At 49.2% G+C, this 142,889-nt stretch overlaps 1 protein-coding gene across 21 annotated transcripts; it reads left to right on the plus strand.

Moving 5' to 3' along the window:
- The first annotated feature begins 19,132 nt into the window (after nucleotides 1-19,132).
- Nucleotides 19,133-110,522, plus strand: Chst1 (carbohydrate sulfotransferase 1). Of its 21 annotated transcripts, none has more exons than XM_076570105.1 (7): nucleotides 19,142-19,274; nucleotides 38,485-38,604; nucleotides 90,278-90,386; nucleotides 90,534-90,700; nucleotides 105,620-105,746; nucleotides 106,092-106,195; nucleotides 107,136-110,522. In XM_076570105.1, the coding sequence occupies exon 7, from the start codon at nucleotides 107,178-107,180 to the stop codon at nucleotides 108,411-108,413; it is 1,236 nt and encodes a 411-aa protein (XP_076426220.1). In that variant the 5' UTR covers nucleotides 19,142-19,274; nucleotides 38,485-38,604; nucleotides 90,278-90,386; nucleotides 90,534-90,700; nucleotides 105,620-105,746; nucleotides 106,092-106,195; nucleotides 107,136-107,177; the 3' UTR covers nucleotides 108,414-110,522. The 21 variants fall into 21 exon arrangements, with proteins under 21 accessions (XP_076426224.1, XP_076426213.1, XP_076426223.1 ...); XM_076570095.1 differs by lacking the exon at nucleotides 38,485-38,604 and adding exons at nucleotides 87,390-88,399; nucleotides 89,239-89,554 and having other exon boundaries at nucleotides 19,145-19,274; nucleotides 90,278-90,700; XM_076570101.1 differs by lacking the exons at nucleotides 19,142-19,274; nucleotides 38,485-38,604 and adding exons at nucleotides 84,887-88,399; nucleotides 89,239-89,554.
- Nucleotides 110,523-142,889: the final 32,367 nt, after the last annotated feature.

The raw sequence follows: 142,889 nt of genomic DNA on the forward strand, positions 1-142,889 counted from the left end.
CCTGATTTCTTTCTCAGTCTGTCACTTGTATATAGGAGGGCTACTGACTTTTGTGAATTAATTTTGTACCCTGCTACTTTGTTGAAGGTGTGTATCAACTGTAGGAATTTCCTGGTAGAGGTTTTAGAGCTGCTTATGTATACTATTATATCATCTGCAAATAAAGATACTTTGACATCTCCCTTTCCTTTGTATCCCATTGATCTTCATTGCTTGTCTTATTTGTTGTCTTATTGCTCTAGCTAAGACTTCAAGTGCTATATTGAATAGGTATGGAGAGAGTGGACAACCTTGTCTTGTTCCTGCTTTCAGTCAAGCTATTTTGAGTTCCTCTTCACCTAAGTTGATGTGGCCTATGGGCTTGCTGTAAACTGCCTATACAACGTGGAGGTATGTCCCTTGTATCCCTGTCCTTTTAAGGACTTTAAGGGTGTTGAATTTTGTCAGAGGCCTTTTCTGCATCTAATGAGATGATCATGTGGGTTTTTTCTTTCATTTTGTTTATATAGTGGATTACATTTATTGATTTATTTACGTTGACCCATCACTGCATCATGGAATGAAGCCTACTTGATCATGGTGGATAATCTTTTTGATGTGTTATTCAATTTGGTTTGCAAGTATTTTATGGTGAATTTTTGCATCTATGCTCATAAAGGAAATTGGTATGTAATTCTCTTCCTTTCTTGAATCTTTATGTGGTTTGAGTATCAGGGTAACTGCGTCTCTGTAGAACAAATTAGGCAATGTTCCTCTGTTTTTATCCTGTGGAGTAATTTGAAGAGTATTGGAATTAATTCTTTGAAATTCTGGTAGAATTCTGCACTAAAACCATGTGACCCTGGGCTTGTTTTGGTTGGTAGACTTTTAATTATTGCTTCTATTTAACTAGGGGTAATAGGTCTGTTTAAATTGCTTCTCAGATCTTGATATAACTTTGGTAAGTGACATGTGCCAAGAAAATTATCCATTTCTTTTAAATTTTCCAATTTAGTGGAGTACAGGTTTTTAAAGTATAGCCTTATAATTCTCTGAATTTCCTAACTTTGTTAATTTGGATATTATCTTTCTGCCTTTTAGTTAATTTGGACAAGGATTTGTCAATCTTACTGATTTTCTCAAAGAATCAACTCTTTGTTTCATTGATTTTTTTTGTATTATTCTCTCAATTTTATTGATTTCATCCCTGAGTTTGAATCTTTCTTGTCATCTGTTCCTTTTGAGTGTGATTACTTCTCTTTGTTTTAGAGATTTCAGGTGTGCTGAAAGTTACCATTAAAAAATATCTCCGGCCGGGCGGTGGTGGCGCACACCTTTAATCCCAGCACTTGGGAGGCAGAGGCAGAGGCAGAGGCAGAGGCAGAGGCAGAGGCAGAGGCAGAGGCAGAGGCAGAGGCAGAGGCAGAGGCATCTTTGTGAGTTCGAGGCCAGCCTGGTCTATGGAGCGAGATCCAGGAAAGGCGCAAAGCTACACGGAGAAACCCTGTCTCGAAAAAACCAGATATATAGATGTATCTATCTATCTATCTATCTATCTATCTATCTATCTATCTATCTATCTATCTATCTATCTATCTATCTATCTCCAATATTTGATGCAGGCATTTGGCACTAAGAATTTGCCTCTTAGAACTGCCTTTATTGTGTTATGTAAGTTTGGGTATGCTGTGTATTCATTTTCATTCAATTCTAGAAAGTCTTTCGGTTCTTTCTTGACCCACCTTTTGTTCTGTAGTGAGTTGTCCGGTTTCCTTGAGTTTGTAAGCCTTCTGTTGTGTTATTGCTATACAGCTTTAATCCGTGGGGGTCAGATAAGATACAGGGTCTGATTTCAATTTCTTGACTCTGTTGAGACTTACTTCGTGTCTAAGTACTTGGTCAATTTTGGAGAAAGTTTCATGAGGGGCTAAGAAGAAGGTATATTCCTTTGTGTTTGGTTGAAATGTTCTGTAAATATCTGTTAGGTCCATTTGCTTTATAATATCAGTTAGCTCTAGCATTTCTTTGTTTAGTTTTTGTGTGGATGACCTGACTGTGGGTAAGAGGGGAATATTTAACTCTCCCACTATCAGTATGTAAGGGTCAGTATGTGATTTAAGCTGTGGTAGTGTTTCTTTTATGAACTCAGGTGCCTTTATATTTGGTGCATAGATATTGCAATGTCCTCTTGGTGGATTTTTCCTTTGATGAGTATATAGTGACCTTTCCTATTTCTTCTTGTTAGTATTGGTTTGTGGTCTGCTTTGTCGGGTATTAAAATAGCTATACCAGTTTGCTATTTAGGTCCATCTAAATATTTGGAATATCTTTTCCATCTTTTTACTCTGGGGTGATGCCTAACCTTGATGTTAAGGTGTGTTCCTTGGATGCAGCAGAAAGATGGATCCTGTTTTCACATCCATTTTGTTCGTGTTTGTCTTTTTATTAGGGAATTGAGACCATTTATGTTGGGTGATAAAAAATGACTAATATTTGTTGATTTCTGTTATTTTGTTGTTTGTGGTGTGTGGTGTGGTGTGGTGTGGTGTGTGTGTGTGTGTGTGTGTGTGTGTGTGTGTGTGTGTATTGCTCCTCTTGATTTACTGGTTTGGGGTTATTTATTCCTTGTGCTTTTTGTATGGGGTTAACCTCATTGTATTGGACTGTTCCTTCTAATGCTTCCTGCAAGGCTGGATTTGTAGGTAGATGTTGCTTAAATTTGGTTTTATTATGGAATGTCTTATTTTCTCCACCTACTGTGATAAAAGTTTTGCTGTGTATAGTGGTCTGGGCTGGCATTTGTGGTTTCTCAGAGTCTGTAGAACATCTGTCCAGGCTCTCCTGGCTTTTAGAGTTTCCATTGAGAAGTTGGGTCTTTTAATATAGGTCTGCTTTTATATGTTACCTGGTCTTTATCCCTTGAAGCTCTTAATATTCTTTTTTGTTCTACATCTTAGTGTTTTGATTAGTATGTGTCAAAGGGGATTTCTTTTCTGCTGCAGTCTATTTGTTGTTCTGGAAGCTTCTTGTACCTTGATGGGCATCTCCTTCTTTAGGTTAGGGAAATTTTCTTCTATGCCTTTGTTGCAAATATTCTGTGCCTTTGACCTGCGTTTCTTCTTCTTCCTCTATTCCTATTATTTTTAGATTTGATCTTTTCATAGTGCCCCATATTTCCTGGATGTTTTGTGCTAGGATTTTTTAAGATTTAATTTTTCTTTGACCATATCTTCTATCATGTTTTCAATGCCTGAGATTCTCCCTTCCATCTTTGTATTCTGTTGGTGAGGCTTGCCTTCAAGGTTCCTGTTGTAATTCCTAAATTTTTCATTTCCAGATTTCCCTCAGTTTGGGTTTTCTTTATTGATTCTTTTTCCACTTTCAGGTCTTGACCTGTTTTATTCATATTCATCCAGTTTTTTTTCCATAGATTTCTTTAAGGGATTTATTCATTTCCTCTTTGAGGACCTCTATCATATCCATAAAGGCTATTGGAAGGTCTCTGCTTTATGTTTCAACTATGTTGGAATTCTCATGGCCTGCTGTGGTAGGGTTGCTTGGCCCCAGTGGAGACATATTATCCTGGCTGTTTTTGTGTTTTTAGGTTGGCATCTAGGCATTTGGGTTTGGAAGACTGTAATTCTAAGTTCTGGTGTTTGATCTCATCTTTGTTAGGTGAGTGTTTTGTTCCTTGGCTTCTGTTGCCCTCTCTGGTTCTTAGGTGGGTGTGGTGGCTGTGTGTTGCTAGGCAGGGAATTCGTCTGGGATCCAGCTAGGTGTGGCCACTGGGGGTTCCAGGTAAAATGTATTTCTAGGTATTGGGAACTGGCACTTAGGAAGGGTGATGCCGAGGGAGTCCACAGAAGAGAGGAAAGCAAGGTGTTCCACCAGGATCTGCTTAGTCCCCTGGGAATGGGGGCAGAGAGGGAGGAGAGCCACAGCAGGTAGTCTGCTATGAGGTTGGGGATGAGACCTGGGGATTAGATACCGGGAGAGGTGGAGATGTGCAGTTAGGCTGCCCACTTTCCTGGCTGGAGTGGCCTGTGGCTTCTCAGGGGATGCCTGCTGGAGTTGCAGGCTGGGATAAAGGGATGAGTTGGAGGAAGGAAGTTTGGAGGGAAAGATCTGTGTGATCCACCGGAGATGGAGGGGTGGGGAAGCTGCAGCAAGTGGTGTGCCGCACTGGTGGGATGAGACGGGGCTGTAGATATGGAGAGGAGGAGGAGGAGGTAAAGATCTGCATTCGGCCTACCTGCTTCCCCAGCTGGCCAGCGTGTTCTCAGGGAATGCCACATCTGTACATTTTCAAGGGCCCCGTGAGCAGCTGCATTTCAGGATCTGAGCTGAGAGGGGTTTAGTGGCCTTGCCTGGTTTCCATACAAATGTTATTTAGGTGGGAACAGATTGAACTTGAGGGTTCCGGGATTTTCACACGACCTTTAAATACTCCAGATTTGCAGTTTCCTTCTTTCTTTAATTCAAAACTGGATGGTCTTGGAAAGAAAACATTGAATTGGATGCTGTTGCCCTGCAAATCTGCCTCTTCCCCCTCCCTCCCCCAGCCCTCCCTGCCTCCTGGATGCTTCACCCACTCACTACCCAGCAGGCTTCATCTGGCTTCCATCCACACTCTTCTGTGGGAACTGCTTGCTTAGAATCCATCAGCCCCCCAGAGGCCTCAGCTAGGGGCCTGGTGGAGTTTCCTCCTTCAAACCAGATTTAAGCCTCCTTGCAATGTCGTCCCCCCCCCCAACCCCTTGGCTTCAGGTCATCCAGGAGCCCTACTTTACTGTTACTAGAAAACAAAACTGCTGGCTGGGGAGACGGCTGAGTGGGTGAAGTGTTTACCATGCAAGCATGACGTCCTGAGATTGATCCCCAGCTCAACAGAAAGAGGGCTGACCTGATGATGTGCGCTGTGACCCGACCCTAGTGCTGAGGAGGCAGAGACAGGAGGACCCTCAGGCTCACTGGACAGCCAGCCTAGACTAATTGAGGAGGCCCAGGACTCAGTGAGAGACCCTGTCTCAAAGAATTAGGTGCCCAGCTCCTGAGGAACAAAGGACACTTGAGGTTGACTTTTGGCCTCCACACACGTGCAAACACTTGTGTGTGTCTACCACACATCTATGGATACACACACACACACACACACACACACACACACACACAGGTATACACAAAACAAATTTCCCTCAATCTGTTTATTCTGATCTTTTCTTTTACTTCATTGCCTTTGTTTTGAAAACATATTTTCTACATTTATTTATTTATTGTGTATGCATGTGTAAGTATGGGTACACAAATGATATGGGGTGCTTGAGGTCAGAGGACAACTTGTGAGAGTCAGTTCTCTCTCTCTACCCTCAGATTCAGGTCCTGGGGCTTGGCAGCCGGTGTCTTTGCCAGCTGAGCCGTCTCCCCACCTCCCTGGCCCTTCTTTTATGATCTCGAATGACTTTCGGTGGCCCTGTGTGGCTGCCTGTGTGGATCACTCCCTCTCCACGATCCGTCTCTAAATCCCATGTCCGCATCTCCGCATCTCCTTGGAGTTCTCTGGAAGCTCCAGGGGATGAGACAGGCCGTGTCCTCTGAGATGTCCTGACTTCACCACCTCTGAGACAGCCACACCGTCTGTCCCCTGGACCGTCTGTCTTCTAACTCTTCATCACTGAAGCGCTGGAGTTCCCTGCTTCTCCCTCCTCCACTCCCATCTCCCCACCACACTTAGCGTTACTAGAACCACCCCACACCCTCTGATCTCATCAGTGTGGCCTCTGCTGTCCCCGGGCATGTGGTCACTCCCCTGTTGTTCCTGGAATGTTTGGGAGGGTACAATGTCACCATCCCATTTTTCTAAAAGAGTCTGAGCATTACCCAGAGCTTGGTGCCGCGGTGCATGCCTGTAATCCCAGCACTTGGGAGGGGAGTAAAATAAGGCAGGAACGGCCAGTTATAAGACACTGATTTATTCAGAACACTGCTTGTACTGCTCATTTCCAAGCTTGATGTCACTTGCTACCTGGAAGAGAATGACCTGGAGGAATAGTTGAAACAATGAGTTGTTGCCCTGACCCGACCACACAGGCAACAGGAGGTGGAGGCAGGACGACCAGAAAAGTTCAAGGTTAGATTTAGCTACATAGGAAGTTTGAAGTCAGCTTGGGCTATATCAGATCCTGCCTTACAAAAACAAGACAAAAACAAAAATAAAGCAAAACCAACAACAACAAAGAGGCTTTGAGTTAACCAGTGAGATGCTTCCTGAGAACCCCAAATGGTGCCCAACATTGGCCCCCAGAGCACAGCCGCAACAGCCTGGATAGTTTCATCACTGTGTCTCTAGAGGACATGTCCGTCCGTCTCGTCGTTTCCAGGTTCAGCCCTCCGCTCAAGAGTTCTGGGTCTACCCTGCATGGAGAGGTGGGGTGAGAGCCTGGAGAACAGAAATTCTCCTAGTTCTTAGAGCAGGGCTAAGACACAGCTTCTCCCCTGCTTCCCTGGTGTCACACACAGCGACTCGGTCACGCTGCCTTGCTCAGTCCCAACAGGAACGCTCAAGGGCAGGCCGGGGAGCACATACCCTTCCTCTCTTCTCCCAGCTGTCCTCTGCTGTGCCTCTCTGTGTGCTCACAGTCTGACTGTTCTCCAAGGCAGGGAGGGTAGCTAGTTTTGAGTCATGGACAGTATTCAGTGGTCTGATGAAGCTGACAGACACTCCTCTTAAAAAACAAGTCAGTCAGGAGGCAGTGATGGCACACGCCTTTAATCCCAGCACTCGGGAGGCAGAGCCAGGCAGATCTCTGTGAGTTCGAGGCCAGCCTGGTCTACAGAGTGAGATCCAGGACAGGCACCGAAACTACACAGAGAAACCCTGTCTCAAAAAAACAAAAACAAAACAAAACCAAAATCCAAACCAAACCGACAAACACAAAAAAACAGAAAAGATTTTAAAACAATAACACAAAATATTTATGTATCGATAGCTGGGGGGGGGGGGATGACACGGGGGAGGGGCAGCCCCTAGGTACCACCAGGGTAATTCGAGAAAATCCACAAATGCAGCGAGGGCTTAGGGAATTTTTTTAAAAATGTATCTGAGGGCTAGACTCTTTCTATCCGGGGGTGTTTAGAAATAGGTTTCTATCTATCTGAGTGGTGAAATAAGGAAACACACATGCTTTCTGATGTTAACTTTCTCCTTTACTTCATCTTAAGAATGGTCTCTGACTCTTCTGTCTCCACAGTTACAGATCCCCACACAGGCACAGCTGAACATCATCTCTCTTACACAGCTCTCTCCCCACACAGCTCTTACACGGCTCCTCCATAGCAGCAGCTCTTACACAGCGCTCCCTGTCTCACACTCACTCATCCATCTTTCTTTCACATTATCCACTCACTCTTTCACCCACTCACTCCTTCACACTTCTCTCATAATTCTTCTTGTCTCTCACCAGCACACACACATGCGCGCGCGCACACACACGCACGCATGCACACACATGCACACACACATGCACGCACGCGCACACGCACGCATGCATGCATACGCGCGCGCGCACACACACACGCACGCACGCATGCACACACACACATGCACACACACACACGCACACACGCGCACACACGCACTTCACTCACATTCTGCAGCAGCTCTCTCATAGCTCTACACATCTACACAGCCGTCTCTCTCCACACCACCGCTGCTGCCGCCGCCTCACAGCCAGACTCTGGACCATTATAAGTTACGTTTTCAGGGCCCTACTCATTCTCAAAACACAAGATAAGTCACCTAGTTTCTCTTAGGCTACTAAGGTCACATTGACCCATGCAGCTCTAAGTTGGTGAGGGGTCCCAGACAGTAAACAACTGGCTGAACCGTGAGCCCCGCGGGCAGGTGCAGAAAGAGCTACTGCAAGGACTATGTCTCCATGTTAGCGTTTGCGTGGGGCTCCACCTCACACAGCTCCTCCCCAAACCCGCCCCTGAAAAGCCCACCAAACACAGCTCCTCCCCCAGAGAGGCTCAAGACCACTCCCACAGTGGATATATATGTGGCACCCCAGAAAACAGACTCGTGGTTCTTCCGGTCTCAAGTCTCTGTCTCTTCTCTGTGGGGCCGGAATCACCCAGGAACGCTTCACCCATTAAATCTGCACTTTTTCTGATTCCGTCTGTTTTGGTTTGTTGCAACGGCAGAGAGGCCTTCAGGAGGCCTAAAAATTATCAGTAAGCAGCCTGGCCTTGATTTAGCAATGAACAACACCTGGGAATTAGCCTTTGTGTATTTTCTGCAGGGGCAGTTTAGTTTCTTTTGAATTTGTTCTGAAGTTCAAAATTAGCTGCTTGTGTAAAAGGCTGTCTTTGCGACTGAGAATCCTATGCCAGTCTGAGTAATGTAAAATATCCTAATATTATTTCTATACATCAAAATTATACAGCCTAAACAGATATCATCTTCCAGAACATCCACAGTTATATGTGTGCCCAATAAGTGTAAAACACACTACCGAAGGGCTGTGCAAAGAACCCCACAGCTGTTCTTATTTTTTTTAAAGATTTATTTATTTATTATGTATACAGAAGAGGGTGCCAGATCTCATTACAGATGGTTGTGAGCCACCATGTGGGTGCTGGGAATTGAACTCAGGACCTCTGGAAGAGCAGTCGGTGCTCTTAACCTCTGAGCCATCTCTCCAGCCCCCATAGCTGTTCTTATTAGGGAGGCATAGCAGTGGCACTTGAGAAAGTTATGGACAAAAAACAACCAGTCATTTACAGTCAATAGCCCCACGGCTTTGCCAAGGGGGTCCCCCGCCCCCAACAGGGACTCATGTGTCTGGTGGGTCCACCTGTTAAACACTGGTTGTCACTGCTGTGCATTCCCAAGGCCCCCTGCACTGAGGATGGCGGAGGAAGACGGTCGAAAGCACCTACTAAAACATCAGAAAACCACACTGTGATATCTTGATCATCACAGTCAAACACCCCTTCATATCAAAGCACAGATGGTGCCACGTGGTGTTTTGAGACACCTGCAGCGCTACCCGTGATGGAAGAATGCATGCGATGTCTTTAGTCTGTGGGAAGAATGCATGCGATGTCCTTTAGTCTGTGGTTTGAAGCCAATACTTATCAAGGACGGGGTTACGGTTTGGAACTGGATTATCCCCCTACAGGCTCCTGGTCTCAGTTGGTAGTGCTGTCTTGGGAGGTCCTGGAAACTTCAGCAGGAGGAGGTAAGTCACTGGGGGCATGCCCATATTCCCAGGGAAACCGAGGTTCCTTTTGAAATCTTAGTTTTCTTAACAAAGGAATTTAGAACAAACTTGCAAGGAAGCTCAAGGACAATTTTATTAGAGAAATAAGGACAATTTATTGAGAGAAAAACAGCAGGGCAGGAAATATTTTTGTAGCTTGGGTCACTGGTAGGAGAAGGGAAGTGAGGAAGAGGGAGAGAGACAGTCACTGTTTGGGTTAGGACATGGTCAACCCGCAGTCACATGACAGAACTGGGGATGGGGAGAGCTTCTGAGAATGAGCGAGAAAGCCCCGAGTGTCAGGAAAGCATACCCAAGCTTTGGTCAGCATCCAAAAGAGAAAAGGAAAGCCGCACTCTTCTGGGTAACTCAGAAAAGCAGGCGGGCTCTGTAGTGCTCTGCACCCGGGCTCTGTAGTGCTCTGCACCCGGGCTCTGCAGTGCTCTGGGCCCGGGCTCTGCAGTGCTCTGGGCCCGGGCTCTGCAGTGCTCTGCGCCCGGGCTCTGCAGTGCTCTGGGCCCGGGCTCTGCAGTGCTCTGGGCCCGGGCTCTGTAGTGCTCTGCGCCCGGGCTCTGCAGTGCTCTGGGCCCGGGCTCTGCAGTGCTCTGGGCCCGGGCTCTGCAGTGCTCTGGGCCCGGGCTCTGCAGTGCTCTGCGCCCGGGCTCTGCAGTGCTCTGCGCCGGGGCTCTGCAGTGCTCTGCGCCCGGGGCTCTGCAGTGCTCTGCGCCCGGGGCTCTGCAGTGCTCTGCGCCCGGGGCTCTGCAGTGCTCTGCGCCCGGGGCTCTGCAGTGCTCTGCGCCCGGGGCTCTGCAGTGCTCTGCGCCCGGGGCTCTGCAGTGCTCTGCGCCCGGGGCTCTGCAGTGCTCTGCGCCCGGGGCTCTGCAGTGCTCTGCGCCCGGGGCTCTGCAGTGCTCTGCGCCCGGGCTCTGCAGTGCTCTGCGCCCGGGCTCTGCAGTGCTCTGCGCCCGGGGCTCTGCAGTGCTCTGGGCCCGGGCTCTGCAGTGCTCTGGGCCCGGGGCTCTGCAGTGCTCTGCGCCCGGGGCTCTGCAGTGCTCTGGGCCCGGGCTCTGCAGTGCTCTGGGCCCGGGCTCTGTAGTGCGCCACCACAGAAGGAGTGCAAGCCCCTGCCCAGACAGGGTTTGGAGGGCAGGTCTTAAGAAGGAGATGTCTTCCCATCCTCTTTCGAGGCTTCAGGTGAACCAGCTTTCCTGGGATTGGAGTGAGGGGGAGGATCCTTGATCACATGATTGATGGGCACAGTCGTCCTAACTTCATTTTATGTATTTATTTATTTATTTATTTATTTATTTAGAGACAGAGTTTCTTTGTGAAGTCCTGGCTGTCCTGGAACTAGCTCTGTAGACCAGGCTGGGCTCGAATTCAGAGATCCGATTGCCTCTGCCTCCCGAGTGCTGTGATTAAAGCCATGTGACACTATGGAGGAGGCCATATCAAGTCTCTACCGAGGGACAGAGGTAGAATTAATAATCTTTTCTTTGGGACGAGGGAAAGTAGCTTTATCTTAATGGTCCCCCAAAAGTCCAAACACATCCACTTAAAACATTTTTTTTTTTTTTGGCCAGGCTCTGGTGGCACACGCCTTTAATCCCAGCACTCGGGAGGCAGAACTAGGCGGATCTCTGAGAGTTTGAGGCCAGCCTGGGCTACATATTGAGTTCCAGGACAGGCTCCAAAGCTATACAGAGAAACTCTGTCTCAAAAAACAAACAAAAACAATTTTTTTAACTGCACTTTTTTTTGGTGTGTGTGTGTATGTACATGTGGTATTAAGTCTAAGAGTGTCTTAACAGTTCTTATGTTTGTATCCACTAAGGAAGGGGAGGGCCTAGTGAATTTGATCAGTTTCAGAGACTTCCTGGAGTCTTTGAGTTGTTCATTTCCCTGTTTAACGGGCTTCCCCGCAGGAGGGAATGTTTTCCACTCTCTCTTGTTTCACCTCCCTGTGAACATCCTGTGTCTTAGTGAGATTCCATCCAAGGTATAAGGTTTTAATCTTGGAGGGAACTGCTACATAGCACCTGGATGCTGTGGGATGGTCTTTGTGTACGCTGTGACTATGTGTTGCTCTCACTGGTTGATAAATAAAGCTGTTGTGGCCAGTAGCCAGGCAGAATAAGGTTAGGCAGTACATTTAAGAAGGGCAGAGTCGGGGCAGACACCAGCCAGCCAGCCAGCCATGGGGAAGCAAGACATGTAAGAAATAAGGTAAAAACTACGAACCATGTGGCAAAGCATAGATAAGAAATATGGGTTAATTTAAATGTAAGAGCTAGCTAGTAATAAGCCTGAGCCATTGGCCAAACATTTATAATTTATGTTAAGCTTCTGAGTGATTATTTGGAAGTGGCTGCGGGCCGGGGCGGAACAGAGAAAAGCCTCTGTCTATACCTGGATTCTATGAGATGGTAACTGTGGCCTCTTTTAAGGCCTCTCTCACAGCTCTTTGAGCTTTCTTTACGTCCAACTCACGTTTACTTAAACACACATTCCTCATATTTGTGCAAGTCATCCTGCTGGGTATGGAGGCCCACACAATACTGAGGACCAAGGAGTTTTACAATCAGTGGAGGAAACAGACATCCTTTTAGCTAACCATAACCCCAAACACAACACCAAAGGCATTGTGGGAGGTCTCCACATATAGATCTCAGGTATCCCAAGGGGGGATGGTGGGGGAGGAGAGGTTAACAGTTCAACCTGGCCCTAAGATGAGGAAGGGAACTTGCTGAGAGGAAGAGAGCATTTGAGCTCAGCCTTGTAGAGGGACGCTGTGAACAGTTTTCACAGGGCTCACGTCTTTAATAGAATTTTTCCTTTATCCTGTCCAGGTATGAAGCATCAGCCTTAGCTTTCCAACTTTACCTGGTGTGAAAATGCACCTACACGACCATTTTTTTTTTTTTTACCTTCAGTATAGTATTTGATAAATCACATGTGATATGCGTGTTTACACCATTGTAAAACAGGTTTTCCATGAGATGGTGTTGCCTAACTGTCAGCTCATGTAAATGTTGGGAGCATGTTCAGGGGAGTCTTGGCTAAGCTATGGTGTTTGTCAGTGTAGGCATATTGGACTTAGGATATTTCCAACTTACGTTGGGTGTGTGTGACTGTGTGTGCCCACTGTAAGTCAGGGGACATCTGTAAATATCTCTGAGTGGGTGGGTGGGGAGCATATGTTAATATGTTTTTCTTCCCAGAACTCACACTCTATAGATACCAGTTGACTGTGTTTCTAAGATGTGAGTCCCTTGGCGTTCAGGACATGGCTCAGTGGGTATAGTGCTCCCCGTGGAAACAGAAGGCTTCTAGTTTGCATCCCTAGCACTCAGAGCTGCTGTGGTAGCACGAGCCTGTCATTTCAGTGCTGGGGATGTGGAGACAGGAGAATCCCTGGGCTGTTTAGCTTGGTGGTGAGCTCTAATTTTAGTGAGAAACCCTGTCTCAAAAGAATAAGTTGGAGACTGATAAAGACAGCTGACAGTTGATCTCCAGTGCACACACATGCACCCCTACACACGTGTACTCCCACATATGCTCACCCAGGCATACACTTACAAACATGCATACACACACACACAGACACACACACAAAATCACACACATACAATGCATGCCCCTATATTAGTTATTAATATATAACAAACAACCCCCCAAGCCTGTGACTTTGAAGAACAGTCTACTATTTCTCATGGGTCTAAGGGTGGTCCTGCTGATCTGGACCAGATCCTATTGCTTCAATGGGGTCTTGTGGTCCCTGGCAGGGTGGCCGGAGTCTGGCTGATCTGGGTCAGCCTTGGCTAGGGCAATGTGCCTCTCCACTGTGTGATTTTTCAAGTTGTGTTTGCCTCAGGTTGATTGCTGCCCTACTGGCCGAAGTAAGTCACCGTATCCAGCCCAGAGCCATTGGAGGACACTAGCCAAGGGCAAGGACGTAGGGAGGCATAAAAAACGCGGCCACTAATGTAACCAATCTGTCACCATCTTCACAGTCGAAGAATCAGTTTCAAACCCCTGGTGAAGTACAATCAAAGGATCAGTTTCAAAGCCCTGGTGAAGTACCTAAACCAATAGATAAGTGCATACATAAAGCTTGAGTGCAAGGTGGCCATTTATGAATTCATCTAGTGGTGGGGCCTCTCACATGGCTACATCAAAAGCATTTGAAGAATGCTGTCTGTCGCGGCTGGCTGCTTGCGCTTCCATTATTTTCTTAGCTGGAATGCAAACCCATTGGGTTGTCCGTTCCCGTTTGATACACCATCAGTTCAGCATCGCACACGATTTTTCACAGAGATGCTTTTCTTTCCCCCTGAGGACATCGGCAACAGCCTAAAACACACTTTGCCTGGTGCTTGACTGTGAGTTGCTATAAATATCAGACATTCTGTCAGCAGCTCAGGGTCATAGCTCAGCTTCCCTGAACCAACATACACTCATCCCTCAGCCTTGCGTGTGTCAGTAAGAGGTGGCAGGGTGGCAGAGTGGGGTACGGGACACGGTCAGAGCATGAGATGTGAATAACGACAGATGGGGCCACGTGGGGCAAGTCAGTCCCCAATACTGAGTGGTAGTTGGCACAGGACGTGGTCCTGAGTGTGAATCCTGACTCACCAAGTACAGTTCATGGGACTCTCAGCAGGTAGGCAGGTAGTTTAGCGCCCTGGGCGCCATGGAATTTCCCCTACCTGTAAAATGGAGGGAGCTGGTCATCTCAGCCTGTGCCAGGATTAAATGCACTGTCATGCTTACGATTTTTCTTCCCTCTCCCCTCCCTCCCTCCAGGAAAAATAAATCATTTTACAATGATGTGTATTCGTGTGGTTTTTGCGCACTTGTGGGTGCAGGTGGAGTCCAGAAGAGGGATCAGATCTCCAGAAGCTGCCTGACATGGGTACCAAAACCAAACTCCAGTTTGTGGGGGAGCGAGATAAGCTGTTAGCCGCCCAGCCTCCTCTCCAGCCCCTGCCCCACCCCACCTTGACAGACCCTCACGTATCCCAGGCTGGTCTTGGGCACTGAAGAACTGATGACCCAGGACTGAAATCTCAGCCTTCTTATTTTTACTTCTTGAATTATGAGGGTGCAACCTCTTGGTTACGAGGGTCCAACACCTGGCTTATGAGAGTCTGGGAATCAAACCCCAGGCTTTCTGCTTGCTGGGCAGGCGCTCTGCCAACTGAGTTGCATCCCTAGCCTAGTTCTTCAACATTTTTTTAAGGAATTTTGGGGGTGCAATAGAGAGGGGACTAGCAAGGTGCAAGTGATCTGATCAGGAAAATGGAAGAAGGGAGCATTATTTAGGGAGGGGAAGGAAGTAAATACAGGAGGAGGGAGGTGGGCAAAATAACAATAAGGGTATCGGAAAAAGTGGCAGGGAATACTACTATTTATCTAAAAAGAAAAACCTTTACCACACATAATTCCGTGTGTGTGTGTGTGTGTGTGTGTGTGTGTGTGTGTGTGTGTGTACACACACATATATACACACATATACAGTTTTAATAAACTTTTCTCATCTTGGCTGATGGTGCTTCCTCCAAGAGCTACCTAACAAAAATACCAATACCAGCTATAAGAAACTCTCTTTTGAGTTGTTGGCCAAGGCTGTCCAAGACACCCAAAGCATACTGCCTCTGTCTTAGTTAGGGTTTCTATTGCTGTGAAGAGACACCATGACCACAGCAACTCTTATAAAGAAAACATTGAATTGGGGTGGCTCACTTACAGTTTCAGAGGTTCAGTCTATTATGATCATGGCGGGGAACATGGTGGCCTGCAGGCAGAGGTGGTGCTGGCTACATCTTGGCTTGCAGGCCACAGGAAGTCGACTGAAACACTGGGGGTATCCTGAACATAGAAAACCTCAAAGCCCGCCCCCAACAGTGGTACACTTCCTCCAACAAGGCCATACCCACTCCAACAAAGCCATACCTCCTAATAGTGCCACTCCCTATGAGATTATGGGGGCCTATTACATTCAAATTACCACAGCCTCTCAGTAGATATCCAGTGCTATTTTTTACAGACTTTTTTTTTTTTTTTTTTTTTTTTTTTTTTTTTTGCCAAGACAGGGTTTCTCTGGGCACCAGTCCTGGCTGTCCGGGAACTTGCTCTGTAGACCAGGCTGACCTCACAGAGATCTGCCAGCCTCTGCCTCCCGAGTGCTGGGATGGTAGCACCACCAGCTGGCCATACTTAAATTTTTCAATGCGTTTACCAATAATACGAATATGGTTTTCTGTCAGTTTGAGAAAGAGAACCAAGGAGTCCTACACTGATATCTAATGGCTCACAATTGCCAGTAACTCCAGCTCCAAGAGATTTGACACCCTCTTCTGGCTTCTGTGGGACCCCAATTCCAGAAACTCATGTAAATGCAGAGTGACGTTGGTGGCCTGCTTGTAATTCTAGCTCAGAAGGGGAGACAAGATCCCCAGAGCAGGCTGGCTACCCAGCCTAGCCCTATCAGTACACTCTAGTTTGACCGAGAGACCTTAATGAATAAGGTGTAAGAGTGATCACGGGGGGCTGGAGAGATGGCTCAGAGGCTAAGAGCACTGGCTGCTCTTCCAGAGGTCCTGAGTTCAATTCCCAGCAACCACATGGTGGCTCACAACCATCCATAAGGAGATCTGGTGCCCTCTTCTGACCTGCAGGTGTATATGCAGACAGAACACTGTATATATAATAAATAAATAAATCTTTAAAAAAAAAAAAAAAAAGAGTGATCACGGATGATTCCTGATATCAATCTTGGGCTACTGCATGCACATGCATATGTGCTCACTTATGTTCAAAAACATGTACACCCTCATGAACACCGTACACACACCATGGAACAAGTGTGAGGAGCTGGAATCTAACTCGGTTGACTCTGGCAAATGTTTCACACTAGGTCCACACATCAACACATTGCACTGTATAGCATAGCTTATTAATGACACCTGGATAAAGCTGGGGACCGACCTGGGCATTAGGAGGGTCCCGCCTGACCTGTGTCTGAGTCTCTGGCACCTCTGGATATCAGTTCTCCCCTCCACTGATGTTCTTTTATGACTTCAGGGATGCTGTCCAACCAAACCCTGCCTCCATGCAGGGTGGGTCAATTTCCCTTCCGGGCCTGCAATCCCATATCTGTGTGGAAGTCTCCGAACCTTCCAGACATCTGTCTTCTAGGTTTGTGACTCCCCCTTGGAACCTGCCCTGTTCTAATGTGCTGTTTTACATTTTAAGGCATTTCTGGTTTTAGTTCATAAACTTACTGAATTCTCAGTCAGTCAAGTGCTTGCTCTGCCTCAGGGCTCTCTAACAGGCCCGAGCATGGCAAACATGGTACCAACAGGTTTTGCCCTTTACCCTTCTGTCTCCCTTTGCTAAAAACCATTAGGTTACCTTCCTAAAGCTAACCTCCAAGGTCCATTCCCTTATCTGGCCACTGGTTCACCCCTGAGACAAAACACCAAGGTCCAACAACCAGAATCCATTATTTGGCTAACCTGTGCAATCAGGACTTACCAACTCACCCTAGCATAGACTCCCCCCTTTTTCTGCTTAAAAACCCACTCCTGCAAAAAACACCCACTGCTGCTGCTGATGCTTGCTGTCTGCCTCTGCCAGATCCAGAGGATCCAGAGGCAGTCCACCCCACCCCACTTGCCCCTCCAGGGTAATAAATCTCCTTTGTGCCGAGAATTTGGTGTCTGGGTGTGTTCTGTACTGACTCCAAGGGGCTGCCTCTCCTTTACGTTGCCAGCATGTTAACTTGAGTTCAATTCATAGAATCTTTAAAAAAAACGCCGCCAAGTGTAATGGCGTATACTTGTGATCCCAATGCCAGTGTCCAGTCAGCCTAGTCTACTTGGTGAGCTCCAGGCCAATGAGAGAGTCTGTCTTTTTTTTTTTTTTTTTCAATTAAAAGTAGATGGGGATGTAGAGTTGGTTCAGTAGTTAAGAGCACTTGCTGCTTTTGCAAAGGACCCAGGTTTGGTTCCCAGCACCCCCATGGCAGCTCACAACTGTAACTCCAGTTCTAGGGCATCTGACATCTGGTTTTCATGGGAAGCAGGCATTGTAATGTACATGCACATATTCAGGCGTTTCCAAGTACATATAATAAATCTTTAAAAAGTGGATGGTCCCTGAGCAATGACACCTAAGGTTGCTCTCTTTCACATGCATGGGCACACACGCACCCCTTCTCTGAATTGACACAGAGTGTGGTTTGAATATCTGACTTGGGTCTATGTACGTTTATGGTGGTTATATTTTCAGTGACCTTGTTCAAATCCGCTCGGGAAACTAAAGTCCCCTTGAGCACTTTTGAGCAATGCTTTATCTATCCATTTCTCCCAGGAGAGATTTCAGTGTTGACTGTCTTCTGCCTGTTCCCCCTGCTGCTCCCACTGCCTGTGGCGGCCACGGAAGAGGCATTAGAATGACAGGAGCATTTCCTTTCCAGATGTCGCATCGAGCCTCGTCGGGCTCAAGGTGCTCTTTCAGCGGGGACAGCAGGCTTTCCGGAAATAGCCAAGAACTCTCCAACACGGCACTCCCTGCTTCACCGCTTACATCTGAGGCTGACTCATTCTCTCCTTCAGAGGTTCTTTCACAGTAACTTTAATTACATCATGGACTCTTTGTTTTCTGCCTTGATTTATTCTCTTCCTGCGGTTCGTGTTTATCATGTCAGCAACCAGGCTGGCTCACCTCCGAGGGCTTGTGGGAAATTTTCAGGGCTCTGGAAATAGGATCTGAGTTCATCTGTGTTTCTTCAGCTGGTGTGTGCAGACACCCCTGGGCATGTGAGATACACTTGTAGAAAGAACACTTAGCTATCACCTCGGCCACCTTACAAAGCAGACATAGTCATGTACAAAAAAAAAAATGCAGGAGCAGTGACTGGAATTGCCCGGGTTAAGAAGTAGATGGCAAAAATGGTCTCCAATATACGCATGTCAGTCAGTGCTGGGGATTGAATCCAGGGCACATGCAAAGCGGGTGCTCTACCACTGAACCCCACCTGGCCCCATCACACTTTGTCACCCTTGGCTTTCAACATCCTCTGGCTTTGACTTTGGCCTCGGCAATAGAACTTTCTCTGGTCAAAGGAATGGTGACAAAGATGTGTAAGCATGAGCTTGAACAGCGACAACCAAAACTCTTGTGCAATTAGTGCAATCAGGTTGCTTTCTCTTGTGCGCCCTCACTGTTGTCATGAGAACGCACTTGGGTTGCCCTGATGGAGGAGGACAGCCATGTGGGGCGGCTGAGACCAGCCTGGACCAATAGACGCCAACGAGCCCCACTATGACCAGGAGAACCACTCCATTGACCATTCCAAATGTACGGGCCATGGGTGCTTCCAGGGAACCCGGGCTCTGGATTTCATCTTACAAAATTCCCTCTGAGGGTCACTGGAAAGACCAAAACTAAGTAGTGCTCCTGGGACATAATGAGAAGATGGTGGCTTCTTCAGTGCTCCATGACACAGAGGGGACCTGGGGCCCAGATAAAAACCAAGGACTATCCATGTGTTAGCTGATGCCTTTCGGTAAAATCCAAGGCCAGCTTGGCCTCCAGCTCATCATGAAGTAACACGCTGTTTTCCTGAACTCTCCAATGCAGCCTACTGAGCAGGTCAGGCCTTGAAAAATTCAATGGTGCTTCCGTTTAAGGGCCTGGGAAAAAACAGGCAAAGCCAGGACTTTCCCTTTGAGTGTGTGGTTCAGCTGCATTCCCGGGCATTGGACTGGAAAAGGGCATCTGCTATTGCCTTGGGCCTGGGCTCACCTCTGATCAAGGTTTTTCCAGCACTGTTGGGTGCAAGGGATGGCTGTCACTCTTTAGCTTGCTTCGCCTCCACAGGTGCATGCTATTTTGATGGATCATTCAGAAAATACGAGTATTTCTCTGGAGGCTTAGGTTGTTACTTGGCCTTCTTTGGGGCTTCTCCTAGGGAACTCCTTTCTCTTCATTTGAGGCCATTGTCTCTCTGAAAAATGTGACCAGGTAAGCTTGTTTCTATTTATCTCAAGGTATGTGTATGGTGGTGGGGAGGGTGTGTGGGGGGGAGATATAACCAACCCAAGGCTGAAATAAGAACAATTAACTCTATAAACTCCAAGACACTATTTGGAAGACTGAAAACAAAATCCACACACAGAGAACAATTTCCTTCATACATGGGATCCATCTGGGATGTTTTCGACAAAATTCATCTTTCCTTCTTTTCCTCTTCTGCTCTGGAGAGCTCACGTCTCTACCTTTTCTGGTGGTGGGGTAGGTGACAGCAGCTGGGGTGATGGACTCTGCCTCTGACCACCTCGAGGCTCTCAGTAAGTCACGTGACGGTTGGGGTGACAGCTGCTCACCTGTAAAGTGCCATCTAGATGCAGGAAGTTTCTCGGAGTGTAAAATACCCCGTACGGTTTCATGGGTTAGCTGAACTTAGCTGGGAGGTTCTTTGCTGTGTGGTTGTGCCAGGGTCTGGAGTCTGAAGGCTGCACTGACTGGGTGCCCAAGGTGGGCCTCTCTTTCCGTGAGATGGCTGGCAGCTGGTGCTGTGACCCCGAGTACCTACGCATAGCGTCTCTCGTGCCCGGGGCTGAGGAAGCTACCCAGACTCCCATGTCTTGGACTGGGATCACGGGGACCTCACTCTCTCCACATGATAAGATTCCTTCTCATGCTCATTTTATGATTTCACAGCACGGCTCCTGTGTCCTCTGCTACTGAGTCAGTTACAAGTTTATGAGTCTGAGCAGAGAGCCAGCTGGGCCCAGGCACAGGGAAGGCTGTGTCCCTTGCTAAAGATATAAGCGGATGACGGATGCTCCATCCTAATTAGCTGGGAGGGAGCTCAGGGCCACACAGGAGCTGATATCAGGGACTGCTGTGCCTGGCTGTGCCCATCTCTGGGTCCTAGGTCCTCCTCTCTCCACCTGCTGCTTCCTCTCATAACCTGATCCCGGTGAGGCCTGTTAGGTAAGCCAAGGTGAGAAAAATGCAGTTCCTGCCTTGTATCTACAAGAGAAGCTAAGCCAGGGGAGAAAGGGAGACTGTCCGGCATGAGAGAGAAGGGAACCAGGTGGCCAACGATGATGGGACGCTTATGGGAGGGAGGCTGGGCCAGGGAAGTCTTCCCAAAGGAGGAGGCTCAAAGGGGCCAAGGAACAGTGAATGGAGGGCATTGCAGGAGGAGAGAGCGGCTTGGATGGAGTGTGAGTCGCTGTGTGGCCTGGAGGAGCAAGTGCCTGGGAGGCTGCAATGAGAATGGAGTGGGACGCTCTGGGGCGGGCCAGGAGATGCAGGCATGGTCTCGGCTCTTCCCAGGCCTTGACAAGGGCAGAACAGCTCAGAGAGGCAGAGACTTGACTGAAGCCAGGACTCTATGGCTTCTTGGTCTCAGCCGCTTTCCAACAGCTGCTGGCCGACTGCTCTTGCTCGCTCTCACAGGGTTTCCCAGCTCTGTGTCCTTGTGGCTCCTAACAGACTAAGGGTGTTGCTTTTCTGCACCATGTATTGTAAGGACTTCAGTTAAACCACCTTGGGCCGGATCAGTAAGCAGCCCCAGGGAATCGATGAGTGGGGGCTGGCTACCAGGCAGACAGAGTCTCCTCCTTCTGTCCCTGCCAGCCTCAGGACTGTGTTCTTGTCTCCATGCCTAGGGAAATGGGGCAGAAGCAGGTATCAGGTAGACCATGAAGAGACAGGGAAGAAGCACCCATCACCTTCTTGATGCAGCTCTTGAATACCATCCTCTCGGGGGAGGACCCGCCATCCTCTCGGGGGCCGCCATTCTCTAGGGGACCGCCATCCTCTGGGGGGGTCGACATCCTCTGGGGGGCCGCCATTCTCTTGGGGGGCCGTCATCCTCTAGGGGGCCGCCATCTTCTAGGGAGCTGCCCTTCACTGCCCTTGTTCTGCCGCCTCCCTCTACAGCGGTGGTTCTGGGCCAGACCCGTTTTCTATGAAACTTGACCACAAGGAGAGGGACCAAGGGCCTTTTACTGACTTGCCCCACAAGAGCCAAGGTGCCTCCGCTCTGACACTGCTTTAGAAAAAAACGGCAGGGTGGACGCAGATCCTACAGCCCGTTGCTTCCTGTCTTTTGCAGACTGAGATCTCCCCTCCTTTCCCCTGTCCTGTGCCTCAGAAAGCTGACCTTGTACAATAGTCACGAGGCTCCCCGCTGGTTGGCTCCAGTGTGCTCTGGCCATGGAAGGCACTGGCAGGAGGCTGGAGGGAAGGAGGAGATGGGAATCCTCTTTGCCCCTCTGCTTGCTTAAGCTCCTGCACACAGCTCTCCTGCCCGTCCCCAGCCTTCTCTAGGTCCAGCCACGCTCCTGTGGGCCTTGGTGGTTTCAGCAGTCTGCAGTCTCCAGCTTTCCCAGCATCCTCCTTGGCATCTTTAATCCTGTGCAGCTCTCTATAAACAGTTCATTAGAGAGTCTTCAGTTGACCTATTAGAACAGAGTCCTGTTTCCTGCTGAGATATCGGGGAACGGGCAGCTGAAGGTCCCTTCCAACGCTGAACATTTTCACATTCTGGAGGGGCAGGTGTGAGGAACTGGCCACTTCTCAGGACCCAAGGCCTGGCTATCAAGTGATAGATGGTCTCCATGCAGGGATCCCAGCTCCTCGGCAGCCTCCCCACCTCTCAAGTTTTGGGCCTTTAACTAAGATCCCTAGTTGTCCTAACTATTTTCCTGTTGCTCAGGTTCCTGCTAATAGCATCTTAAAGGTTCATTTGGGCTCACTGAATCTATCGTGGAGAAGGGACATAGACAGGAGTTTGAGGCAGCTGGTCACACTCCACCCACAGTCAAGAAACAGAATGATTTTATTCAACTCACGTCCTTTTTATATAGTGTAGGTTGGTAGGGCCCAGCCCAGGGAATGTTGCCACCCACAGTGGTCAGATCTTTTCACTTCAATTAGCTCAGTTAGGATACTCCCCCACAAGGCATGCCCAGAGGCCTGTTTCCTGGGTGATTCTAGATGCCAGGATAATAACTACTACTACATCAGTTTTGTGACAAGGGACACACAGACTTCAGAGAAATGTTTTGTCATGTGAGGATAATGTTTGTCCTTTCTGAAGGACACAAGGTGACATTTTGGAAGGGGAGTCCTTAATTTGTAATCCTGAGGGTTTTTTTTTTTTTTTTTTGGTTTGTTTTTTTCTTTTTGGTTTTTTGAGACAGAGTTTCTCTGTGAACAGTCCTGGCTGTCCTGGAACTCGCTTTGTAGACCAGTCTGGCCTCAAACTCATAGAGATCTGCCTGCCCCTGCCTCCGAAGTGCTGGGGTTAAAGGTATGCGTCACTACTACCCAGGGAGGTATTTTGAATATCTAAATACCACTTACTGGAGGACTATTCTAACAGCTTTCTAAGTGTCTCTAGCCTCCATTCCACGCACATGCATCATCTCAGATCTGAATCCGTCACTCCTGCTCGAAAGCCTTGCTTAATGCTCTTTGGCTAACCTTGATGTTGGGAGTCCCCCTTTCAGCTCTGTACCCCCGGCCACTAATGCTGTACACGGCATTGGTTCACTTTATAGCACTATAATGAAATACTCGGTGCTGGGTAACTTTAGAGCTTTCTGCAGCTCGCAGTTCTGAAGGTTCAAGGGCATGGCACCAGCATCAGGCTGGCTTTGGTGAAGGCTTCACGGTAGATGGCTTCTCTGTGGTAAGAATGTGCACGAGGGGACCTCAGGATGAGGTAGAAGGACACAGCAGCCAGGCTCTTTTCTAGCAGCCTTCTCCTGAGAACCACCTCAGGGTTACATGAGAATTGCCTTAGCCCTTGGCAACCAGATGACCTACAGGCCTTTCAGTAAAAGTGGCACCAGTTCAACACCGTCTCCAGTCGTCAGACCTCTATAATGCACCCACATCCCAACCACAGCACAGGGAAGGGGAACAGCCAGCGCCAGGGCTTTACCACAGCGGTGGGACACTTTATGGAGGAAAGGAACACCAGTGTAGACAGCAGGCGACCCGCAAGGAGGCCGAGGTAACCAGAGCGGGGCCGGTCAGATCATCCTATCTTAGGCTGGATGGCTTTGTTGAGGTTTTCAATTCTGCATATGCTGGGAAGTCTTTCTGAGAGATAAAGCCTAATGAGTGAGAAGAAACATTCACGCTTAGATTGCCCCTGGCCACTGAGAGGAGTCGGGTCAGCAGGCACCTTCTGACGCCAGGGAATCTGAGGCCAAGGCGGCCCAAGCACTTCTACCAGTTCTTTCCGTTTTGGATACTGGCTCCTGGTAAATGAGTTCCAGGAGAGGCGTCTAGGAAGTGTGGGCTAAGAGAGCAGAACATATGTCCTTCTAATATTCCTGGTACATGAAAAATCTTGTTGGGTCCAACTCGTGGCTTTCCAGGTCAGTCCCATTAAGAAGGAAAACATGGCTCCCGGGGAGGACTCCTGCAGGTGTGGCACTAATGGATAAAGTCCCCAGACTTACCTAATTCTCTAGCCTCTTCTTCCCCAGCATCCACTCCATCAGCAAATCCTTCAAACTCACTCAAAACAAATTCCGACCTGAACCTCTTTTCTCTAGGGATGTCAGGAAGCACCTTTTCTATCTTATCCCAAAGAGTGTTACCCACACAGACCATCAATCAGTCACTGACCCCTGGAGTCGGGCATTTTCCGCTTCTCTCCATCCTCACCCAGGGCTGTCTTCCTCGGGCCACTTCCCTGTCTCTTACCTCTGTAACTGCTGCTGAGAGCCAGGCTCCCAGGCGCGGGGAAGGTGCTCCCAGAGGCGACTAAAGGGTGGGCTGCCCTTCCACAGGCAGGCAGGGGAGTCTGGGTAAAGGGGAGGGGTCTTTTCTTAAGCAGGTGGGAGTAAGCCGGGGCATTCTGTCTGTTCCTACTTTGTGTTGTTGCAAGAAGCTCAAGAGTCTGGCCTTTGGGGGTGGCAGGAGGAAATGGGTGGATCGGTCCGGAGTGCTAATGAGGCGCGTTCAGCTGTTCTCAGTTGTTCCGCACAGAGGAAGCAGGAGGCCGGAAGCCTCTAGGCGAAGCTGGAAAAGCTTTCCAAGCTGGGGGCCCGAGAGTCGTCCCAGCCACCAGCTTTGGGGGACAGCAGCGGCTCCCACCGGCTTCTCCTCCATCTCCGCATTCATTGGCTGTCTCTGCCCATCAGCGGCCAGCTCCGGGCCTGGTCCCACCCCATCTGCCGCACTGTCACCCGGGATTGGCTGAGCTCTGCAAGACTAGGCTGCCTTGCCTCTCGCCATCAGATTCATTAAACAAATGAATCACAATCCTAATTAATTTGAGCAACAGAATTTATGTAACTACTCCCAGCAGGATGTCTGTTCTCAGTCGGCAGCGAGATTAATTCCTCTCTCTGGGAAATTCCAGCCGCGCTGGTCAATAAACCTTAATGATGACAGAAATTTCCCATCTGTCTCTGTTCTGGGCAGGTAACCCCTGCTACCCAGACACGGAGAGGACAAGGACACCAGAAACTCTGCCAGCCCGGATGAGTCCTGACCCACCTAGAACACACACTAAGCGTCGACCAGAGACAGGACTGCCCAAGCCAGGCTTGTTCTGAATCACCTAAACCCCACAGGAGGTGTTTAACTTCTATTTGTGGAATGAATAAAAACTACAGTGTGTTGCTTAAAAAATGGCCTCAAGGGCCGGTGATATGACTCAGCGGGCAGCTTGCTGCTAAGTCTCACATCCTGAGTTGGATGTCTGGAACCCACATGGTAGGAGGAGAGAATAGACGCGTTCCATTTGTCCTCGGACTTCCACACGTGCAATCCACGGCATGTACATTGCCTGCACCCAATAATTTTAAAATTTAAAATTAAATGGCATCAAGATTCAGAACTGCAACCACTCCTCTGGTCCCCGACTCCGTTTCTTTCCCATACCTAATTTTGCCTTTTTATTCTTCTGAACCTTCTGGCCTACAGGCTGGTCCTTAATGTCTGCCTTCCTGCCCTTGAACAAGTAATTTCTCTTTAAAACATGCCTCTTGCCCTCTCACCAGCAATTCGGGTATCTAAGTGAAAAGTGGTTTGGAATTAGTTTTCATTATGACCCCCTACTCATCTGATACCATGCTTCGCCTCCTGTGCAAAGTACATGGACTTCTTTGGGTAGACAAAATACAGTGAAAATGTGCCAGTGGGTGCCCGCCTGACTCATGTAATTAGCCATGGGCAATGGTGCACAAGACACAAGATCAGTGCACTTCACCAAGGCTAGTTTCTAGGTTGCAATAATCAGGCAGGCACAGCACCATTTCAGGTAGGGATCAGTGCTTTGCAGACATGAGGCAGGGGAATGTCATGGAGAGGGCGTGCAGGGAGGGAGGAACTTGTTGAGGAGGTATCCTTTTGAGTTGTGACTCAACTAATCACATGACCAGCATCCAAGAAAGGGGGTAAAAATGGCAAATGTCCTTAGGAGGTCAGAGGACAACCCCTGTGGGAGTCTGTTCTCTCCTTCTACCATGTAGTACTAAGGCTCAAACTCATGTGGTCAGGTCTGGCAGCAAGCATCTTTATCAGCTGAGAGTTAACTTTTTGTTGCACACTATTATGAGCACACTGCAGGGCAATTTTGCAATATACTTTTCTTCCTGTCATCAAATACTCCTCGGGCTGGGGTGATGGCTTCATTAGTAAGGTGCTTGCCTGAGTTCAACCCCCTGAGCCCATGTGCATGTAATCCCAGTGCTGGGGAGGTGAGACAGGGTGTCCTTGGGGCTCCTTGGCTAGCCAGTCTAGCCTGTTTGGTGAGTTCTGGACCAGTGAGAGAGCCTCAGATTAAAAAACAAAAGATGGAAGGTACCTGTGCACACATGGGCATGCACAGTCCCAACAAGTGCACTTTGCACACATGAACACGCATACATGTGCATACATAACACACAATTCTCAAATGTGTGGAGATGTGGTGTGTGTGTGTGTGTGTGTGTGTGTGTGTGTGTGTGTGTGACATGTGTGCAGGCACCTTTGGAAGCCAGAAGAGGGCATCAGATCCTCTGGAGCTGGAGTTATAGGTGGTTGTGAGTCGTCAGACTTGGGTGCTGGAACCTGAACTCAGGTCCTTTGGAAGAGCAAGAAGCACTCTTGGTGGCTGAGCCGCCTCTCCAGCCCTTCAAATGTGAGTTTTTTGTTTGAGACAGGGTTTCTCTGTGTGACAGTCTTGTCTGGTCAGAAACTTGCTCTGTAGACCTGGCTGCTCTTGAACTCAGAGATCCACCTCCCAGGTGCTTGGACTGAAGGCATGCATCACCACACCTCACAGGTGTGTTTTAACAGCGGCATGATGGTTCACCCAAATACAACTGTTTTAAGCTTTTTATTATAACCACACAGAACCTTCTTATACGTCTAGGTTACAGCATCTCCCTCTAGTATGTGTCCTGGGCTCAGGGACACCAGTTTCTTAACTCGGGGGACAGTGATATTTGGGTTCCCAAAAATGTTGCTCACAAGCACACCACATGGCTCACTGTCAGTCTGAGGAATAACCAGTGTCACCTTCTGCCCAGGGCTGCCTGTGGGGTGGCTTGGGTAGGGTCTGTCCCCTAGGGGCTCATGTGTTTGATGGAGGCTTCACCTCAGTGGCTGACATGAGTCTAGTGGAACGTTCTTGGGTCACTGTGAAGGACACGAGGTCTTCCTTCATGTTCACAGATGAGCACTAGAGAAATCAGGACTGTTAAACACACAGGGTTTTTTGTTTGTTTTTTCATCAATGGAAAAAATTGACACCTAGTCACCTGGAAGGTTGGAGTGGATGTTATTCAACAACCTGGTGATCTTTTGCTATTCTGTAAAGCCAGACCTCGCAAGAATCCCCTTTATCCTGAGCATTGTTTCTCAGTCAATAGAAACCATCCTTATGAGGAGGTCTCATGTACTTTGCAAAAGAGCTACACTGTTATGCTTATTACAAATCCTTCCTCCCTAGATCCTTATCCTGAGCACTTCTTCTCAATTGATAAAACCCATTTTATCTGGGAGATAAAGGAAGAGGTCATAGGTGCTTTGAAAAAGATAAGTACATTGCAAAGGAGTTTCGATGGAACCATGACTTAACCTTTGTGGTGAAAATTGTCATGAGGAAACTTTTCCTCAAAGTTTTACTGTGTACAAGTATGTAAAAACTAAACCACTTGGGGTCAGACTTCGGCAGTTTGAACCAGCCTGGCTAATAAGTCGTGATGAGCTGGGTTTCCTTCTTGCACCTCATGACTCTTTTCTCTGCTGGCCATGGAGCTTGCATGGCCCCTAGGCCACTGGGGCGCTTCGCTCAGAAGTGGTTACTGTTTACTGTAGTTGGTTCTTTCCAGAGGATTGTTACAGAAAGAGCAAGCCGGCCTCTCCTCCACGCTTTGGCTTCCTGTTACTTTTGGAAGAGTTCCCACACAATGCCGCCTGCCACCACACTCTCCAAAGAGTGTCCCCACAGTACCACCCACCCAATTGTGAACTTTAGCCACCTAAACTGTGAGCTAAATAAACCTTTTCCTATAAAGCCTTCTTCAGTCGTTGTAGTAACCATAGTAACCAGTAATGAATGCATACAACCCTCCTAAGCCTCTCCCGCCCATGCCCATTGTAGTGCAAGAAAAGATTCAGTGGGGAAGAGGAGAGGGGAAGAAATTTGTTGCTACATTTCAAAACAATATAGGACTTTAGACACATGAATGCTCTCTATGTATATGTGTGTATATATATATAATAAAAATAAAAAATGAAAAATATACATTTTTATATTTTATATTACGTTTTTGTTCAGTGTGTGTGCTCCTGTCATGGTACATGAAGGGAGGTTAGGGCAACTTGTGGAAGACAATTCTCTGCTTCCACTTTGTGTGTTCAGGAGACCAAACTCAGAACTCAAGATGTGAGGCCTGGTGGCAGGCACCTTTACCCACTGAGCCATCTGGCTGGCTACCATAAAAGTGTAGGGTGTGTGTGTGTGTGTGTGTGTGTGTGTGTGTGTGTGTGTGTGTGTGTACTAGCTGTAGTAGCCCAGAGTACAAGCCTGGTATTCAGGTGAATAGGGAAGCATTTGAAGACTCAGAAGGTAGGGTGTGTGTGTGTGTGTATGTGTGTGTGTGTGTGTGTGTGTGTGTATGTGTGTGTGTGTACTAGCTGTAGTAGCCCAGAGTACAAGCCTGGTATTCAGGTGAATAGGGAAGCATTTGAAGACTCAGAAGATAGGGTGTGTGTGTGTGTGTGTGTGTGTGTGTGCGCGCGCGCTCACGCGCATTACTCACTGATGAGAGCAGGAGGATGTGTGCTTCTGACCAAAGCTCCCCTTGTGCTTCTACTATCACTGTCCTTTTTTGGAGTGTGTCTGCCTGTTTGATCTGAACACACACACACACACACACACACACACACACACACGCCCCGAAAACTACCCCAACACACAAAATACACCCGAAAGAAAACTCAGGCTGGGGAGTTGGCTCCATAAAGTAAAGTGTTCATTGAACAAGCATGAGGACCTGGCTTTGATCCCCAGAAGAGATGTAAAATAGCCGAGCGCCCTACTCACATTCCTGGGGACTCTGCTAGACCTCGCTTCCGACCCATCTTTCCTCCCTCACCCCATCTCTGTGTCAGCCACTGTACCTAGCAACTCTCTCTACCTGGGAGCCCTGTGGCCACTCGGGCTAGGAAGCAGGCAGTTTTCACTCTGCCTCTTTGTCTGCCACTGCAATTTCTCCATTCTCATCCTCAGCCCTGCTTGCAGGGACCTGCCCTCCTCCCTACCTCCGGTCCCTGGGATCTCCAGCAAACCTCACAGAAGATCCAGTCAACCTCTTTTCTCTCATCACTTTGTGCCAGCTGCCTCTACCTAGAAACCCTAGCGGCCCCAGCAGGCTGGGGCTCAGATAATGGTTCTCTCATTTCCACTCCCATAACAACTGCTCTAGTCTCACCCCCAGGCCTGTAGCCACCTTCTTGCAGGGACCAGTCTTCCCATTCTACCTCCACTCACAGGGGACTCTGTCTGGAGTAGACCCAGCTTTCCTCCTCCTTGTGAACCTTCTCGACCCCTTCACCCATGCCCATTCCTTCATGGTAACCCCCAAACCTAGGAACACTCTCTGCCTGGGACCCCCACACCTGGCAGTGACTCAAGGTGAATCACACTATCCTTCCTGTCCTCCATTTTCTCTCCATTCTCACCCTCAGACCAGTAACAATGTGTTTTTTCCAGTGCCCCTCCTCCCACTTTAGCTGCATTGACTGGAGACTCAACTCTTGCTTCAGAACCAGGGTCCTCTAGTCCATTCACTCCGGTCTCTCCAGATAATTCTTTGCCTTACTGCAACCTACTTTTAGGATCCTCTCTTCCCACCACACCCCCAACTCCTTGTGAATCTAACCTCCAGATGTGAACAGGACTCCCCCAGCTCTTTCTTAAAGTCCTCCCAGCCTTTCTCCTAGCCCACCTCTAAGCTACCCACCAACCTGCATCAGCACTCCCTACCAGTCATCCTACCAGGCAACCCACAGCAGCCACACTTTCCTAAGATCCTGAGAAGCCAATGGTAATAAGGAATAGAATACCCATGCAACAAAGACAAGACCAGATGTCAACACCTAGAGTTACCTCAGTTATCCCAACCCCAGATGCCTGGGCATCAGTGCAATAACACAACCATTAACAGCTAGGATAATATACCTCCACCAGAATCCAGTAGCTCTGCTACATCAGGCCCCAAGAAATGCAATATAGCTGAAGCACAAGACAAAGACTTCAAAATAGCTAGTATGTATGTTCAAAGACCTTAGAGAAAATATGAATAAATCCCTCAAGTCTATGAAAACACAAATAGGTAAATGAAAAATGAAAACAATGACAGGAAACTAGAATTTAACAAAGAAATAGAATCACTAAAGAAAACCCAAAATCAGGTAAAACTGAAAATTAAAAATTTAAAGTAAAACAAAAACCTCAGAGGTAAGCCTCACCAACCAAGTCTAAGGCAGAAAAGACAATCTTGGTTATTGAAGACGAGATAGTAGAAATCAATAGCTCACCTCAGCTAAAGGAAATATTTAAAAAATTTTAGGTACAAAACATCCAGGAAATATGAAACACTATGAAAAAGACAAAATATAAGAATAATAAACAAAAGAGAAGAAACTCAGGTTAAAGACACAGAAAACATTTTCAACAAAATCATAGAAGAAAAAACTCCCTAACCTAAAGAAAGAGGTGCCTATCAAGGTACAAGAAGCACACAGAACCACAAACAGGACCAGAAAAAGAAATTCCTCATGACATATAATAATCAAACACTAAATGTACAGAAAAAGAAATATTAAAAACTGCAAGGGAAAAAAGACAAAGTAATATATAAAGGCAAACCTATGAGAATACCTGACTTCTCAATGGAGACTCTAAAACCCAGAAGGACCTAGACAGATGTTATACAGACTCTAAGAGACCACATACGCCTGTCTGCATTTTATACCCACCAAAACTATCAATCATAATAGATGGAGAAAGAAAAACATTTCATGATAAAACTAAATTTAAGCAATATCTACCTACAAATCCAGCTCTACAGAAGATCCTAGAAGGAAAACTTGAATCTGAAGAGGTTAACACCCAAGAAAACACAAGGAATAAAAAACCACATATGGGTGGGTAGAACCCATACCATAACAACAAAATAATGGCAATCAATAAACACTGCTTATTGATAACTCATACTTTTCAACATTAATGGCCTCAGTTCCACAACAAAAAGACTAACAGAGTGGATGTGAAAACAGGATCCATCTTTCTACTGCATCCAAGAAACACACTTTACCATCAAGGATAGACATCACCTTGGAGTAAAAGAATGGAAAAAGATATTCCAAGCAAACAGACCCAAGAAGCATACTAGTGTAACTATTTTAATATCTGACAAAATAGACTTCAAGTTAAAACTAATCAGAGATAGGGAAGGATATTATATACTTAAAGGAAAAATCTACCAACAAGATATTGTAAATCTAAACATTTACACACCAAACATAAGGGCACCAAAGTTCATAAAAGAAACACCACTATAGCTAAAATAACACACTGACCCTCACACAATGATAGTGGGAGACTTCCCCACTCTCACCAATGGACAGGTCTTCCAAACTAAAGTTAAACAGAGAAATGATAGTCAAATATCATAGATCAAATGGATCTAGTAGATATTTACAAAATATTTCACCCACACACAAAAGAATATACCTTTTCAGAAGCCCATAGGACTTTCTCCCAAACTGACCACCTACTTGGACCTAAAGTCTCAACAAATACGAGAAAACTGAAATACCTCACATCCCCATCTGATTAAAACTGGATATCAACAAGCCACAGAAAACTTACAAACTAATGGACACTGGACAATGAAATATTTAAAGAGGAATGGATCAAGGCTGAAATTAAGGGTACTAAAACTTTTTAGAATTAAATATAAATGAAAACACAACACCCCCAAACCTATGGGCTACAGTGAAGGAGGTTCTAACAGGCAAGTTCATATCACTAAATGCCTACATTAAAAAACTGGAGAGATCCCATATTAGCAATTTAATGGCACACCTGAAAGCCCTAGAACAAAAAATAAATAGTAGAATCCAAAAGAAATAGATGGCAAGAAAATAAAATAGAAACAAAAATACAAAAAAAAATTTAAAAAAGTTGGTTCTTTGAGAAAATCAGTAAGATTGATAAACTCTAAGACAAATTAACTAAAAGATCCAGAGGGAAGATCCATATTAATAAAATTAAGAGATGAAAAGGGGGATCATGACAGATAGAGGAATCTAGAGAATCAATCATAAGGACATACTTTTAAAACTTTGTACTTCAAAAAATTGGAAAATCTAAAAGAAATAAATTTCTTGATATCGATGGCCTATCAAAGTTAAATCAAGATCAGATATGTAATTTAAATAGACCCACAACACCTAGTGTAACAGAAGCAGTAATTAAAAGTCTCCCAACCAAAATAAGCTCAAGACCAGATAGATTCAGTGCACAATTCTAGCAGATCTTCAAAGAATGACAATACTTCTCAAATTATGTCACAAAATAGAAACAGAAGAGACATTGCCTAATTTTTTTATCAATTGCCCTGCTATTCTAATCACATAGAGACATAAGAAAGAAAGAAAATTAAAGACCAATATTCCTTATGAACACAGGTGCAAAAATCTGTAAAACACTTGCAAACTGAATTCAAGAACACATTAAAAAGATCATCCACAATGACCAAGTATGCTTCATCACAGAGATGCAGGGATGGGTCAACATACATAACTCAACAAATGTAATCCATAATATAAACAAACAAAGACAAAACTCATTGTAATCATCTAATGAGATGCAGAAAGGACCTTTGACAAAAAATCCAGCACCCCTTTCATGATGGAAGTCTTTGGGAGATTAGGGATACAAGGGACATACCTGTACAAAATAAAGGTGATTTACAGCAAACCCATAGCCAACATCAACCTAAACAGAGAGAAACTTAAAGCATTTCCACTCAAATCAAGAACATCTTAGACTAGGTTGTTCACTCTCTCCATACCTATACAGTACAGTAGCTGAAGTCTTAGCTAGAGCAATAAGGCAACTCAAAGAGACCAAAGGGACACAAAGGAGAGGAAGAGGCGAAAGCACATTTATTTGCAGATATTTTATAGAAAAATGATCCAAAAATTCCCCCAGGGAACTTCTACAGTTGATATACACATTCAAGCAGAGTAGCAAGATACCAAATTAAGAGACAAAAATCAGCAGGGCTCCTATATACAAATGAAAGATTAAAAAAATTAAGGAAACAATACCTTTTGCAATAGCCTCAAAAATATTTTATGGTAATTCTAACAAGTGAAAGACTTGTATAATAAAATCAAAGATATTGCCGAGCGGTGGTGGTGCACCCCTTTAATCCCAGCACTCGGGAGGCAGAGCCAGGTGGATCGCTGTGAGTTCGAGGCCAGCCTGGGCTACCAAGTGAGCTCCAGGAAAGGCACAAAACTACGCAGAGAAACCCTGTCTCGAAAAAACAAAAAAAAAAAATCAAAGATATTAAAGAAATTGAAGACTATATCAAAAGATGGAAAGATCTCTCTTGCTCACGGGATCAGAATAATATAGTGAAGATGGCCAGCCTACCAAAAGCCATCTACAGAGTCAATGAAATTCCTATAGAATTCCAACATAATTCACAGATTTTGAAAGGACAGTTTTCAGCTTCATATGGAAACACACACACACACTCACACAAAACCATGAGAGCTAGAACAATCACAAATAATAAAAGAACTGCTGGAGATATCACCATCTCTGAAGTAAAATTTTATACTACAAGGCTGTAGTAATAAAAACATCATGATATTGGCATAAAATAGACACATTGATCAATGTAATTAAAGATAAATCCACACACCTATGGACACTTTTATTTATTTATTTATATTTTTTTGATAAAGAAGCCATAAATGCACACTGGAAAAAAGATAGCATCTTCAACAAATAGTGCTGGTCAAACTGGATGGCTTCATGTAGAAGAATCCAAATGGATACACATTTATCACCTTGAACAAAACTCAACTCCAAATGGATCAAGGACTTACCTCAACATAAGGCCAATTATCCCGAATTTGATAGAAAAAGTGGGGAATAGCCTTGGACTAATTGTCACAGGAAAAAACTTTGTGAACAGAACACTGATAGCACAGACACTAAGAACTGTTAAGTGGTCACGAAACTGCAAAGCTTCTGTACGACAAAGGACAACTTTATTTGGACAAATTGGTAGCCTACAGAATGAGAAAAGACCTTTCCCAATTACAAATTTAATAGAGGGCTAGTACTTGAAATATATAAAAAGCTGCACATCAAGAAAACATACAGTCCAATTAAAAAGTGGAGTATGGAATTAAGTAGAGTTCTCCAAAAAACAAAGCACAAACAATTGAGAAAACACTTAGAAATGTTCAACATCTTTAGTTCTCAGGGAAATGCAAATCAAATCAACTTTGAGAGTTCATCTTCTACCAGTAATAGAACATCTAATATCAATAAAACAAATGACAACTCATGCTGACAAGAATGTGGAGTAACTTGTACAGCCACCACGGAAATCAGTGTGGCATTCCCTCAGGAATGTGGGAATTGATCTACCTCAAGATCCAGCTATACCACTCTTAGGCAAGGACTCTACATCTTACTGCAGAGACACCTGTTCAATCATGTTCATTATTGCTCTATTCAAAATATTCTAACCAGAAATTTGAAACAATCTAGATATCCATTAACAGATGACTGGAAAGTGAAAAATTAGTACATTTACACAATAGGATATTACTCAGATGATAACAATGTGAAATTTGAAGGTATTTGGAGTTAGGAAAAAAGATCAACCCAAGTGAGATAACCCAGACCCAAACATGGTATGTATTCTGTTGTGTGTGATGTTAGCTTTGAAGCCCTTGATAGGCAAGATACTATCTGTGTAATCACAGAGGTTAGGTATGGAGTAAGATACTAGGTTGGAGGAGAAGGAACTCTTAGGGTAGGGGAAATAGAATATATAGTTATGGAGAATTTGGGGGATGAGGCAGGAATGGGGGGATTAAACAAAGAGGGGGTGGGGGGTAAGGGAGGGCATTCGGGAGGGACAGCTAACACTAAAAGCCCTTTGAGGGGACATATGGAAACCTACTATAGTATAAATGTCTTAAAACATATGCACATATGAAAGGAATATAAATGGAGTCATCAAATAACAGGGCAGATAAAAACCTAACTAGACTTTTCTAGATACCAAGTAAAATCTCCAGTGCCAGGAATGGGCTGCATCTAAAGGGTTGGGCCAAAGGGCCCCAAGGAAACCCCTAAACAACTCAGGCTATTGTCAAGGCTATTGGTTGCTCTCCACAAACGGATTGTAAGGCCTTATTGCTGAAGACACCTACCTATTTCACTGAACACGGAGAAGTCAAGTGCCTAACTAAGAACCTTCAACCCTACTTACTAGTTAGTGTCCAGAGCACTGGAAGTTAGTTATTCTGCACACTGCCAGAGGAGAAAGCTAAACATCAACCTAGGTACAAACCCTTCAGTCTAGGATGGTGACCTTTCTGTATGATACACTGGTACAATAGTGGGAACCACTGACTGATTGGATTTAAGGCTATTCTACGAGATGGAACCCATGCCTGACACTGATTGGGTGGCTGAGAACCTGAAACTAGACAGGCCATGAACCTAGGGGACAACCAATACTATTTATTGTTTTGCTAAAGAAACAGTCATACAATAACTCCTAGTGACACTCTACTATACCTGTAGATCAGTGTCTTGCTTAGCCAGCATCAGAGAAGCTTCCTCCCACAGGAGATGGGAACTAATATAGGGATGCACAACTAGACGAAGCTCAGAAAATGAGACACCTTGGAACACTCAGTTCTAAATGGGATGTCTTCATCCAATCCCTCCCCCGAGGGCTAAAGGATATATGAGGAAGAGGAGGTGGGAAGTGTATGAGAGCCAGAAGAGACCATGGAAACAAGGCTTTCTAGACACAACAGGACTGCCAGTGTGGCAGCATGCACAGGGTATACACAGGTCCAAGCCAGATAGGGTCCAAGCACTGAGAGGGGAACTGGACATGAGCCCCTTTCCCTAACCCAGAAACTATCTCCAGTTTAAAACTACTTGCAAAGGAAAAAAATGGGTTTTCTCCAATGGAGTCACCGGGGATACAAACCATGCTTAAGGGTAGGTAGGCCCCATTCCCAGCGGGAGATGGCCAATATAAAATGAACTCAATACTATTTTCGTAACTGTTTTGTATCATAATACTTTGTTAATTTTTTGAACCTTGTCTTTGTTTATTATGGGTTTCTAATTCTGTGTTTTAAGTGTTCTGTGTACGTGTGTGCATCTGTGTTGCTCATGTCTTCTTTTTTCCCTCTCTGTTTTGTTCCATTCTGGTCTGGTCTGCTTTTTTTTTTTTTTAACCTGTTTGTTTTCTAAAGAGAGAGAGAAAGAAGGCATGGAGTGGGATGAGTGGGGAGGTGGGGATGAGCTTAGAGGAGAGACAAGGGAGGGGAAACTGGGACCAGACCATACTGTACACAAAAAATTTAAAACACATTTTAAAAAATGGAGTCAGAGAAGTCAGAGAAACATGATCTTGAACATAATTGAAGGGTTGTTGGTTGTTTTAATTTTTTTAGACTTTTAACAGTTTCGTAACACATAGACAACGTGCCTTGATCACACGCCCCCCATCTCCTCCTCACTCCTATGCCTCCGTATGTCCCTCCATCTTGATGTCTTGATGTGTGCGTATGTGTGTTTTGTACCCCATCAGTGTAGCCTGCTAGACTGTTGAGTGATCTTGTTGCCTTGATCTTCTGCGGGAGGCTAAAGGTTTTTTGTTGTTGTTTGTTTTGTTTTGATTGAAAACTTTAATATTTTGTTTTCCTTTCTTATTTTAAAATCATTTTTTTTGCCTATAATTTTTTATGTGTATCTTTGTCCAACATTCTGTACATTTGAGGTTTTTTTTTTTTTTTTTTTAGTGTCTAATTTCTAAGTAGCTACTCGGGGGAAATGAGTCGCTTTTTTTTTTTTTTTGGTTTTTCAAGACAGGGTTTCTCTGTGTAGCTTTGCACCTTTTCCTGGAACTCACTTGGTAGCCCAGGCTGGCCTCGAACTCACAGAGATCTGCCTGCCTCTGCCTCCTGAGTACTGGGATTAAAGGCGTGCGCCACCACTGCCCGGCGAGTCACTTTTCTTTTAGGATGTGGCTGCTGGTACGTATCCCATACCCCAGTGTACGACTCAAACACAGAACTAATTGGAACCAGTGATTTAGTAATTTTAAATAGAAACCATAAAACCAGACATAAAATGTATTAGAGATCACAGGGGAGGGGGGTTAAAAGGAGGGAGTATCCAAAATACGTCATATATGTGCATAAAATCTGCAAAGAATAAATAGCACTATTAAGAAACAAACAAACAAACAAACAAACAAACAAACAAACAGGAGTAATCCCATCACCGGGAAAGAGTAAAGATGCCTGAGGTTTGACGGCCAGTCAATCTTACCTAATCTGTGAGCTCTAGGTTCAGTGAGAGACTGTGTCTCAAGTAAAAACAAAACAAAACAAAAATAAAACCCAACAACAGCAACAAAAACAACAAAACAATAAAAACCAAATCAAAGTCAAAAAGGCAGTGAAACAGCTGAAGACGCCAACCTTGACCATTAGCCTCTCCATGCATGAGTGCTCACCTGTACACACACAGAGAAAGATCTAGCCAGACAGAGGGGACAGCGGGTGAAACAGACAGACAGGAGATGGGGGCAGTTAGGGCAGACCGTGATTTGAGACCCAGAAACTTCTGGGTAGGCACTTCAATAGCAAGAGGTGCTTGAGGGTCTGGCAGACTTTATACACAACAACTGATACACTCAAGAGGCAGAGGCAGGTGGCGCTTTGTAAGTTTGAGGCGAGCCTTACCTACATAGCAAGTTCTAGGCTAGCCAGGGCTACAAAGTAAGATCTGGTCCGAAGAATAAATTTTTAAAAAAACTCTGAATTTAATAGAAAGCAACAATACAACCTGTAACTGGGGTAGAGACTCAAGATCTAGGCATTCACTTTTAATTCCTTAATCCACGTGGTAGATGCTGAGCACAAGTGCTCTCTACCTTTTTTGAGTTCACACTTAAGAGTCCCTTCTGGTGAGTGACCCCACTCCCTGGCACAGTTATCCACAGGGCAGAAGACCCCCCTCCTTTGCTCCCTGTGAGCATCCTCCTGACTCTGCGTCCCAGAACAGCTTCTTTTTGAGGCCTATGTGTATGCGGGCAGTTAACTAGCCTGTGGTTAAGTGGGGTTTGAGCCATATCTTCCAAAATAACAGAACAAGAGGGTAAGTTGTGGGGAAGCATCCCTCTTTGTTGGAAAAAGCAGCTGCACTCAGGCTGAGGCAAAGACTTAAGACTCCAGGAGGTTCACACAGACGAGGACCGTTGTGAAGGGTGTGGATAGAATCTAGCAGGGTCATCCCTCCTACTGTTATTATAGTATTTGATGGTTTCTCCTCCATTCCCTTACCAAATCCCTAAGCTGCATGAGAATCTAGCTGACTGTACTCTCCCTACATTCTCCCGCCCAGACCACCACACAAGCTCCAACTGTGAAAATAACTGCTCCAAACCATCGGCCTGGTGGTCCCACCTTCTAGCGCCAGTGAGGATGCTGCTGTCCTCATTGGCTCAGCAGAAGTGATTGACAGGTGAGTAGCCCAATGAACGACGACCCTTAGAAACACCCTCCTCCCTCCCCGTGGCAGTTACCGGCTGATCACACAAGTAGACTTTAGAGAGTAACGAGGTTTTGGGGGAACTATCACTTCAGCCGTTTATTTTTTTCTTTCAAAAGTCAGTTATCTTTAGTAAAGGGTGGAAGGTACTTTAAAAGTCTCTCCCAAAAGGACACATGGCAGCTTAAGAGTGCAAATAAACCCTCCAAGGCAATACAGAATGTTTGTTAAACCAGCCACTTCACGGAGAGGGTGTTGCTGTGCTAAGATATTGGTAGGCCAAACGAGGGTGTAAAGCGGTTGGTGACCCGTGAGTAGCAACAGAGGACTTAGACAGCCCTCACCAGGCTGGAGTTGAAGGCGTTCACCACAGCTTTTGTAGACAGTAATTCTTGGGGGGGCTGATAGGTCTGGGGCTGGAGGGAAACATGATGGCCTCACTGTTGGGACTTTGGGGGCCATGGTCGTCAAAGTGCCAAACGGATACGAGGCAGGATGTGGCCTCTTGACGAGGGAATCTTGGAAGAGCAGGCTTAGGGAGGGAAGAGGAGACATGGACCATGACATGGCTGGACAGAGATGGAGTGTCCCATCTTTGAAAGGTCTAGCCAGGAAGATGTGGCCGTTGGAAGAACAGCAGTGAGGCACTACACATTTGGTTTTAGAAGATGGAACTAGAGATGAAGAGAGGCAGGCAGAGGGGAGTGGTGGAAGAAGGCTATTAGAAAGCAAGGATTGGCTACAGGAGGAGTTCAGAGCTGGGGTTTTCAGGAGCCCTGGGGAAAGCATGCTTGGCACCTGGCTGTCACTCAGTAAGTGCTAGCTATTATTGTCACCCCTCTCGGAGGGGCGGCGGAGGGTCCGTCCACTCCTATCTAGTGGTTCAGATGAAAAAAAGTTAAAAGAGAGAGCCGGGGAAACAGGCCATTAAAATTGCCTTTTTTGTCTCCCTACTGGCTTGTTAGAGTTGAAGAGACTGTTGACATTGCAGAATGAGGAGGGAAAGACTAGAGAGTAAGGATGTTGGTGTGTGCTGGGGTCAGGAGCCCGCGGCTGAGCAGCACACCTCGGGGGCAGGCCGGTAGCTGCCCTTCCGAACAGGGCTGTTAGCAGTGAGGTGAAAGAAGAGGGGGGAGCGTCCTCGGGCGGGCGCAGGGCTGGAGAAGGGGACGGGATGGAAGATGGGCAGGTCAGGCTGAGCCCCCGTCATGCTATGTATAATAGCTGTTGTGGTTGCTGGGGGTGTGGGCAGGAACCCACCTACTCATTTCTTCTGGTCAAAAGAACTAGTGTTGAATATGTTTACTGGGATGTGTCCCACACATCATTCTCTAAAGTGACAATTTACTCAGGGACCGCTGAGTTTTGTGGTCTGACAGGAAAAGTCCCTCGGAGAAACCCAGAGACAGATTTTAAAGTCCATTTGACAGGAAGGCTCCAGAATACAGAAGAAATAGCGCAGTGCATTCACTAAGGTTCTGAATGGAGCTCCCATGTTGTCTCTGCTTCTCTTGCCTTCCGTATACCCACTACTTTGTGTTCCCTTTTATCAAGTCATTGAATCTGAGGCATCTGTTAGGGGAGGGGGAATACAGAGTGGGGTGCTCTTGAGGCAGCTAAGAGAAGTCATGTGATGTTGATGTTTAAAGAAAAAGAGGTTGGAGCCTCAAAACTGTAAACATGGAACCAAAAGGCATCTTTTTGCAACAATTGAACTGAAAAGGCACTTGTATTAGCCTACCCAAGCTAAGAAACTCTGGTCTATGTTACAGGGAGAAAGCACGTAGAAGAGGGAGACACCAAATAGGCAACAAGAGACAGGAGGAGAGAGGTGGAAAGGGACAGAGGCATGATGGAGATCTGTGGCAACAGGGCCCAAGGAGGGACAGAGGCGGCTCGGAAATGGGCCAGCACACATATTATTTGCTAAGCTCTCCAAGTCTTTTCTATTTCCGTTTCCACTGACTGTGGTTCTAACCTATTTCTACAAAGAAGATGTATAAGGTTCTTCGTCTTCAGCGCTTCCAGGAAGCGTAGCATTTATTATTTCCATTTTCCATTTTCCATGAACCTTTTCCAGAATTTCATGGATGCACCAGAGCAAAGTCTCAGTGGTTGTGTGCTCGTGGGGTTCAGAACCGGGTAAGGCAAGAGGCCGAAAGCCAGCAGGGAGAGGGGAGACAGGACCTGTGAAAGCTAAGAAGGCAGCTTCTGGAAGCTGCTATCCTTTTTCATCTCCACGGATGAAGCGCTGCACAAGCGCGTGGGATGGCAGTGTGTCGGGAAGGTGGCATCCCGCTCGCTCGAGGCAGTAAAGCAGTAGTGGGAAGTATTGTATTGGAGGGTGTTGGCCTCACAGTGGGGAGTGTGGTGGCCGTGAAGGTGCGAGGGGAGAGCTGAGGACTGGCCCTTCATGAAGCCTGGTTTAGGATGATGCTGAGCTGCTGATTTTACTCATAGTTGGTGACTAGATGTTCTCCCCAGTCAACAAAAGGCAAGGGAAGAGGGTTGGGTAAGGGACACAGCTGCTGAACAGGGCCCCCGAAGCCAGATGTTGCTAGAACAAGTGGATCTGCATCTCGCCTCACCAAGAGGGAGATTGAACAGGCCAGAGAAATGCTTAGGCAGAGCCAGAGCTGTAGAAGAGGAGACAGGCTGTGGGAGAGGTGAGCAAGACAGTCAGCAAGCTGGTTCTTGAAGCCACCCCAGATGTGTGTGTCTCTCTCTCTGCTCTTTTGATATCCTGCTAAGCCAATTTCTTCCATCTCACAGCTGGAAGCAGTGATAGCATCCAAAAGCCGTGAGGTTTTGAGGAGCCGAGAGTGAGCGAGTGAGGGAGGCAAAGGGATCTTTATTCTGAAGGGAGAAGGCCTGCCTGTGGCCGATCAAGTGGCACACGAGTCATTTGTGGTCCTCTGTCTCTCCTAGGCCACGTCCTGTGAGACTTGATCTGACCTTCCTCAGTCCTCTGTGGCTGGCATCTGTCTTCTTGGCAGAGTGAGGAGTGGGAAGTGGGGAGGGGAGGTAGAGGCAGGAGAGCTGGGGATGGGGCGATTGCTTGAGCCAAGGCAAGGCCAAATACAGAGATGGAAAGGTAGGACCTCTGCAGAGATGACCCTACCTAACTCTGTCTTCTGCATCTTGTCATAATCTCTGGTTCTGCTCAGTCTCAGGGCCATTTACCGGTTCCATAAAGGATTCAGAGCCCTCTGCTCCAGTCACCTGACTTCCTGAGCTGATTTTGCTCAACTTTTACTGGTGGCCCTACTTGCTAAAGTCAGGTCCCTCAGCCGAGGAAGAGCTGAAGCGACTCGTAGACAGAGCACTAGTTCTTAGACAAGGCAGGGCACTCTTGGGCAACGAGCCCTAAGAGTTGCTCACTTCTTTTTCACACGGGCCGCTATGAGACTGATGGACAAGTTCCACACAAAGGCGGAAGGACAGACCTATGCAACTGTGACCTTGCCTCTGTGGAGGCAGGGAGGAGTGAGTCACTTAAGTCTGAAATGGTCTGGTTGAGAGAGGGTAGGTGACGAGAGTCTCGCCGTAATAACACAAGGGCAAAGCTGGGGAGCTGCCCGAGGGACTGGCCCCTCCAGGAGCTGGGTGCAAGAGACGCGACTTCCGGCCTCCATATTCGCCTACTCCAGGAGTAATCCGCACTTCAGTTCTATTTGAAGTTCAGGAGTGTTTCAGGTGGATTGTTGGATTTTCAAGGAGGAAAGAATGACATTGTCTTAAGACTCAAAGGAAACAGACCACCCCATTCTTAGATGGCACTGATCCTTGCTCTTCCCTGGCTCAGTGCTCCTCCTGCAGACCCTCTCCTGAGAATCAGAGAAGCCCCACTCAGGATGCCGCAAAGCTGTGTGCCAGTATTGGATGCTGCATGGGAGGAGAGGAGAGCATGCTCCCTTTTAACCACAGCAGCCCGCGACGAGGCCAGAATTACTCAAACAGCAACTTTATTGAAAATATTTTTTTTTTTTTTTTTTTTAGAATATGTGCAAGATAGGCCCATCCAGGTTTTTAATCTCACTGGTAGTTTTTGCCTCATCATCAGTGTGCTGGGACCGTCCTGGTCTTGTGCTGAATGGATTCCTCCTTCACTTGGGGGTGTCTCCTCCCTCTGGGTAAGGGAGGAGGAAGGCAGTCTACCTTCAGTGTGTTGTTAAGTTCCTCCTCTCTGCCCATCTCACCTCCTGGTTTCTTCATCCTTTGGACAGACTTAGTCCTGGCCACACACATGCTACTGTAGGCCTCTTCACTGGGTTGACTGGGAGAATCTGAGCTGTGGGGTGTGCTAGCTCTTAACCTGTGTACAGGGCATTTAGGACTATGGAGAGGCATTACAAGCTGCAATTATGAATGGCAGAACAGCAAGGTCACTGTTAGCAAAGGAAAGAGCCCTGCCCAAGGCTTGTTGGGCACCTTTTTTTTTTTTTTTGAAGGCTTCCAAGACCACTTCCCCCATCCCTGTCTTCATGGTTACAAAATCCAGTCCTTCATAATTTTCCAAAATTAATGTTGAATACTGTGAAAGGAACCTTTCTTCCAAGGAAAAAGTTCATTTCTCTACAGAGCCCAAAGTTTGGACACTCTCAACCCTCAACCTAAAAACAGCTGCTCTTTAGGCAGAGAGTGAACTTAGGCTTGTGCTGAAGTGACAGGCAGGTGGGTCAGGAGGAGGAGCATCAGGCAGGGGGAGGCTTTGTCAGCAAGTTCAGGCTTTAGCCGGTCTGTGGTGGGTGGGGTGTCTCTGGGGGCCCTTGGCAGCCTTGTTGCCCATGGGCTTGGCTTCAGGGTGGCTTTTTTTTTGTTGTTCCACAGTAGGTAAAGAATGTGTGTGGCAGAACTCAAGTTCTGTGTAACTCCAGTGCGAGCTGCGTAGGGACGGGGTGTCAGTCGGCCTGAGGGAGGCTTCAGAGACACGCCAGCGCCCTGCCTCAGTTGGGAGTTATGTTTCAAAAAGAGGGAAGAGGAGAACGTTTGGAGGAGAATGTGCCTGTCTCCGGATGCGGCTTGTTAGTGCCAAGCTGGTGGCAGGACCCCTGGGGTTGGGACCCTGGGCTTATGGCAGGGGCCGCTGTTGCCGTACACGGGGCAGTTGCGGGCCAAGGAGGTTTCTCCCGGAGTTAATGAGAACTGGGGGGACCAGAGTTGGGGTGGTGGGTTGGAACCATTTTCAAAAGCAATGCATTGAGTTCCTCATCCCCGTACCTTCTTAGGGTGAATGAGTGAGAGAACCCGCTGTCTGCCTAATTCCTTGGAAGGCCAGAGCAAGGACCTGCTTCCTGCATTTCATTCCTGGTGTTTCCTAGTTCTCCAGAGTTCTCAGCTTTCCCCCCCTCCCCCCTCCCCAGTCCTCTGACAATTGGGTGACAAATCCTCTGACAAAAGGTATGATGGTAAGGAAAAGCATGCTTTGTGGAGAGGGAATAGAAGACAATGCTGAGTCTGGAATTGCAGATGGAAGCCTTGCCAGAGCAAAGTGGGCTGGAGTCTAAAAAAACCGATGTTTTTTCCGATGTTTTGCTGCTTGCTGGATCAGGATCCAGCAGGTCTTTTGAGCTGGTCTACAGAGCGGCTGAAGGATCCTTGTAGAAAAGCCTGCCAGGACACTTACTTTCTGGCACGTCTCTGAGTGGTATATGTGGTTTCTCTATGGCCAACGGGCAGGGAAGTAGCTGGCGGGTAGGTCAGTGCAATGGTAGGAAGTACCAGGGATCGTCTTACTGACAGTCTGGAGGGTCTAGCATGGCCACCTAAGGATAGGTAGGGCTCTTCAGAATTCCCAGGGTCATTTCCGTTTCCTGGGCTCTCCAAGATCTCCTGGGGGTGGCAAGGGGTGGAGACATGTCTGTCTGAAGGAAGAGACAGCAAATGTGAGAGGTAGGTTTGTAGAGAGAGGAACAGAGAAGGTAAGAAAAGGTGACATCCTTTCCTTCTTACGATGCTCTTGTGTGCCATTAGACACAGTCTGGCTAAGCCCTGGTACTTAGAGCAGAGCATTCCAGGAAAAACTATTGCTGCTGTGGATGTCAGGTAACCCTCCTGAGCTTGGAGAGAGTCCTCACCTGCACAGAAGCAGGCCTGAGCTCAGTGAGGTACCTTAGTCCTGGTTTCTGATCCACTTAGGGCATGCGGAGGCTCAGTGGCGTGTGAAGGGGGAGAGTTCCTGCCAGTTACCTTCTTTTCCTCTTGGTGGTGTGCCACACATCAGAGGAACACATTTTTTCCCTTGGGTGATCCAGGAGAGAGCCACCAAAGGCCGAGGGCTGAAATGGGTCGGGGGAGGGGTGGGTGGGTGTCGGGGGCGGGGGGGGGGCCGGTAAAGAATAGCATGACAGGGAGCAGTCAGATCTACTTCAATACCAGAAGAGGCAAGTGTGGGCGGGGGCAGGAAGGCCAGCACAGGAAGTGAGAGACAGAGGCCGTTCTTTTGCACCACTTAAAACTCATCCTTTGTATGTGGCATCTTCACCGGGTCCTGGATCTAGATCTGGAGAGGACCTGTTGGGACTCATGCCATAGCTGGTGAAACTGATATCCTAATCACAAAAGAGTGGAGGCAGCCAGTGTGCAGAATACAGTATGCTCTGGCTCTCTACTCTTTGAGAAGGTCTGTGTGGTGTGACCACGCCTCCTTTTAAAGCTCTTTACCAATGTCACCACCCAGCTCTGCTTTTCTCTTGGTAGTTAGCTCTCCAGGAGGCTGACGCCAAAAGAACTGGGGAGTTTGGCAAAGCAAAGGCAGGGTGGTAGCGGGAAAGGTGGGGGGTGGGGCAGGGGTACAAGGCGGGCCTTTTCCTTCCCAGTAAAGAGCTTTAGAGTATGAATCTTCTGATTCTACTCAAGTTTACTCAGATTACACCAGTAGAAAACAAGAACTAGACCGGAGGGTGGCTGGAAGAAGAATGGTTAGCCTTTTTCTCTGGTAGGCAAAATGAAGGGTTACTTTCCAGGGTATGACAGGCTCTTGGGTTAGTTATGGGAGGTCATGAGCCCCCGGACATTGTGGGAGACTGGGTGACAGGGATGGCGCAGAGTCATTCTTCAGATTACCTACGTAGAATTTTTAGGCATGGGGACGATCTCTTTTGAAATGAGATGGAGAAGCAGGGTCTGCAGATGAACAGGTCTGATGGCCACAGTGCGTCTCATGTTTCCTCCAAAGACCTGCTCTCAGAGCTGGTGCTGCAAGATGGTCTTCCTCCCCTGCCTGTTTTCTTTCTTCGTACTTTCCAAAGTTTTTTTTCTCCCTGAAGGGTACCAAAATGGGATGAGCTGAAGGAGAAAGAGAAATTAAACTAATCCCGAAAGGCTGACCCTGGTGATGAGTCATTCCAGTCGGTCCTGGACTAGCCGCAACTCCAAAGAGCTTCTTGGGATACAAAGTTACCTTTACCCGGCCTCAAATAGTTCAACGGAACAATAGAAAAGGAACCGATACACAGCAGCCTTTTCCAAGCTGCTGGGCCCTTCTGGCCAAGAGCCTTGGCCCGGTTCCTTACTCATGGGGCTGAGGCTTGTGTAGACAGAGAGGGCCAGAGGATGGAGAGAACTTTTTGAGTCAGGGTTAGGTGGAAGGTGGTTTCTTCCCTGAGTGCGGGGAGTAGACTCTTCCAGCTTGCACATAGTAAGAGCTCAATAAATAGGGATTCATTGTATGGAACGAAATTATTTGTTGAATTTCCATGTGGGTAAATACACAGAGTTGGCTTCAATAGAGGAAAAAAAAGGACCATAAATGTAGAGGGTTGAGCAGGAGATGGTCCACAAAAAGCAGAATGAACACTCTATAGACTGGGGATGGGATGGGTGTGGGAAAGGGTTGGGTAAAACGAGGTGGGGGAAGGGACAGGTAAAGAGCACACAAGACCATGGCAGCCTAGGGCAATGGCTCTGCTACTTCAGAACCCATGTATACTTCTTCCTCAGAAAGTTCTTAAGTTTTCCTGTAAGTCGTAGATCTGGCAAGGAGGAGAGACTCTGCCTCCCTTTGCCAGAACACATCATGGTCAGAGATCACCATTGCTAGGACATAGGAGGATGAGGGAAAAGATGATTCTCCACGTGATGTTGGAACAGGAGGACAAAGCTATGGGACCTCAAGGAGGATGGCCTCCGCCGAGGAGGGGATCAGAATAACAGTGCGCCTGTGGAGGAGTTCAAACACAAGCCGTCAGGTGCTTTTGAGTTCAGTAAGATTCAACACTTGTAGCATCTCTTCGTGACTGACTGTTTTGCTGAGAGCAGATACCTCACATGTTGATGTCAGAGGCCCCTCAACTCATCAGGAAGTCAACCTTTGCGGTGACTGTGCATTCACCGGAAGAATGAGCAGTGTGGTATTGTAGCACAGCCACCATGATGGCTGGAGAAAGGGAAGCTAGCCGATAAGTTCTTGATTGGACCTCGGAAGGACAGTCGACAATGAGGCTCCCCGTTCTCTGAAATGAAGCACTGGAGGTACTTCACCAGTCTGCTCTCCTGGCATGCTGGGCTCACAAACAGTGAAGCCTGCTTTTCAAATTTTGGAAGGTTGGCTTTCCCCCCCTTCTTTTAGCCTAGAGCATTACACATGTAAATGTGATGTTCAGTCGTTATATTTTACAAAAGAAGCATTTTAACTCTGCCAAAATAGAAAGGATATAACCTCAAAGGTGACTCTTGTGAGTCAGACTGTTGAAACTGCCCTGGAGAAGCAGTCCTAGAATTCAGCTTCCTTCCAATGGCGTGATCTCAGAACATATAACGTTTTTAGGGATTTGGGGCTTGCTGCCCTGCCTGGCTTTGACAACAGCAGTGGGCCCTACCTGTCACCCGGTGGGTGGGAGAGATGCCAGCAAGTGGCCACCTGCGTTCAAATCATGCCAGTTCGTCCCAGTTTCCCAGCCATGCCCTAGAGTCAAGTGCAAATTACTGATACTTAAAACACAACACAATACATATGCCTTCCACATCTCTCCCTCACTCTCATTTTACAAATGACCAAATTCTACTCATCCTTCAAAACCCAGCTCAAGTGCCTTAGCCTTGTGTCTAATTTGAGATTCTCTTATCTTCTCAGCAGAAGGGAAGTTTGGATGAGACCTGCCTCCTCTGTACCCCAGCAGCACTTTGCATACTACTTTCTCATTCACACACTTTGAGTGGTGTACTGACATGACGATTTCTCTGCTTAACTGGGAGCGCTTTGGTGATCAGGGTTTCTATTTTACTTTGTGTGTGTGTGTGTGTGTGTGTGTGTGTGTGTGTGTCCCCAGTGCCTGATATGCAGGAGATGACTTAAAGTCTAACTCCTGATGGCAGGGTGTTTTGTCAAATTGCTTTAAAATTAGTGGGCAAGCCTGGCATCAGGTCTGCTGGCAATATGCAAGAGGCAGTGATCCAGGTTGGCATCCCTTTGATGTCAATCCAGGTTGGCATTTGTTGGACGTCTGTGGGTTGGGGAGGTACCCTTGGGGGTTGGCCTTGAAGACCTGCTTGTAGACACTGGCAGAGTAAGGCTCCAGGTCTAGAAATAGGGGGCAGAAGGAAGACGTAGTCAGCTTGCACGTGTGCACAACTACACTTATTGGAATATGGATATGACTGTTGGGAACAATGCCTAGGGCTCAGAGGCGGGGCCCATGTTTCCCATGTCACAGCAGAAGCCCCAGCAAAGCTGACTTGGTCCAGCTGCGCTGGATAGTTCTTAGAGGTGTTAAGAAACTGACTGGCTGGTGTCTGAGCTAACTGTCTAGAGGAACTTTCGTTCTACCTCCTGTCAGGCAGCCGATCATCGAAGGCAGGACATTTGCCATTGAGAGTTCTTAGAGTCATGTTATCTTTTCACTGAACTGATATCTAGCTTCCTTATAACTAGGCTCTTTGGGTGCTAGTTCAGTCTTCGATTACCCCATTAAAATCTCCCCTCCACATAAAATATGCAAAGCAAGCCAGCAGCTCCTGGGATTACTGTAACTCTCCTTGGCTCCTCCAGCTATCACCCCACTGTTCCCCATAGTATGTATTTCTTCTACCCTTCTTTGGGCTTGCAATAAGTCATCAATGTCCCTGACAGTTAAATCATTCATTACCTGAGTATTAATAATTTAGTTAACACAGTCCAAGGAAGTTGTAGGACAGAGAAAAACTCAGTCATCTGGTATTTTTCTGTTTCTCAAAATCTGCCCTGTTATGGAGCAAGGCTGTCCATTTTATTCCAGGGAAAGGGACGGAAGAGCAGGATGTGTGGGAGTCTCCTTAGTAAATCTCTGCCCCACTGTATCACAGTCTTTTCAGATGCGTTCTGAGTCATGATCCTGAACAGGAGACATGAACTGTAGTTCTCTCTTTTCTGCTATTAGCATACAGTGAAGGATGCTACCTTTATGTCTTGCTTTCCATCACTTAAACAGCATGGAATGGCATGGAACCTGATGGAATATGGCCAGGTGAATCACACAGCCATGGTTCACCTATTTTCCCACCATCTTTCGACACACTTACCCTGGACATGAGTATCATGAAGCACATCACATCAAAAAACTTCGCCTGTGCCTTCTAGTTTTTAGTCATCCAATCAAAGCAGGTGACCTGATGAGTGTAGGATGACCCTCTGATAGGGTGATTTTATCTGAACAGATGTCCTAACATCCATTATCTACAATGTGTTGCTAATATCTTCTGGGCAAGTCACTACTTTCTCTTTTCTGATTCTGTGTTTACCAAGCAATATTGTATTCTGATGTCTTCATTGACTTGCTTGGCCAAAAGGAACGTGCCCTGTGGAGGTGGCTTGGGTTGAACCACGTGCCAACTGTAAAGGAATTAAGTTATAGATGAGCTAGAAGATCATTTCCTGAGGAACTGGGTAAATGAGAGCCTTGTCCTTGGAGCGTGCTTGAGGTCAAATCAACTTTGCGGGTACAGTCTTGAGATGTAATGGTTTTGGATCAATATGAAACAGGAAGCAATGGTAGAGCGTTAGGGGAAGGCCAGGACTGGTAATACTGGTGTGGGGAGAGTAGAGAAGTCAATTGTCTACTGAAATTTTTTATTATTTGTTCATTTTCCCACCAAGATTCCTAGGGAAAGAACTGAAGAAGAGCTCAGCTAATTTACTAGCTTGTTCACCCATTGGCAGACGCTCTGTGAAGGCAATGCAGCTTTTGATAGAGGATGCAGTTGATTTGTCAGCTCCCTGGGAATCCTTCCTCATCATGATGCTCTCTATTCCCTTAGGTCATCGGAGCAGAGGTAACATTGGGGCGTTTTGCTTTTGAACCCCATCTTCAGTCATTCTTGTAGTCCTTGCTTCTGCCTAGGGATGAGCAGGTCAAGGCACCGAGAAGCTTTTCTCTTCTCAGGCACATGGCTTAGGATCAGGAACAGTGGCTTTTCTGAAAGTTCCTGCCTGGGGAGGCAAAGAAAACAAGGGAGCGGGGAGGAGGAGAAAAGAAATCTTTTAGTTCAGCTTTTGATACTTTCCTAGTGTCTCCCTGGGGAGAAAGGCCAAATCCTTTGTTGCTTTGGAGACATTGAGCAACGTGCCTTCTTCGACTTATTTTCCCCAGGCCTCTCCCTTGAAGCAGCAGTTGGTCTTAATAGATTTGTTTGCCCTCCCCACAGCAGGAGTATCTTCGAGGTGGCTCCCCCTTTCTCCCAAGACAATAGCTGCCAGGCCAAAGATTGGGAAGCCCAAGGTTACCAGGTAGAAATTGGAGAAAGAGGCAGAAATATAGAAAGCCTGACACAAAAGCACTCTTTAAAAACACCACCAACAAACCTTTCCTGGTGCCGGAGTGTTCCTTCCCTCCCACTCATCCTTTCTGTTCTTCTGTTCCCTGATACAGTGCATCCTCAGTTCCCCTGACTCTTCCTTAATCCTGCCCTCATTATTGCTTCTCTCTGGCTAATATATTCAACATGGCAGCAGGAGGGAAGACGCCGCACGGCTGCTTGTGGTTTGAGAGATTTTCTCACCTCTGTCTTGGTGAGATACTACTTTCAGAACTGGAATCCAGGGCATGGAGACACGGCTCAGAGGTTAAGAGCATTGGCTGTTCTCCCAGAGGTCCTGAGTTCAATTCCCAGCAACCACATGGTGCCTCACAGCCATCTGTAATAAGATCTGGTGCCCTCTTCTGGTATACAGACAGACTGTATATGTAATAAATAAATCTTAAAAAACAAAAAACCAGAATTGGAGTCCAGAGCATCTCTAAATGTGTACATAATGCTTGTTTTTAATAGATGCCTCCTTGCTAGTGACAGTGTTGGGGTGCAAGGTTGGGTGTTTTCTACAGGTCTTTTGGTCTTCTGATGTAGGGATGGTGTGGCTTTTAGGAGCAGGGGACAGGGGAAAAAGGCAGAAAAAAAAAGGATGAATAAGGGGGGATGAACGGTCTCTAAATTGTATTAGAAATATATCTACAAGACACTCTTCTTCTTTCCCTATCATTATGATGAAAATAACTCATTCACTTATCCTCCGTCCCAGGGAGCCTCAGAGCATTGCTCCTTTCATGTGACTCTGCTGATGGAAACTGTTCAGGTTGCTTGTTCTACTCACATTTACTGTGCCCTTATGTTGAGGGACACTAGTGTGTGACATCAAGGGTGACTCGTCACATCTTCCTCCTCTCTTTCCTCCCAGGATTTGGGGTGGTTTACCTGGGGCTGTTAAATGTCACTGGACAAGTGATAGCTCCTTGTAAGACTTGGAGACTCTTAGAGGTTAAGGAGGATTACATTCAGTGAGCCCAGTAGGGAGGCCGGATCTCATGTAGCCCAGGTGCAGTAAAGATCTGCTAATTGTACATTGAGTACATGTTTCATCCATTTGTTTCTTTGTCTAATTGGTTTATGTGCTGCTCCTTTCTGGTGTTTCTGTGGATGGATGGGAGTCCATACTACCAAGAAGTGGAGTTGAATTTCAAGTCTTTCATTTTTCTGGCAGTCATTTCTTAGTTCCCTTAGTTGTACATGCTTAGAGGGTCAGGGCTGTGCCACGGGTGTCACGATGACCCTGAGGCAGCCCTGAGCCCTCAGTTGTTGTTGGTGTGTAGAACAGGATGCTCATGAGCTGGGGCGATGCATCCCCCTTGCAGGCAAGAGTTATGTCTACTATCCCCAGGCATCACTGCTCAGTAGTCTCTGCTAGATGGGTTAGGTCCTGGGGCTTTGGTTCTCACCTCTATCCTTCCATACTCTTAGGCATGATTTTAGAACATGTGTTGAGGATCCCCTCCCATTCAATTCAATTTGGTGTCTCTAACCCCAGGTCTCAGTAAAGGCTAGTCTGAGCATTGGCTTGACTGGCTATGACAGGCATTTCACAGGTTCTCTGTATAAAACACAGTCCTCAGGGGGTCCTTCCTGCCTCGTCTTCAATTGCTCCCACTACAGTCTTCTCTGCAGCACAATCAGACTTCCATTTGTTCAGAGGGCCTAAACTGGAGCAGCCCTTGATCTGGGTCCCGTTTGGCTTATCTTTCTTTGTACCTCTGCATTGAATTTGCCTTCCAGTCTTGTTAGTGTTGCCTCTGAATACACACGCCACTCATCTCTTCTTCATTACCACCCTTAGACAAGGTCCCCATTACAGAAAGCTTAGGTGTGTACCCCAACAGCTTTTGTGTTTGCCCCATAGAACAGCAGAGCCATCTTGTAAAAATGTAAATCCAATTTGTTTGAGTTTTTGGCTTCAAAGAATTTTTCTGGTGATCCTCTGGGCTTGGAATAAAATCCAAGTTCCTTGCCACAGCCTAAAGGATGGTTAGCGCATCCCAGCCCATCTCTTTGCCTTCACTATCTGCCTGCTTTCTTGCCTCCAGCCTCCCAATACACCACAGACATTGTTCCCCAGGGAATAACTTTGCCTAACTATTTTCTTCTGTCTGGAATGTTCTCTCCTCTGACCTTTGGGCAGAATCTTTTTCCAACATTAAGACCTTGGTTCAAATGTCCCCTTTTCAGGAGGGCAAACAAACATGGCTCTCCCGCAGTGCAGGATGCCAAGGCTGCCCAGGTTGGCCAAGCTTAACAACACACAGCACTGAGAATATTTCCTGATGACTGTCCCTCTTCCCTGACAGAAGTGTAGGCTCCAAGAAAGCACACACACTGACTTTCACATATTCATGGTATCCCTGGTATCTGGTATGTGTGTTGTACACAGTAAGTACTCAACCAGTTTTGGATGCATTAAATTGGTCAAGTGAATGCTAACTGTATTGGAAACGAAGGTACGAGAGTGTCTCGGAAGAGGTCTTCCTGTCTTCTTCTTACAGATCTCATGGTAAGGAAACCCCCTGGTTCTTCACAGTAGTCAAGTGTCCGAAGGATCATTACATCCACTTCTCTGTTGGTGTTAGCTCACATTCTACTAATGAAGAGACTAGCTGTGTTAAACTCACACTCACAGATTAGAAAATATGATAGAGCTAAAGGGCTTTCTGGGACTTCTACCTCTTATTTATGACGATACTCATATTCACCACATCACAGCCTAAATTGGGCTACAGAAAAGCAAGAGATCAAGCAGCTTTCAGAATTTGCATCTGAGTCTGGCTTGATAGGCAGCAAACAACACACAAAACAAATGTTAGAATCAGTATCATCGGCATTGACTTAAGGAGCATAGGACTTAACAGTGCCTGGTGAGGACAATGAGTGCCACTGACCACAAGTGTGTACACTGGGCAATGGGTGCTATTCCTTGCTTTTGAGGGTGGCTCCAGAGCTTGATTCTTCCAGTAGAGGTGATTTCTGTCTTACTTTGGGCCAGACATCACTGAGGTTCCCTTTGGAAGTCTAAGTATGCCCATCAGTTTTGGGGACTCCACTTATACCTTACTCTGCTCTCCTGCCTTTATGTGCCCCTGACACACCAAGGCATTTTCAAGAAACTATTGTGAAGAACCTTCCATCTCCACTAGAGAGCTGAAGCTGTTTCTTTAGAAAGTGTCCTGTAGAAGTTAAGCTGTGGCTTCACATCTGTTAGGCCCACACAAAGAGCCTAGGACCTTAAGTTCAAATCTGTCTCATATTTGTATATCTGGTAAACATCACTGGTACCAACAGGCCAGCAGAAAAGTATACACTAAGTGTAGCTGCCTCTAACTAAAGATGTTGAACCACAGATGGGAAAGGGGCCTGCCAGTGAAAAAGACTTCCTGTTGGAGGCCTAGTGATAGGCCTGATGTTCATGAGAGGGAAAACCACCCAGAGATGCTGTTAAACTTGCGTGTTCTTCAGTGGACACTGAGGCAGATCCTCTTTCAGCTGCTGCAGGGGGGACTTGGCTATAGGGAAGCTGAAAGGGACATAAGGCTGAGTCTGAAGGCAGGGGCTATGTCTCAGCGGTAGAGTGCTTGCCTAGCGTATGTGAGGCTCTGGGTACCACTGCATGAAAAAGAAAAAACCAAAAAAGACCAAGTCTAAAGAGGGTAACTGAAACTCTTCTAGATTAGACGGAAGTCATGCACCCGAGGCTCGCTCACAGGCTGCAAGAAGACAAAGACAGCAAACAACTGTGTTGAGCTTCAAGGCAAAAGCTGCTAGAAAGTCCTGCAAGTGACAAACTGATCCAGGAGACGCAGGAGTTTTCTTCAGATTTGGGGTGGTGGGCGACGAGAAACAGGAAGACATTGGGGCAAGGTCGCCTTTTGTGAAGCTCAGTTGGGTGTGGGGAGACGGGTTGTGTTAGAGAGGCCTTGCCTGGCCCAGCTCTGTATCACCAGGAGAGGGATGGTCAGATGAAGAGAAGCCATCCATCCAATTGCCCCTTGTTGGCTGGTGTGGGATGCAGACTGTCCCCTGGGTTGTTCATTGTCTTTGCTTTCTTGTAGACTGGGAGCTGGCTCCTGAGGGCCTACATCTAATCTAGAGGGACCTCGGCTGCCCTCTTCAGTCATAATCTTACTGCCCTGTCTGGTCTGGGGAAAGGATGGAGCTGCTTTGAAAATATGGACGTTTAAGGCCAGATTAAGTAAGGCTTTATCTCTGGACTTGAACATCAGCAGGGGCACTCAGCAGCTGTCAGGGAAGAGAGGAAGAGAGGAAGAGAGGAAGTGGAGAGAGACTTTTTTTCTCTTTTGAGATGAGTTGCATGATTTGGTTGACATAGGTTAAAACCTTACAACTAGCCTTCTTTAACTCCAAACTGGCTCCGGAAGTCAGTGTGACTACTAGGTCCTGCGGATAGAATGGACCGCACAGGCTCAGGAGCCTTTGACTGGGCTGGAGTGTGTTCTGGCTTGAGGGCTGCCATTAAATCTACCTTGGCCTTAGGGCCTTTGTGTCAACATTCACTTTGTTAGTTTAGACACTTTGCTTGGTCTCTTCCACGTGATGCAGAATGGCGTGGAGCTTTCCATTCAGCATTTTATCTGCTGAGCAGTGAATCATCTCTCTGTTGAGGTGGTTTTGGCTCTAATCTCTTCAACGACTTTCAAGTGCACAGTGTACAGGTTTGAAAATTCTCTGGTGTGTGTGCTTGAAGGGCAAGAGTTGCTTAGAGTTCTGTTGTTGCTTGCTCAAACTCTGCTGGTTCAAGTTCCAGCCTGCATCTTCAGACACCATCCTGATTACCTTCTCCTCACATTGTTCCCTATCAATAGCTTGCTCTCATCAGGCAGTGGCCACAGACTTTGCTGCTCCTTGCATGGTGACTCTTTGCATTGACGGGGCTAGTTCTTTGGACTCATGTTGCTCTTTTTAATCTCAGCAGTGCCTGTGAGAGAGAGAGAGAAGGAGGGAGGAGAGAGAGACTTTAATAGAGGTGTTGGTGGTGGGTGGCTTTGATTCCAAACTGAAATTGGAGGTGAAAAGTTTTGGGTTCTTGATCAATCAAGTTGGGTAACTCATGCATTTATTCTTTAAAAACAAAAGTCATGTGATGTCTGCTTTTGTATTTTAATAAGACTGTGTCTTCTTCAAGCAAGAAGTGGAAAATTCATGGATAAACTGGAAAGGCTGGAAGATCAGGGAGAGCCTGTGCTGTAGATCAACATCTCAGGGGCCAAGATATCTAAATACAAGGATAAATGTTTACAGAAGAGTTGGAGTATGTAGGCAATGGCTTGAAGCTCTCTCATGTTCACCTAGGGGGCAATGAGATGCTTGTGTCTCCTGGGATGTTGGAAGGATTCCATAGGCTTATGGCTATCAAAGATCCTACGGCCAATCATGAATAAAGCCCTTGGGCTCACAAAGTGTTCTGATTCTGTCACCCATGCATTTCCAAGCAGGGATCAATCCACTCTTGGTCCTAAGCCCTGCTCTGCTCTCCCCAGTTTCTTCTGGCCAACTGTAAAACATTTCATCCCACCGCACTTCCCTTTCTACTTCCTTTCACTGGGATGTTTCCCCTAGAGACCCTCTTTGGGTGTGTTCTAATGTTATTTCTCTACTGAGGCTATTGCTTCCTAAATATCCCACTGAAAGGGGCTAGGGAGGGGAGGTGTCGGGGTGGCTAGCTCTTTAGGGGTTTATACAATCGCTTCCCAATTCCCCAAACCCAGGGACCCACGGGTGTGATGCTGCCCTCCTGCAAAAGGACCATGCTTGAGTTACTGTGCATTCATTCAGTCCTTGGCCAGAACGACGTGTCCAGTGCCTCAGAAGCTTTGTCCGCTTGCCCAAGTTGGGGGCACCACCAGGCAGAGCTGTTGGCTTTTCATGTGGAGTGTCAGCTTGCCTGCTGCTGCTCCTATCCCTGCCTCCTCCTCTTACCTGGTCTCCCATCACTAGTATAGAGTGCCACAGAAACCATTGCTCACCCACTGAGAGCCTCATTAGTGTGCAAGGAGACACATAGCTGCTCTCCCTCAATTTCATGCTCAGTGAGCTCACTGAGGGCCCACTGCGGCCAGCTGTTGTAAGGCGGATGGTGCGTTTCTCATTAAGAGGCATTGTACGCCGCCTCCTTAGCTTCAGAGATGAGGCGGTGGCAAAGGGGGAGTTATTACAATTACTAATGAGAACAGTCACCAGGAGCTTTCCAAAAATGATGTCCCAGAGCCCTTACAAGTCTTCGAGCCTACTGTGAATTAGAGGGCCTGTCCCCATTTTACACATGAGGAAATAGAGGCTCAAAGAAGTCATATAATAACTAAGAGACCCAGCTAGTGCTCTCGATCTTTGTCTTCAGCATCCATGCTCCTTTGAGCCCTGCTACTCAGCACTGTAGTGGTACGAAGGGGTGGGCTGGCTCTGTTTGCACATGACGCCTCCACTATCGAAGTATGCAGTCTGGAACTGTGCGGCCCCCACAGGCACAGCTGGTGTTTATGGTCCAGGTTGAATACTACCTGGAGAGAGCCCCACAGCCGGGCACACGCTCACTGATTTTCAGATGCTATTTTCTTCCCCCTCTAGTTTTCTCCAGATGTCAAAGCACTCTTGTATCAGAGCTGTCAGTGGACCCTGAAGATAATCTTAAGAGCAGGGGCTGAGATGATTATTGTCAGTGGACAGACAAGGAATTCGAGGCTCTGTGGACCTGAGTGAGATGCCCCAAACAATAGACACAAAGCATTTAGGGGTGAGGTAGGACCTCTTTTTGGTTACCAAGCCAAGTCGTTCATTCTCCAAGGAAGCCTGGTTTACTCGGAGCTTTCAGTTGAGGACAGACAGTCTTCTTAATCCGTGTGCTCAACTCGTCTTGGCAACTTGGGATTCCAAGCATGGAGGCTTGGGGAAGCTTGTAGGACAGTTTCCCTGTTGATTTCTTTGGGGGTTAAAGGTGATGATTTACATTTCTAATTTCAGTCTGGTCCTTGCTCCTTGGGTCATGGTCTTTTCTCCACTGCCAGGGTTATAGAGCTAACTCCTGAGGGGGAATTGTAGTCAGGAGAAGGAGCTCAGGTACCGTGCCCCAGGCTAAGGGTGACTAGTGGTCTGCCAGCAGGGCGGCTCAGCTTTCCCTGGGCCAGGCAAACTTTCTGCCTTTGTAGCTGGAGATGTAGCAGTGACAGGGGGAGGTGGAAAGGGGGTTCTTAGAATCTGTCAGGTCCAGATGTGACGTGGGAGGGAGAAAGGCTGGGAACAAAGCCTTGGGTTCAAAATGGGAGAACCTCTAAAGTTAGGCAGAGGCAGTGGAAGGATCTAGAATAAAATTAAGCATATAGAAAATTAGGGACAATCTTTAGGTATCCGGTAGCTACGGTAGCTACCCAAGAGAAACTTTTTTTTTCTTTTTTTGGTTGGGCAAAATTCTAGTCAATTGAAAACAGGCTGTATTTCACCCAGAATACAGTTTTGAGTCACTGAGGTAGGCAGGACCCATTGAAGGGATTTATTTGACTGGAGAGCTGGTCAGATCTGAGCTGAGGCCCTGAGAGCTGTGATGTAACACTGAACAGTCATTTCACGTCTCTGAGCACGCTTCTTCATAGCAAAGATAGACACTCCTGTGACGCAGGAGCAGGAGAGGACGGGCCTTGCGAGCTGAGGGCTTAGATGCTCAGTGACTGGAGCTGGGAGAGTTAAGCTTGAATTCTTGGGCTTAACTTGTGGTCAAGACTTGGAGAAAGGTGGCTTAGGAGAGGCCTCAGCTTACCCTATGTTGAAGGGGGTCCTCATCCCCACCTAAGATATATCCTGGGTTGAAAATTTCATGGGGTCTTGGTGACAGGAAGTCCTGTAATCTGGCCTTGCACACCTATCTTAAAAGAATGATGTCGGCAGTGAGGACAACTTCAGAGTTCTTAGGTCCAGCATCCCTTGGGGATGCTATTTTAGCCCTTTGAGCTAGGAAACTCTGTGGATCCATGGGTCATGTTGCTTGGGCCTGACCTACTTTGGCTTCCAAAGCATGTATATGGAGGACACTTCCATAGCTGATGCCCAAAGCGACGTGCTTCTCAAACTTTAGTTCTAAGGTCACTGGCTTCAGGCTTCCTTGTTTTCAAGGTACTGTTTCTGCATCTGAGTCTGGCTGCCTGAAGCCGCCTGCTGGCTTCCGTAAGCTCTGTGTGGCATCTGCACCTGCCGAGGTTGGTCTGGGAGAGTGTCTGCGCTGTCCTGCGCTCCCCCCCCTCCCCCATCCCAGACGGCAGCTGGGCCCGGAGAGCCATTCTCCTGTTTGTACTTTCCTGGGATGAAGTAACAAGGGTGGTGATGTTAGACACTTGGGCAGTCCATTGGGTTAGGTTTGTGGGGTTTCTCTGTTGGCTCTTTAGATACTTTACCAACTTTCCCAGGACAGGGTGATCCAGGTTCCCACCAATCAGGTTTCCAGGGATCTCTTCTTGAAACTCTGAACCTGCCTCCTCTGCCTCCAGGCATGTTGTCTGCCGAAGGTGCCTTACGCTCACATTGCCTGCGTCTGTGGTCACGGCCTCTTCCCACGGCAGTCACCTGATCACCACGTCCCTATCTGAAGTGATACACTGTTGCTCCCGGGAACCAACCGTTAGCAGCCACTCTTCTTTGTCCCCTCCACGCTCTCATGCTAACAGCTTGCGCTGTTGCTCTCAGGACAAGAAGCGGAGTGAAGAAGAAACTGGTTCCTGCCACTCTGCTCTGGGTCCCTGCACATTCCTCTACAGCCATACCCCTTGGTCTCGTCTTCATCTCTTCTGTTCCAGGCACTCGGTTCCTGAACTCTCCCTGGGCACAGCCCATGCCTGGGGCCTTTTCTGTTCAGGGTTTTCTTAGACTTTTTTTTTTTTCCTTCTTATGTTCCCATCAGCAGCCCCACCCGTAGGGACACTGCCTCCATGGCCAACCTTCTTCATTCTCCAATGTGCACTGTTTGTAGGTTGGCTATTTTCTCTTGTGTCTTTCGGCTTCTGCCTAGGATGCCTTTCCCCCATCTTGCCTACCTGGAAAGCCACTGCGCCTCCTTCCAGGTCTGGCTCAAAGGCTACTCCTTGGAAATCTTCCCAGACAGAACAAGCAAAGGCCCTTCCCAGGGTCCCCTGCCACTGTTTAGCCCTCTGCTTCCCAGTAGTTGACAAACTCTCTGAGACAGGAACTGGATGTTTTTGTCTCTTTAGTGCCTAACATGGGCTTAAAATAGGTGTTTATGACATTTGCTTGCACAAAATGTAAGTTTAGACTGACTGTCTCTTTTTCAGCTCTGGCCTGAGCTTGGAAAACTGGAGGAGAGAGGAGGTCAGGGTGGAGGTGGAGGGGATAGGGGTGTGGATGGAGGGAGAAGCAGAGGATAAAATGAAAATAAATAGCTAGTTCTTCCTACTAATGGCTGATTTCCTGATTTGATATTTGGCATTAATTATAATTACTTGCTGGGAGAATATGAAGAACCACCCTGCCTCCATCTTAGGCTTAAAAGCCATCTTATAGTAAAGACAAACTAGGATCATTCCTTTTTATGATTAAATCTCTGTTTCTCAAGAACTGGGGCTATGCCCCACCTGTAACCTTAACTACAAATGGTTCTGTCCTGCCTGTTCCAGGAATGGCAATCATGTCTGTTTCAAAACATTATTTATAACCAGCTCACAACCCTACTTTGTTTCAAAAGGTTAGATGACCACCTATGACTACCCAGTTATGACTATGGTTGCCTGTTCGGCCCACCGTGCAACCATATCTTTGTTTCAGGAGGGTCTAGCTTGTCATGATTATGTTCTGCTCTCCAGACTCCTCCTATTTTGCTCACTGAATCCCTCATTTGGAAACCCCTTACCTCTCTCTGAGCTATACATGTTTTGTCTTCCTCACATACAAGGCTTACCTCTCAAACTCCGCCGTAGGGGAGGCAGTCCATGCACACAAATAAAAAAGCTTGCTTTAATTAATTGCTTGCTTTAATTTGGATATGGTGGTTTGGGTCAGTGGTCTTTCTCCTTCCAAATAGGGTATTAATCATCACATGTGGCACTCTGCAGAGCTGTGAGGGTGATGGGTGGCTTGGCAGCTGGGATGCTCAGAGGCTCTAAGGAAGATGGACGACAGGCTTAGAATTTCTAGGAGTGCTGCTTGGGTATAGATGGTTTCCGTCAAGGGAGTCACGCCTGTGTCAAAGTGATCCTCTGTGTAGGGACTTGAAGGCCACTGTGCAAAGGCCTGGGTCTGGTGAGAGAGGAAAGTGGAGAGGGCCCGTGGTTCTGTTGGAAACGTGTGTCAAGTCTCAGCAAGAACGAGCCACCTTCTCCTCTGTACACAGTGATATCCAAAGCCTCTGGGGGAATCTTGAGGCAGTCTCCCTGGGGACAGGAGAAAAAGGACAGGTCCAATGAGATAGTGCTTTTGTTCAGGCTTCCCGGGGGCAGGTTCCTGTTCGGACATCCCTGCTAACTGGTAGTATGACTTTAGACTTCTGTTTTCTCTTTCAGTTAAGCAAGAGGCAGAGGTGGGGTCAGCGAGATTCCAGAAACACCAGCCACACACAGGAGTCATCTGCCTCCCCTAGCCACATTGTCCAAATCCACCCCTTCTGTAAGGTCGATCACAATGTGTGCTCTGTGTGATCCTTTCTTATGACCCAGGCTGACAGAAGTCGGTGTCTGCTGCCCTCATTAGAACTTGCTGTCTGTCACCCACGGCCTTTGTTCCCCTGTCCCTTGTGGGATCACAGATGGTTGGTTGTTTCACCTCTTCAGGCGTCTGGAAGTGCCACCCTCTCCAGTCTGTGGAAAAGACATTCTCACCATACTTTATCCCCCACCCCACCCCACTCTAGGGTGGGTGTTAGTAAAGATACTTTATCTAAGCTTTAAGCATGGAAGTTAAGAAAAAGAGACGCCCGAGAGCCCCATCTCACTGCCTTTACCACAGACACTACAGACATCATTTTGTGGGATTTAAACCTATTGTCTTCAAAGCGTTGCTAAGAAACCGAAGTGAGAACAAGGGTGGCTCCTGAGGGGGCACCCGATGGCATGGAAATTGATAAGGTCACAGGGATGCAGGAAGGTGGATGCCTTTACTGTAAACAAAGTTAATAGTCTTGTTTCAGATTCTCAATGGGGAAAAGAAAAGGATGTGCTAAAGGCTAAAACCATCCAGGCCTTGAGCCTGGGCCATTGCTTCTTCAACAAAACATCTGTGTATGAGAGGAGCATTAACCTTTTGTGTACGGACAACTTTGCAGCAGATGTTGTTAATTGTGCTGGGATTCTCAGATGGCGAGGAGGTGTACCAGACTCCAGGGTGAGGTCTTCCTGTCTTTCCCCTCTGTTTTCCTTGTGCTTCTATCCTTCCTCTGCTCCCCCATCTTAAGACTTTTCCTTTGAATCCTAGGGGTTGATGAAGGCCAACGCTGTGTCTTCTGTGGTTTCTTCCATGCTGGGTGGGTCTTAGACTCCATTTATCCAGGGATTAAAAGTCTCAACCCATGCAACCTGAGGGGACATAAGCACGTCTGAGCTTGTAGATTGGGAAGGTCACTATCTGAAGGGAATCTGGAAGATAGGATGTCATGGCTGGAACCATCAGCACATAAGCGAAAAGGCATATGATAGTTCGTTATGACCAAGATCAATACCCCAAACAGCAGGACCTTGCACGTGGCCCCTGATATGATGTACTTTGTTAAATGTTAAGGCAGAGGCTGACAGTCAGTTGGGGTATAAGTCTTAGTGGGCCAGCACACACGTTCCAATTGTTGTACATATACACAGCACAGTGAGGACAGCACAGGTCCCCTCCCGTGTCTCCTGAGAATAGCAAGAGCCACCAGGTCTTGGAAAATAAGCTCCCTCTGTCATCTGAAATTTCCAGTTTAGGAGTGAGATCCAGTTAGCATCATGTTTTAAATAGCATTTAGCCTCTGTTTGGCATCTTGCATTAATTACGTTTCCGCTGTGATTAGAATGTCAGCAGACATCCCATTTTGTTCCCAGTTACAAGTTCCCTGTCACAACACACGGGGGCCTCAAAGAACGAACGAACGAACGAACGAACGAACGAACGAACGAACGAACGAACGAACGAACGAACGAACGAATGAATGAACAGACTGTGTTCATAACACCTGGGCCTCTTGGGGGTGGATTTTTTTTTTTAATTTAAGGGGGGGTAATTGACTAAAAGCTCGGGTGCTGGAGAAGTGTTTGTGACTGCAGGGAAACTACATTTTTCATTTTTTTTCCTGAGACAGGGTTTCTCTCTGTAGCCTTGGCTGCCCCGGAACTCACTCTGGCCTTGAACTCGGAGATCCACTGGCCTCTGCCTCCTGGTGGTGGGATTAAAGGTGTGTGCCACCACCACAGCTCATATTTCTCATTTCTAATCAGACATTTGTCACAGGCCAGGAAATATTTGCAGTCTTTACACTTTGTCTCACCTAGCCTTCCTGAAACACTTTGAGGTGTCAAATTTACTTATATAACTTCCCATTTATAGATGGCAAAACTGAGGCTCAGAGAACGCGATTTTCTAGGGCATCACGTGGCTTAGGAATCAATGGAATCAGGAAGGGAACCTGGCTGTGCCTGACATGTAAGCACTTTGATTTTCCATTCTGCTGCCTCCCTACGGGTGGGTGGTGGTGGAGAATCTGGGGTGCCCTAGCCAGGGTGGGCACTCTGCCCCAGCATTGGCACAGTGCCTGCAAATGGCCAGTGCTTTTTCCTTCTTGCTTGTCTTTGCTCTCTTTCATTTTCCTTGTCCCCAAGCCCAGAGCTTCTGGACAGACATTTTCAATTGCAGCTGACAGACTCGTGGACCTCCCAGGCCTGTGCTCCTCAGCCATATAGCTTCAAGCTCTAGGTTTGCAGAGCCCTGTGGCAAAGCCTGGTTGGGATCCTTGCCGGTGCTTGTACTGATACTCACGAGAGACCAAGAGACAGGAACTTGTCTCATTACCCCACTTTTCCAGCTGAATTAAGATCAAAGGGATCCTTTCTTGGGGAGCCATGGGGAACAAAGCACAGGATGATCAAAAGGGACCATACCTCCTTGGGGATATAGATAAAAGAGGTGTGTGTGGCGGGTCTGGGGGTAGAAATGGTGATGCCCCCTTGTAGACAAATTTCTAAACGGTCTTATTAATAAAAAACCCAGAGCCAGATACTGGGGTTAAAACCTGAGAGATCAGAAAAGCGGAAAGAAGCCAGCCACGTTCTCACCACTTGGAGGTCCTCAGCCAGAGAACTACTTCCTGTCTACCCATGTCTCTATGCCTTACTGTTCTGCCATCTCATTTCCTCTCTCCACCCAGCTACATCGCTTCCTCTTCCTGCTCAGCTCTGTCACTTCCTGTCTGTCTGTACAGACCTCCAGACCTTTATGATTAGTGCTGGGATTAAACGCATGTACCACCATGCCTGGCTTTGTTCCCAGTGTAGCCTTGAACTCACAGAGATCTAGGCGGATCTCTGCCTCCTGAGTGATAGGATTAAAGGCATGTGCTATCGCTGCCTGACGGCTATGTTTACTATAGTGGCTGGCTTTTCCTTCTGATCCTCAGATAAACTTTATTGGGGTGCACAATATACTGGGGACACAATACATCACCACACCCCTTTCCTCCTCTTTTGGGACTCTCTCTGGCTGAGACTCCAAGTAAAGGACTTGAGGGTCGGGCAGGGGCCACCACATCCTAAGATAGTTAGTTGTATCATTTGTGATGGCTTGGAGTTTGGGGTTCTTTGAGAACCTGCAGTGGAGTACTCGTAGCACACTCAATTGGGAGCCCAGTTAAGTTAGAGTGTCTCTCACCCTTCAGGGGAGGGTCTCACGTGGGTGATGGCTGCCGGAAGAGCTGCGAGGTGGCCCTAAAGACTCAAGACTAGGAGATGTCCTTAGCGGATGTCTTAAGCATTACACTCTAGACTCCTGGACTCTGTGGCTTTGCTTAGATAGCCTTGAGTACAGTAGAAGGCCTTCGCCAGCCTTCCAGGGCATTTCTGGCCTTGGACCACGAGGGAGCAAGCAGACAAGCTGAGAGATACTATATCTGAAGGGACAGCAGAGCAGGCAGGAGCTGGGAAGGAGCCTTGCTCCTGCCTCCCTAGGGCTGAGTGGAATAAAAAGAGGAGCCAGGTCTGTGACTGAAGGATGTGGCATGAGGGGAGTGGGGGGCTGGAGAGATGAGGAGAAGTGAGGCTGGAGCTTCCTGGGGGGAGGCAGGGCACTTGCCCGACGGCAGCAGCTTCGTTAACCGGCTGAGCGTCTTCACAGCCTTTAGGGGAAGGAGTGAGGGCTGAGTGGACAGACTGCAAGACGCATGCGCTGTGTTCCACTTGTGCATCCATACTTGTATGCCTGAAGAGCTGGCAGGGCTGCTACTTCAGGACATGTTCTGCTCAGCTGGCTGCCGGCTGTAGGTGACAGGTGGCTTCCTGTCCTGACACAGAATGGAAAAGATATGGCTGTGGAGACCAGCGTCCTGCCCCTTAAGTCTCCTTGCCTTGTCTCTAAGCTTGAGGATGGATCCTAGGCCACTCTTTGCAGGCTCTGCCATGACTGGTGAATTCCTACCCCCCAGCTCTGCAGTCTCTAAGGGTACTTGAGCTGCCCAGGGTAGCTGAGGCAGGGGCCGAGCTCTTGTTCTTCTTCCCTGTTCTTTCCGTTCTAACAATTCCGGCACCCTCTCTGCTTCTCATCTTGCCCCCTTTTAATGTAGAATGGTGAGAAGAACATAGGCAGAGTACAGAAAACTTGGAGAGGTGCACTCAGAAAAGAATCCAGAAGAGAAGAGACTCAAAACCTCTCTGGAGGCGGCACAGCACTCTGTATGGCTTCTCTTCCTGACCCCAGAGACGTGGCCAGTTAAGTGTACAGATGCTTGCGTATGCAGTCGAATGCCAAACCTTTCCTCACAATAACAGACTCTTTTTCTTACCCCACTGCAGTACTTCAAAATAGCCTAAGTACGACCTCTTACCTACCCTGAAAGAGTCGCCGTTATTTATTTGACCACTGAACTTTTATCCTACTTTTGGTGACATTTTGTTTTCCCCAATTAGAAGCTCTTCTTGAGGAGTTATTTTTTATGCGTGTCTCTACCTGGACAGTATTTCCACCCGTGGGTGGACCCTAATCCTTAAAGTCCTAAAAAGCTGGCTCTCAATCAAAAAACACAAGACCCTCATCTTTCCCCTCCCCCACCTAGGGAGTGCAGTGCTTCCCATGGCCTGCCTGCCCTTTAATAAGTGACCAGAGGGACTGTCAGGAAAGCACCAGCTACCACCTACCCACCCCAGGACAGCACAGCCAAATCAAAGGGTTGTGGGTGAAGTGGCTTCTCTCGACACTTCCCACTAACGGTGGAATGATGGCTATACCCCGGACCCAGCTGCTTCAGGCCTAGGCCAGGTGGACACTATGGGTTCAGGCTGAGAAGACAGAGCACAGGCCAAAGGCTCAGCCTTCATTCACTGTCCCATGACACATGGGGTCTCTTCCAGTTCTCCTAAGCAGCAGGCCCTGATGGAGCTGAGCCCTACCCTGGCCTCTATTTATGGGTCTGTGTTTAGAAAGAGGCATGGGGACCATCTTTAAAAGGAAAGACAGTCATGGCAATGCTCAAGCAGTATCTATAGTGTCCAAGAGTCCTGGCTGTAGGAAAATGTCCAGTCCAGGTTTCTCAGCTGATCTCTAACTTGTGTGGGTGACTAGGGCATGCCAATGTATCCCATCCCTTCCCATTCATTTATCAAGTATGGATTGTGTAGGCCATATGTCAAGGCCTCCAGGACTAGATTGTGGGTAGGTTCAGAGAAGGGCCTGGTGTGGTTTCTCTTCAAGGAGGCCAGAAACAGGTTGGGGAAGCTGGCAGGTATCCAGATGCCCAAGACAGACTCCTGGTGGCTCCAAGTAGGGACGGTTCCAGTCAATGTCATGGGTCTGGGTCAATGTCATGGGTCTCTTTGGTTGAGAAAGCAGTGTGATTCCAGCAGAGCACTGTGAGAGGAGCAGGGCTTGAGGTGGAGATATGCAAATAGGTCTTACGAGGTATGGTGGGCAGAGGAGGAGGAGGGCAGACATGGCTTGGGGGCCTTTTGGACCATGTCGCTGGGTGTGATTTTCAGTTTCTCCATGGGGTGGGATGGGGAGCACGTTCCCATAAGACCAGAAATAAGCAGAAGGGTGAATTCAGGAGGGAGCTGAGCCAAGGCAACTTGGAAAATGGGCTCCAGTCCATGTGAGGGACTCCTCAGGCAGCTGGCCACCTGGTGATGCTCAGAGAAGGCTTTCTCTGGTGGAACCCGGGTTTGAAGATTGCCTTTGAGTTTCACTTAAGAAGAAGGTGGTGTCATCATGGGACCTGAGGTAGCAGTCACAGTAGTACTTGCTATACACTCATGTGGAGCATGAGGCTTCGCATGCCGTCCCCCAACTCTTCCCGCCAACCTCACAGGACCCTGTTCCTCACATAGGGAGGGGGGAGCTTGAGAGCACGTCACACGCTTGGCTTTGGTTCCACCTGACTGCTCAGGCTCCGACTCCTGCGTCTTCCTCTAGGTGTGAAGAAACAAGGCTTAGAGAGGCCCAAAGAAGGAAGGACGCCCGCCCAGTGAGGGCCACTCTGAAGGCCAGTTCTCTGCATTCCAGGCGAGGCAGTAGTGGGGTCCCAGGGGTGGCAGTGCAAAGGTGAGCAGCGTTCTGGGAAGGAACAGGGAAGAAAGAAGGAAAAGGGTGCTGGAGAGCTGGTGTTCACCATGGCCACGTGGCCTGGGGCCTCCATTCTGGAAGCATTCGAGTCTATCTCCAGATGTAGACTTGTGCCGTGGACATCATCTGACTCTAGGCCTCAGACACTTCACCCTTAACAATCAGTAGCACGGGCACCGTACCTCCTGACTCCCACTTCTTTGCTATGAAGGGCACTGCCTGAGAGACCATGTCTTCCTTAGGGTGGCAGGGGCACTGAGGCTGTGGTCAAGGGTGGGGACTCACAGGACATCACCTAGCTTTAAATATTGTCTCTCATCACTTGCCAGTTCTGTGACCCCGGGGGCATTGCTCACCTGCCCTGAGCCTGTTCCTTCATCTGTAAAATGGGGATAATAATAAGCCTGCCTGCTGTGTGTGCCACAGAGACAGAATGGGGAGAACTCGGTGGCAAGCCTCCACAGGTTGCTTGTTTTAGGAAAGAAATGCCACTTGCTGTGATTCTCCGGTTCCGGAGTGCTACTTTCATCTCCTGGTAAAACCACACTTGAGTAGTTTCCAGTGCTGAGATTTGTCCCCAACATGGGAGGCTTATGGGACTTTGAGTCCTGCCTGCCCTTGTGGCCATATCTCTTTCTCTCTGGTCTTCTTACCCTGCATCCCAGACTAATGGAGTCATTATTAAAGTCCCCTAATCCCAGAGCCAGAGACCCAGAGTATACTGAGACTCACCTGGTTCAAATCCTTGTTTGTCCTTCAGTCTGAGATGGAGACTGTGACCTCCTCCAACACCACTAAGACCTAACACTGCTAGTCCGCCCAAGCTTTTGTTTTCCCAGGGCTCCTCCCTCAGAGACTCCTGGAGCTGGAGGTGTGGTAGGGGCCCTATAGGGCCCAAGCCCTGGGAATGAGAGGCCTCCTGGGCAGTTGGGAGGCCTACTTCAAAGTGAATGGCTGATAAAAGCTTTTTAGGATGGGGTAGTTTGGAAAAATATACTAGCATGCTTCTGGACGGGGGGAAAAAGGTGGGTTGGGGTATTCTGGCTTTATCTTAGGGAAAAAAGGTGTTTCAAGCTAGTGAGGAGAGACGGAGGCTTTGAGGGGTTAACTGAGGACAACAGCAAGTTCACACTTGTTGGGCAGATGGTATGGGGAGGGGCAGTCCAAACAATGGCAGGGCAAGGTAGGGGCAGGAACATGGCCCTTCTGTTTGATTGACAGCTACTGAAGACTTCCAATACTTAGCAGGTGCAGCATCCCAGAGTTCTCAGCTCCAGGTCACTTCTGGGAGCATTATCAATTCCTTTCTTGCTTCAGGTCCTGATCCAATGTTGCCAGGGAACTTCTTACAGCTGACAGTCTCCAGAGATGCCAATTGTACACGTCCAATGTGGAGACAGGAAAACTCTATCTTTCACAAGCTTGCTGAGTATTTGGGCTTCCAAAGATCCTGGAACCAAAGCTGAGAAGTCTGATCCTGGGGTCTACAGAGTGGGGCATTTTGTTCCAGGGAGGACAAGCAGGCAGCTCTTGGAAGGAACAGTGGGGTCTTTATTGAACTTGGCGCTCATGATCTATGTTGCACACCTGCTATGGTCCACACCATCAGCCACATGCGAGCTCTGCCTCCAAGGAGCTAGAGGATGTAAATTGTGAGGCTGACCAAGATCAAACTGCTCAGGTGGAGCTTAGAATGGATAAGTATTGTAAGAAAGATTGGCAGGTGACTTGTGTCCAGGAGGTCAAGGACTTGCGCAAGGTCACACAGCTAGTTAGCAGCAAGACCACACTTCAGGCCCGCTCAAATGAACCCAGTCAAAGTGTGTGATAGGACCAAAGGTGCTTTGGGGACCTCCCTCATGTATAAGATGGACCAGGGGTGAGCAGTGAATGGAGTCGTCGTTATGGTGGGGATGGAGGATCACTGTAAGACTCTCTTGCAGTCCGTCGTCTGCTGGGGTGGACTTGCAATGGCACGGGGACAGGAAGTAGAGGGCACGAGAGGTGTCAGAGTTCCCAGAATCTCCCTGTCCTGGTACTTATACAGAGTGAGCACCCACCAGAGCTCAACTGAATGACTTTCTTAATAGAATCTGGCAAATTCTCTGGTCCTCTTCTTTATTGGTGATAAAGAAAACAGGTACCCTAGGACCAGCGAGGCCCAGGGGTAGGCAGAGAGCGTTGCTTCCAGGCAACTGCCTCTCCCCCAAGCCCATTCATTCTTTCTGGTTTACTGAGAACTGTAAGAAATGGATGTTTCCAGTCCCCTGGGAAGAATCTACAGCCTTAGAGGATAGCAAGGTGGCAGAAAGGCAGGACAACGCTACTCCAGACAGGCATCCTCTATGTAGAGAGCAGGTAAGGAAGGCTTGCTGCCTGTCAATCTGTCATATTAAGGTCCCCGAAGCAGGTACACTTCCTAGGGACCTGTGGAAATCCAGCCAGGAACCTGGGGAGGAGCCACCTCTGCACTCCATCACTAGCCAGGAAAAGATCTCTAAGAGTCAGAAAGGCTGGGTCTAGAGCCTGGGCTTGGCACCTGCCGGCCGTGGGACGGGGACAAAACCCTTGGTCTTTAGGGGCTTAGTTTCTTCAATTGGAAACACGATCTGAACACTTCAGCGTAGTGACAACAAGGGGGAGCTCGGAGGCCTTTGACCACCCTGGGGAGCTGGAGCCTGCACACGAGTGTGACCGCCGAGGAGGACGACGAGGGCAGAAAGTGTCCTCCAGCCATCAGCGGCTAGCTTGCGCACTTCCCTTCTACCACGCTGACCTGAGCCAAAGGCCAGCCCGGAGCCCAAGCCCACCCCCTCTGCCCTCTCGCCTCGGGAGCTTTGGTGGGAACAAGTTGAGATAACAGCAGCACAGGAGGCCTGTTGGGGTGCAGAGAGGACTCTACAGTGGGTGCCCCATGAGCACAGACAAGGATTTCTTTATCTAATTTTCCCATTTCTCTTCAAATCCATTCTAAGTGCTACTTCCAGATTCATCTTAAAGGGCTGTTTTTATCATGACCCCCGCCCCCAGCACCAATCTACCTTTATAGTCCTGACATGTGCAACTCTTTGTCAAAGCAGAACACCCTCTTGGGCTATAATGCCTGACTTGGAACTTTGAACTTGGGAAACACTGTCTGTGGTTCCTACACTTTGCTGTCCTGTACCCTAAAAAAGGTTTCTCAGCTCCTGAGTTACACTGGAAGCTTGTCTTGTTCATTGGTGTCAGGACTGAGGGCTGGAAGTGAGTACTTTCTTGGCCTCCAGGAGTGTGTCTCATCTGGCCGAGGGCGCAGGGGTGGGGTGGGGAGGGGGATGGGACACCTGAGCAGAGGTGGAGGGGTCAGTGTGTGACCTGTGCAAGCGCCTGTGCTTGTTCGCAGGGATGGAGATGGGAGAGTCTTACACTTGATCTTAGCCAAAAGGTCGGGAAGCGATGAGACGTGAGCGTCTTCGGAGAAGGCTCCTTTTGATTCACAGGGTTGGAGAAGCAGCCAGGGGTACATGATGACTGAGGGGGGTAATATTCAAAGCCTGGGGTGAATGAGAGTGGTGAGGGTGGGGAGGAAGAGCAGGAGAGAGAAGAGACGAGAGAGCAGGCAAGAAAGAGACAGTATCCGAAGTGAGTTCTCTCTATGGGAGCCCATAGGGGTTGGGGGAGAAGCTAGGCCTTCCAGGGCACGTCTCCCTTTTCTGAGAATCCATATTCTGAAAAGAGAGGGGTCCCCAGAGGAGCTCTTCCAGGGGGTTGTGCAGGGCTTGGGGAAGAGTGGTTGGAGAGGCTGACGAAGGTTCATATGGTTCAGGCGCCCGAGAAGATCATTGCAGAAACCTATCCAGGACCGATGATGAGTCTGCAGTGGGGGAGAGCAGGGAGGCTCACAAAAGCCAAAAGGCAAGTCTGTCTGATAAAACGGACTTCCAGCTGCTCAGTGTTTGTATCTCACATGTCCAGGTCCCAGGAGAATCAGTGAGAGAACCATTAGATGGGGAAAGCGAGGCCCGGCAGTGGCACCAGAGGAGACAATCCTGATGGGCATGCATGGGGGCCTGTGTCAGGTACAGGTGAACCTGGCGGCGACAGAAATCAGGCTACTTCTCTGTTCTCCATGAAAAATCAGTGAGTGTCCCAACCTGCGAGGTAGCTAAGAGTAGCATCCAGGTCTGTATGACAAGGTCTGGCCAGTGCAATCCAAGCTGCTGTGAAGGCACCATGTTGATGCCTAGACGATCAAATAAAGCTGCTGGAAACTTGGTGGTAAAGTGCCAGAGAATTAGGGCATGGTTCTCCAGTGACCACACACTCTTAAGAATCAAGAAGTTCCAGGGCCTGCTCTGGCATCTGCATTACCTATTTTAGCTTTGGAGGATTAATTCTGAGAACTAAGTCTGGATCAGTGACCATGAAAAGTATCTGAAATAGTACTTGGTCTGTGAAAAGAGAAATCCAGGTTAGCATGTGGCCTGTGATGGTTTTAAGTGCTGTAAAACATGAGTGATTCCAACTCTTGGAATCCCTGGGGATGGGCTCTGGCCCACCCAATGGTTTAGTTTTCTGATTACTGTAATTATGTCTCCATAATGCATGTTATAGGTAAGGAAAAAAGATAAGCAGGCCCTAAGCTGTAATACCCTAGGAGCTTGTGCAGCCTCAGACTTTTTTTTTTTTTTTTTTTTTTTTAATAACAAAGGGCTTGGACGTGCTATAGCCTGCTTACTTTGGTTTTAATGTTTCCCTGGGTGTTTCTGCACAGCTATGCCAATGAGAAGAGTTAATTTTTTTTTCCAATGTAGGATAATGCAGATTTTAGTTGCAAACTTTAGTTGTGTTGATGTTGTACAAACAAAACTCAGGTGGAGCAGTTCCAGTCAGCAGAGGACTGTATCACTAGGCCTCAGTTTCCTCATTTGTAAAATAAGACATTTGTAGCCTGGTATGACAGCAGATATGTGTAATCCCCCTACACACTTGAGAAGCTGAAGGAGCAGGAATGGAAATTTGAGGTCAGCCTGGGCTACATAGTGAGCTACATAGAGACTCTTGTCTCAATTAAAAAAAAAAAAAGATAATTTGTAAATGTCCAAGTCAGTTGCTTCTTCTGCAAAAACTCTTCTTGGCCATGGCATTTCTATTGGGTGTGAGGTAAGGTAAAGGAGAGGACTCAGGAGAAACACTGGATGAGGAACTGTGAGTGAATCATCTCAATCGGTTGAAGCTCCTTTGGGGTGTCGGGTGCTTGTCGGACTGTGCTTTTTTCTTGTCAAGAGGAGAGAGAGTTCTTGGTCTTGATTTTGACTTGCACTCTCGATTCTGTGAGAGGCATCCTTCCTCGCATGTCAAACATTTGTTTGCTGACAGGAGACCAGTGTCGCCCTGTGCTCTGCCCCTGGGCTCTTGTGGTGGTGCCAGGTCGCGGTTCTGAGGGTGCATCCTTCCAGCCTCAGAGCCTGCTATGATGCCATGGCCACAGTCATCTGCAAGACATGTCAGCTGGTGGCGTCCTTAAGAGAAGGGGCATCGAAGGGACAGCGGGGGCCAGCCCTGACTCCTGCACTTGTTTTAAACCCTTCCCTGCTGGGTCCCAGGCACTGCTCTCTGCACAAACTCCTTCACAGCCCCGAGGCAGGCTCTGATTTGTTTCTTTGTGAGTCTCTGTCAACACTGACAATGTCTCCCTCTTCTTCACATCTCGATACCTGATTATCTTTTCAATGAAGACAGATATTTCTGACTTAGTTCAGCCTATCCTCCTAGTTCTAAACAAGCAAAGGCAGAAGCGGGGAGAATGATAAACCCCCCTCCTACCTTAGTCATGATTAGTTATGTACAGGAATGCTTACAACACACCTTTTTCATGTTCAGTAACTAGCCAGCAATTTTGCAAGGCAGCCACATAATTTCCCCCTAGACTGATGCTGTGTCTTAACTGATGCTTCTTGTCCAGTTGCTTCTAAATGTGTCTATGCCCTTTAGTTAAAGGCCACCAGAAACATACCATTGGACAGGGTTTTTTGTTGGCTCACTGCAACCAAAGAAATATATACACTACTCATGGGATCTTGGGGAATTTTAATAAGAATGCCAGACACTACTTAAGGATTTGGCCTTGTCTTAAGTGATCAGGGCACTCAAGGACTTGGGACTTTTCTGGACTGAGTCTTGACAGGTAAAGGCATTCATTCTAAATGAGCATCCTCACAGGTTCTTGTTGTGTGTGGTAGTGGTGTGTACATGAGTAGGTGCAGGTATAGGGCATGAGTGTATGAAGACCAGAGGTCTAAGTCAGGCGTCTTCCTCAGTGGTTCTCCATCTTGGTTTTTGATGAAGAGTCTCTCACTAACCTAGAGCTCATCAGCTGGCTGACTGGTCCATGAGCTCCAGGATTCCTCCTGTTCTACCCCTCTCCCAGTGCTGGTGTTACAGTTGTGTATTGCCACACCCAGGGGTTGGTTTTCATTTTTTAAATGTGAGTGCTAGGCATTCAGATTCAGGGCTTCATGACCGTAGAGCAGTGAGCACGTTAACCACTGAGCTGTCTCCTCAGCTCCTCAGTCCATCCATCCAAAGGAAATCTTAAGGAATGAACGAGCCTCCTACCATAACTGGTAAAGAAGCAGCTATCTCTCTGGTTAGCTAGACCAGGCGGTCGTCTCATCACTTTCCTGTGACTCAGAGGCCACTCAAATCTCTATATTTTAGTAATTATGCTCTGGGATATTTGACTGGATTCTTCTTGGGTTCGGTTCACTTGCTTCCCTTTCTCTTCACTCAGAAGGGGAAGGGAGGGAGACAGACCAGGTCAGTCCTGTCGGGGCTACCTGCCTTTTCCTGGTCCTCACCTTGGACCAAGGGCAGAATCGGCTTGTACACATGAGTCTGCGGCACATGGGTCTTTCCCACGGTCAACATTTTCCTGTTTAGAGGTTTCTGCAATTGGATAAGAATCTTTTTTTTATGCCCTTTGGGAAAAGTAGATCTTCAAATCTGATGAAACAGGGGCTGCACCAAGTGCAGGAAGACTCTGAACAGAAGACACCAGCCTGCAGCAGCACAGGCAGGGACGAGGAACGGACTTGTCACTAGTTTTAAGAACAGACCCTGAAGACAGGGCTTGGATGTACAAGCCCAGGCCAGGAAACCATGCCTCCGACCCAAGTGACATTTTCCTAGACATCCAGAACATAGGCTGTTCTGGATGAGTCTGAGGTGTTTATATGCGAGCAGCAGGAAGAGCTCACCTGGCCCTCCCAGACTAAGTAGGACATTAAGGGCTGTGTGATCTTACGAACAGAGGCCCACAAGGTCCGGCCTGCACACCTAGATGTGAACTGGCTGAATTTGTTTCCAGAGCCAGCAGTGTGTGAGTTAATGGGGTCCAGCAGGATCAGAGAGGGATTGGAGGCGTTTCTGGATAGTCTCCACCACGTGAACTACAGTGTGCACAGGAGGCACATAGTGATTCCCTGTGAGGGCATTCAGCCATCTCATGTCCATCTCCTTTTGGAACTGTCTGGACATTCCTTTCAGGGGAGTGTCATTCTCTAAATGTTTGGTAATTTTTAAACATCTCAAAGTCTCTAAAAACTCTGCTTGAAGACAGAGGACAAGGTAACGTGCGTGCACAAGCCTGGTGCCCACCAGGGAAGCAGGAATGGTCAGCCCATTTATAGTCATCACCTACACTCTCTTACACACTTTGGCCTTTGAATGTCACTCATTCTAACAAGAGTGAGCTAGGCTTTTAAAGTTTTAAAATTTCCATTCCCCAGATGGGGTGTTTCCTTTGAGTAGAGGAGAAGCAGGATGGAGACTCTCTAAAAGGGACCCACTATTATAACAAGAACCACTCAAGACACTTTCCACTTGTGGTAGACCGTGCTTTGCTGCTGGAGTTACAATGACCTAAACAGGAACATCTTTCTGTAATGGGGTCAAAGTCTAATTGTTAAAAAAAAATGCTTGTAGTTAATTATAGCTGATAAGCTAGCTTCTGATAGATTTGAGAGAACTTAAACATTTTCACCACTCAAATTACTTGTGATTTAACCATGGGCTGGCATGACACAGGACAGTTACTTTATTCTTTAGGGGCAGAAGGCCTTGGGGTGGGTGTTAGGTGGATACAAGTCCGCAGGGCTAGGATAAGGGGAGGTTGTGTTGAGAAATCTTTTGGTGAGTTGAGGGTGTAATTACAGTGATAAGACAGACAATAAATAATAGTTAGCAGAAGCATTGTGAACCTTGGTGAGAGCCCCCCACTTCTGAAGTCAGTGTTGTGCCTGTCATCTTGGGTATATGCTGGCTTCTTTGTGGTTATTTGTCCTTAAGAACATATAAAACTCCTTAGTTTGAGGTTGCCTGAGGATGGATGGCCTACCACTGAGTGGCCTCTGCTTCAGGGAGGCACCACCACTTTGGGTAGTTACATGATCTTTTCTACTGGGTTGGTTGTTAGCAGTGTTTGTTAATGGCTTTCAAGGCTCCATGGAATCCATGATCATCCGTCCGGTCCCAGAACACCAAACCGCCAGGCTTCTGGGAGCTGTACAGAGGTTAGGTAGAGCCTGGCCTAGGCCAGGTCCTGGGTACCTCAGCTGTGTGCATCTGCTTACTCCTGTCCTGAGCCCTGAACTGTGCTGAACCCATCTTCCTCACCCATTGGAGGTAAATACGGTTGGGTTTGTGGACCCAGTGCTTCAAAACAGAACTAACATGGTGGAGGACCATGGGACAGTGGTTCCTTGGCAAGAGAGGACAGGCATCAATGTGGCCTGTGACAGGCTTGGTGGCTCCTGGCAAAGAATGGAGGGCTTAGCAGATAAGCTCTAAATTTTCAGCTGTGTAAGGTCTGAAGGGACTTGAACCACTCAAAGGGAGGTCGTCATCTTGAGTGGAGGAATGGCCAGGCTCGCCTTTGTCTAAAGGTTGAGAGATGTGGAGGAAGAGCAGGGACAGAGACCCCTCTGAGAGTACAGGCTATCCAGACACCTTCCTTCCTGTTCTGAGAGATGTCTCCTCCCTCCTCCTCTCCGTCCTGAACTGGGGCCCTGGGGCCTGTAGGAGGTTCACAAAGGTGAGCAGGAGGCCTGGAGAAGGAAGTGGACCCCAAGAATGGCCGATTATGGTGCATCTCTCTTGGGATGGGCTTTAAATCGCTCTTCTTCATCATTTTTCTTCCTCACTCTACCCTGAAGGGCGAGGACGACAAGGGGAGCAGGGAGGATGTGACCACGTGGTGGGTCGGCAGGAGGCCACTGCAGGGGCACAGGGAAGGGTTAGTGGGTGGTGTGAGAGTGTGAGTGGATAGTGTGCCGGGGCTGGATCCCAGCAGGGCCCCACAGACTGGTCCACGGCACCTCTGCCTCCTTGGAACCAAAGAATACAGTTCCCTGGACTGAGCTGACCCCTCCCCAAGCTCTGGGAACACGTCTGAGGCCTGAGGGCCCCATCCTTTCCCACAGTATCTCTTTCCAACTTCTCTCATTCCAAATCCATCTTCATTAGTAACCATAAACGTCAGACTCCGAGCCCTTAAAAGGCTGTTCCTAGATAAATAATGCTTTTCATATTTAATTTATGAGTAGTTCTGTACCCTCTTTGGGGTGTGCTGGGTTAATTAAGAGCTGAATTAGATGGAACTGCATGTCCCCAAGGACACTCAATTAAGTACTTTCTGACCAAAAAGAAAAAAAAAAGGAAAGGCAGACTGACAGTAGGTTTAAAGAGCAGAGGCCCAGTGGGCACGGCATCTCTTCCTCATGGCCTTGACCTTAGGTCTGGGGAGCCCTTTAGTTTCACCCTTTTTATTTTCGGGTTGGAGGCTCCTCTGGTCCTCTGTGTGCAGCTCCCAGTCTGCTGTCCAGGGACTTTGCAGGACCTTGAAGTCGGGTTGGCTTTTCTAGCTGGCCCCAGGTTAATGCTTTCCAGTGGACAGCTGCCTATTGTCCCGAGCTCTGCTAGGGGGCTTTAGTCACCGACTTCAGACTCAGGCCAGGACTAATCTCTGAAATGCCGGAGTAGAAGTGGTTTCTTGACATGCAGCTTCACATCCAAGCAAGGGCAGTGACTGAGAATCATCTTCCCATGATGGAACCTTTCCCCTGCCCTCTGCCTGCCCTCACCCCTGCCCTCTCCCTGCCCTCTGTGTGCCCTCACCCCTGCCCTCTGTGTGCCCTCACCCCTGCCCTCTGCCTGCCCTCACCCCTGCCCTCTGCCTGCCCTCACCTCTGCCCTCTGCCTGCCCTCACCCCTGCCCTCTGTGTGCCCTCACGCCTGAAGACCAAGGCCTGATTGGGAAGGAGCTATGCTGGGCTCAGGACGGGCTTGGGAGAAGGTCCTTGCCTGCGGATGACGATCCACCTTGACCCCTCTGCCGCAGACCAGCCTGCAGGGACATCAGCAGTTTGGTCCAGTCTCCTGCACATAGCTGAGGAGACTGAGAGCCCAAGAGGCTGAGCAATCTAGTACTGCCCTTGAGTGAGTGAGTCCATAGATGGAGTCAGTAGCAAAGGCTACTGTCACCAAATACATCGACTGTGTGCCACACACGTGCACCTCACTTTTTGGGAGGCCTTTAGAAATCCTGTGGATGTGGACTCAATCCAGTCCAACATCCCTAATGTCTCCAGAGGTCAATGGGGACAAACATGCTTCCTGGACCATGTACTGATTCTTCGGTATCGTTCATCCTCTCCGCGGCAGACACCAGGACACACTGGATTGCTCATAGGCTGCATTCTCATAGGAGAATCACTAAATGCTAGACACTCATTGTCTCTTGACCTCACCTGAGTTTTGGGCCAGGGAGAGTGCAGGGCTCAAGTCCAGACTGCCCCTTTATTGTACTAAGTATGGGCATTTCCTGGCTGCTGCCCAGTCTCCTGAGCAGTTAGCTGCAGTCTTTGTAGCAAGTGGAAGAAGAACCTTCTTGGGAAAAGTAGGGGAAACTTGGAAAGCAGGGCCTAGAAAGGCCAGCTGTCGGTGTAGGTGGGTTGGTGACACTCCTCCACACCCCACAGGAGTCTCAAGAGATGCTATTTGCTCCCTTGTCCATCATTATGGACTTAGTGACTTCTTGCACTCTGAGGGCCCATTTCTCTTTTAGGGTGCCCCCCTCCCCCCCGCTCCCTGGCAGCAAGTCATGTGATGTTCTAGTCTTCTGCAACTTTGACAAGATTTCCAGCCTGACCCCCAGTGCTGAGGCCTGAATAGATGGGGAGTTTTTTTTTTTGACTTTCTACACTTACTGGCTTCTGATTTGGGGCTTGCCTCCAGTGTCATAGCTAAGGTCTCTTGTACTCTTGGGTGGCTGTGGCTTCTTGGCCAGCCCTCGAGCCTCCCATTTAGCCTGGGTTTGATCTCCTCCCTTTGACAGTGCTGCTCAAGACATCCATTCCCCTTGGAGGCTATCCAAGGTTGGGTCTCCACTCTGACTTCAGGAAGCACCTCAGAGATCACCGCAAGTCCCTGTGTGTCCAGGAAAGCGAGGGGTGTGACCAGGACCCCCCAGTGGAGCAGGGTGGGTGGCAGCCAGCCCCAGCACTCCTGGCTGCTGTTGACTTTCTCTTTCCTGACACTAGCTTTTTCTCCTTTTGGGGTGCTCCTCCCCGCCCCCTGCCCCCCGCCATCACATTTTTATCTTACATGGGTGTATCTTGCTTTATATAACATTTACGGTTTTTGTCATGTTAACTCATAATGGTTAAGTGTGTGCCTTTTCCCAAAGGAGGTTGCTTTGGGGGCCCTATTGTTGGTAGTGCTGTTTCTTGCAGAGGGGCCCCACATATTTTCTTTGATCCTGCGGAGTCCTGGGGAGCCAGCGGGGTAGGCTATAGGAGTTCACTACCTCAACTGCTCCACTATTCAGGTAATGATGCTGAGACCCATGAAAGGGAAGCTAGACCTTCAGCCTTTTAGTGGAAAATTCTGCCTACCTGCCCACCTACCTCTTCCCTGATTGCTGAATTCCATATCAGCATACTTAAATACTTAACCCGGAACCCATTGCTTAGGGCTAGTTGTGTGTTGTCCAAAGCATGTTCCATAGAAAGTTGGTCCTTGGTGAAGGTTGGGAAGTACAGCCTGCTGGCTTTCCTTTTGCATATGCACACATTAAAGGTTCTGGAAGGACTTGCCAGGGAAACCCTGCTGAAATCTCCTTTTTTTCAAAGTTACTTGACCATAGAAACCTTCATTCCTGGGGACATCACCATTCAGTGAACACACCGTGGGAAACAGGGGTCTAGTGTCTGTTAATCTGGATTCTCCCCTTCTGGGTTCGGGGGAGGGTAGGAGGGTAATCACGACACTTTTTTTTTCTGTCTCTTCTTTGGGCTTCCCTAGCTTTTTACCTTCCAGCCCTCGGGGCCATGGGGCACAATGGTTCATTTCTCTGACTCCTTAAGTAGAAGGAGAAAGCAGGGGGGACCCATTGTGGGGCCAAGAGAACAGCTGGGAAGAGCCTGTGGAGGGAGTCAGCTGGGAGTCCACCCACAAATGATCCTGGAACTCGGAGGACCAGCAGACAGTGTGGGTGTGGAGGACGAGCACAGGTCCAGCTTATTGCCCTTAGAGCCTGTTGTGTGGGGGCCTCTGTTATCACTGTTGCCCACTCTCTGATTGTGGCCTCTGCCCCTTGTTCATCCACACTACCCATGATTCTTTCTGGAATCCCTCTCCCTTACTTCCTCACTGAATTGCAACTTGCCTTTATTGTTTTCCCAGGGGGAAATCACAGAAAGTCTGTGGTCTCTGCCGCCTGCAATGGCCTTTCTCTTCTTCCAGGCTCAGTTTGTTGTGGGCTTCTTAGAGCTTGCTACTGAGCATGGCCTCCCCAGGTAGTTGTTGGGTATGGGAGGCCTGGCCTTGCAGTGAACTCTGTATTGTGATGCCCTCTGTCTCCAGAGAGCAGGGCAAGGACGGCTCGCCATCCTCGGCCAAACTCCTGCAGCTCCTCTGTTGAGTCTTCCATACTTATGGTCTTGAAGGCCTCCGGAAAGCCATGTATACTTGGGTCCCTTCCCTGGGCTCACTGTATGCAAACAGTGGTGCCCTTTACTTCTGATGACTTACCACCTACCTAGTGCTTGTACCAGGGTCCTTAGCCCTGTCACTCAATGTACACATGTTGTGGATGTGAGGTCAGATGCCTTAGACTCCACAGTACTAAACTCAGTTTACCCAGTGACAAATAAGGGAGCTAGGTGCCTTCTGCACAGGAACCTCCAGAGGGCTGAATGGAATCCACATGAAGGTGTTTTACCAACTTGAATAAACTAAGATGCTTGTCAATCTTCCATTTGAGGATGGAGGAGCTCTCTTCAAGGTTTCAGTGCAGATGCAGATGCATGAGAGTTCTCAGCCTACTCACAGGTGTTTGGCAAAAAGAGCCTTCCAAGGTTTCTGCTGCCAGGACTCTAGCTCTGAATACCAACCGTAACTCCTAGTCTTTTTAGCCCCCAATCCGGGACCCATTGCTGGGGCTGCGTAGCTATGTCACATGGCTTATGTGTTGGGCCCTTGAATAATTGTTACCAGAGTTGTTAGGGTCAGACCCTGAGGCCTGGCAGCCTCTAACAAGTCAGGCTCCATCTCCGTTCCTCAACTGGCCCATTATTCAAGTAATAAAAAGCAGAAAAAGGAGATTTATTCAATGTGACCACACTGGCAAGAGGAACAAAGAGGTCCCCACCCCCTCCCCAAGTCCCTCTTTACAACATAAAGTTTAGGTTTAAATAGAGAGCAAGAGGTATACATAGCTAAGCAGTCCTGGCCATGGTGTGGTCCTGCCCATCATTACCGTCTAGGCTGCAGACTCTGCAAGGTGGTCAGAGAAGTTGTCAGAACTGCGTAAAATCTCTTCCTGGGCCCCTAGCCATTTCTTTCTCCAAGCATGATTATTCCTGGGGAAATTCCAATTCCTTAGGGTTCATTGTTTCAATAGTCTGATAAGCCAAGTGAGCAACACTAAGTGTCTCTTCAGAGTATCAGAGGGCTGGAGAGACGGCGTGGCAGCTCAAAGCCCCTGCCTCCCAAGCCTGATGACCTGAGTTCAGTTCTTGGAACCTATGGTAGAAACAGAGGACACGTGGCCCCATAATAACCTCAGGAGGATGCGGTTGTGCCTCAAGTGGTGTACTTCCTGTGTGTTGAATGAATGAATGATCCATCTGGAAGAAACAGTCTGCTGTCTTCCTGGACATGGGATCCTTCTCAGATTGTCATTTGGAGACTCCCCAGTGGCTCAGGTGCCTTCTTTTCAGGGAAGCTATCAATAGATCTGTGGGCTGCATGGGACAGCTGAGTGTCATGTGGACCTGCTCCAGCAATACCACCAGATTGTGCTTTCTGGGCCCTTCTGTGGGCTCCCTACGGCTGTGATAACGCATCCTGAGCAGCTGATTTTAGCTTATGGTTCTAGAGAGTTAGTCATGGTGGTGCCCAGGCTCGACAGTAAGGGGCAGGCGCGGCGATATCTGCAGGAAGCTGAACGCTCACAACTTTGGACCCAAGCGTGAAACAGAGAGGGACCTGGGAGCCGGTGAGGCGCATACTCTCAAAGGCCACACTCCCAGGGACATACTTCCTACAACAAGGCCACACTTCATAACCAGCGCCACCAACTGGGGACCAAGCGTTCAAATGCTTGAGCCTATGGGGGACATTTTGACTGCCCCTGCAAGTGAAAAAGTGCACTCTGAGTCAGCACGGGACAGTTGGACCCTCTGCAGACTGACTGGGCCTGGGACTGAGGGCGCAGTGGGGGCAGGTGACCCTTATGTACTGAAGTGTATCTCTGGATTTTCCTGTGAGGTTAGCTGGAGCCTGGGTATGCCAGTGACATCCTTGCTGGCATTTGGATGCAGACCTTTCCTTTCTTCCTGAAGGGAAAGGGGGTGGAGGACAGACCCTGAGTAAGCAGACTGGCTTACTGGGAGCCCTGCGTTTGGGGATTTATCCTTGGAACAGAGGAATCTCTTTCTCATCCAAGGCTCAGGCCTGGGTTGGGGGAGGGGTGTCTCTCTACACAGGGAGGAGGCCGTGGAAGGACTGGCTGGTCCAAGCCTGGGCCTAAGTTCCTGGTACACTGCTTTTAAGTCCTTTGTATCAACTTACTTGTCGGTCCCATTGACCTTGCTTTGTGTGATCACTTCCATGATTCATTTAGTTGGTAATTTAGTGGCTACCAGCCATGATAGAGGTGGCCTGGATGCCACTGGGAGGGCAATCAAGGGAGGTGGTCCAGGGTCAGAATGGGCCATAGTCCCCTTTGAAAGCCAGGGGGCATAGGCAGTGTCAGCGGAGGAAAGGGAGAGTGGAGCGGGCAAATGCCCCCTTCCCGTCCCGGCGCTACATAGCATATTAAATGGGACTTTGTCTGGATATGGTCTCCTGTAGAACTGGGGGCCCTGACGTCACTGTGCTGTCCCATAGGGTGGGAACAGAGGAAAGCAGAGCTTGGAAGCAGCCTTGCCCTGATTTAAGGAGTGTGACCCGAGAGCTCACCACGTGCTCTGGAGCAAGGCATGCCCTGAAGGAACTGGCAGGTAGCGCGAGCTTTGAGAACAGGCATGGTTCCTAGATGCCTCATGGGTTAGACCTCGCTCTGGCCTCACGCAGCTCTGGCCTCACGCAGAGGTTTAGAGCATCGCCCAGGATGTTTGCCCGAGACAGCCTCTGCCAGTGATGCTGTGCTTACCTTTTTGGGTTCCCACACTCAACTCCCTGTCCTGGCCTCCCCCACAGGCTCAGATGCTGCTGGGCCTCCTGTAACAGCAGCCTCTGCTGTCTGTAGGGCTTCCAGGGAGCCTGGCTGGCCCCTCCCTCCTGCTCACCACCTCTGGCTCCAAAAGCTCTCACATCTGTAGGCCAAGTCCCCTCCAGGGAGTCCTGTTTCTTCTCCTTATGGTTTTACAAAGTTGAGCAGCTACGTCACTGGTGGGGGAGGGGTCGGGGCCATCAGAGGGACCCTTTGTAGGCTGTCTCTCAGCCCCAGGACCAGTGATGGCCCTAATAATGATAGTACCTGACATTTATTGAGTATCTATGGTGCTTGTTACTACTGTTAAACGCTTTAGCTCAGGTCCTTCTTTCCTTTGCTCCTCTCAACAACCCAGTGAAGTATGTACTGTTGATGCCCCCAGTTAAGATGGAGGCCGAGAGTGGACAAAGAGCCTGTTGTTTCACTGTGCTCTTACCAGGAGACCTTCCTCTTCAAGGAGAGGGACTCCCAAAGGTCACTGAGGCAGAGGCGGCCTTGGTGGTCAAACCATGTCTGTTGAGAGAGGAGGGGTTGGGATGAGACTGACGGGGTCTCAGTAAAAGCTGCTTCTTCGGCAGACCTTTGGTTCCAAGTTCCAGTTCACAGACAGAAGGTTGCTCCTGTGCTCCGCCCCGAGAGATGCCAGTCCTGCCCGCCTCACCCTCCCACCGCTGTGCAGTGAGTGGAGGGCTGCATCCCTCTTGTTTCCAAGTTGTTGACTTAGGATGTATCTCTCTGTGGGGTAAGGAAGGTGTCTACACTGCCAAAGCCTTTTCTAGGGGTTTTCCATAATACTAGGCCCCGAGGAGCTAAACCGTTGCCCTGTGCTCCAGGCCAGGGCTCTCCTCCTCCTCCTCCTCCTCCTCCTCCTCCTCCTCTCCACTCTTAGCTGGGATTAGAAGCTCTTGCTCGCCGACAGTCTGAGGAGCAGGATGGGAGGTGGTGATGCCCTGGCTGCCTTGGAATGTGTTGTCTTGCTGTTCCTACAGCCTGTCCTGCCACCTGTTGCAGGCTGCTATTGGAAGGGGTGGCCCTCTCCAAAGATACCCTTCCTTTAGAGAGTTAGGGGTCAGCACATAGTGTGAGGAGACACTCCCAGCATGGCTGTGTTCTGAGCCTGTTATTTGGAAAGCAGCTGAGGGGCAGGCATTGAGCCACTTTGGAGAGGGCCAAAAGTAACTCACCTGGACTGTTCAGATGGGCTGGCTGAAATAACCCTGTGAGCTCGCCCCCGAAAGCCCCCATTTTATCTTCAAACTTGGGGAGGGGGAAGGCATTTAAACAGAGTTGGCAGAGGTGAGGCACTGGGTAATGCTGGGTCAATGGCTGAACCTTACCAGGGGCCTCTTGAAGAGAGCGGGTCTGCTATAGATTGAGAGGGTGTAGGAGGGTATGGAGAGATGGAACTGTGTTAGGGTCTTGGGACCACATCACCTCAGAATAACAAGTGGGAAGTTTCTCATCCACATGAGGGAGGCTGTACCTCGTGAGGTCAGCCGCAGTGCTGGGGACTGCCTATGCTGAGCTGTTGGGACTTTGGTGTGCTCAATTGTAAAATGGCTTTCAGATTATCTGGCTAAGGTGACAGGGAGTGTGGATGTGGTGTTGGGGGTGGGGGATCAAGTCTGCAGGAGAGGCCCTTCCAGACAGAACCAAACTGTCCCTCTGCATTCCATGGTCTTCAGCTAACCCTTAGATCTAGTACTTGCCATCATCTTGCCTGGTCCTTGACATTCTGTGTCTACTCCCAACCCAGCACATCCCACATCTACCACACTGGCATTCAGCTCTTTGAAGGTGGGGGCGCTGCTCCTGGTTTATTCTGACCTCCTCTGTGCCTACTCAAGATCTCGGAGCCTGCATCGATGGTCCTTTGTGTTGCCTGAGGGAGAGCACAATGCAGTAGGCGAGGTCTTAGGACAAGGCGGGGGGGGGGGGGCGCGGGGAGGGGATGGGAATGGGTGAGGAAGAAGAATTGCTGTCTGTGGCAGCCATGCTCAGTCCTCAAAGAATCCAGACTCAGACAGTAGCTCATCTCTGTGAAGCTCAGAGGTTCACAACTTGGCTTCTAGGCCAGCCGGGCCCACGTCTGCTGGCCTCTGGTCAATGGTCAGTGGCAGGTCTCCGACAGGAGTGCAAAGTGTGGGGTAATGTAGGTGATTAGGGTAACTGCTGCTGCTGCCGCTGCCGGGCTGGAGCACGACTGACTCGCATGTCCTGGACTGCCCATGCTCCCCACTTGGGTTCCTCTTAGATGCTTAGAGATAGGCTTTGGACCTGGGGTGTCACCACTCCTCAGCTCTGTGACTTTCACTTTCCTGACAACTCTCATGTAGGGGGGAACCCAGGAGATACCCACTCACCCCTTCAGGAGGAGGTACAGCATTTTGTAAATTTAAAACAATCTCTGCTCTGATCACGGTGTCTGGCCTGGCCTGGCCCAGTCCTTGCTTAACAAAGGCTCTTAGCGGCCGAATGGATAAAGCTCCAGCTCTAGCACTTCCTCCTGAGATTTCTTTTTCTTTCTTTTTTAAGTTAGAAAAACATTATTTTGGCTAATGGTTCCAGAGGTCTAGAAGCCCATAATGGTGGGGAAGACATGGCATGCTGTCGGGAGCAGGGAGCTAGCTGATCACACTAAATGGAGTTACCCTATAGTGGAGTAACAGTGTCTCCACTGGACACCTCAGGCTAAGAAATAAAAAGGTCAATGCCAGGGATCGCTAGTGAGGTCCCGTAGACCCCTAAAATTACAGGCTATTGCCAATATTCTCGGTTACCTTCCAAAACTTGATGGTAAGACCCTATTGCTATCTGGGATTTCTTTGTAAGATGCCTAACCTTCCTCTAGGTTCAGGGATCAGGGATCATTGTTGACCCAGTTATCCTCATAATCATTCAAATAGACAGTAGGTGCCATCGTTTTTTATTGAAAATGAAAGAGATGGAGATGCTCGTCTAAGGTCTGAAGGCCAGCACGTTGGTGGGAGTGGTATTTGAACACAGGACGATAAGTCACACTTGATCTTTTCAAGAAGCTGTGTGCTCAGCTGTGTCAGCAACAGCCCTGTTGCTTTTACTCCCATGATCTTTCCCTTAGCTTAGGGGGACAGCTTCCATAAGCTTCTCACCCGGGATTCCTGGAGGCCAGGGTCCTCAGCCCCAGGCCCTGTTAGTTGGGGTCTGTAGGCAGACACCAGGGAGGTGGCGGAGACGTGGGCTCTGAGCCACCGGGCTGTGTGGTAGTCTTGAGGAGTCACCCTGGCTTGGGAATCCAGGATGAAATATCTGCATTCTACAGCACACACCCCACTCAGGGGTCCAAGGGTTGCTTGGCTTTCTAAAGTTTGTAGCTGCTCTGGTGCTTCAACCTGGGTCCTGGATCGTCTGTAGTAGAGGTCAGCCTCGACCTTTAGGGGGAGGGGCAGCCACAGCCCTAAGGTTGGTGTCAAGATGTCCATTGGTTTCAAATGCACAAAAGCCATTGGGATGATACCTGGGAAGCCGCAGCTCAGGGTCTCTGATTGTTTGCTTTAATTTCCCTTCATTTTTGAATAGTGAAGCAAAGGCTGTATTTGGAAGCGTCTCCTCCTGCCTCTGTCTTGGACCAGACGGCTACTGTCCCCAGAAGCAGCTGTGGTTTCTGTGGGTCTCTCTGGAGATGATCTACACACACCAGCAGACATGTATAGATGGAATTTTAGAATAAGTGTCTGCACATTTTTCTGTCTTTCATGCTGCTCTTTTCCACTTAGTGGACTATTTTGGGAAACCTATGTGAGTATCCAAAGCACTTCCTTGCTGGAAATTTAATTTTGCAGTTGGGGAGAGTTCTATCCCATGGATGCAACAGACACCATTTTTCTATTTCGCACAGTTCTTCAGTGGGCCACACAGTGGACCTCTGCAGATATGCACACCCATGTGACTGCAACCCTTAGGAATGGGGCTTCAGAAAGACCCCCTTTGCTCCTTCCTAGTCAAGGCCGCTGTGTAGAAGTCACCATCACCTCTGTTTTCTTTAAAATGTGGCTTACGGGCTGGAGATGTGACTCAGTGGTAGAGTGCTTGCCTAGCATGCACAAGGCCCTGGCAATGCCAAAAATGTGTTGGGGTGTTACATTGGAATTGGATCACAGGGTGTAGTGAGGATAATGCACATGTGTAGTAATTACTCAATAAAGGTGATCGGTGTTCTTACAAATCCCTGGCTGGTGCTCCTGCTGCCGCCTCTGCTTGGGCTCTTCTGTTCTACCTCTCTCTCTCTCTCTCTCTCTCTCTCTCTCTCTCTCTCTCTCTCTCTCTCTCTTTCTCTCTCTCTCTCTCTCTCTCACACACACACACACACACACAAAAGTACACACTTAATACACTGTTTAGCCACGAAGACAGACTGAGAGGGTCACTATGCACAAGCTAGGTGGAGTGAATGGCCCCATTGTTCCTGGACTGAGTCTTTGGAGTCCTGCAGGTGTGGCACTGACCAGGCCTGGGCTGTCCAGTGGGAGAAGTGACCTCAGTGTCCAGACCACAAGCTTGCCACCCCTGGCAGGCAGGACAACTATTCTTCAGAGAGAGGAAGGGAGAGAGTCTGAGCTCCTGCTGGCCTGGCGAGAGAGGCACTTTGTCTACACAACCAGTATCTCTTAACGGTTAGTCATTGCCAGGGTGGAGGGGTTGATGGTATTGATGTTGTAATCCCAGCTCAAGATTTGGTCAAAAGAGCCTCCAGGTGGCCCTAAAGACTGAGGAATGGGAGATGTCCTTAGTGGATGTCTTAAGCGTTACACCTTGGACTCCTGAACATCTTTTTGGTCTCTGTGGCACTGCTTACACAGACCTGAGCAGAGTAGAAGGCCTTCTCCAGCCTCTCAGGCATTTCTGGGCCTTGTAACTGATGGAGAGAAGGTTTGGACCCTGAGGGAGCTAGATGATATGGGTCTTGTTTTTGTTGGGTGGGGAGGCTGGCTGCAGTTGCAGTTGAAGAAGATCCAAGCTCCTCCTGGCCTGGTACCTCCTATATACTTCCTTGATTCCTGAGTCAGGGCAGATGATGCTTTTAGAGCTGGTACCTCGGATAAGAGGCTGGAGTACAGGTAAGAGACATGGGCAGGGAAGAGCTGTTTTTCTCTTCTCTCTCCCGGGATGAGTAAGTGTGGGCAGTCCTGTTGAGGGTCCCATGGAAGCTCCAGACCTCCATTACCAGGTCTTTCCTTCTTCAGGAAGCACCCAACTTCCCTGGTATGGCACTCTGGACTGGCACTCCAGGTCATCCTGTTAAAGGATTCCTGAGAAAGACTTCAGAAATGGCCCTGGATCACACTGCCTCTTGACCTTCCCCCCTTTGATTCTTGCCTGTTGGAGGCAATGCTTACCCCTGTCCTGCCTGTTGCCCTTGCCTGCAGAGAATGTTCCAGAAGTGCCTCTAGCCTTCTCAACCCCAGCCAGGGCTTGCTGAAAGGTGGAACTGGGGACCAGAAGGTATCAAACCCCTTGTCTCTTCCATGAGCAAGCAGGGATGAGGGATGCAGGAGGTGGGCAGAGGGGTAAGCAGGAGGGAAGACTGGAAAAGGCCAGGCCCGAGGCCAGGGAGGAGCTTCAGGAGTGGGCTCCTCAGACAAGGGTCAGGCTTCCTGAGGGCTTGAAGTGTGAGGGATTTGTGGCTGTTCTAGGTAGCTCTTACTCCTAGAAATGGCCTTGGAGCCCTTGTGACCTCAGTCAGTCCCAGAATAAGCCCTTGAATTACTCCCTGGACCCACATACTGCCCTTCCCTTTCTATCTCTGCCCATTAGAGGCCTTGGCACAGGACTTGGGGCTGGTATTGCCCGCAGTCTCGTTCTGGCACTTGCCAGACTCTCAGCTGGACCGTAAACTCTGTGCTGAAGTGTCTTGTCCAGGATTGAGTGCAGGCGCAGGGTGGGTAGCTACAGGGCCAGGAGCCTGTCTTCCCTGGGTTCAGCTTCTCTTCACCATGGAAACAGCCCCATAGAAGCCAGAGAATTACACAGGAGAGGAATTTTAAATGCAGCCCATAATCACCCTCTTCTGCTATTTGCCTCTAACTTCTATCACCCCACTCAACCCCAGGGCCTGGGAGATGTTCACACTATCATCTTGTTAGGTCCGTGGCAGGGTTACAGGGTTGCAGACCTTGCTGTCTTGGGTCAGGACTCTGTAGCCAGTGTCTCAGGATCTGGCTCTGGTGGTGGTGGTGGTGGTGGTGGTGGTGGTGGTGGTGGTGGTGGTGGTGGTGGTGGTGGTGTTTGTGCTTAAATAAGCCAGACCCCGGCCTGAGTCCACTGTTCCACTCCCACTGCAGGAAGGTGGTGGAGGAGCCCCTGGGAAGCCCTGGGTCCCAAGAGCCCAGATGTCCCCAGCTAGGCCCCTGGATCTTTTCACTTGGGCCACAGCACTGAGTAAGACAAGAGCTAGCAGAGCGGACTGGGAAAGGCTTCTTCCTCAGAAGGAAGTGGACATTTGGCCTTCTTCGACCTCTCCTTCCTTTCGGGAACTTCGGGGACTTGAATACCACTTACCTTGGCAAGCGTTTGCTGAACCACATGAGGTCAAAGGAAGGAAGATAAAGCCTGGAGGCTGGGGAGCCTGGAGCCTGCCCGCTCTGTCCCAGTCCCCAGGTCACTCTGCCTCCCTGTCCCTGTCAGCCCCTGGGAGGCCAAGAGCTTGGGGTGGGGTGGTGCTGGCAGCTGCTGGTAACAAGTGTGTCACAAGATGGCAGTTGTAGTCTGGTCTGGCTCCTGACCAGAGCAAACCCTTGAATTTCTCTGTTCCCTCCCTTCCAGGATTTGGTGGCTTCCTTTCTTCTCCCTGGGGGACTTGGGTCTGTAACTGGGAAGGAGGGACTTTCTGTTGGAGTGGCCTGAGGGAGTCAAGAGGGAGAAGGGCTTTTGTCCGAGGCCCCTCAGCCTGGATTTGAGGTCAGAGGTTAAAGGTTACAACTGCCAGAAGGAAGAGCTGTTTGCCCGGAGGTTCCTGGAGACAAAGGTAGCAAGAGTTGCTTTGGGCCACAGGGTACTCGGGAAGGTGGTGTTCTTCCTGCCCCTTGTGGGGAGAGAGACCCTTGAAACCTCCCACGGGAGCAAAGAACACAACAGACGGCTAGTGGTGACCGGCTGGTGACCGGCTGGTCTGGAGACAGCACAGTGTCCCTCCACAGCAGGGGGACAGCTTTCAAGCGGCCTCGGCTGCAGGACCCGAAGGATCAGGGAAGGGGTTTCCTTTTCCACAGCATGGCCTGTTGAAGCTATGAGCTCACCGGGTCGGACACGTGTCTGGGCACAGGTAAGGTTCCAAATACTTGTTTCATTTCAACCATGGAGCTATTCCTCTCATTTCTTTAGAAAAGGAACTCATCTGAAGCAGGGCAGAAGCAGAAGCAGGGAAGTATGAGAGGCCTTTCTCTCAGGAAGCCGTAGACTTGCGTGGAGGCTGAGTGCATCTCCTGTGTGGGTAAGTCAGTCATCTGCCCCTTTTGGAACCTCAGCTTGTCCATCAGGGCTCTCACTGAGCAACCTTCTTCAGCAGTAGACGTGGGGTAGGCTTACCTGCTGGGCCCACCTGCTCTGTCCAGGGTGTTCTGGTTGGGACTTTCTACAGGGGTTGAAGCTCTTGGGTCTGGAGTCCAGGGAGAGCTGGGAGTTGCCCCCTGCACGCCTGTAGTCTTATCAGCGTCCTAGGGACACACAGGACACAAAGGAGCTCTGCTGCACATTTGAAATCAAAGCCCGGGCCATCAATCTCCCAGAGTCGACTGAAATAACAAGGTGGGTGGCACAGACCGCCATCACATGGACACTTGAAAGAGATTAAAACACCGGGATCCCAAGTCCCAAATCCCTTAACAAATTTCCAGTTGCCTCTGAGACCCAAATGCTGGAGCAGAGGAGGAAATGGCTCACATTGAACTCTTGGGAGACCTGTTCAGGGGCTCTGTTCAGGGATGCACCTCTGTCTGGGAGATGCCGAAAGCCCCACCCTTGGCCCGCCTGGCCTCCGGTCCTTTCCGTAGATACTTCTTTAAACCAGGCTGGCCCAGTGTGGCCCCGGTGGGAGGCCCTGGCCTGGCTGCTTACTGTGTATCTAACCAGTTCTGCAATCTGGCAGGTCACGGGACTCCTTTGGCCCCCAGTTTGTTCATTGGTAGGGAATGGCAATTCCTCCCACCTCGGGCTGCTTTTGAGGACCCAACAAAGCGATCTCCATGAGGCGAACAGCCCAGCGCCTGGCTCACAGGGAGAGCCCAGACATTAGCCATATCACTAGCAGTCTCTTTTCCTACCGGCAGAGTCAGGCTGGCCCCTCTTTCTTCCTTTGCCTTGTACGCCCTGTCATTCCCACAAACTCTAGCCCCTGGAGTTTCCTCCTCCTCCAGAAGCCCTTCCTGAATGACCCTCCAAGGCTTTATCTTCCTCCGACTTACTGGGCCATTTAAAAAAAATTCACATTTTCAGTGACTATTCTTTCTAAAGTTTTTTTTTTTTTAAATAAAACATTTGTTTTCAAGTATGTGTATGCGTGCATGTGTCTTGCATATGAGTGTAGATGTGGAGTGGAGGCCAGAAGAGGGCATCAGATCACCCTGGAGCTGCAGCCACAGGCAGTTGTAAGCTGCCTGACAGAGGTCCTGAGATCTGAAGCGTTCTCTGCAAGAGCAGTCTGTGCTGTTTATGGCTGAGCCATCTCTCCACCACGACCCCTCACCAGCGACTATTTGCTGTTTCATTGTGTGCTCAGGAGCCAAGCTAAATGAGCACCAAGGCTTTGCATCTGTTTCTCTGCCCCCTTCCCTGACAGCACTGGCCGCACTGCTTTGCACATAGTAGGCACCTAAGAAACACTTATTTTCATTATGTGGGGAGATTTCAGGCGTTTGGAAACGGAATCATGGTGCTCCTGAGACCAGGTCTTTGTCCGTTTTTTAGGGTTTGAATATGTTTTCTTCCAATTCCACTCCATCTTTACATTTCAACCACACCCTCCTCTTCGCCTGAAATACAGCAGAGTTTGAAACATGAGTTGTTGGGATCTGAGAATGGGAGACAGAGGAGGCTCTAAGCTCTGGCTATTCTTGTCTAGACGAAACTCAGGTGGGGATTAACCTGGGTGAGAGAGAATGTTGTGGTTCATCCACGGTGATGGGAGCCAGGTTTTCCATGGAGAAATGGGAGGGAGTCTGAAGCCTGGGATGCTCTTCAAGCTTGGCTCCCTCCCCTTGGCCATTTCAGAACACAACCACCTACCATGTGGTCATTTCAATGTTGGGGCTGAGCCCTGGCTTGAGTGGGCAAGCCCAGCAGGGCTCCTGGGCACAGCTGCTGCTAGGGCTACTGCTTCAGGGCACCCCATGAAAGGTGCTGCTCGCTGCCTTCTCTGAGGAGGTGGTGGGGGACAGGAGTTTATAATTAGGAGGTGGCAACTGTAACCAAGATAAATGACTGTTTGGCTTACTGGGACCCTTGGGTCAGGGGCCTTCATGCCATCTGGTTGCATGTAGAAACTTTTGTGAAGAGATGCCTGTTGGGGTCTCCCAGAGAATCCAAGATGTTCTATTATTCCCGTAGTGAGCAAGTAAATATCGATTCCACAACCAACCACTACCATGACTAAGCACTGTGTGTTTTACATCTCTTTCACTCTCTGGCGTTCACAGTAGCCCTAGGAGATAAGAAGCGGTATCTCCATTTTCCCCATGAAGTAACTGAGGCACAAGAGAGGCTGCATCATGCAGTCCCACAGCAAACCCACAAAGGCCCCTCTGCTCCGGGAAGCTCCCGGCGAATAGCCTCCTTTTCAAAATCCCCGCTGTTCTTGGCGCTGGCATCAGGAGTGATCGACTGTGGAAATGAGAGATTCCAGGAGAATGTAGCGGTGGTGGAGATGGAAGCTCAGGGCTCTCCCACTGCCTTGGGACAATCTCATGGCCAGAGCCCTCCAACTACCTACCCATCTTCAGCCAGGGAAACAGGCCGTGGTGGGGCCTGGGTTTGTATGTGGGGAAGCCTTGGTGGTGGATGGGCAGAAGCAGGTTTTCCTTTCCCTCCTGCTCAGCGGCCACAGTTTACCTTGTTTTTCCTCCAGGCCACACTGAGAGTTCGGGGGGCTGTTTGTCTTGTCACTGGCTAGTGCTTGGTGCTTATGACACTCAGGAGATGCTCAGTCAATATTTGTGTAGAGAATGAAGGACCGCGGTGATGCGAGGGCTTTGTTGCTGTCCTGGTCCCACAAGTACAGCTTGTGGCCTGATTTCCACCAGGGAGGCCAGATGTAGCTCAGCAGACAGGGACTGGGCAAGGTGGAAGGCTTCCTCCAGCAAAGGAACTCTAGCGTCTTACCAGCTCCCCACAGGCTCTGGGGCAAGAGAAACATTTCTCTACTTGGGGGTGAAGGGAGCAGGACCAGGGAAGACAGGGGTATGTGGTGGAAAGCTGACTCCAGTTCTGGGTTTGGGAGTCTCTGCTCTGGTTCCGCTGACAGAGGATAGCTATTGGGACCCAGGGTCAGGTTGGTGCTGTAGCCAGATTTGGAGATCCAGAGGTTTTGGCTGCATAGATAGAGCGGTGCCTTCCCTCTTGGGGGTGCGGGAGAGAGGGCAAGCCAAGAGGTACCGATGCTCCTGCCCCTTGGCCTCCTCAACTCGGGGTGGGCGTGGCCGCCCCGGCCCGGCGGGGGGTTGGCCCCCAGAGCCCCGCTTGAGGGGGTGTCCCGGCGCTCTGAGGCCTGGGCTGCGCGGGGGGCGGGAGGGCGCGCGCTGACGGGGTGGGGCGGAGAGGGGGCGGGTGGCGCTGGGGGTGGAGCCGGGACCGCAGTGCCTGCCACCCGCTAGCTCGGTGTTGAAGCAGCGGCCGCTGGTTTTAGGCTCGGGGACGCGAGGAGGGTGCTCCGTGAGGCTCCGGCCTCCGTGGCTGCTACTGTCCTCCGGAGCCTGGGGCTGCAGTGCTCAGGGTCCGGATCACTGGCCCTGCGCCCCTCTGGCCAGCGATCGCTCTCTTTCTCTGCCCGAGAGAAGGCACTGTGCTGCGTGCGCCAGCCACCCCGGGCTAGAGCCCCCGGGCCATGGAGAGGGGCCCGTGAGGGACGCGTGGAGGCGGAGGAAGAGGCTCGGGAGGAGGGAGGCCGAGGAGCAGGGCGCGGGAGGAGGAGGATGCCGCCGCCACCGCCACCGCCACCCGCGGGCTCCCGACGAGCCTGACTCTAGACCAAGGATGGAGCCGGCGCTGGGCGCTGCAGCGGCTCCCAGCGCGCCTGCCACCAGGTATGGCCGGGCCCCGCGGGCTCCGGGGAAGGCGGGAGCGGACTGCACCGCAGCAGCCGGGAGGGGCGCGGGCGCGGCGGGAGACGCCCCTAGCTCGGGGCCGGTGTCTCTGGGCGGTGCGCGGAGGCGGTGGCGGGGACCGCAGAGTGCTGGGTGCTGGGAGGGGCTGGCTGGGCTGGTAGCCCCGGAGCGCGGCGATCGCCCCAGCCCCTCCTTGCCCCCATCTGGTGAGGGCAGCAAACTTGGGATAAGCGTCGGCCCGGAGCTCCCTTTCTGCTGCGGAATGCACTCGGGTGTCTGCTCCGGGTTCACCATCTCACAGCTCCACTCGGGGCTGCCCAGGCTTCCAGAGACCCTGAGGTTCCGGTGCCTCCTCTAACTTTCCAAACCAGGCTTACACCCTGAGGCAAAGCACTGTCCCAGCTTCTTGCATCTAGCCCGGGTCTTGCATCCGCTCCCACTATTTTGTGATGGGATGGGCCTTTAGGAGGCTGGGGCTGCCTGACGGTGCAGAGCCCCCCACGCCAAAACAGTCCTAGCTCCTCTCTGAGTAGGACGGGGGTGGAGGGTTGGGGTCGGGGGGTCGGGGAGGTTGGTCAGCTCCTCTCAGGCTCCAGGAAGGGACGCAGTGTTTGACTTTACAATCGACTGTGGCTCTAGCTGGGATCCATGGGTTAAAAGGCCAAGCTATCTGAGGAAGGTAAGACCTCACGGTCCTCCTGGGGCGGGGGCGGGGATGGGGGGAACACTTTGGTTTGATTTCAGGGGTCTCACTGTGTCACCTCTCCCTACTCCAGGCCTACCCTTTCTCGGGATTACATTCCTAGTTCTGGCTTCCTGATGGACTTATCAACTGTTTAAGCAAGAGGCTCCTGGGCACCAGGGGATCCAGGCATCCAGGTGCTAGGGATGTTAGAGGAGGTTGAGGCTGGGACAGGGAGGGTGCATGTCCACTCGGGGATAGGAATTCAGCCCAGTATCTGGTGGAACCTAGGGACAAGAAGGGACCCAGGATGGCGGCAGGAGGCAGGCATCCTGGATGGGCAGGGAGCCGCTTGAGAAAGCCAAAAAGATACCAGTGGGTGTAAGAGGCAAACAGACAGGGAGCTCATAGACCAGGGAGAGAGATCCTTTCCCCGGTTCCTCAGCCCCTTAGGTGGGGCTGGGCTGTCTCACAAAGAGACCTTACCTGGCAGGCAGTTCCCAGGCTCCAGTCCCCAGTAGCCGCCACACTTCTAGGCATCACGATGACCCTGTTTTCTTTTTTTCAAAGTGCTTCTGCCGTCATGACTCACACTCTGGATTCACCAGGGAGAGATCAAGCTTCCAACCTATTCTATTCCCGGCCCTCTTGGGGCTTTAGGGAGCTGCTGGGGGAGGGAGGGGGTGGATATGCCCTTGGGTCTTGGACCCCTGCAGGGGCCTGTCGTGCAACCTTTCATTGCTTGTTTTTTGTCCCTGATCTTGGTGAGTGAGTGGCCCAAGAGCAGCCCAGACCACAGTGTCTGTGGGGAGAGGAGAGGTGTGTAAGAGAGAGCCGTTGCTGCTGATCCTCCGGTACTGCAGGGGCTTTGAGATCTCACCCCCCCCCCTTCACCAAACACCTTGTTTCCTCATCTTAGTGCGGCGGACCCTTTCCCATCCCCCCTCCCCTGACTTCAAACCCCCATTTCTCTCTTTGCTGAGTAGTTGTGGAGCTTTGGGCTGATGTTTTCCTTTTGAGCATCCTAAGTTATCCCTCTTCTCTCTGCCCTGGCCCCCAGGTCACTTCTCCTCAGAGGATGGCATAGATCTCTGTGCCCTCTCCCAAGGACCCCAGCTCCAAAGGGAGGCTTGTGTGGAGGGTGCTAGTGCGGGTAATACGCCAGGCTGCCCCGAAGGAGGGATGCATCTTTGTTCCACCGAGTCTGCAGGAGCCCTGGGTGTCAGGTTCTCAGTGAGGTCTGGCTTGTGCCCCCCCAGGTCCCTCTTGCTCATCTCCTGTACCCATCCTTGCACACTGGGAGTCTGAAAGTGTGTGAGGAGGGAGAGCATTTGATAGTCATAATCTGGTTCTGAGAAGGTCCCGAAGCCCTGAGTCACTGTATGGTTTCCATGGAAACAGACTTGTTCAGAGGACTCGGTGTAGCAAGGCATTGGGGGAAGGAAGGGAAACATATAGTAAAATCAGGCTCCACAAGTGTGGTAGAGCTGGACCAACTCCCTTTGCTGGGAAAGATAGATGGGCAAAGAAGGCTCTGATCTCCCCCAGAAGAGAGGCTGCCTCTCTCCACGGGCTAGGATTCTCCCTTGGGGGCCACTTTCTGGCCAGCAACTGACCATGATCTAGGTTCTCAAGCTTCTGGTGACCTCTCAATGCCTCAGTTTCTTTCTCTGTAAACTGAGGGCCATAGCAATACCTACCTAATAGGCTCCTGAAGGTCAAGTTCATTAATGTGGAACACACAACAGCACCACAGTGTGTGATGGGAGAGTATCATGGTTACTTAATGGGGAGAGGTTCACCAGGCTGCCTGCCCTGTGTCCCAGTTGCTGGTCTGACACCTGTTGGGGCTGGCCTGTTTGTGAGAAGTGGTCCTCCACAGCCCTGGTACCCCTGCCGGGAGTCAGCCACTCATTTCTTCTCATAGAGATTTATTTTAGGCTTTTTCAGCCTGGTACTCTGCAGCCTGGCTCTTTTTGAGACTTCCCTGCCCAGGAACCTTGTGAGAAGAAACCCTCCAAGGCCACATGGCTTTGCTTCAGCATCCTGGGGAAGAGTCGCTTGCTGAGCCCCTTGGGGGCTAGGACAGAAGAGGTAGAGGTAGAAAGGGGCCCTGTGGCAGAGAAAAGGGCTTGGGCCCCATCCCCTGATCCTGGGGAGGCTGGTCCATCTGGTTATGAGAATCAGGGTTGGGAGCACAGTCCTTAGGTTGGAGCTGGTAGGGTTGGGAGAGGTTTAGGCTAACAGTGCCAGCCCCAGCAGTATTGGGGGCGCGGGGGCATGGCCTAGGAAGATTCAGGCTGCCAGTGACACACACACACAGTCTCCTCCCGGGACCCGTTGTCAATGCAGCACACCCATGGCTTGCAGGGCCCTCTCTTGTTAGGTGGAATCCTGCCCCAAATTCCCTCAACTCCCTCCACCCACTCCTACCTGCTATCAGCTGCCAGGGAATTATCTGCTGCCTCTTCTACCTTACAGACGCCAAAAATAAGATTCCTGGGGTTAGCCTGCTCGGCCAGGCCAGGACCCAAGCTAGCTGTGACCTCTCCCAGCTGCACAGCAGGCCCGGGGATGCCCCTTTCCTTCCCTCTAGCTCTCCAAGGAGCTTGGCAACTGCCTTCCACCCCCACCCCCATCCCTGCCAGCTCTCGGGGTCTTGCCTTGGGTCTCTCTGGACCACTTTACCGTCCTCATTGGTGTTCACAACACCTTACAATTTAATATCCTCTGCAAATTTCATTAACGGACTGTTTACTCCCTCTCTCAGGATCATTAATGAAGATGTTAGATAAGATGTGGCCTGGCACAGACCCGGCGCCTCTGCCCCCATTCTCAGACTCTTTGCCTTCCAGCCCTTGCCCCTGGCCTTGCCTCCTCCACTCAGGACTCTGGGGACATGTCCCCTCCTGCCCTTAGGCCCCATGACAAGAGCTGAGGGCCAAGTCTGTTTGAATTAATTTTGTAAGATTACTCGAGGCGCTGTATCAAATGCTTTGCTAAAAATCAAGATATATTACCCTGCCTGCATTTCCTTCATCCACCAGTCTTGTAATTCTATCAAGAAAGCTATCAAGTTTGTCAGGCATGATTTGTTCTTTATAAATCCCCACGGTGCCGTGTGGGGGCACAGGGTTCCCGCGATTTCTAAATGTTTAGAGATTCTCTCTTTGTGTTTGTTCCTTGATTGGAGCTGGAAGGGCTGTGAGCTGGGGATTGCCGGTAGCACGGTCTTCTTCCCAGGGATGCTGAGGAAGGCAAGCTCCCAACCCCCCTTCTCTGGAGTCTCTGGGACACCAGTGAGTTGTTGGGACTTTTGAGTGTGTAGGCTCCCCAAGCTGGACACTAAGGGAGGGGATCCTTGGAGCTACCCTTCAAGGATTCTGCAGGGTAGAGAAAAGGACAGACATGTCTGTGCTGCTGACATTCTGAAGACAGCACTAATTGAGTGATGGCCGCAGACCCATGCCTGTGCTGAGAACTCACTTGATTCGTTTGAGCCCTGTGAATTGGGCGTGGCCTTGCCCTCCCGTGTGCCAGGCTCAGAGAGGGTCAGGCTGCCTAAGACTGCGGGTCTGGCTTTCATCCCCCAGCATGGACTATGGACCAACAGGGTCAGGAAAACTAAGCTGGGAGCGGGGTTCCAGAAATTACAGGAGGCCAGAGGGAAAGGAAAGCTTATAGGTAAGCTCTGAGCCCAGGGGACCTCCCACACCACACTCTGCTACATCTGAGCTGTGTGATCCAGCCACCTAAATGCTCTTTCTTTAAAAAGGGAATTCTATATTCTTAATTTTATTGTGTGTGCACATATGTGGATGTGTGCATGCCACAGCACCTGTGATGAGGTCGGAGGATAACTTGTGGGTGGTTCTCCTTCTACTACATGGGTCCTGGGGATCAAACTCTGATCATCAGGCTCAGTGGCAGTCACCTTTACCCGATGAGACATCTCTCTGGCCCGTTATATAACCTTTCAGAGTCTTACCTGTGAAGCAGACACAGCTGTGCTGCACCTGGAGCTTGCAGGCGGTCCCTTGGGGTGATGCGTGGCAGCCACACCATGGTTCTGAACTCTGGGGGAACAGCTACGTTACAGTTTACTCTAGAGGTCTTTGTTCACAGCAACCAGAGGTATTCGTTCAACTTGTCATGAGCATGGGGAGAGTGTGATGCTCCTAATTCTGTCACCTGGGAGAGGTGGCAATTGAGACACGCAGGCATGTCCTTGGTCCCAGCCTGGGTGGCAAGGTCTAGGTGCAGATAGAAGGGTTGCCTCTCCAGGCCGTGAGCTTAAACCCTGCATCCAGTCCACGCAGTTTCAGACCTTGTGGTTACAAAGTCTTCTCTGATGTTCTCTGGCTTCAGCAGATGGTGACATTCCTGGGTCGTAGCTTCTAGGTCATAACTCCCCCAGAGCCCCGAGTTGGGGTGCAGAAGGTAACAGAGCCACATCCACTTGTGATCATCTTCGTTCTTGTCATTCATCAGGGAAACAGTGGGAACCCTGGGAAGCTGTGAGACAGCCAGATCCATTCACATGGCAGGGAACCCTTGGGAAGAACCACAGGTAGCCCCTGTCCCCAGCAGGTGACACCACCAAAACCTGGTCTGGTCAGTAGGTGTAGGATTGAGGATTGATGGTGAGGTCATGATTATCATCACTAGCTTATCTGGGGTGGCCTCCTTGGTTCTGGCATTCCCGGCATCAACCCCTTGGTGTCCTGGTGCTGACTGGTATTCTTAGGTGTGGCCTGGGACTTAAGCTCTGTGGTTGCAACCAGGTCTTGGGTCATTGCAGTTGAATGGGTGTCCTGACCTTGCTGTATAGACAAGCTGTTTTTGTTGGACTTTGGACTTTCTCCCTACTTGTGGGGTCCCTTTGTGGGATCAACCCCCTGTGGGACCCAGGTCCATGGTCATCTCTTTGGGTTAGCTCCATCCTACCTAAGACTCGGGGCTTAGACGAGCCTTGGTACCTCATCTTCTCTCACTCCCCCAACCTCCAGCTCGTGTGCACACAGGGCAGGTGGGCCTCTTGCAGGTGGCTGGAGACGGGGATCTAAGGATGCAGAAACAGGAGATCGCTCTGCCAGCTGCCAGCTGCCAGCAGCTGCGGGTGCTCAGGCTCCTGTTGATGTTTTCTCATCCTTGAAGTCGGAAGGATGACTGAAGCCCAAACCAAGCCAGGATCCAGTGGGTGGGGCCTCAGTACTCTTCCGACTGGCCATGACCGTGCTGGGGGGGGGGGGGGACGGGACAGGAAACCGGGGCCTTTCCGTCTGGTGCTGGGGCAGGTTCCGCCTCTCATAGGCTGGCCTGGCTGAGACAGGGACCAGCTTTCTGACTCATCTCTCCTCCCAGGTTCCTGTACACTAGGCCCTTGTGTCAGCACAGGAGGGCAGTCATTCACCCCGTGTCAGGGAGGACTTTGCTCCCAGGCCACCAGACACAGGACAGAAGCAGCTTCCTTCCCCTAAAGCTGAAGTCCCTGCAGGTGGGACCGCGAACATTTCCAAGCCAGGATTGTTGTGATCTAGGTTAGTCCCTGAACTCACACCGCTGGACACCGCTTCATGGGTCTTGTTGTACAGCCCCCCCACCCCCACCCCATGTTGATCTGTTCCTATCCTCAGCCTCCGGCTTCCTGCTTCCGGCGGTGATCGCTGTGTTTCTCTCATTTCACACCTCGGAGCAACAGAGGGCAGCAGCAGGGGTTGAGCGTTTGGTTCAGAGCTTCTGAGCCGCCACCCAACAGCTGGAATGAGGTTCCCACCCAGCCTCCCTGGGCAGGTCTTTCCTCCAGGCCGATGACAACTTTACAGAGGGGCTGGAGATGGCCAGGAGTGTCCTCGCGCCCCCAGTGCCAGCACTCATGAGCACTAGCATGACCTGCCTGGAGATTGCCGCGTGCCTATATGGTGAAAAGATACAGAACTAGTGACCCTCTCTACGGTTGGCCTACCTTGAGAACCTCTTCTCGCTGGGGATGCTCAAAAGAGGGTCTGGTTCTGCCGAAGGACTCCAGAGGCTGGACACAAAAACGCCTTGCTCTCTCATGCAGATCCTGCAGGGAAGACCTGCAGACCTTACTAAGGTTAAAGTGGAGACAGGCATGGCACCAAAGGGAAGCTCTTTGCCTCCATTGTCCCCTGGACAGGTCATCACCCCTGCAAGATTGCTCTGTCCTCCACACTGCTAATTCTGAAGGCTGTGTATTGGGTATGGGAGCTTGGGTTCATGGTGGTACGTGGCTTTGGAGACCTCTTGGGAGATCTAGTGATCCTAACCTCGATTAGCCAGATATCTTGCGATCACACACTTTAACTTTTATCTCATGGATCCTGTGAAGCATGTAGCTCAGTTATTTTCCTTTTCCCATTGGCTGCCAGGAAGCTCTACCCCATAAGCCCACAAGTTATTTGGCATTTGGAACTGATCCGGCTCCTTCTTTCAGACTTTTCTGCTCCTGTTTTCTCTTTGCCTCATTTTCATCACCTCATTTTCCTTGGGAGGAAAAAAAAAATCCCCTGGATGTTTTGCTTTTTTAATCTTAACCAAACAAACATCCATGGTGGGTCAGAGCTCGCTGAACAGGTTTAAACATGCAGTTTCCTGAGGTCACTTTCCAGCTGAATTCTTCCCTGCCCAAGTCCCCTGCCTCTGCCTGGATGCCTGCGTGGTACCTCGGAGCCTAGGAGTCCCCGTGTCCTGGCTTTGCTCAGGTAGCGGGTATCCAGGCTCATTTTCTCTTGCTCTCTGCACCCTGCTCCCCAGACTGTTCTCAAAGGGGTTTTAGGTAAAGAAGTCACTTGTCCAAGTTGAGTCTCAGTCACTCCCTGCAGCCTGCAGGTCCCTCTAAGGCCTTGCTTATTGCAGGTCCTAAGTGGCCTCAGCAGCCTCCAGCCAACCATCGTCTCTCGTGTCCACCTGTGCAGGGTTAGTGCTTGGCTGTAGGACAATGTTGACAGTTGGGGAGGAGAAGGCCAATAGGCACTGTCACCAGAGCTAGGAAGGAAGCACTAATGTGTCACACACTAAGGCTGGGGGGAGGTGTCGGGATGGTTTTGGTTACCAGCCCTGTCCTCAGACACCTCTCCAGCTCTTCCACGGCGATGAGGTCACTCCCTGTGAGTATCCCCAAAAATAATAAACTCAAAGCTGATTGTAAACAGTGCCCATTCCTTCATAGCCTCTTAGCTTCTCTCTTCCAGGGGTGGTTCATGCATCGTGCCCTAACCAATGGCCCAGTTGGACACGTGTTTTGACGTTGTTTTGTCCTCCGTCCCCTCCCTTCTGTGAGCACCCTTTGCCCCAGTTGTCTAGACAACCCCGGGATGGGAACGTCAGTAAGGAGGGAGCCCAGATTCTGTGGAGGGGGGCAGTAGCCTGCACTCTGGCTTCAGGAGTTCCAGAACACTTCCAAATTGTATGTGCAAAACTGGGCACAGGTAGCATTTTCTGGGAAGACGAATGATGTTTCCAAGGCGCCCATGGAACAAACAGGGAAGGTAAACAGCCTCACTGTGGTTTGCTGAAATTCCACAGGGCACCAAGAGGGACTTGGCTAAGGGCAGAGCCCTCGGATCCTTGAGCCTCTGGGGGACAGTCTTGGATGGCCAATGAGGCTGGGGCTGGTGGTTGGTGGGAGATGGCAGAGACACCGAGCGCTGATTTCTTCTGGAGAGTGACTTGAGTTTCGCCACTGTCCACGGGAGTTTCCTTCTGTCCCATGTGAACGTGGCCTCAACTGGCCCTGAATATGGGGTGGGTCCTTCTTAAGGTAGAGAGGTCCTTGTTACAGGATCTGAGGAAAACCCCAGGGACAAAGAGGTATGGGCCAGTGTCACTCATATAGTCCTGCTGGTGGCGCTCTGTTCAACACCGCTTCTCCAGCCTGGGCACTATGAGGGCAGGGCAGTGGGGGAAGGCCCCGGCTAAAGCCAGGTTGCCTGTTGCTACTTGCCTCTTGGTGTGGAGCCGAGGAAGAGGTTCTCTGTGGATCAGAAGCCAGAATCTGGATGGAGATGCCATCAACACAGCTTACTGCAATCTGCAACATTCCACCTCCTACTCACCACGATACCTTTTGGCTTCCCATTAGGCCTGAATTCCGAACACATCAAAAAAGTCAGTTAGGAGGCTGTACTACCAGTTCTGGCCACTAGAGGGAGGCAGAAATACCATTGCCGCAGCCTAGAGCAGAAAATTCTGTCTGGCAGGGCAAGTGGTTTGAGAAAGAGTGGTGGGCAAAGCCCTACAGAGGTCTGCCTCTGTTAGAGTAGACTCTAAGGGTGCCGGTAATTAGTTCTGAGACGCTTTCCTAAGGCAAAAAGCACAGCAAAAATTATTTCAGAAATCTAGGAGAGGTTCCCGGTAGGTGAACTGTGGTCCATAGGGCTGTTGCCAGAGGTCACTCGTCAATTGCAAGGCAGGGTCTTGTCATAATCTGGGGCATGAATAAATATTTCAGGTCAGTTAAAACCACTGCTCTGGTTAGGCCACCTTTCCCGACAGTAAAAGTGAATTCAGACCCAGCTGGTGCTTAGCCGATGTGTGAGCCCTCTGACTGGCAGGCTGGTGTGATGGTGGCTTGAGCCCTTAGCTGCAAATTAGAGCTCCCCTGTGCAACATTCTACACTCCCAACCTGACTGAGACGCCACAGGCCAAGCCTTCCCCTGTGTGGTCACTAGGCCCTCCCACAGGAAGGTGGGATTCTGGACTCCCATGCCCAAGGTTTGACCCACCAATGAGGGAGGCCATATCAGAAGCTCCTGGAAAACCAGGAAGGTGTATGGGCCCCCAGGTCGGGCTTGGAAGACCAGGGCACTGAGAAATCTCTTGCAGAAGCGAAGGCTTGCCTGGGAACAACAGGACCTGGCCCTGGGGACTCTGGTTTCCAGGACAAATGCCTCCAGCATACCAAGGACCCTTGGCCAGCTCGGGGCTTGGCTGTGCCAGGCTGGCAGCAGAGCAGAGCACTTTCAGTGGGCCCTAACATCCTCCTTCCTGTTCTCATGCTCTGGCTCTGCCCTCCTGGAAGGTGGGCACATGGCTCACAGCTGGGTCTCAAACTTGTGCCCACAGGGCCCATGCTGCACCTTGAGAGGAGTCTCCTCACCTTGGGAGGTGAGGTGTGTCTTTGAGCACAACCTCAGCTCTTAGATCTGTCTTTGAGTTTCTCCTAGTGGGGTGGGAAGGGAAATGGGGGAAATTGCTCGAAATGTCCGTCCCCTCCTGGGAAAGATGCAAGGCTGTGCTCTGAAGAGAACTCAGTGTGCATTCTCTCTTTAAAGCTGGAATTGCAGGGTGGGAGTGCTGAGGGCCAAGGAAATCTGTCGTGATACAAACCAAAGGGATTGGGGTAGAGGTGGGACCGGAGCAGATCCAACAAATGGCTGTGAACATGACTTTCAGAGCACGTAGCCTGGGCTAGGATCTTGGCTCGATTCCCTTCTTGGGGCATGAACTTGGAAAAGCTGTTGTAACCTGGGGTGCCTCAGCTTCTTTTTCTGCCCAATGGGTTGTGAGGTGCTGACCAATGGGGTGCATGTGCCTGGGGGTGGAGCACTCACACAAGAAGGCTGGGAGTGCTGACTTGCTGTAGTTTTTGACCAGTGCCTGTTGGTGTAGATCACGGGTAGACGCCTGTGAAGACACACGGCAGAGGTCAGTGGAGTAACGGTCGAAGAAACGGGCTCTGTTGTTGCGGGTTTTTCCTGCTTGGAAGAGCGCTGGATTTGCCTTGGGGCGTCCGGCGGGACCTGGGGTTAAAGTAGAGAGGGCTTCCGGCTACCCTCAGTCTTCCCTCCGTGGGCCAGTGTCCTCTGCCACAGGGGCGAGGTTGAGTGTTCCCAAGAATCCGGACTGTGCCCCTTTCCCTCTTGACTGCCTCTTTGTGGCGACCTAGTACTGATTCCTACATGTGGCAGTGGAGTTTCACATTTTAAATGGGACTCGCAGATCTCAGGCCTCAGTAGACATGACCCTTTTGGCCCAGACCCTGTGCTTCTCCCCAGGCAAGCAGAGCCTGCCGCTCTGCTTTCTTCCTTGGGACGCTGGGTCCATGGTGGTCAGACTCTGATTGCAGAGGGACTCCGGTCCCTGCTAGTTCCCATTTGTGAGCCGCACAGTGGTCTTTAAATTCTCCATCTGAGCAATGGAGTGGGCTCCTGTTCTACCAGAGGAGTTTGTAAGGAATGACAGGGGACCCCAAATGGCGTCTGTGTTTGCTTGGGAGATAGGGGTCCACTTAGCTGTCCTCTAGAGGAGTCGGCACACGGCAGATGGTGGGAGGGGATGTGCACAAAGGATACGAGTTTACCTGCCAGCCACAAGCCAACCACGAACAGACACAATGACAAAGGAGAACATGCATTCCAGGTCTCAGAATTCACCCCCTTCTATTCTTGTCCCTGCCACGCTGATTCATGGATGCGCTGGGGCAGTGAATTTGGTGCATGTTTGAAGGCCAGGTGTGCTTACGCTTGAGGAATAGAGTTGTGTCTTGGAGGGAAAGTATACAGCTTCCAGATGGGAGCTAAAGCAGGCCATAGGCCCCGGGAGGCTCTGCTGCCTGTGCTGGGGGCTGATACCTGCTTACAGAGTGAATTTGCTCATTTGGATAAAGGGCTCAGCCCTGTGTGAGCGCTTAGTAGGTGTTAACTAAAGCCACACTGGCTTTGGTGCTTTAATTGGGCTTGGTAAAGTGTGTCTTTGGCTTTTAGGTAGCTGCTGTGTGTGCTGCATATGGTTGGAAGACCCTTGTCCCCAGCTGTCCCTGTGGAGCTACCTTCTAGACCTGAAGGCCTGGGGTGATTCACCTCCATCACAGGACCAGTTAAATTCTGGAAGGTCAGGACTGTTTTCATTTATTTCCGACACAGAGCCCATCTGCGCCTGGCACCTCAGGCACTTGGGCATGCATGCTAGACAGCTCCTGCCCATAGGAGCCCTGGTATGGGAAGAGAAATCATGGCTTGTTGAAGGTGGGCAGGGGTGGGCAATAAATGTTGCAGCTTCAAAGTTGGGGCTTCATGACTCAGGGGTGGTGTTAGATTGGCTGGAGCCCTGAGTCTGCAGTCAATGCAGGGAGCAGGCAAAGTCATGTTTTGTGGTCTGGGAGCAGACTGCAGGGGCACAGAGAAGGGCAAAGAGAGGGGTACAGAGCCCAAGCCCATCTGCCTGCTGTCTCCGCAGCCCCTGGCCACAGGGCTGAGGTGCAGATCACTGGACTTCCCGGACAGGCTGGATCTGAGGCACTGGCAGCTGAGTCTCCTCCACTGGGCAGCAGTCCTGTTTTGGTAAGTGTTGAGCTCCCTGGCACTGGGTCTGGGGGCAGCCCTGGCATCTCTCAGGACCTGGTGGCTGAGTCAACATCCCTTGCAAGATGCTTGGGGCATGCTGTGAACCCATGGCATGCACTTCCCATTTCCCCCCTCCTGTGGCCCCTCCTTATCCTCCTTTCTGTGGTCCAAAGGGCTGGAGGGGTGTCTTGGAGAAGCCAAGGACTGTTTCTCTGGGCAGTGAGCATCACCACCTCACAGCCAGAAACAAACCTTGGGTCCTGGGCAGAGCCACATCCCAGCAACCTTTGGGACCTGCCCTTGCTTCAGGCCAGTTGACTTACACCATCACAGGGACCTGCAAAGTCTATATTTGGAGGTAGCTGGGTTCCCTCTTTTGCAAAGTAGAAGGACCATGGGCTTTTACTGTCAACTCAGAATGCATGGGGCATAGGGGGTCCCCCCTCTCAAGGACTTGTGTTTGGGGAGAGGAATTTGGTGTGCATCCTTTATCTAAGGGTAGGTAGAGGGTGGAGAAAAAGACCATAGTCTGGGAAGGTGGGTATCAATCAGCCTGTGTGATTAGAAGATGATGTTCATGATTGAGGAGATGCCACCAGAAGTCACAGGCAGTAGCAGAGTGTGGCATGAGGCACCCCTTAAGTACGGGAGGTGGGGGAGTTGGGCTTTGGCACAGTAAGTGGGCTGGGCTAGGGAAACCAGAGCTCACTCCATGAGGCCTCAGCCATCACAATTTACTTAGCTCTTGGGGCACAGGGAATGTGTCTGTTTAGCTCTTGGAAGCTCCCAGGAGACACCAGGAAAATGACAGTCTAGTGCAGGTTTTGTAGATCCTAGGGGATGTGTGAGCACTGGGCAGGGGCTGGGTGTTCTCCGGGATTCCACGGAGCCCCTTGCTGTGGGAAGCACTTAACCCTTGGCTGTCCTCTGTCCACAGACCCTGTGCCTTAGAGCAGCAGCCCCATGACGGTGTCCAGCCATGCAATGTTCCTGGAAGGCTGTCCTCCTCCTTGCCCTGGCCTCCATTGCCATCCAGTACACCGCCATCCGCACATTCACTGCCAAGTCTTTCCATACGTGCCCTGGGTTGGCAGAGACTGGGCTGGCAGAGCGGCTGTGTGAGGAGGGCCCCACCTTCTCCTATAACCTCTCTAGGAAGACCCACGTCCTCATCCTGGCCACCACACGCAGTGGCTCATCCTTTGTGGGTCAGCTCTTCAACCAGCACATGGATGTCTTCTACCTGTTTGAGCCTCTCTACCACGTCCAGAACACACTCATTCCCCGCTTCACCCAGGGCAAGAGCCCAGCAGATCGTAGGGTCATGCTAGGGGCCAGCCGGGACCTGCTGAGGAGTCTTTATGACTGTGATCTCTACTTTCTAGAGAATTACATCAAGCCACCTCCTGTCAACCACACCACTGACAGGGTCTTCCGCCGAGGGGCCAGCAGGGTCCTCTGCTCCCGTCCAGTGTGCGACCCTCCAGGGTCCCCTGATCTGGTCTTGGAGGAGGGGGATTGTGTGCGCAAGTGCGGCCTGCTGAACCTGACCTTGGCAGCTGAGGCTTGTCGTGAGCGCAGCCATGTGGCCATCAAGACTGTGCGGGTGCCTGAGGTAAATGACCTGCGAGCCCTGGTGGAAGACCCTAGGTTGAACCTCAAGGTCATCCAGCTGGTACGAGACCCTCGTGGCATCTTGGCATCCCGGAGTGAGACCTTCCGGGACACCTACCGACTCTGGCGGCTTTGGTACGGCACAGGGAGGAAACCCTACAACCTGGACGTGACGCAGCTGACCACAGTGTGCGAGGATTTCTCCAGCTCCGTGTCCACCGGCCTGATGCGGCCCTCCTGGCTCAAGGGCAAATACATGCTAGTGCGCTATGAGGACCTGGCCAGAAACCCCATGAAGAAGACAGAGGAGATCTACGAGTTCCTGGGTATCCCCCTGGACGGTCACGTGGCGCGCTGGATCCAGAACAATACTCGGGGCGACCCCACTTTGGGCAAGCACAAGTACGGCACAGTGCGCAACTCTGCGGCCACTGCCGAGAAGTGGCGCTTCCGCCTCTCCTATGACATCGTGGCCTTCGCCCAGAACGCATGCCAGCAAGTGCTGGCCCAGCTGGGCTACAAAATGGCCAACTCGGAGAAGGAGCTGAAGAACCCGGCCGTCAGCCTGGTGGAGGAGCGCGATTTCCGACCCTTCTTGTGACCCGAGTGTGGTGGGGGTGGGAGGCAGGTGGCGCTGGTTTTGCTGACGTGGACCTACTATGGACGGTTTTTTAACTGTTGCCTTATCTCCCTCCTTCCTCTCCCACCCTGTCTGTGTGTCCTTCCCACCCTGTCTGTGTATCCTTCCCACCCCTGCCCACTCCCCTTCTGCCTCTTTTTGCCCCTGAAATTTGCACTATGTCTCGGAGGGGAATCACTGGGGCAGAGGGTGTGTGATGTGGGGTACGCCCCCCACCCCATTCAGACACAAGGCTGTTGGGTCTCTATGTGGACGGGGACAATGTTTACAGGCACCCACTCGCACATTCACACGTGCACCCAGGCACACACGAGGAGAGGCGCCTCAGCACACAACTTCTACTTTTGCAGCCGTCTTCTCAAGGTAAGAGGGTGGCTACAAGGGGACCACCTCTCCCTGGTTTAGGAGAAGAGTTCCTCCTTCCCCCGTCCCTGCTTCCTGCCCCAGATTCCCACTCCCTCCCTTGGAGCAGGGCACCTGTCCCTCCTGCGCACCTTTGCCTGGTGGTGAGCAGGGTTTTACTGTGAGGTGAACTGGGACTACTTCCTTTCTATCTGGTTTGTGATGAGCTTGTCTGTCTGAGTCTTGTGGCTACCCCTGGACCAATAATGGCTAATGAATCGTAGAAGTTTCTGATTGATCTTGGGGTCCCTCTGTGATATTTCTTTGTGCCAAAAAAAAAAAAAAAAGACAAAAAAATGTGGATCAGTTTGCTAAATGAAAATTGAAATGCTTTATTTGTGTTTTCTGTAAATAAAAGTGTGCAGTATTGTCTGAGCGTGATTTGGGGGCCTTTGAATGTTAGACAATGGGTTCTGGATATTCCTTGTTTTGGAGATGAGATGGAGAGAGAAAAGTGAGAATTAAATGAGAAACCTGCTATTCGGAACTTTTTTTTTTTTAAAGCACTAGAATGTTCTTTTTAAATTCTTTGACGGTTGCGTACATACAAACGATCTGTCATGATCATATGAATCCCCAGCTCCCCTCCCACTTCACCCAGGACCCCCAGCTCTCCCTTTCCTCTCCCTCTTGGAGCTCCTACCTTTCAGATCTCTTGATGGCTTGGAGCTTTCCATTTTATTCCCTTTTTATCAGCCATGATGGGTGGCATCTTCTGGCCAGGGTGCTCAAAGTATTTAACAAGAGCTATGGCTTTGGGACTCCGAGTGGAACAGGTAAGAATGAGGTCCTGAGATGTCCATCCTCTACCAGAGGTCCCTCCTGTGTTAGGAGGCCTGGGGCCAAGGAAGCTGGAGAGAAGTCCAGGGGCTGGGAACAGGTCAGTGCCTCAGCAACCTGACAAGTTTCCTGGTCTGCACACAGTGGGGGCGTCTGCTGTGACTCCCCATCTTTCGTGGACAATCTAGCAGGCTCTTCTAAGAGGACTTCCCCAGTCCTCACCCCAAGAACATGTAACATGAAATTTAATAGAAAATAAGAACAGTATGTTTTACTATGATTTAAGAACCAAAAAGGGACTGGCCCATCTACCTGTTTGGAGCAGGTGGCCCAGGACTGAGTCCCTTCTCCGGGTGGACCACGATCCCCAGACTGCCATTTCTAAGCTCACTGCTTCGTAACATGAAATTTACCATGGAAAAATAGATCTGAGCTCCAGTCATTGCCGCCATCATCTTTATTTTACGTGTGTGGGGTTTTGGCTGCACGTATTGTCTGTGCACCGTGCGCAGGCCTGGTGCCCGTGGAAGACAGAAGAGGTTGTTGGATCCCCTGGAACCGGAGTTATGGTTGCTTGTGAGCCTCCATGTGCATGCTGGGAATTAAACTTCGGTCTTCTAGAAGAACAGCCAGTGCTTTTAACTGCTGAGCCATCTCTCCAGCCCCCACCTTCACTGTTTTTAAGTGCACATCTCATTAAATACGTGTATAGTATGCAAGCATTACCACCATCCTCCTCCATAACTTTTCATCTTGTAAAACTCAAAGTCTGTTCCTTCAAAACAACTCATCCCTTTCTCTCCCACAGCTCCTAGCAACCATCCCACTTTCTGTCTGTATTTTTCTGACTACTGTGAGTACCACATATAAATGGAATCATGCAACATTTGTCTTTTGGTGACTGGCTTCCTTCCCTGAGCATAATGTCCTTAAGGTTCATCACCTTGTACACTCCATCATCCTACCCTTACTTTTTAAGGCCAGTGTATCTCACATTTTGTTTATCTGTTAATCCTTCAATGGGCCTTGGGCCACATCCGTGTGTCAATTGCTGTGAATAGTGCTGTGAACAGAGGGTATATACTCAGAAGTGTGATTGCCAGACCCTCTGGCAATTATTTTTAATTTTTGTAAGATCTGCTCTGTTTTCTATAGTGGTCATGCTATTTTATTATGTTATCATTTTTGTGTGTGTGCATAATTTTCTGTGTGTGTGGGTTGCATACCCGTGTGCATGTATAGGAAGAGGCCAGCGGAAGGTGCCGGGTGTCCTCTGTCATCCCGCCTTATTTCTTTGAGGCAGCGTTTCTCCCTGAACCAGGAGTTTATGGCTGGCAGCCAGCGAGCCACATCAGTGCTCCTTTCTCCTCCACTCATGGCCCTGGGGTTACAAGTGCGCGTGCAGCTGCAGCTGGCTTGTTACGTGGGATTTTAGTTCAGGTCGTTATGCTTGCAAAGCCGCTGTGTTACGAACTGAGCTATCTCTCTCGCCTCTGTACGGCTGCATGTTGCTGTGCCACGCAAGGTTTCCATCACTCCACATCCTTTCAACTCTTCCTCTCCTCCTCCCTTTCAGTGGTAACCACCCTGATGTGTGTGAGGTGATGAGCTAGCCTGTTTTCTTCCATTCTCCCTCACCAGGAAGGTCTGAATGGGGTCTCAGGTCGTGTGCCCAGATATCCTGGGCCCTGGCTCTACCTTGGTTGACAAGCTCCATCTTCCTAAGGTGTTGCCCTCAGCTGTGTGGTCTAATGATTTGCCAAGCTGCAAGAAGGAGAAGAAATGGGAAAGGACGGCAGAGACACACCTCTGCTTGCACGGGTGCAGTCCCAAAGTGACAGTCCTCCCTTCCGCTCCTGGTCGTGTGGACGTAGCTAGGTGCAAGGGGAGCTGGGTCTTTCATCTCAGTGGCTTGTACTGTGAAGGTGGCTGATGAATCCAGGGTGGATCCTCCTGGGATTTAGGTGCCTCTTCTGAGGTTCCTTCTCTGTAGAGGAGGAGGCAATATGATCAGCACCAAAAAGCTGGTCTGAAAAAGTCTGCCAGGACTGCTGGGCCAGGCCTAGGCTTGTCACTACTTTCTGGTTTATAGGAGTTACGCCCAGGCTGCGGGAAAGATGTCAAGAGGTCAGTTGACTTCTTGGCACAGCATCATTGGTTGGCCACTCTAACACCAGAGAAGGCTGGCTTTAGTCACGACCACTGCTGATGGTCCTTCCCCTGATAAAGCAGACTAGGGTATGTGTTCCATGTGTGCACTTGTGTGGAGGCCAGAGGTTCCTCGGGAGCCAATGTTTTCTGTTACAGGATCTCTCACTGGGACCTGGGCTTGCTGATTAGGCTAGGCTGGCTGGCCCGCAGGCTCCGCTGCTGCCCTTACGAGCACACAGCACCCTGCCTGGCTTTTTAAAATGTGAGTTCTGAGAATTGAACTCAGATCCTGTGCTTGCACAGCCAACAGTTTATAGACCGAGACATTTCCCTGGGCCCACAGATGACTCCCTCTATGACCAACCTGAGCCTGTGTTCTCCCTCCTTCAGTGTGTGGCTTCCGGTTAGAATTGGGAGACGCCAGAGGTTCCTTCAACTGGAAGGAAGCTCTGCCACACCTATGCCTGAGACTTTGGGGAGAAAGCTCTTTGCTGATGGGATCATTCTTTATAGATGTATTCAATATATTCATGCAGTTTTGACTCTTTTACCGGCAGGACTGTGGGTATTCTTTCAAGAAACACTGTCTAGTGAAAGTGAACAAGAGAAAACATGGCCGCAGTAAATGCAACCCATAGGTTGGACCACAGATAGAGCAGGGCCACAGTCCACTCGATGTTAGAAATCTCGTTTGTTGTGGTGATCACGGGCTCCTCCATCAGCCTCAGGAGCTCATTCTTCAAGCCCTTGTCCTTGGAGATTAGACAAGTCAGGGTCATTTCAGGGTGGTGGCATCTGAGTTGGGTCTCAGGGAGGGAGGAATTGGCTTTTCAAGAAGAATGAGAAGGCTGCTCCCAGCTTGAGGAGAAGAAGCATGTGCCACAGTGTGGATGGGAGGCCTGGGATGTTGGGCCGGGCTGCACTGGGGATGGGTGGGCTGGACTAGCCCTGACCCTCATCTTCTCGAGCCTGCAAACTTGGCCCCTTCACCAGGGATGTTTAACCTGCAGGGGAGTCCTCCCTACTCCCCACAATCTAATGTAGTTCAGGCTGGCTTCAAAGTCAATAGGTCGCCAAGGATGACCTTGACTTCTTGTCTTCCAGCTCCTGAGTAGTGGGATTATGGGCATGTGCTACCACACTTGGTATTACGGGGTGCTGGGCTTTGTGTCTGTAAGGCAAGCATCCTGCTAGCTCAGCCACACCCCCGGCTCTGCAATAGATTTTTTTTTTTTTTATGATCAAATCACACTGAAATGAGAAAGGATAAGACTAGATTCTTCCACTGTTTTCTGCAGCCCTGCACACACCAGCCTCGCCCTTCTCCGGCTTCACGCTCTAGTCTCCATATTTATTTCAGCCCTTGGATATACTAGGGTAGATTCTGCAGCCACAGCACTCCATTTACTCACGCCTCCCTCTCCCCTGGGGATGAGCCGAGGCTGCTCACACCCACTTTGGGCTTGGCTAAGTAGCTTGCTTCAGTCAACACAATGAGATCAATTGCGGGGGTAAGAGAGAGGCCGCCTTCTCTGCTGAGTGAGGTAAGCTCCTGGGCGACTTGCTAGAGAGTTTAAGAGACGAGCTGGGGAACTCAGGAGCCCTAGTTAATGCCACCCACAGTCTGGTCTGGATAGTTACAGGCACCCGGCTGAGTCTAGCCAGATTTCTGACTCAGCATTGAGGATTAAAAGCGTGTCTGTTGTTTGAAGATGCTGAATTTCTGAACAACTTATTACACGGCAAATCTGACTGATACATAGCCTCTTTGCTGTTCCGTGCTGGAGTCCTTACAGGCTGTTCCTCATGCCTGAGCGTCTGTTCCTATTCCTTTCCCTAGTTAAAGTCTGTTCACTCTTTGGATCCCAACTTAATCAGTATTTCCTTGATTTTACCAGGTTGATTCTTTTATCTTGATCACGGGCCCTTACATAGCTGCTTCTCTATCTTATATATCCGGACCACAGGCCCTTAGAGCACCGTGTACATCTCTTTTATAGTGTTTATAGCGTTTACTGCAGTTGTAATCACACCTTTTACTACAGGACCCGGCGCACAATAGGTGTCCAATAAACACTGGCCGACTGAGTACAAGAGTGAATGAAACAGGTGTTCCCAAGCTGGTAAAAGAGCTTGCCTGTCTGGAGCCTTCACATGGAGCAGGCAGAGCTTCCCAAGGATCCAAGAGACCTGAGCAGCTTGTGCCCTCCCAGGAGGCTGCTGGCTTGTTCTAGGAGGCCGAGCTGAGCTTTGTTCCATATCCTTCCCCGACATCCTGAGTCGGCATACCGACATCAGCGTTGCAGTTTCCTTGTGATGTCACCACCGGCCTGGTGCTTGTTGTCATTTGCTGGGCCGACACTCTGCGTAACAGTGAGCACCACACGGCCTGGATCACACTTCACAAATCTCCCCCTTCTGTTAGCCAACCCTTTCTAGCAGTGGTTTCCTGCTGACCAAGGAGGTCCCTCTTTCTAGCCAGGAAATGGTGTTCACCGTGCCACGTACGCAGGACTGGCCCTGAACCCGCGTCTGTGTGTTGTTCCCGAAAGCTTAGATCCTGAGGCATGCAGGAGTCACTTCCTGGTCTTGTCCCCAGACTCGGGGGCCAGTCTCACACTGTGGGGCTAACACTGCCTGCATCCTGTGTTTTCTTGCGGCACACACTTCCTCTGTTTGTGTGTTCCCGCCTGTTCACCTGGCCCCTCTCCCCGCCAGTCACAAACACATTGCATGGAATCCTGGGGAGCCCAATGGGGACCCCACTTCCTACAAGTGAACAGGGTATTGTCCACCTTCCTGGATCATCTCCTCGGCAGGAAAACTTCGCTCCGGGGAAGGATCTCTCCAGGCCAGAGTGTTTTTCCTGGTTGGAAAATTGCACATGGAGGAGAGCCTTCCTTCACCTAGAAAGAAAGCTCACAAGCAGCGTGTCCTGAGGATGGTAGAGCAGGTTGGCCAGTGCCAAATCCTCATGTGCAATTAGCGAAGGTCAGGACTCATGGAAGTCCAGCTGCAGCACTAACCGTGTGACCACTGTGGGGCTTTGTGCACACGTGTGCGGAGGAAGCTTTCTCCCACGCTGAGGGGCTGGCTGGCCTGGAATTCTGCAGCCTGCCTTCCAAGGCACCCACAAGACAATAGCTAATGTGTGGCGAGGCTCCCAGGGCTTCACGAGAACACAGGCTCTGCTGAATTTGAGTCTTACCTCTCCCGGAACTGCTATGATCATAAGCCTGGCTCTGGGCTTCTGTCTCGTCTCTGCCATGTACTCGCTGTGTGACTCAAGGGACACCACTCAACCTTTCTGAGCCTCTGTGCCCTCAATTGTGCAGAGGTAATCAGGAGACCTGCCCTCAGATGGATGCTGTGAAGACGGCGTAAGGTTGGGTGATGTGTTCAATTGCATAGAACAGAGCATGGGCTGTGGAAAGTGTCCAGTTGGTGCTATCTGTTGTCACTACCACCCCACCACCATCATCGCCATCATCAGCAGAAGTATCACTTTAGCATAGGGCCTCATCAGATGCCTGGAACGTGACAGTCATTCAATGAATTTTGTTGAAAGAAGTACATTTGGGAGTTTTCTCATTTGAGTTGTTTTCAGTGGCCAAGGTTACACTTCAATAAGAGGACCAATGACGTCATCTGATGACAAAGAGAAAGGGAGTTAAGTCTGTGGTTCCCACAGAATGATGGCCATATGCAGGGACAGTCCGGCCCACTCGCAGTGTGGCACTCAGAGGCACTCGGCTCCACCAGAGGATAGATGTTGGCCAAGGGTTCTAGTTTCTTTTCTGTTGCTCTAATAAAATACCTTGACCAAAAGCAATGGGGGGGGGGAAGGGTTTATTTTAGCTCACATTCCAGGCTGTGGCCCCTTAGCAGGGGAGGTGGGGTGGCTGGACTGAGCAGTGAGTCAAGAGGTGGCATCGTTTAGTCACAGTGTCAGCCTGGCACATGACAAGTGTCAACGCACCATGTCCACAGTCAAGAGCGGGGGAGTGAGTTCCTGTGTACTAGTGCTCAGCCAGCGTTCTCTTCCCTTACATGGCCCAGGGCCAAAGGTCAGACATGGAGCTGCCACTTTTAGCCTGGATCTTCTCGAATCAGTTAAAGCAATCGAGACAGTCTCCCACAGACATGCTCACGGGCTAACCTGATCTAGACAGCCCCTCACTGAGATACCAGGTCCGATTTTAGGTTGTGTCAAGGTGACAGCACCACCCATCACATGAGTAAACCCTCCTTCCTCTGTATTCCCAGGGCTGTCTGGTTTCTGACTGAAGTGGTGTCTGCGAGTCCTAAGCTGGCTGACAGCTTTCTGCTCCTGTGAGGTCCCTGGATCCATGCTGTTCTTCCTGTCATGTCCTAGTTAGGTTCCCTGTTGCTGTCATAAAACACTGACGAAAAACAATTTGAGAAAGGGTTTATTAGGCTTACACTTCTACATCACAGTCCATCATGAAGGGACACCAGCACAGAAGCTTGAGGCAGGAACCTGGAGGCAGGAACTGAAGCAGAAGCCATCGAGGAAAGCTGCTTATTGGTTTGCTACCCATGACTTGTCCAGTCTGCTTTTTTTTATATAACCCAGGACCACCTACCCAGGGGTAGTACTGACCACAGCAGTTTGAGGCCCCTCAAATCAGTTATTAATTAAGAAAATGCCCCAACAGACTTGCCTCCAGACCAATCAGATGGAGGCATTTTCTCAACTATGGTTCCTTCTTCTCAGATGACCCTAGATTGTGTCAAGTTGACAAAACACACACACACACACACACACACACACACACACACACACACACACACACAAAAAAAAAAAACTACAAAAAAAAAACCCCAATCATCACAACTTGTGACCAGCCTAGGTTTTCTTCCCCAAGATCTAAGGGAGACCCGGATCTATTAAGTCCATTGAGGGAGAAGGCAGAGTTTTCTGAAGTCTGCATCTCCTTGGAAACAGCTAGCCAGGCACACACACCCTGCTGGGACTTCCTTCTGTTACACTCCAGCAGACTGGATGTGATCCTGTCCAGTCTGCAAGCCATCCTGCTTTCTTCTCTCCCAGGTTGTGTGTCAGCCTTCAGTCACTCAGAGGCTGGCGTGGGGAAGCTGGGTATAACTTCAGAAGCAGGGAAGGCCTGGCATTGGGAGTTGCAGAGGACATTTAGAACTACCCAGAGAGAGAAAAATCTGCGAGTTAGGTGACAGGAACCTCAAATTGAGACCTTGTCCTATTACCTCTGGCTGGGGAAATGAGTGAACTTACAGGACATCTGTATCCCCGTGGTAGTCTGGGGACAATGAGGGGAAGCAGTATGCTTTCTGGATTGGGGAAATGTCTCAATCAATAAAGTGCTTGCTTTACAAGTACAGAGACATCGATTTGACCTCCCACACCTATGTAGAATAGCTCGGCACTGTGGTGTGTTTGTAATACCAGCCCTGGCAAGACAGGTAAAACTGAGATCCTGTCTTCAAAAACCAGGGTAGAGAGAAACTGAGGAAGATATCTGAGGTTGACCTCTCACACCTACACATAACCTCACACATATGTCCTCGCACACACATGGACACATGTACACAAACACATACCCTCTAAGAAGACTGTGTTTTGCGGTAATGAAGAGTGGATGGCAGATGAGCAGGGCAGGCTAGCCACATTCCCCAAATGTCTCTCCTGTCTTAAGAAATCTGTTTCTTCCTTTTGTCCCTGAGAAAGTTTGTTAACTATCTCAGACTGTCATAGCAGAATCATCCGCCTCTTGGTAGTTCTGGCATTTTTTGCACTGTAGCTTTGAGGCTGTGTTTCTAGGTGCATACAAGTACAATATTGTTACTAATTTCTTATGAACTGAACCTGCCACCATTAAGAAAAGTTCCTGGTTACTGTCTGTAGTAGTTTGGATCCTAAAAATACCTTGAAGGCCCACGTGTTGGAGGCTTGGTCCCTGGGGAGAGTGCTGTTGCGAGGTCAGGGAAAGCTGAAGACGTAGGACCTAGTGGGAAGTCCTTAGGTCACTGAGGACATGCCATTGAAGGGGATGTGGGACCCCAGGACCTTCCTTCACCTCATTGCTTCCCTGGCTGTGAGGTGAGTGGTTTGTTCCAGTGTAGGCTCTCACTGTGATGCCAGCACAGGCCCGAAGCAACGAGGCCAGCTGACCATGGGATGGAACCTCTGAAGCCGTGAGCACAGGGAACATTTTTCCTTTCTAAGCTGACTGCCCCAAGGGTGCTGCTCTATTGCTGTGAAGAGACACAGTGACCAAGGCAACTCCTATGAAGGAGAACACTTAACTGGGGACTTGCTCACAGTTTCAGGGGTTGGTCCATTGTCATCACGGTGGTACACACGGTGCTAGAGCAGTAGCTGAGAACTACATCCTGAGCCAAAGGCCGAGAGAGGAAGAAGAGAGACATTGGGCCTGCCGTGGGCTTTTGAAACCTCAAAGAGCCCCCCTCCCCATGACACACTCCCTCCAACAAGGCCAAACCTACTCCAACAAAGCCACATCTCTTAATCCTTCTAATCCTTCAAATAGTTCTACTCCCTCATGACAGGCACTCAAATATATGAGCCTGTGGGGGCCATTCTTACATTCTTATTCAAACCACCACAGCCACTATGTCTGGCTCAGAAAACACCTTCTTCTATTAAATTTATTTTTACCTCTACGTGTGTGTGTGTGTGTGTGTGTGTGTGTGTGTGTGTGTGTGTGTTTGCCACAGACCCGCATGCTCTGCATACTTGTGCGTGCTTAGGTAGAACCCAGAGCCTTGGCCATGTGCTACACAACCACCCTATCTCAGCTACATTCCCAGCTCTCTTTCTACAGTGTCTCACTCAGTTGTCCAGTCTGGCCTTGAACTTTCTCTGTAGTCCAGAAAGTCCTTGAGATCTTGAGATTCTCCTGCCTCAGGCACCCAAGAAGCCAAGATTCCAAGTCTGTGTCTCCAGGCCTTCCTACTGGCTAAAAAAGTATGATTTTGTTCTTATTCTTTCAGTGGAGCCTTAGAACTTCCAAACTCCTTTCTCTGTGTAAGGCCAAAGTTAATCAATATCTTCCTTCTTCTCTCAACAACATACTTTATACCTCAATCCACTTTAATTCTACTCTCCTTTTAAACTTTGTGTATGGTGATGCCCTTTTAAAACTAACACACTGCAGTTACTTTTTGTTTATTGATTGATTGATTTAAAAATCATCAACTTATTTGAGGTATCATTCAGACGCAATGAAATCCACCCATTTCAAATACATTGTCTGATAAGTTTTGACAGATGAGTATTGTGTAATTTTTCCATGATCAAGATATAGAATTATCTCTTCCAGTTCCATAGATTCCACCATGTCCCTTTGGCCACACTTTTCTTTCCCCATCCACGGGCCCAGGACAACCACTGAACTACTCTTTTTGCTGTTTGTTTTTGTGAGACAGGGTCTCCTGTAGCTCCGGCAGGCCTCAGACTCTCTATGTAGCTGAAGATGACTTTGACCTGACCCCTCCACTTCCGCCTTTCAGTGCTGGAGTTATAGACAGGAATCACCACACCTAGTGGCCAGCCCTCTATCTCCATCAACCAACCACATCCCCGGTCTCCACTCTCTGTCATTGTTAAAAAAACAAAACTCTTCAACCTTTTGGTATGAATGGAACTCTGAAGACTTGAGCCCATCATGTTGATTATCTGTGGGCTCTTTATGGAGCATTCTTCATCTTTGGTGTCCATCCAGATGTCCACATGATATCATTTTCCTTCTGCCTGAGCAACTTTATTTAGCATTTCTTGATGTACAGGTTATTTGATAACCTCTCTCAGGTTCTGTTTGTCTCAGAGTCTTTACTTTTGCCTTCATTTTCTGAAAGATATTTTACTGGATTGGACATCAGGCATGGTGATACAGAATGTAGAGTTTGCCCTGCTGGTTTTTCGTCTTGCTTTGGTCCAGTATTTCCTCACTATGCTCCCTTTCCTCCCATTTGGAACAGTAATGTGTATTCTGTGCTACTGTATGTTGGAAGCATGTGATCTACTTTTTGATTTTGATTTTACAGGGATTACAGTTAAGAGATTGCCATGAGTTGAGACTTTTATGGACTATGAGGACTTTTGAAGTTGGACGGAGTGCATTTTGCAGTATGATATGACTACAAGCTTATGGGAGCTTGTGAGAGGAATATGGTGGTTTGAATGAAAATGACCCCATAGGCTCAAAGATTTGAACACTTGTTTCCCAGTTAGTGGACAGGTGGGAAGGGTTAGGAGGTGTGGCCTTGTTGGAGTAGGTGTGCCATGGGGAAGGGGTGGGCTCTGAAGCTTCAAAAGCTCATGACAGGCTCATTATAACATTCTCTACCGTTACCTGTGGATCAGGATGCAAAGCTCTCAGCTACTGTTCCAGCACCCGCCTGCCTGCCACCACACTTAGCGCCCGCCATGATGACAATGGACTCACCCTCTGAAACTAAAAGCAAGCTCCCAATTAAATACTTTCTTTATAAGAGCTGCCATGGTCATGGTGTCTCTTCACAGCAATAGAACACCGACTAAGACACTGGATTATGAATTCCAAGTGGATAGTTTCCTTTTCACTGTTTTTCAGATTTCTGCTCTATTGTCTTCTGTTTGTTTGGTTTAGATTTTCCAGTGACACAGCAAATTTAATCTAAGACCCTGAACATGCCCGGCAAGCACTCCTCCAAGTTCTTAGTTTCTTTCTTATTACTGGGACAAACACCCTGAAAGTAACTTATTAAGTGAAGGCTTGTCTCTGCTCACTGTCCAAGGTGAGGTCCATCATGGTGGGGAAGAGATGAGATGAGATGATCAGCACTTCTCCAAATGTATGATAATGACAAACCCACAAATAGAGACAGTTCAGTGAATTCCAAATAGGATAAAAAATAAGCACACCAATGCATACCACAGTCAAAAGCAGGGCTTTTGGGGAGATGACTTAGTGATTAAAAGCACTATTTCTCTTGCAGAGAACCCAGGTTTGGCTCCCACCACCCACATGGTGCCTCTTAACCACCCAGTTCCAGGGATCCAATGCCCTCTTCTGGCTTCCATGGGTTCTGTGTGTGTGTGTGTGTGTGTGCGCGCGCGCGTGCGCGCGCACGCGCACACACACACACACACACACACACACACACCAGAAAAAGAAACCCACTTGTCTTATTTAGGATTCTCTATTGTTGTGAAGAGACACCATGACCATGGCAAACTCTTATAAAGGAAAACATTCAATTGGGGTGACTTATGTTTTCAGGGGTTTAGTCCATTATCGTGATGAGAAGTATGGCAGAATGCAGGTTGACATGGTGCAAGAGAAGGAGCTGCAAATCCTTACATCTGGATAGCAGGCAGCAGAAAGAGAGAGACAGACCCGTTGAGTCCAGCTTGAGCCTGCCCCCAGTGACACACTTCCTCCAACAATGCCACATCTAACTCCAGCAAGGCCACACCTCCTAATAATGCCACTCCCTATGAGCCCAAGGGAGCCATTTTCTTTCAAACCACCACACACTTGTGCACATAAAATAAAATTAATAAATCTTTAAAAAGCATTTTTTTAAATGACAAAACCAGAGTGACACAGACAAGATCATGGTCACATCACATCCACATTTGGAAAGCTGAGTGATAGATTGTGATGGTCTGAGTGAGATTTCCCTGCCATAGGTTCCTATATCTGAATGTCTGGTCCCCAGTTGGTGCAATTGTTTGGGAAAGATTAGGAGATATGGCCTTGTTGGATGAGGTATGTTACTGGGAGTGACATCACGTCATTCCCAGTTAGCTCTTTCTCTGCCTCATGGTGGTTGTCTCGACGTGTAAGCTCTCAGCCACTGCTCCAATGCCAATGCATGCCTGCCTGCTGCCATGCTCCCTGCCATGAGGGTCATAGGCTCACCCTCTGAAACTATAAGCAAGTCCCTCATTCAGTGCTTTCTTTTATAAGTTGTATTGATCATAGTGTCAATACAAGCAATAAAAGAACAATAAAAAAAGTAACTAAGACATAGTTGCATGCTAGATCTCAGTCTGCTTTCTCCATTTCTGTAGTCAGGGTTCTCTGCTCATGGAATAATTCCTTTACCTTTTTCCATCTCCTTGCTCTTCTGCTCAATTTTGGGTAATTTTTTTTCATAACTATCGAAGGGCTCTAGCAGGCTTGAGCATGGCAAACATGGCTCTGGCAGGCCTAGCCCTTCCGCCATTCCCTCTTCCTTGCTGAACTGTTAGATTCATTCCTAAAGCTAAGCACCACCTTATTTGGCCACTTCCTCCTCCTGAGGCTGACCATCAAGGTCCAGCTATCAAAGTATTAAAGTCCAGCAATCAAAAGTCCCCTTTTGGCTGCCCTAGTAACATGTCTAACCAAAGCAAACCCACTCTTAACACAGAGTTTCCCTTTTACCTTTATAAACAGCCATTTGCCTATGGGCCACATCCGTTTCCTCTCTATGCAGAGGCAGTCCTTTGTCCCTTAGGGCAGATATCCCTTCCCCTTCTCCTTTGTCCTCTGTCTCCTGTCTTTGTCTCTTATTCTCCACCCTTTGCCCCTCTGGGGCAAATAAATCTCCTTTGTGCTGAGAACTTGGTCTTGGGGTGTCTTGTGCCGTTTCTGGTCCTTTCAACTGTCTTCCAGTTTAAGCAATCTCCTCTTATCTGTGTCTAGTCTGTAATTAAGCATGTTTATCCCTGTTCAGTTTTTCATTTCTTGAAGTGTTCTTGTTTCCACATCGGCTTAGCCGTTCTCTGCTGCCTCTAAGTCCTTGCAGGCGTTTTCAGACTTACTTCTTTACCGTGGCAGGCATGCTTACCCTGCAACGCGTTTGATGAAATGCGGCCCTTCCGGTTCCTGTTGATCTGTTTTCTTACCGCTCCTCTCGGCTGTGGTGCCTCATTTCCTTGGGTGTTTGGTTGGTTTGTAGCAGGAGTAGATTGTTTTCCCTAGATTTCTAAATTAAAAAGAGCTAAGGTTGCTAAGGGTCCTTCCCAAGTGTACACATATATGCACAGACAGACAGACAGAACAGGCACACACAGACACACATAGATAGGCACAGGCACCTAAAGACACATACACATACACAGACAGGCAGAAACACGCGTACAGAAACAGACAGACAGACAGACACATGCACACACACTTGTTTCTGCCAGGTGTCGGGGGAGAATTAACTGGCAGTGAGCGCTCTAAGGTTGGGCTTTGTGGAGCATTTGCACCACACAGGAGGTGTGAATCCCGGTTAAGTACTGTGTAATGGAGGCTGATGGCTTCAGATTTTCAGCAGTTACTTTTTCCATTTTCAACTTAGCACTTCATTCGGAGGCAATCTCTTCCCCCAGTGGTCCCTCCAGTGGAGGGCTTCAGGTGTTTCCATTAGTCCTACTCCTGACCATGAAACTCGGGGATATTTTAGCTCTTCGGTGGGAGACATTCCAATCTCACTTTGTGAGCTCGTCCCTCTGCCCTACAACACCAAGGAAGCCAGAGCTCTGGCTCCAGGAGTGAGTGACCAACTCTGGATGGGTGCCCCTGTTTCCCTTCACCTTCAAGGATCTTGTTATCACCCCAGTTTTTGCCTTGCATATTAGTTACCTCTTTGAAGGCTCATTTTACACTCAAGAAGGCATTTTACTATTCTTCCCAGACTTTTTAGTTGTTTTCCAAATAAGGGCTAGTTCAGATGCAGTATATTAACAAACCATGGGACCAGAAGTCACATTGAGTTCCTTCTCCATTACCCAATAGGTTCTTGGGCACCAAAATAAATGAACAGATACGAGAGTAAATGAGCATCTTATGCTCAGTTTGGGATGCAGAGATGCTCGCCAGCGTGGAAGCACAGATGGACCAGGCACTTGACTCGTGGGGTTGCCCCACCTGAAAATCTTACTGATTCTGGGCTGGGATGTCACTCAGAGGTTCAGGACCTGCCTTATATGTGCAAGGTTCTGGGCTCCACCCTAGCACTGTCAAAGCAAAGCAAAGCAGGGGGCGGGACTCTGTCGGTTGAGTGTTTGCCTAGCATGCCTGAAGCCCTGGGTTTAACCCCCAGCACCGCATAAACCTGGCATGGTGGTGCACACAGAAGGATGGAAAGTTCAAGGTTATCTTTAGCTACGTATTGAGCTTAAGGCTAGCCTGGGATACATGAGACCCTGTCCCGCAAACAAAACAAAATGAAAACAACAACTCCCTACAACCCAGTTTTAGAAGCTTCATTTCTAAGACTTGACTTTGCTTTTAACCTATACGTAAGAATACAAAATTGTACGTATTTGTAAGGTGCCACATGGTGTATTGAAACAGTACACACTAGGTAGAGTTTAAACAGGCAAGAGCAGTTCTGCAGGGTCAGACTTTGAAAGATGTTTTCTTTTGAAGCATCTTTCTCTCCTGATGACATTATTTTTTCTGTAGACATCCTCTTGTGCAATTGTACCTTGGAACTTCTTGCTCCACGAGATGGAAACCCAGTATCCATTGGTGAGCCTCTTCGTTTAAATGAGACCCCCAGGTTATTTGTGTGCTCAGGAAGGTTCTAGGAACTCCTTCCCAGAATGTTCAACTGTGTGTGTCATGAATAGCTAAGTGTGTAGTAAAAGTTAGAGGAGAACTGTGTGGAAGTGAGTCTGGCAGCCTTCAGGTGGCTCACTCATTTTGGTTGGCCTGGAATCTTCCATTTTAGCACTGGAAGGACCACATTCCTGGCAACATCTCAGCCCTAGGAAGGGACAGTTGGTTCCCTTCCAGATGGATCTGGGGCTTCCTGCTCTTTCTGGGAAGAGGTGTATATCCTGTGGTCTCAGGGGGATTTGTGAGGAGGAGCCAAACAGGGGTTTTAGTACCTGGGCATCTGTCTTAGCCCATTTTCTGTGACTTCCACAAAATACCCAAGACTGGGTAATGTAGAAAGACTAAAGGTTGATTTGGTTCATGCTTCTGAAGGCTGGGGAGGTCATGATGGAGGGATGCCACATCTGGTGGGAGACTCTGTAGAGTCACAGAGTTGATCAGGACATTATGTGTTAAGAGGGGTGTCGTGCAAGAGTCAGGGCTCAGGCAAACCCACTCTGAAGTAACTATTCAACCCTAATTCACAAGTGGACCAACTCACCCAGGAGAGGGGAGATCTTAGAACTCACCCACCTCTTGTTGGTCCCTCTAGGCTCCAACTTTAACTCAACCATGTTTCAACACAAGTTTTGGTGAGGATGTTCAAACCATAGCAACATCTGGCCAGCATATGGCTACAGGGTCCCTGCAGCTGCCAGAGTAGTTCATGTGCCGCTGACCCAGAATTATGATGTTCATCTGTGAAGGGCACTGTGAGGGTGACAGGAAGTGGGATGGGACCTCTTGCCAGTGTGGCTCCAGGACCAGGGTTCAAATCCCTTCCTTCCTTCCTTCCTTCCTTCCTTCCTTCCTTCCTTCCTTCCTTCCTTCCTTCCTTCCTTCCTTCCTTTCTTTCTTTCTTTCTTTCTTTCTTTCTTTCTTTCTTTCTTTCTTTCTCTTTCCTGCTTTCTTTCTTCCCTCCCTCCCCTCCTCCCTCCTTCCTTCTTCTTTTCTTCCTTTTTTTTTGTCTAGGTGTTGAACCTAGGACTTTGCACATGGCAGGTAAGTACTCTACCACTGAGCTACAGACTTGTTCCTGTGTGAGACCAGAGGTTGATATTGTATTTCTTTCTCAGGTGCTCCACACCTTATACTTTGAGACAGTCTTTCACTGAACCTCGAGCTCACTGGTTTGGCTAGATTGGCTTTCTGGAGAACTTAGGAACCCATCTCTCTGCCCTCTTCTAGCACTGGGGTTACAGATGTGTGCCACAGCTCCTGGCTTTTACATGGGTACTTGGGATCCAAACTCAGGTCCTCATGATTTCATGATGAACACCTTACTCACTGAGCCATCTCCTGAGTCCCACACCTTTTAGAATAAAAACAAATTCTTTTAATTGTTATTATCTTGATACAAGCTCTTACTAAGTTGCCCAGTCAGGTGACGGGCCTACACCTCCAGATCCAGCTTCCCCATCTTTACATACAGTGGTAACCAAAGGCCACTGTGGATCATGTGTCCTCTTGGTGACATCCAGGTCAGCCACAGGATGAGAACTCCAATATACTCTGGAAATTAAAACTTCCTCCTTATTTTGAGACCCTGATATAAAATGGTTGATGGTCCTCACAGTCCACTCTTGTTAGCACACCCTACTTGAACAGGACCTTCATCAAGGGGAGAGAAGGAAGGCTGGTAGGTTCTTTTAATATCATCCAAGGAATATACATTTTTTAATGGTTATGAAATGGTGTTACATTTTTATCATGTACTTGTATATATGAAAATATCCTGATGATGGTGACTTTCAAGAATTTGAAGAGACAGTCATTGTTATAACACCTCGATCAAGAATGGTGCTGGTGGTGGTGCACACCTTTAATCCCAGCACTCAGTAGGCAGAGGCAGGCAGATCTCTGAGTTTGAGGCCAGCCTGGTCTACAGGGCGAGTTCCAGGACAGCCAGGTCTACACAGAGAAACCCTGTCTCAAAAGACCAAACCAACCAACCAACCAACCAACCAACCAACCAACCAACCAACCAACCAACCAACCAGAGAAATAGAAAGAATTATACAGAGGAAGCCTGGTCTGCATATTTAAATGAGTTCATGGACTACAGCTCAAGCTCCTCATTAAATTCTTTGAAGAGATTTCATAGGGAAGTTTTATACATATTCAATATTTAGCATTTGCCCTATTTCCTACCTATTTTTTCTTATCAGAATTATAGAAAAAAATGTCTTTCTGCCCAGTTCCCTGTATATACTCCGGAATCAGATCCAGTTTATTCCCACATACTGTGCTGATACTGTCCTTTGCACTGTGTGGCACAGCAGGAGGTTCCTGGGACGCCTTGCTCTGCCCTACTGAGTGTCCCACTTCTCTGAACCAATGGGGACCTCCCTGTACTCAAGAGTTGCCCCCACCCTCATCTCCCTTGCCGTCTGGGAAGGACTCTTTTTTCAGTGAAAAATCTTAGCCACCTCAAATGGTTGCTATGGAAACCACAGACTGGGAGGAGCTGGGCTGCCCTGACTTACCTATAGGCCCACAGGGGAAGCTACTGGGGAAGCTACTGGTTTCTAGGTCAATTACAGGAGAGGAGGGTTTGTGCACCAGAGCATTCATGGGCTGAACCAGTCTCCCGTAAACACCCTGGCCTGGGGTCCCCTGAACAGCTGGCACCTAGATTTCACACACAGCCTCAGGATCTTGCCCTTTCCTTACACTATTAGTGGTCCCCACCTGGCTTCTTCCTCCAGAATTTACAGTGCGCCTTGCCAGGCTGGTGGCATGAGGCTTGTGCTTGGTCCCTGGGGTCAGAGCATGTAGACCGAAGTTTTCCTCTCTGCCTCCTTTAGAGAGTCGTTTAACCTGGCCTTGTACACAAATGATGTCGTATGTCAGTCTGTGGGTACCACTGCTGTTCATGAGGACTGACTTTGTCACTATTCCCTCTTCATAAGTTGTTCTTTTTATTTTATTTCTTTAAAATTTTTACAACCAAGTCCTTCCTGGGATCTGGGTGGCTAGCAATCCATTCAGTGCTTTATGGAAATCTGACTCTGGGCCTGGGAGGATGGTTCAGTGGGGGAAGCATTTGCTGTTAAAACGTGAAGACCTGTGATCCCCAGGACCCACGTCAAAAGCCAGGCGTGATGGCACTCATGTGTAACCCAGTGTTGGTGGGAAGCGTGGACACAGGCAGAGCCCACGGGCTTGAGAGTCACACAGGCCAGCCGTTAATGACAAGCTCCTGGTTCAGGGAGAGACTCAGCCTCAAAAAATAAGGTAGGGAGCAGCGGAGTAAGCTGCTTAAAGTTGACCTCTGACTTCTACATGTGCACACAGATGTGAGCACTCCTCCCACATGCACGCTCATGCATGTGCCCGTGCTTGTGCACATGTGTGTACACACACACACACACACACACACACACACACACACACACACACACGCCTGAATCCCTAAGAAATAATGCCACAAGACAGAGGGGGGAAAAAAAAGCCTGGAATGTTGAGCAGATAGATCGGTAATTGTGATTCCTGTGAGAGTAATTAATGAATGAAATCAGTAGGAAGAAAACAGCCCAGAGAGGCTGTTCCATGCCTATTATAAAAACGGCACAGAAACGTAGCTAATAGCCCGAACTGCAGGTGTTTGACTCAGGGTTTTGAAACTGAGTTCTGGTGATCAGCAATTCGGTCACTTCTCACACACCCCCTCAGCAGAGCCCTGAGCCAGGCTTGCTGCTAAGTTCTGTGCCGAATGAGGATGGAGCCAGCTCTTAGCTGCCTTTGCCTCTCCTGTTTCTCCCAGTCATTCAGGACCATCACCAGCTGAGAAGATGAGATTCACCTGGCGGGGGGTGCTCCCTACTTGTGCTCACCCAGACAGCCCCGGAGCCTGCAACATTCTCTTTGGAAGCAGGGAAGGGAGGGGGAAGGCCTAGGGATGGAGACCATCTTAGTTTTCTCTAACAAAATGCCTTGAAACCAGATGGCTTACAAGCCACAGAACTTTGCTTCTCACAGCTCAGGAGGCTGGAGGTCCAAGGCCAGGATGGAGGCACCATCTGGCTTTGGTGAGGTCCCTTGTGCAGCGTCTAAGGCCCTTCTTCATTGTATCCTCATGTGGCAAAAATAGGTCAAGAGAGGTCTCTGGGCTTTCTTTCTAAGGGTGTTAATCCCCGTCTGGGGATTCACTTTTACAACCTAATCACATCTCACAAGGCCTGTCTCCCAATAGTGTCACACTGGGGATTCATTTTTAAACCTATGCATTTTGCAAGTACTCTGACATCCAGTCTATATATACTAGGGGCAGTGATGGCAGCTTCCGGTTCTCAAGCGAGAAGAGATTGGCTGGATGAGGGGCACATACCTGTAATCTTCGCACTTGGAAGGTGGCGGAGGTGAGAGGATCTTAAATTCAAGGCCGACCTGGGCCCCATTGTGAGGTTCTATTCCAAACCTAGACCAAACAGACCAGCAAACAGGATGGAACGGTTGATGTTTAGATCATTATGGACCTGAAAACATTCAGCAGTGGGAAAAGCCCAGGCCATTGTGTGACCTTAGACAATGGCCACAGGTGTCCAGAGAGCATTTTTGAGAGAGAAGGATAATAGCTTTAAGTCTTCCTGTTTCAGAGCAGAGCAGCTGGGGCTCCTCTGCTCCAGCCACAGCTTGCCGAAGCCCTGCTCCCCACTGAGCAGCGCTGGGGTGAAGCCAAACAGCCCTGGATGCCAGCCAGACTCCGCTACTTCCTAGCCATGCCCACAAGCCTCAGTTTCCCCAACTTGCAAGTTGATGGTGGCATCGCCCACCTTACGAAACATACTGAGGGTGAGCAAGCCTATAGCTGTGACACTCGGTGCCCCATCACAAAAACAATTCAGTTAGTGGGATTATTTTTTCTTTCTTTCTTTTAGATTACATTTTTGGTTGTTTGTTATAGTGTGTGTGTGTGTGTGTGTGTGTGTGTGTGTGTGTGTGTGTGTGTGTGTGCACTACAACTTGCTGAAGTCAGTTTTCTCCTTTGAATTCAGACCATGAGGCTCCGTGGTAAGTTCTTCACCACTGAGTCATCTCCTTAGCCCAAGATGGAGATTTCAAAAAGCAGTGTAGCAAATCAGCAAAGAAGACTGTCTTCTTAGGTTCACCATGACCCTGGTTCAGAGCCAGGGACCACAGTGTGTTGGGTTGTGTCCTGCTTGTACAGATGGAGGTTGCTGATGGACTTGGGGACCCAGGGAGGAGTCAATGAGGGAGGGCAGGCTAGAGCTAATGTGCTAGAGTCTCTTCTCTGGATGCCAGCGTGAGAGGTAATTAAAAAATTATGTATTTACTCTGTGTGTGTGTGTGTGTGTGTGTGTGTGTGTGTGTGTGTGTGTGTGTGTAATGGTACATACCCATGAGTTTGGGTGGCCATGGGGACCAGAGACATCAGATCCTCTGGAATTGAACCTTATCTCTAGCTCCAGGAAGTGTTTATTTGTCCACTGTAGATACTGAAATCTAGAGGCAGTTCAAGCAGAATCCCTGGGATGCCAGAGTCTCAGACCTGAGACAGGCTTCCAGAAGGGATACCCAGAGCTACACACAGAGAGTTGGCCCCACAGAGAAAGGGCTGTTGCCAATGGGATGTGCACCAGGGACCTGCTGGCAGAGTGGCTTCTGTCTTTGCAAGTTGATCTTGTGATGACAGTCTGGAAACATAGGTTATGTGTCTGCTTCCTGACGGGCTCAGCTCTGCATCAGTGACTTTCAGGGAAGTGTTTGATTGGCAGAGCCAAGTCATGTGCCTGTATTCTAGGAGCAATGAAGCTTGAGGTCTGAGTGACACAGCCAGACTTTGCTTCAGCAAAGGGTAGTGATGGTGGGGATTTCCCCACATGAAAAGCTCCCGGTAGATAATATGTTACCGATATGCAGATGCCCCTGAAAGCACCATGCAGGGATTTGTGGGGGTCAGTCCAAGCACTTAAAGATGTACCCATTAAGTGCGGGTAAACAAATATTGCTATAGGGCTTGTTAGTGAGCGTAGGGATTTATAAGAACATGAGTCATCCCTACCCACTGTGTGTGTGTGTGTGTGTGTGTGTGTGTGTGTGTGTGTGTGTGTGTGTGTGTATTGAATCAGAGCTATCCCCCACAGGCTCATGTATTTGAACATTTGGTTTCCAGTTGGTGGAATTGTCTGGGAAGGTTATGGAACCTTTAGGGGGTGAAGTCTTGCTGGAGGAAGTACGTCATTAGGGATGGGCTTTAAAGAGCTTTGTAATTCGGCCCCACTTTCTATACGATCTCTGCTTCCTGAGTGCCAGGTCAGCTTCAGGCTCCTCTCAACATACCTTCCCTGCCATGATGAACTGTATCCCCTCTTAGACTGTAAGTCAGAGGAAACCCCCTCCTCCTTAAAGTTGCTTTGGGTTATGGTAGTTTATTATAGCAACAGGTAAGTAACCAATGCGGTGTGCTTCCTGTGGCCAGCTGGTGGGAGCCTGGAACACCATGACCTTCTCTTTGGGAGTGATGAAAGATCATGAAAAAAGTAGGGACCCAATCTCAGCTCTTCACAGCCTTGTTCCTTCATTTATATGAGGGGACAATAGCATCTACTTCATAGCTGCCACTCATATTGGGGTAATACATGTAAATGGCCTGGTATACCAGATGTCCAGTAGAAGGAGTAGAAGGAAGGTAGTGAGCAGCATGGGTATGATGAGAGAGTGCTCTTTCCAGGGGTCTGGATAACTGCTTTTGAGAGGGAGGGGAAGGGCTACCTCTATGGAAGACCATAGAAAGTCTGACTTTTTGATGACCATAGCATCCTTGGGACTAACTGAACAACCTTTCATTTGTGAAGCTGTGATTGCGATTGCCATCACACAAAACACACCCAGAGAACCCCCGCCCTCTCTCTCTCCAAGGCAGCAGGTGCTCTCTGCAGCAGGTGCCACTTGCCCATAGTCCCTGCTCAAGCAGAGCAGCAGAGCTGGGCCTGGGGACCATGGCTGGTAGGCGCTCCAGCCTACAGCCAAGAATATCCTATTGTTAGCTCCAGCTCCCTAAGATGTGACAGAGGTCAGTGAGTGGCATCCGTGCAGGGTGGGCGGCTTGTCATATAGTCGGGTTCCCAGAGGGCCTTCTGCTTGCTTCTTCCTGGGGAAACTGAGTCAACTGCCCTCACTTCCCCCAGGCTTCTACATGTCCACATGAACTTCTTCTCAAACCTTGACAGTTAGGGATCCGTCAGGGTCCTCTTCAGGAGAAACAATAGTCCAAAGGGTGGCAGACAGTGTGGTGAGGAGGAAGGGAGTGGCTTTGCAGTCAGGTAGGCTTGCTTTCGACATCTGGTCTACCTCTTCTCTTCCAAGAGGTTGGGAGTGAGAGACTTGCTGAGGGCATCCTATAGCCTCATTGTAAACTAACTGCCGCCCCTCTCCTCCCTCCTGTGCCCTGCTTCCAGCTGTAAAAAGTAGTCATCATGGGTGCTGGGGAAATGGCTCAGAACTTGAGTTCAAATACCACAATAAAAAGCTGGGTATGGTGGTGTGCACTCCATGGCTGCAGAGGCACAGAGTCAGGTGGAGCCCTGGGGCTGGCTGGCCAGCCAAAGCTCTAGGCAGATGGAACCCTGTCTCAGAAAAATAGAGTGGACAGCTCCCTAGGAATAACACCAAAGTTGTCCTCTGGCTTCCACATACAGGTACATACACATGTATCCATTACACACACACACACACACACACACACACACACACACACACACACACACTTAGAAGTACATGAAAGAGTCAGCATGAATCAATTGGCAGGTAGAAAACTTCAAAGGACAGATTTGAAACGTCCTGAAAGAAAGAAGGGGCCAATGGCTTCCGTGAACAGATGACAATCCAAATGATCCATGGCATAGTCCTCTAGTGGGCAAGACTGCTCATAAAAGGGTTGGGAAGTTCTAGGGGGAAAAACAACCTAGAAATTTGTGACATTGAATCCTAAATAAATGAATGAGGAATGAAAAAGAGACGAAGCATGTCTAGTGACCCGGGGTCTGAAAGAGCAGGTTCAAAGAGAAGAAGAGATAGACGTTGGCCAGAAGTTCCCTTTAAGCAAACCCTAGCTTCATTCCAGCTGGATTAAACAGAAAGAGTGGTTTTAGGAGCTCAAATGACATCATGAGACCAAACCCCAAGGGCCCCTTTCTCACATGGAAATTCCTTTTTTTTTTTTTTAATCAGTTTATTTTATGTGCATGGTGTTTTGGCTCCTTGTGTGTATGTGCAACATTTGTGTGCCTGGCACCTGCAGAAGCCAGAAAAGGGTGTCATATATCCTAGAACTGGAATTTCAGACCGTTGTGAGCTACCATGGGTGCGCTGGGAATTGAACCCAGCCAGATCCTCTGGAAGAGCAGCCAGTGCTCTTAACCACTGAGCCGTCTCTCCAGGTCCTGGACATTCATTTTGTCATAGCTAGGCTGCTGGCAGCTGTTGCAAGTTCACAGGTTCCCAAGTTCAAGTCCAGCAGGATACCCAGCCTGGAGGTCCCAGGAAACATGTTACTGCTGAATTAGGTTGTATGATTATTTACTTACTTCTGTGTGTATATGCATGCATATGTATGTATTCACGTGTGTGCAGGTGAAGACACACGTGTGTGTAGATGTGAAGGCCAGAGGGTTTATCCTCCTCAATCACTTCTTGCTTTACTTTTGGAGGCAGGGTCCCTCAATGACCCTGGAGCTCATCAATTCAGCTAGACTGGCTGGCCAGCCAGCCCTGGGGATCCTCCCGACTCTGCCTCCCCAGTGCTAGGATGATGACTTTTTCGTGTGGGTGTGGGGATCTATCACAGGCTCTCACACCGTGTGTTAAGTGCCCTTCCCAGTGAGCCCTTGATTGCTCTTGAAGGAATGGCTGTGGGAAGGGAACAAAGCCCGTTGATTGATGGCTATTATGAGCCTATCAGTAGGGTTAGGGGGCTGGGCAAACTCAGCACCAGCATTTTCTAGGAGAGTGGAGGAAAGCTAGCACTTGTGCTGGCTGGCTAGCTTTATGTCAACTGGACCAAACTGGCATCACTGGAGAGCGGGGAACCTCAACTGAGAAAATGCCTCAATAAAGGGAGGCCTGCAGGGCATTTTCTTAGTGATTGATGTGGGAGGGCCCAGGCCATTGTGGGTGGTGCCATCCTTGGGCTGATGTTCCTGGGCTTGATAAGCAAGCAGGTGGAGGCAAGCAAATCACAGTGTGTTGGAGGCTAACCTTGTCTACATATTGAGCTCAGGACAGCCAGCCAGGGCTACACAGTGAGATTTTGTCTCAAAACAAAACAAAACACCTCCAAACCAAATACAAACTTAGTTGTTTGGGAGCTACAAGTGTCTTCTAAATTACCCTTGGCCATAGACTTGACTCTCTTTTATTGACGCTTGCTTACTTGATCTTGCATGAGAGGGGTGGGCTACAGTCTCCTATTGTCTTTGAGGTTCTGCCAGTTGCTGCTCACACTTCTGAGAGTCTGCTAAATATATTCAGTGCTCTCGTCTCCGGCACATTAAAGTTCATGGCCCTGACAACGGCTTCATTACTGGCCATAACTTTTATCCATGTCAAACGACTCTCTGCTCTATTTAGTACATTTTGCTTCAACTTTCCTGCTGCCCGTTATGGAGTTGGCCCTGTGATCTTGGCTTCTCATTTCTCCACTTATATGTAGGTCCAACAGTTCTTGTGGAAGGCTGCAGAATGCCTTCTAGGTGGACAGAGCAGAATTATTCATCATCTCCTTCTTTACTCCTGTGCCTTCTTTGGGATCAGTGAAGTACAGGCATGGAAAGAAAGCAGGAGAAAATGGGCACAAAGTTTACGGTGGGCTGGCGGTACGGCTCAGAAGTAGAGTCCCACTGAACATGCGCGGCATCATTGGTTTGCTCCCTAGCACCATGGAGGAGAAGGAAGGAGGGGTGAGAAGGAGAACGAAGTGCCTTTGGGTTGGAGGTGTCTGTCAGTAGGAGAATGGTTGCTGAGAATCCACCAGGGAGGGGCTGGGGGCTCAGTGGTAGAGTGTCTGCATAGAATCCACGAGTGAGGGGCTGGGTGCATGTCTCAGACATGAAGCACTTGCCTGGCCCATACAAAGCCCTGAATTTGAGCACCAGCGTGAAAAGAAGAGAAAGAAAGAATGAAGGAAGGAAGGAAGGAGGGAAGGAGAGAAGGAAGGAAGAAAGGAGGGAAGGAAGGGAAAGAGAGTGTCTTGTGCTTTCCTGCTGCTCCAAGTGAGCTCTGAACTTCAGACTGAGTGAGATGGATGGCTGAGCCCATGTCTTTGTCCTTGAGAGGTGGTAGTGTTCTGGTTATTCCTGAAGATAGGCTGGGGTGTGGGCTGTTCCCCTCTCAGAAGATGAAGAGTATGTGTCCTGGGTAGGATTTCTGTTGCTGGGGTGACTGCCATGGCCCAAAGGAAGTTGAGGAAGAAAGGGTTTATTTGGTATACATGTCCAGACTCCAGAGCATTATTGAGAGAAGCAGGGCAGGAACTCGTCCAGGGCAGGAGCCTGGAGGCAGGAACTGAACCAGAGGCCGGGGAGGATGCTGCTTACTGGCCCACCCCCTTGCCTGCCCTGCCTGTTTTCTCATATAACAAGGATCACCTGCCCGGGCGTCCCACCCACATCCACCATTAATCAAGTAAAAGCCCCACAGACTAGTCTACAGGCCAATCCGATGGAGGAATTTTCTCAGGTAAGGCTCCCCTCTCCCAGATGACTCTAGGTCATGTCAGACTAACAAAAACTTGCTGTCACAACATGGGTTCTAGTGTTTAGAAGGGCGGCATTTTTCTCTGGAAGACAGGCTTGTGGCTCAAGGGGCTCCTTTCTGGGAAAGAGGGCAATGTGATCAGAATTCGGCTTGGACTTGCTGAGAACAAGCCTTGTCAAATCACTGAAGTCCTTTAGCAGTCTTAGGGGTTTTGAGCAAGATGTAAATCTCTTTAGTTATTAAAAAAAAGAAAGAAAGAAAGAGAGAGAGAGAAAGAAAGAAAGAGAGAAAGAAAGCCACAACGAAGTCAATGTCTTCATTCCCCTCTTTCAGCAGAGTTCAACTCACTGCCAGCCTGCTGCACTCGTGACCGCTGACCTTCCACCCCAGCCCCGAGGGGTTTGAAGCCAATCCTAGATACTGTGTAAACATTCCATTGCCCTCATTCCCCGAGCCCAGTCATGCCACCACCCCACCTGGATTCCTACCCACTGCTGCGTGACAATTGCCACCAACCTCGGCTTACATGGATGGCTGGCTCTGGTGAGTTGATCAAGTTAAGGTTTTTTTTTGTTGTTGTTGTTGTTGTTTTTGTTTTTGTTTTTTTTGTTTTTTGTTTGGCTTGGTTTTGGCAAAGTCCAGTACCATTTAGGGCTCCAGTGGCAAACAGAAATACACCAGGACCTCAGCCAAGGCAGAATCAGCAAGCTGCTGTCTTCTCTGGAAATGAGTCTGGAGACTCGGGGAGGTGGTGAGGAAGTTCGGATTCCAGAACCCAGAGCTGGGGCTCAGACTTGCCAGGAATTTCCACCCAGCTGGATGACCAGAGGGACATGAAAAAGGGCCCAGCAATCTGTAAGAATGGTCCCTTCTCCCATCTTCTGTCTTCTGCTATCACCCCAGTATCAGCCTGCCAGGGATAAAGGCAGTTCTGGGTTTGGGGTGGGTCCCCCCAGAGTACACATATTAGAAACTCATTCCTGGTGTAATGGCTGGGATGTGGAACCTTCAAGAGTTGACGAGGCCATCAGGACCCTCAGAGTGGAGAAATGGCCCTTATTGCAGGAGTGGGTGGGGTCAGGCTCCTTCCTTCTTGTTCTCATCCTCTCTCGTCCGTCCTTCTGCCTCTCTCCATGGGACAGCACATCTCACAAGCCCTTATCAGATGGTGGTACCAGGCTGTGGCCACCAAACCATGAGTCAAGTACATTTCTGTTTGGTATAAACTAACTGGGCTCGGGTATTTTGTTATATTAACAGAAACAGACTAAGACAGGCAGGTGATTTACAGGGTCAAATCTGCCACCAAGTAGAACGTGGGTGGTGGTGCAGTGGCTGGGGGGGGGGGCTCTGAGCAGTGAGCCAACGAAGATGGTGTGTAACTGAATTAGTTACATTTTGTGTTACTGTTACAAAGTATCTGACAAAAGCAACTTGAGGAAGGAACAGTTCTTTCAGCTAGGGTAGTCCATCTTGGAAGGACAGACACCCCGCCCCATCCCCCCAGAGAAAGGCAACTGATTACATTGTATCTACAGTGGGGAAGCGCAGAGAGGCATGCTTCTGCTCAGTTCTGTGTCTTTTTTATTCAGTCTGCCGTGGTGGTGGGTCTTCTCAGCATAGTTGAACCTCTTGGGGAATGCCCTTGCAGACACACCCAGAAGGGTGTCTCCTATGGGATGCCAAATCTAGTCAAGTTAGTATTGAAGATGAGCCATCCCAGTATCCATCGGGTCACATGACGCTTGGTTGATTGTTATCTCCTCCTCCCCCTCAGCTCTTGGTGATAATCCCCATAATCCATATATTCTGGACCCCCATGGAGCACTTGCTTGTTCACATGCAGTCATGATATGTATGCGAACAAGATGGAAAAATCAGAAGACATGAGGCAGTGCCTGGGTGGGGTGGTGTTCCGCTGACCATGTGTTGTGATGAATGGCTCATTGTCCACCCACAGGGAGACTTCTGTTGGGGTTAGTGCCTGACCCTGGGCTGTTCAGCAGTTTTGTCAGTGGTCTGAATGGAGATAAAGGGAACACAGAAGCATTTGGGAGTGTGTGTGTGTGTGTGTGTGTGTGTGTGTGTGTGTGTGTGTGTGTGTTAACCATGGGGAAGCATGAGCCACAGAGGGGAAAGCTAGCCATCCTCAGGGCTCCCTATGTCCAGATGTCCAGATGGGGGCCTCCTCCTCAGTTCACACTCTTCCGTTGGCTCCTTCCTGCCATCCATGAAAGCTGTGGCCTAAGACATGGGTGGACAGGTGGCCATGGTTGATGTCTAGTTACCAGCTCTCTGTGGATGTCTCTGATCACTGTAGTCCACAAAAGCTCTTCTCTAACCTGACACAGTCCCTTCCTGGCTGCGTTCCAAGAAGGGAGTGGCCATCTGGGGATTCGGTTGAGAATCTGGCACATAAAGGGGAGTTTGCCTGTTGTGCAGGTGAGAGAGTGATGTGGTGGTGGTGGTGGGGGGTTGCTGCTGCTGGAAGAGGAAAATGTCCCACAGTCTGAGTAAGTGCAAGCTGCCCTTCCTCTGGGCCGTACAGGTCCCCCTGCCATTGGTGGCAGACCCCAGGGCATCTGTGTGGGCGCTTGCTGCTGTACCTTCACTACCACCCATCTCCCGCATGCTTCGGTGGTCACTCTACCTTAATCAGTTACAGACCTTTGCTATGGTCCAGGCAAGAGTCCCAAGAGCCCCTGTGTGCCGTCAGGGATGCTAGAGAGTTAGCCTGTCCCACTCGGTCGGGCCTTTTGATTGCTGAGATTGCGGTCTGAGCTCTTTCTTGGAATCTGCTCAAGGGATAAGGCAGAACTGGGTGAGCAGTGGAGAGTCAGCTACTCAACAAGTGATGCTGGGAAGCTTCACCTACCTGTGCATCCACATATCCATGCCAATCACGCTCCCAACCATCCATCATCCATCAGTTCATATATGAACGGATCAACTCATCCATCATCCATGCATCCATACATCCACCCATCCATTTATCCATCTATCCATCATCTAGACATCTATTCTCCCAACCATCTTTCTGTCTATTCTTCCATTCATCCATCACATATGCATTCAGGCCTCTACAAATTCAACTTCTTTCCATCCAGCTGTCCATGTAGCCGACCACGTCTTTCTCCTTCATCCCTCCTGAATCACCTCCATCTATGGAGGGCACTATGGTTTGCTGTCTGAGTCCCCTCGTGATGAACCCCTGGCACTCTCGCTGGCCAGCAGTGCTGGTATCCGAGGCTTTTTCTGTCTCCTCCTTTAGCTGTTGTCTCAGTCACAGAGAGCTGCTTGCCTAAGAGCAGGCCCTTCCGAACACAGCCTGCACCCAGTGACTGATAGTGTGGGAACATAACAGGCTGGGCACCCTGCCCCTCCAGGGCATGTCTGAGGCTGATCTTACTCTTGAGCTCCCCGGGGTGGCAGCCACAGTGTGCTGCCCTAAAGCTCGGCTTCAGTCTATGCATCCCGCTTCTTTCCTCTCCTTCCATAGGTGTGGGTCCTGTGTGAAGATCCTGCCTGTTAAAACTCTGGCATGCGCTCTGCTTTCTGTGGACTCCGCCAAAGACCCAGCCCATCCCTTCATTTGTGCGTGCTTTCCTCTTCCATGCAGCCTCCCACTCAACGAGGAAACATTTATCTGCAGTGTGCTATACGTACAAGAGTTTGGCATCACTGACCTAAACGCGGACCCTGCCCTCAAAGAGTCTCATGGGGATGTTCAAAGCTCTTACCAGGAAGGTGGGTGGGGCATGGTCAATACACACTGGGGGGCTCCAGGCAGGCTTCCTGGAGAAGACAGTGCTTGAGCAGAGAGTGATGGGGAGGGGACTTGAGCTTTTTATGTCGTCTGGGGAACCTGTGGAAGCATACAGAGGGAGCGATGAGCGTCATCCATCAAAGAGAAGAGCAGGTGTGACAGCTGGGCACAGCTGGACTTTGAATAACTTCCTGACACTCACTCCCTCTGCTTCCCACCCTGCCTCTCTCCCATGGAGTTCTTCCTTCCCTCCTAGCTGGTCCTCCCACCTGCCTCCTTACAGGAAATGTGACTTGGTCGCCAGCCCGAAGCCTTTGCAATGTAGCCATCACAAGGAGGGACAAAGGCCACAGAAGGGAGGAAGTATGGGAAGCTTCCCTGGCTGCGGGTAGGGGGTAGTGGCGGGAGGGTGACAGCATGGCTGGCAGGCTCTTACCTGGGGTGGCTTCTTCCCCAGAACCCTGCTTCCCCCACTCATGTTTGCATTACTAAGAAGCCAGATGGGCCCAGCTGGTTGGTAAAAGTTGTATGCTAATGAGGCCAAGGTTACAATGACCCCTGGAAACGCCTAGAAGCTTTCTGTGCAGAAAGTCTGTTCGTAGATCTCTGACCTGGGCACAGATGGCAGCCTTGACCTTGGCTTAGTACACAGCCCCCAGCCCTGCCATTGACTGAGCCCCGACCCTGATCTCAGCCTGAGCCAGAGTCTGGCTGCAGAATGGGCCCTGAACACCAATCGATCAATTCATTAGCAGCTGACAGCCCTGCATGGAGCAGTTGCTGGAGTTTGTAAGAGCTTTTCCGGGATGCTGGAGTTGAAATGTCACCCAGTGGGCTGTGGCCCAGCAGGCTCCGCCAAGTCCCAGGTGGCAGGCACACTCGGGCCGAAGGGACGTGTGCTCAGGGCTGCTTGCTCTGCTTCCTTCGAGGAGGCTTTCTGTTGTCCACCCTGTGCTGCTGAGGCTTGCTCTCCTTTAACATTTGTGTGTGTATGTTTGTGTGTATGCGTGTGTCCCTTCACACGTGTGGAGTGCAGAGGTTGAAGTTAAGAATCTTCCTTGGTAGGGAAGAATGTTCATGGTTCCGAGAGACAGACATTTATCAGACTATGATTGCTCCAAACAACAGAGGAGGCAAAAAAAAAAAGTCTGCATGGAACCATGAACACACCTAACAGCAGCTTTGAAATCTTCAAAAGGACTAGGGTAAAGCCATTAAGCTGAAAGATCTGCTTTGGACTACAAACTGCTTAGAACAATTTCAAGAGGACTAGTTGAGATGATCCAGCCTGACAAACTACTCAAACAAGGACTTGAAATAAGCCCTGAACTTTCCTATTATCCAGAGACTGGACAAACAATACAGGACTTGATGATTAACCCCAAAATTTTCTTTTCAAGATTCCCTAAAGATATCTTCACCCCTAGAAAGCAAAAAGAAAAAGAGAATATAGATATGAGATAGATCATCGAATCTACTCTGAGAAAAAAGATAAATAATAGGATAAATAGGTAGATCACTGAATCTACACTGAAGAAAAAGGGGAAGATAGATATAAAAAGGTAGACTAATGAATCTATTATGAAAAGAAAAGAGAAAGAATATGGATATGATAAGATAAAAAGGGAGATTATGGAATCTACTTTTAAAAAGGAACTACTTGTTTTAAATAAGATAAGTAATGAAAATTTTTTGGTCTGAGTTTATCAGATGTTACTGGACTGGACATTGTTAATATATATAATGGAGTTTTTATCTGAATCTGTCAAATGTTAATGGACTAGATATCATTAATGTAATTTTTGGCTGTATATATTGTATATACTTATTGGATAGTTTTTCTTGTATTAGTTATAAGCTTTTTTAATTTTAGACAAAAAGAGAGGAGATGTGGTGGTATTGTGTCACCAAAATATTGTGTACCTTAATAAACTTACCTGGGGTCAGAGAACAGACAAGCCACTAGTTAGTCAGTGATAGCACACACCTTTAATCCTAGCATTCCAGAGACAGAAATCCCTCTGGATCTCTGTGAGTTCAAGGCCACATTGGAAATAGCCAAGCATGGTGACACACACCTTTAATCCCAGAAAGCCAGCCTTTAATCCCAGGGAGTGGTGGTAGACAGCAGAAAGATATATAAGGCGTGAGGACCAGAAACTAGAGGCTTTTGGCTGGTTAAGCATTCAGGCTTTTAAGCAGTAATTCAGCTGAGACCCATTCCAGATGAGGACTCAGAGGCTTCCAGTCTGAGGAGACAAGACCAGCTGAGGATCCGGCGAGGTGAGATAGCTGTGGCTTGTTCTGTCTCTCTGATCTACCAGCATGGACCCCCCCCAAAAAAAAAAAAAAAAAAAGAATCTTCCTTGGTCACTCTCCACGTTTTTTTGAGGCACCATCTCCCGCTGATCTTGGAGCTCACCAATTGGCTGGGCTGGCTAGTCAATGTGCTTCAGGGATCCACCTGTTCCTGCATAGCCCTGCCTCCACCCGACCAGTGCTGAGCTACAGACGCATGCTGTCACACCTAGCTTTTTACATGGGTGCTGGACATCAGAACTCAAGTCCTCACACTTGTAGGGCAGGTGCTTTCTGGCTAAACTACCCCCCCTTCCAGGACTGCTCTATTAGCTCTCCAGCAGATAAACTGACAGACAGCTGCTAGCTTGTCACCCTTTAATTGACCTCAAGAGCAGAGCATGATGGCATTGGCAAGGAGCCTTCACTTGCTATTAAGTGGCCTGTGCCAATGGCTTTCTTTCTTTTTTTTTTTTTGAAACAGGGTGTCTCTGTGTCATTTTGGTCCCTGTCCTGGATCTCGCTCCGTAGACCAGGCTGGCCTCGAACTCACAAACATCCGCCTGCCTCTGCCTCCCGAGTGCTGGGATTAAAGGCGTGTGCCATCACCGCCCGGCTCCTCAGCTTGCTTTCTTAAAGCCCCAATTTCCTCATCTGCATGATAGAAATAAGTAAGTGTGCATTCCCCAGCCCTGCAGAGAGCCGTGATGTGACTGTGTGTGCTGGGCACTGTGACTACAACAGGTGGGCTGGGGGGCTTTGGGGTTTCAGGCATGGTAGGAGGGCCACGGGAATCCTGCCCTTCTTCCCAGACAGCCATAGCTTCCACCCTGAGCCTCCCTCTGCCTGCACAAGCCTGTTACCCAGGGACTTCAAGCAGAAAGGTAAGAGGGACTCTGGATCCATCTGTGGGGAAGACCACAAACCATTCTGCTCCCCTCCCTCTTCCTTCAGGGAGACTCAGGACCTTCTGCAGCCTCTGCAGAATTCCAGGTTACCATAGTAACCTGCACACGGAGGAGCAGGGTGGGTGTGACTTTGGGCCAGGAAGTTTAGTTCCCAAGGCAGAGCTGCCCTCAGGTCTGCCACACAATTGGGATCCTAGAAGGACAGTTTGGGACAAGCTGTTTAGGAACCAGGGCCTAACAGTCCTCCCAACTCTGCCTCTTCCAGACGTCTGGTCTTTGCAATTCAGTCCTTCATCTGAAGCCTGTGGAGTTCTTTAGTAGGGACCTCCCCATCCTCGGATCCCACATTTGCTTGTGTCTCCCACTGGTTCTGACTCAGGGTCCTTCCTGACTCTTCTCTGCCCAAGATGCATCTGGGAAGGAACTTGAGGATCCACAAAGAGCAGCTTAGTACACTGCAGATTGGATTAGGCCATTGCTGCTCAAAAAGCTTTAATGGCTCCCTAGGAGCTCTGAGAATAATACTATCCTACCTCCTTTCCTCATAGTATGCCCCGCTCCGGTCTCCATTCAGAGAGGGAGGAGGGGGTGGAGGGGAGCAGAGAGGGGAGAGGGGGCGGGTTCTGAGGCCTGAAGATCTCATCCTTTGCCAGCCATGGCTCATCTCATTCCCCCTGGACCCCTGTCTGCCTACTGACTGCTGACTACTCACCCTCCCTTTCTCAGCCTGGAGGGCAGGTCCCAGAGAGCTAATGTGGAGGAAGATTAGATC

This window comes from Peromyscus maniculatus, chromosome 4 (genome assembly GCF_049852395.1).
Source record: "Peromyscus maniculatus bairdii isolate BWxNUB_F1_BW_parent chromosome 4, HU_Pman_BW_mat_3.1, whole genome shotgun sequence".
Taxonomy (NCBI): Eukaryota; Metazoa; Chordata; class Mammalia; order Rodentia; family Cricetidae; genus Peromyscus; species Peromyscus maniculatus.

What these genes read in the sequence shown, in the direction of transcription:
- Chst1 (XM_076570098.1), top strand. Translation starts at nt 107,178, where the DNA reads ATGCAATGTTCCTGGAAGGCTGTCCTCCTCCTTGCCCTGGCCTCCATT.